This window comes from Alligator mississippiensis, chromosome 9 (genome assembly GCF_030867095.1).
Source record: "Alligator mississippiensis isolate rAllMis1 chromosome 9, rAllMis1, whole genome shotgun sequence".
NCBI lineage: Eukaryota > Metazoa > Chordata > Crocodylia > Alligatoridae > Alligator > Alligator mississippiensis.
The window spans coordinates 11,921,852-12,066,030 of record NC_081832.1 but is presented as its reverse complement, the minus strand read 5'-3'; the positions used below and the strand labels follow the sequence as shown (position 1 = coordinate 12,066,030).

Here is a 144,179-nt window from a genome sequence, read left to right as displayed (position 1 = left end):
ACTAATTTCCTCAGTCAAAATAATGAAGTGTTTAACATGGACAATAAAGCTGCCAGAGTCCTAGAAAGTGCATTTGAAAGGTTTCTGTTAGGCTAGATCAGGCTTACAATAAAACACACATGCAACCAAATTGAGGGCTTAAAGGCAGTCCAAAGCCATACCAGCTTAATGGAGCTGCACTGAAGCATAAAAGAAAGCTCCCTTTACAAAGATGTGGGGGGAAAGCTATATAGTTCCCACAAACAGCAACACTCAGTCCTTATGCATTTGTATCCAAACTGTCCCAAAAGCAAAATATGTCATACTCTATGTCAGCAGCCAGCAATCTTTAACAAGTCATGGACCAGAACAACCTGGCTCTGGTCCAACACTGACGTGCCTCTAAAACCATCCGGCTAGATGCAGGGGGGTTTCCCTATACCCACACCAGGGCCAGGCAACTGGGAGCTGTGCCAGCATCCCCACTACTTCTCTTCGCTCCCAGCCAGAGAGCAAGCACAGCTGCCAGCAGGTGCATCTCTAGGCAGCTGCCAGCTGCGTCCCTGCTGCTCCTGCTTCCACTCTACCCTTCCCTCCAAGTTGCAGCACAAGTACTGCCTGGCCTCAGGTGCAGCTCCTCAAAGGCTGGAAGCTAGTGGGAACAGCAGGAGAAGGGGTGCAGCTAGCTGCCTGACCCCAGCACGAGCACACGCAAAGCCTGCCAGCTCCATGGACTGGATCCTGTGGCTCCCCATGTTGCTGACCCCTGCTCCATGTCTTTTGGCCCATGAACAAATCAGCACTTAACACTAGAAACTTTAAAGCTATACACGTACACAGGAAAAGTCAGAAGCAAATCAACGGACCACGAATAGCTATTATGAGCATCTCAATTTGGGTTGTTCTTTAGTGTGCCTACATTAATAAAAGGAGCTAAGAGAAGAGACAAGTCCCTTCATCCCCTGCAATCACCACCCCTACATCAGAATGAAATAACTGCCGCTAGAAGTTCATCTTTCACACAATTAAGTGGAGCAGGAAGTAAAAGTTTGCTAAAATTAAATGTGATGGCAGTTATTAGTGTACACTACAAGAGATACCCAACATGATTCAGGACTTGGCCAAGAGGAAGAAGTCTGATAGGGTCAAGCTTGGAAATTTTAGATCTCCATGCAGTGGGAGTTTAGTTACACCATCAGTGGAAAATATCTGACAAGGGGAAAATTTCTCTCCTACCTTTTTTTAAATAGAGAAGCAAGTAGTTTCATGAGAAGTCACAAGGATGACCTTGTTACAATCTAATGTATAATCCACAAAGATGGAGCCTGAGATATCACTATCTTTGTTCCAGTTTTTTGGGGGGTTTTTTTTAGCGGGGGGGGGGGGGGGGGGGGGGGGGGGGGCTTCCTGGAGCTCACCTTGGGGAAAGGCATCACAAGATAAGCCAGGCTCTGAAGTCAGAGTACACTATGTTATTCCATATTAACTCCAGGGCTGGACACATTTACTGTCTACCAAGAGTGCTTCATCATATTTATCTTCTTCCACTTGCTAATTGGATTTAAAAAACAAAACAAGGACAAAGGGTGTGTGGAGCCATCTACATCAGGAGTTAGATGTGGAATAGTAATTATCCAAAAAGATACCCTGGGCTACAGGACTCTTACAGACAAGCCTTCAAGATATGCTAAATCTTACTGCATTTCAATTGGGTTGAAGGGTCTTTTCCACCTGGATGCAGCAGCATTGACTCAAAGACACAGAGAGCAAAAGGACACTGTGGGACCCCGTGGCAGGTTAGCAGCCTTCCTGCAGCCAGGTGCCACTTATAGTGCCAATAATAATAATAATGGAATTGGAAATTGTGATTTTTTTTGTGGCAATCTTGCAACCGAGGTATTGGACAGGGACTCTGAACAGATGGATTCAATTCCCAGCTCAGTTAAGACTCCCTGGGTGGCTCTGAGCCAGTTCGGAGAGGGTGTGCCTTGCTTCCCCCCTGCAAAATGGGGATGATATTTTGCTGCCCTGTTTGGGGTGTTGCAGTAAGTGCATCAACATTGCTAGCCAATGAGAAAATAGTTCAGTTTGTTTAAAGAGAAAAATCTCACTGAAGATCTACATCTTGTTTTCTAACTACATCCTCTTCCCCCCTGAGAAATCTTGAAGGAACACCCAGGCGATTACAATCAGGCTACCTCAACATTACCATACAATATGTCTTGCCATACCGACTTCCCCTACCTTGGGACAGTTGTCAGCAACAAGGACTTAACTACCTTCAAAAAGAGTTTACTTCTGTGCAAAGGAAGCCCCCTATGCATGTCTGCATCTTTGGGTAGCTCTGTCTAAATGCTGTTACAGTATTTACAAAGTAGCAAGAGAGTCTTGGGAGGACAATAGCTTGTGCACTTAAGTCGGCCCTCTCAAAATGCTTCACAAGGATTGAACTTCTACTGTTTTCCATCTCCCCACCCCCAAATGTCAGGAATGTTATCTCTCAGCATCTAGTTATCCAATAAGTTAGAAGAATGCAGTAAACCCAGCAGGGGTCTTAGATTCAATCACTGCCAAATGGATGGAAAGGGGACAAAAAAAGAAAAAAGAAAAAAAAGGATCTACTATTGTGTAGGATGAGGTAGTCATATACAATAAGATCTGGTGCAATCCCTACCCTCTAAATATTTGAAGAGTTTTGTTGATGCAAGTCATTAAAGCCACAACACCCTTCCCCCATTACCTGGGGTATTTGATTTAGTAAGGTGCTTTGTTTTACAAGGGACAGATTAATTAATTCAAAAAAATTAAATAGGTTTGAAATAACGGGACTACATATATTAAAAAACAAAAACAAAAACCAACCCCTCCACCCCCCCCCAAAAAAATAAGTCTATTCTACAGGTGACTAGCTTTTACTAGTAAAGTTGTTTTTTGTCACTGAAGTTTGATCATGTTAACATTGAAGCATTTCACTATTTAAAAAAAAAAAAAAAAAATCACATACCTTTTTAATCCCACTATCAAAATAAGCAAATCCATAAAGACTGATTTTAATTAATCCATTTCTTAGTTTTAAAAATCTGAAACCTTTCCTAAGATAAATCCTTATGCTACTTTCTTCGTTACAGCTATTGTCAGATTTCAGAACAATAGTGCCATTTTAAACATTTTGGAGTGGGAAGGAAGAGAAAAAAAAAAAAAAAAAAAGAATCCAGACTGAGGATAAAATTGAACAAAATATGTTAAGATTGGCCAATTGTCTAGAACCATTTTCTTGCATGAAGTTTGTTTTTACACAACTGTAAAAAACAAAAAAATGCAAGTACTTTATTCTGAATTGAAAGTGTTCAAAATGTTGCAATAGCAAACATTAAGACATTTTTCTTTAGCAAAACCATAGATGTCTTTCCCCACAGAAGAAAGCAAATTAAAAAGGTTTCTTGCACTTCAAAATAATTATATTAGTTGGGCAAACTGTATTCCAAGAATTAAGGTAATTAAATTAACCCAGAATAAATTTTATTTGATTTGCATTACTTTGAGGGGAAGCGACACACTCGTACAACTTGTTATCCTCACAGAAATGTAGGGGAGGGGGTAGTTTTTTTTTGGTTTTTTTTTTTCCCCCTCTCCTCTTTTTTGGTAACATTGTAGGCACAGAAACCCCATTTAGAAACTTAAAAGTAGGCCTCTAAATTCCACCTCCTTGCATGATTAACCTTTTGATGTCGTTTCAAAGGGCTTTAAAAAACAAAGTTACTGAATGCCATGACAAACCCCTTTAAGATGTCTGCTGTTACCTGCTGAGGCTCAAAACCAAAAGCTTTAGCAAACACATGTTCTGATGCTGCTATTAACAACTGAGCTTAAAAGGCCGAACAGTGGAGGGCACTCATGTATTACACTGAAAACAAGATCCATTTCTGGGGAAGCAGAGGCAGTTTAGCTCTATCCAAGTTTTAGAGCCCTGTTTTGGCTCTTACTAATTTTATGTTTTCCTCCCCCGAAGCAATACCAGAGTCTGCCATATTTTTTTTTTTTTTTGAAAAAGAGAGACGGCAGTGACAAATATGCTGCTTCAGATGCCTTGGGTTTCATCATTCTTTTCCCATCACTGACAAACTAATCTTTATCTGCCCAAAGTACTCCTGTATAAAACAATCTTTGAGAAATTCAAGCTTAGCAGTGCGGCTACTGCAGAGAGCTTCCTCTGCTTCAGCAGGACAGAGATGCTGAACCTACAAATGAAGTTGCAGAGGCTAAAAGAAAGAGAGAGCCCTGCTGAAGGCAGAGTCACTATGGAGCTAGTCATCCCCCCAGCCAAGACCAAGCGCCACTGAAACCTGCCTCCCTCCAGCATCTCAGCCCTTGAAGGCTCTACCTGATTCCATGACCGGTTCTTCCTCCACACTCAATTACTTCCACCAGCAAAACAAGGCAGCCCCAGACCACACTTAACACTAGTACAGTGTTTAAGACCAAGCTAAACGGCACAAACCCCGCTGCCAAGGTCAATTGCATGAGAGTCCTAATTGTAAGCTTGACATCAACTTACCACCCACAGCAGGCAGGAGGAGGCAAAGGTTAGAGCAGCAGCTCTGTCAAAACGTCACATGCTGCGGAGTTTAGCAAAGGGACTTGATCACTACAACCAATATAATGTTTCACTTACGTCAAAGAAAAAACAAGCAGCCCATCTTTGCCCCCCGCCCTCGGGCCCGCCTTGCCTGCATTGCGCGGCTTTAATGGCTTGCATTTGCAGTGATGCAGGGAGCAGGCAGGCGAGGGCTGGATGAAAGCCCCTCCATCTCTGGGACGCGGCTGGAGCCGTCGGGGCCCGTCGAGTATCCCCGAGCCGCTGTGCGGGCGTGCCTGGGACCTCGTGAGCCGGCTTGGGGGCAGTGTGTGGAGCGAGAAGGGAGGGGAAAGAGCTTGCTGGCACGGTGCAACCTCGGCGATTAGCCACGACCCGGCCGTCCTGTGCCAATGCCAGCCCTCCCCTCCTCCGAGCATAGATGCCCGCTGCATTTTGAGACCGGCCTCGGAGCGGTAATCCTGCAAAACGGGCATTTCCAACCCGCTTTGTGGAAATGCTAATGTCCCCCGCACTGCGCCGCATTAGTCTCCGGCGACCACCTGCTGATTTTCTGACCTGTTAATTGCGCACGGAGTTAGCCAACCCGTTTTCCAACTCGCCGCATTGTTCTCAGAGGTGGGGCTCACAAAAAAAAAGCAGCAAAAAGCACGAGTAGGGGGGGAGGGAAAAAAAAAAAAAAAAAAAGAAGGAAGAGATAAGGGCTTGATTTTATTATTGCGCCGATGCAGCTAGTCGGCAATTTCTCGGCCAATCTTCCTGGAATCCCAATTTTGTCATGCAGGCTCCTCGCCCGGCATTTCGGGACACACCTACCCCGGGGATTAGCTGGATTCTTTCCGAGAGCGATAAGGGACAAAGCTCTGGGCTCCGACAGCCATTCAAATTGGGGGTGGGTTTTTGGAAATCGTGCTCGTACAAAGTTTTAGTGGAGGGGGCTGGCTCCCACCCACGCCTTGCGATCTCCACCGCGGCAGAGATTGCTGCAAGCGGGGGGAGGTCCAGGACTTCGCAGTGCCAGGGCTGGAGCAAGGCGAGCCCCAGCGGACAAGGCGCGAGCTCGGCCGCCCCGACGGGCCTCCTGCATAATGCACAGCCGGGGCGGGGCCGCAGCCCCGGGGACACAGCCGTGCTCTGCCCACGGAGCCCGGGGAAGCTCCCGTCCCGCTTTGCAAAGCCTTTGGGGGGTGCCCAGGTTTCCCCGTGCAGATAACCGAGGGCTGCCAGTGACCCCTGGGGGGCGCAAGCCGGCAGTGGGAGCCAGGTCGGATGCTGGACGGGGGGTCCCGAGCCGGGAGGGAGCGGGCGGGCAGACCCCGAGACGGGGCGAGATGAACCCGCACCCGCACGCAGCCGGCGGCTCCCAGCGCAATCTCTGCACTGCGAGAAGTTGCAAAAGGATTACCCCCCCCCCCCCCGGTTTAAAGAAGAGCTGCCTCTTTCTGCAAGTGCCAGCCCAGTGCCCCCCGGCGGGAGCACGCAGCTTCAGGGGAGTTATTAACCCTTTGTTTCAGCGCAGCCCCCGGAGGTGGCTCTCCAGCAGCGGGCAGATTTACATGTGGAAACATCACCTCCCCCCCCCCATCCCAACCATATGCACAAAGGAAAACAGTCATGCATTAAACATGGGATTTATTGCCTTCTGGCCAGCTTGCTGCTTCTTAAGTCACCATTAACCGGACCCAACAATTGCACATTTCGGCTCAAAAGAAAGAAAAGGGGGCGGGGGGGAGGGCTAGAGAAGGGGGGGGGGTGACTCCCCCAGCCCCCTGCGGCTTGGGAATAGGCGGCTCCTGTACCCGACATGGTTATTGATCGCTCCTACCGACGGGAGAAGGAAAAAAAAAAAGTTGAGAGAGTTTGATGGTGGCAGAGTTCAGGGGGGGATTAAGGGAAAAGCCAGAGTCGCACCTCGCCAGCGCCAGCCACCGGGTCACGAAGGGAATCCCTCGATCCCGCGCTGGGGAAGGGATCTGGTGCCGATCGCGTCCCGGCTCCCAGCTCCTCCGGCCCGGGGGGTCGGGCTCTGCCCGGTCTAGCACCATCCGAGCGGGAACTGCACCGAGTCCGCAGGCGAGACCCGAGGAGCCCCCCTGCCCTGCCCTGCCCGCGAGCGGCTGCGGGAAGATGCTCCAAGCAGGACGGAAGAACCTTCCCTGCGGGCTCCCGGGAGCTCATCAATGGCCCCCCCATGAGCCCCCCACCCAAAGATCAAAGAGACCTGGCCGGCAAACACAGGGTCCCCCCGCCCCGCCAGCCCGGATCTGCTAGAAACAGCGCAACCAAGAGCACCCACTCCCTCCCCCCACCCCAAAAAAATCCCCCCCCCCCATTAGCTCACCGCAGTTATTTTAGGAAGTCGGAAATCAAAGATGGCTGGAGGTCAGGCTACAAAGGGTCCCGGGCGATTGCCATCTCCGCCAAAGTGTTTAAAAAAACAAAAATCCCCACGAAACTCGCCGCGAGTCCCGCCTGAGCCCCCCCCACTCGCCCACCCGGGCTCCGGGGTCCCTCCCTCGGGCTCCGGGGCAGCGGGATGCAGCCCCGCGGGGCGGCCGCGGAGGGGGTCCATCCGCGCTGGGGGCTGGCCGCGAGCCCCCGGGATCCTGCAACTGACCCCGGAGCGGGGCCCGGGCCGCGGGCTTGGCGGGGCCGGGGCCCCGGGCAGGGCGGGGCGGGGAGGGCACACGCACGCACAAAACCCCTCTCCGGTCCCTGCCGGACCGTGCGCCCATCAGCTCCAGCTCCAGCCCGTCCCTTGCTTCGCGCCTTACCACTTGCAGCATCTGGGGGCTGCTCCTCGGAGTGGATGTGCTGGGGCTTCGCCTGCTTGCGCCGCGACATGGTGCGCAAGCATCGGGAGCAAAATAGTAGCAATTATTTTCTTCTTCACAACAAATTCCTGGAGTTGGGAAATTACCCCCCTTGGGCGGAATGCGCATGTCAGAGTAATTATGATTATCAATAATGCATTGCGATTTATCATGGGGCCCTGACAGCTGATTGGCCTGAGTCCAAAGGCTCACAGATTATTCAAATAAGGTCCATTGATCAGGGAGCAGAGGGGCACGCTGGGCCTTGTAGTCTTCCCCCGGCGGCTCCCACGCATGTGACAAAAGCGTGCGCCCCGCACCAGCGCTGCCCGGCCGGGCTCATCGTGTCCTGCTGCCCGAGCGCACCGCCTGCCCCTGCGGGGAAGGGGGCGAGAGAGGCACGGATCCATCTTTGCGAGTAAACAGACAAGCTGGCAGCCCGCTTTTCTGTGCTATCAATACCTTTGTTATCTCACCTGAACTCTCTCATTGTCTGCGCCGGGGATTTTTTTCCCCCTCTTCTTTTTTTTTAAAAAGAAAGCAGCAGCTTGAAACAATAGACTAGAGGGCTCATTCTTCCATTTGTCACTAGATAAGATGCAAAGCAGAGCATTACCGCGGGGTTGTCCGCATGGACAAATTGGACTTGATTGGATGAGGGTGTCATGCTAAATCGGGGGACTTAAAATGAAAAGCAAGCCTGAAGGACAGGACCATAGAGTGAAAACCAAGCAATCAAACAAACAAACAACCCCCCCCACATACTGGTTAAGTTTCTGTTTCTTTCCAATACCACCTCCCAGAAGCACCTCTGAGGCTACACATGGGGGTCAGTAATAAGGATCACCGAGTAAACGAACAGGGCAAAAAGTAAAACCTATCCCGACATTGGAAATCTGAATATTTGGGCGAAAGGTTTCCAGTGGCAATAAAAAGCTACAAACAACTATAACCCCTCTTCCCCTTTGAAAGTCAGTTGCTTGCCCATATTAAGTCATTGTATCAACTTAAATTGATGTCATCATCACTTTGTCCTCACTGTCTTTTGCTATTTGTCCCCACCACTTATCACATCAAGTTTAAGGAGAGGCACATGGGGAGGTGCCAGGACTGTTTGGATTCCCACTGGAATGGGATCCCTGTGCCTGGGTCTAATCACAGGAGGGTACCCAAAGGAACCTTGGATTCCCAAAGTCTTCAGTGGGCAGGAGAGTTAAAAATGGGAAGAAGCATTCAGATGTGGGAAGAGTAGTTTAGTGGGTAGGACACTGGCTGTGGACTTAGGTGGTCTAGGTGCAGTTCCCAATTTGGCTACAGACTCTCATGTGTGAGCTTGGCCAAATAGCTCACCTTTTTGTACCTCAGTTTTCTGTTTGTAAAATGGGGGTGTTACTTTTGCAAGGGTGTCAACACTATAAACGACAGTGAGAGAATCAGATACTAGGATAAGATATGTCCAGTCCATAGATAGGAAATGGAAGATATCAAAGAAACAGCACTATTTAACCCAGATATTATAGATTACTGCAAGAACATTTGCTTTACTTTACCTGGTATTTTACAATAATTCCAGCCATTAAATATTTTTTTCAAATGACCTTTTTGTTACGCAGTGCATCATTTTTCAGATTCAAAGTTTAATCATTCAAAACGTCCCAAAAAAGTATTAAGCATAATTACAGCAATACTCCACAACATTTGCATATGAGTGTGAATGTGAAAGGGCTATGCAAAAATCTCAGTTCTATACACCAAGGTAAACAATGCAGCACGATTTAATTATGGATCTATCCTCTTGGTTTTTCCTTCAAGTGCCTTTTACAGGAAAGTTATTTAGCATTTTGTAAAAGATAATTATAAACCAGGGAAAAAACTATGCAGGACTATATATTCAGCCGCTTAAGGGTTATAGAACGTAGAACATCTCTCAGGGAACAGATTTTGATTCTTCAGGTGAGGCATGTATCCCCTAAAAAAAGGAACTGTTGCATTTGGTTCTGAGCCTGATGCAAATAATTGCTTTCATGTTATCTGTGTAGTAACTGTAGTAACCAGATAAATCATCATGTATCAAATCAAAAGAGGCTACCTTGGATTTAAATTTACTTTGAAGAACATCTTCTGGACCATTTATTATAATCCTGAAACTTTGCCCCCCAACGTTGCCCCCAGTTCTGTATATTTATTTGTTTAACAAGCTGCTAAACCAATTTAAAGAAATGTTTTCTCTGTGCAAAGTGTCCTGAGGAAACAGACTGCTAAATACGATTCATATCAATTGGTGTATATAAAGATATTTAGAATAGTGAATTTTCTTATCTTTCTACATCTAATATATTCCTTATAACCTTATATTTGGGCTTACGGCACAGAATTGACATGGCACAACACTACTAAGTCATGGAATGTCTTTATGAAAAACATTGTACATGCCAGGAAAATGAAAGCAGTTTTACAACAACATGTCAGTTTATGTGGAAGGACTTGTTTGGGGCTTTTATTGCATTTTAAAGAGGCTGCATGAAATGTTTAGCATGTTGAAAACTATGTGAGGTTTGATACTGATTTTATGAGTCCAGGACTTCACCCAAACCCCTCTGAAAAGAGGGCAGGGTTATGGTGAAATATTAGTTTATTCTGAAATATCAAAAGGAAAAGGAGAGGCAGAGCTCATTGTTTATTGGCAATTGGCATTCAGTGGGAGACAGCAAGTGGGAGAAGGAGAGTTACAAATATTAGGAAGCAGAATTCAGGAGAGGTGGTGTTACTGGTTAGACGCTCTTTGCTACAAAACTTTATCTTGTTTGAACCTGCCTGGGGACACTGAAGTTAGCTGACATGATGCTGAGCACAACGTTGCATTCAGTGTAAGCCAGGGTAAATGGTATTGAATATTGTACCAGTTGATCAAGAGAAGACTCAAGACGTGAGATTTAGGTCACTGCTGCACTAATAGTTGCCTCTAGACAGGGAACCTTGAAGATAGAAGCTTGGAAGTGACTGCTTCAGGGCAACTACATGCAAAGAAACAGCTTTCACAGAAAGAAACTGCCTTGGGAAGAGGTTATCCTGGGCTGGAATTAGGTAAAACTTTCCTGAGTTAGGACTCAGGGGGTCGTGTCATGGAGCAGCGGTTCTTAGAGCAGCCGGGGTTTTCTCAGGATATCCTGTTCATGCATACAGGACCTCAAATGCAGAAGAACCGCTCGGTACATAAAAGCTTTACCAGTTATGCCAGTATAATTATACTATTATATTGAAGCTGATATAGGCCATAGGTGCATGTATAGGACATCCTAGTGAAAATAATGTTGCAACCACAGGATGCGACCTCTGATTCAAAGTAAATCTACTGTAACCTAGAAACCCTACCCTGGTTCCAATCCAGGCTTGGTGCTTTCCAGGACAAGGGCAGCTTCATTCCAGGACAGTTGTTCATTTGTGCACAGCCGCTCTGAGGCACAATCTTTGCCTGAAGGTTCCCTGTCCCACTGCCACTCTGTTAGTGTAGCTATGAGATAAACCCTTGTGTGGTCACTCTTATTCAGTATAAAAGTGTTTTTTTTTCATGTTTTATTAACCCACTTGTCTAGTGACACTAGCTATAGTGGAAAAGACATGCATACCTGAACACAAGTGATTACCAAAGGGTTTCTAGTTATCCTGGTACAACCATAGTGGTTTAAATTCACCCTTTACCTTGTATCTATATAATTTTCCTATGTAAGTATTAGGAAGTACATGGAAATCTAACTAGATAGCTCTTATGTAAGGAAGGCACTAGAAGAAGACATAACATCTTCACTACATGTAGGTGAGGTGGCTTTTTTAAAATCCAATATATTTAAAGTCTTACTGCCTCTGGGTAGAAACAGTGGGCATGTCTACATGTGAAATTAATGTATATGAATAACCCGCGCAGTTTGTGCCCAAATTAATTGCTCCTGGACACACCATTGTTCCCGGGACTGCAGCATGTTGAGCTGGGTCAGAGCAGTCCTGGTTGGCAGGGAACTCAGGGGGTCAGCCTAATGCGGGGCTAGCTTGCAGGCAGCCCCCACACTGAAGCACCCTTGTGCCCCAGTTGGCTCTGTCAGCATCTACACGTGTATTGCTGCAGAGTAAATAACTCTGAAATAGGACTGTACTTGTAGGAGAGTACTTGTACTTACAAGTACAGCAGAGTTAATTAGTTATGACAGGGTTAATTAGTTTACTCCAGCCTAATAGCACCGCATGTGTAGACAGTGACATTTTACTAATTGGTCAGCTCCATAGTAAATGTCTCACATAGACACATCTGGTTACATTAGTGTAAATTTTACCCTTCCTTATGGGACTAGCTATGCCAGTTTAAAGTACTTTAATACCCATATAACTAACTACCCTTGCGGGGGAGGAGGGGGATGTTTCCATTTTCACTAGGTTAATATAATTAAAGGGGGACAACTTTGGTGTGTAAGGCCTAAATCTCAGCATAGGTATCCCTCTGAATTTGGCTGATCAAGTTTCTATGCTCTGGCTTTAAAATATTCAGGCTGGAATTTTCCAAAGAGGCCATATCAATTAAATTTGGGTAGCTGATTCTGCAAGGTACTTCTGAAAACCTCAAATATTTAGGAGGTAAAATATTTAACAAGTAAGGTAATAATGATCAAAGACCTGACAAGTATTTACTGGTAACAAATCCCCATATTCTTTCCACATCACCTAATAAATGTAACACAATCACCCAAATGCTATCAATTAATAACTAGTTGTTAAATGTGAGCAGCTGTTTACATTAGTTAATGCTTTTTGATAGGAGATGTCTTGGCTGCTTTGTAGTTAGGACTCTGCTCTATTATATGAAAGCTGCAGAAAATGTATGTCCATATGCGGAGCCACTTTGTGGCTGTGATTTAGGAATGGTGTTATCCCACCTTTCTTGGCCAGAATGGTGGTGATCATGTCACTCAGCCACTTGATGGGCAAGGAGGGGTTTAGAAATCAGATCTTCCTTTGGAGCTGGGAGGCAAACAGGGGAGACAGAGAGGTAACCCAGAAGGATGATAAACATGCATGTTCCATTGTTGCCTAAAAAGTCTTAATTATCCTTTGGTTCTTTTCTTTCCATTGTCCCCTGTATTCAAATATGCAGCTCATCATATCATATAAAGCATTATTTTTCTTCTAATGTGGAAATACTCACTCAGTCCTATCAAGCTATGCTCATTCCTGGTGACGTCTATGCAATTTCACCAGGGATGAATTTGACTCGTGATGTTGAAAGCAGGGAAGAGTAACTTCGGAGGTCTAAGGTTTCCATTTAAGTAAGCTTAAGAGTAGCATAGGAATTGTCATATTTTGAAAGTCACTCCAACTGGTTCCACAGTCCGGAGGAATGAGAAGCATGCGGGCTGGGCAGGTAAACAAACACATCTGGGGATGTTTGTTAAAATGCCCAAGCATTTCATGTAGGCAAGAGGATCTGTGACCAGCTCTATTTCTCACAACGTGAATAGTCACTGCTTGCCATATCTTGCATTAGGCAGAGAATGTGATTTGGAGAAAGTAAGACTTAGCTTTATCCAAAATCCAAACCACCTTCTATTTCCCTCTGTGTTTTTTTTAACAATCACCAACATTTTTTTTTAAATATCTTTCTTTATATTTCATTCTCAAACACCTCTTCACATCTGAGTTGATGGTGAGATTGAAGGCAAAATGATAACATGCCATGAATAAGGTTGCCTTCATTATTTCATGCCATTGATAATGAACATGACACCTCGCAGGACTGGGTCTTTCTTAATTACAACCTCACAAACTTACTTCATCAGAAAGGTTGGGAAAGGTATAGAGTAGAAGCTACATGACTCACTGATTCCCAGGGCAAATTTGCTACCAAACTGGTAATAAAACACAAGGGCTTTCACTGTAGGGCCTCTTCCCCATTACATGACTATGCCATGTTTCAATATGTCTGTGAAATATTTAATTAGATGACATGATCCTGAAATCTAATTTAATGGTCAATGCAGACAAATCAGCTTGCCCATCACCAAATGGCCACCATGTGTTCAGCCTTAATTTAGCAATGAATTGTTCCAATAACTCTTCTTAAAATGGTTTCTAGCCTTTTTGTAAAGATTTTGTGTCTTGGGCCAGATCAGCCAAATCAGGTCTGAATTCTATCGACTGAGCAGAGCTCAGTCATTCAAGTCTGTGTAGCGCTACCACAGGCAAGTATCATACCTCCCAGACTCTTCAGCCTGGGGCTTCCGAAACTCCCAATCCATTATGAAAGGGATTATATGACACAGTTGCCTGTGAAGAGGGGGCTTGACTTGAGAACCCAGGAGGTCCCTTCCTGTCCCTTGTCCCTTATGATGCGAAGAAAATCAGGGGAATAGGCACTAGAGTCACCTGTTCAAATCTTCTAGAAAATTCAAGCAACTGTGCTCAGGCTGAACTATGAACTTTTCCCACTCACTAACCCTGAAATTAATCAAGACAATTCAAGTGTTAAACTTGTTAATTAGAAATTGGCTGATCATGTTAGCAGAAGCGTCCATGCGACTTGGGAAGGTGGGGGACCTTGAGTTTGAAGTAGAAGACAACTGCCAATCTAATGCCAGATCTGACCCCTGGTAATTTGGTTGTAGTCTTTTGTTTCAGCTCATGAGATTAGTTCTTTATTTGCTGATTTTCTGAGTCCAATCTGCCTGGTGCACAGAACATTTTCTACTTTGTGATTCTAATTATTATTGATGTAGCCTCAGTAGTTTGTCCACTGGATCTCACTGCTTATGTCTTAATTCTGTGTTCACTCTAGTTCCTAAGTGAGTGCATTTCTGGACCCGTAGACGAGGCCAAGACTAATTCAGTAATAGAGGTACAAGGTACCAGCACCTCTGAATTTGCTGTCATATTTTCCACATGTTCAAAACAATTCCCCCAACACCTCCTGCCAAAAAGTACACACAAATACAACCTTAAACAAGTAAATTGAGTGTATGTAGTACGGAGATGTTTACTGAGTCAGCAGAAAGCCTGGACAATGGATAGGTGAGGTGTGAACTGTACCATTCATTTCAGTGGAACGCTAACTTGGCTACAGACTGATAATTTAAATAATGAAATGTAATAATGTCCTTTAGTGTTTTAAGTGGTGATAGTTAGGGTGTATACAATCATATTATTTTTCTCGCATCAAAAAGGTAAATCCAGCAGAGTAAAGCAAATTCAAACTGCAGAGAGGACAAGCCAAACTTCAGGAGCTCAGTGGAGCAAAGAGCTGTATGATCCTATTTTGAATATCTGCACAATTTACTGTAAGTAGTGTCTTATTTTACCCAATTAGAGCTTGTTTTGTAAGAAAAGCTTTGAAGAATATGACCATCTCTTTTCTCCCACAATTCAGCCTTTGCCTGCATGTCAGTTTATGAATGGCTCACTACCACATACAACCCCAAGGAGATTATTAAATTTAATGATTTAAATTACTGTTCTGTAGCCAAGTTACTGTTCCATTGAAATGAATGGTGCAGTTCACACCTCACCTATCTAGTCTACTGTCCAGGCTTTCTGCTGCCTCATTAGACATCTCTGTACTACTTATACTCAGTTCACCTTTTTGAGGTTGTATGTTTGGACTTTTTGGGAGGGGGGTTTCGAGGAGTTGTTTTACCTTTTAATAAAAGTTTAACATGTAGAGAATATGATAATAGATTTAGAGGTGCTGGTACCCATATTACCAAATTAGTCTTGGCTTTGCATACAAGTCTATCATGCACAGATATGCACTCATTTAACATGGTTATGATACCTGTATTTGAAAATGAACAGGCTTTTTCCTTTGGTTCAACATTCATTTTTTTCATTCTTTACCAGGAAGAGCCATTCCTGATAGGCACACTTCCAAAATGAGAAATGAGTATGTCCCATCTGCCCTGACACTGGATTTTAAATGCTTTAATAAAAACCTAAAATACTTTTCCTGTCCCCTATTATTTTGCTCTAATTTTCAATATTCTCTTTTAAATGCAACATTTTAAAAGGCCCAGGCCAGAGCTTACTCTACCTGTTATGTCCTCCTTCTCCCTGGTGCATTTGTGTGGATTTGACTTAAGATGACAGCACCTTACAAACATGGACCAGATTATTTTTGTTTCAAGGACTTGAGAATGGGGAATGGGATTGCATTTAGACAGCTACATTCATGTAGGCATATAATAGGTATAACAGGATTTGGCCCATAGTGATTTGGCACGTCTGGAAAGACTGGCTTGTCATGTGGATTGTGAGCTATCAGTGACTGAAGGTAGAGACAGCTGAGCCCAGTATGGGTAAATAGCATTAGACAGACTCCCTATCTGATAATATACAATCTCTCAGCCAAAATTAAGTGATTATTGGAGCTTGTTCACACAGGGACATTTACCAGCATAAGTTACCAGTATAACTCCCTGGGCATGTCTACTTATGCAATTAATGTACATGAATAAACTTTGGAGCTTATTGATCTGGAGTTTATTGCTCTTGGGTGCACCATTTGAACGCATGCCTGGCAGCAATAAACTCTGGAGTTTATTCATGTGCAACACACTGAGCCAAGTTGGAGCAGTCCTGACTGGCAGAGGGATCAAGAGGTTAGTCTGCCAACCTGGGGCTGCTCCGTTTGGCTCAACGTGCTGTGGAGGGGCTGGGTGGGACATGAGGGTGCTTCAGTGAGGGGCTAGTGAGCAAGCAGCCCCCATACTGAAGCACCCTCCTGCCCCACCCAGTCTACATGTATGCTGCTGCGGAGTTTTTTACTCCACAGCAGGTTAGTACTTGTATTTACAAGTATTGTCCTGCTGTGGAGTAAATGAGTTTACTCTGGTCTAATAGGGGTGCATGTGTAGATGCCAAGATGTTTACTGTGCAGCTAATTAGTCAACTGCACAGTAAATGTCTTGTGTAGATGCGCCCCACCCTGAGTCTGAGGTCAACCTGAGCATAGCAGCCTGTTGAGCTATTGTGGTTAAAGCATATCAGTTTCTGCATTATACAAAAGTGTGGCTAGTAGGGCTGTGCGAAGGTTCGGGTGGTGATTTGATTCAGAGGAGATTTGGCCCGATTCAGTGGCTGAATCTCCGAATCCAAATCAAACCAGGGGACCATTTAAAAGGTCTGAATCGATTTGAAGCTCTCTGAATCTTTGGAAAAGAGCTTCGCTGAAACGTGCCCGGTGGCTGCAGCAGGGAGCTGCAGCCAGACTCGGAGCTGGTAAGTAGGGGGAGGGGGGGCTGGAGAGGAGGAAGGGACCATGGGGGGACCCCTACCAGCCCCTGCCTGCTTCCCCAGGTCCCCCTGACCCCCAGCTGCTCCCACAGCCCCCCCATGGCTGCCTTGCCCGCCCCAGCTCCCAGTACTTTAAAAAAAAGCCCCCACTCACCGGGTGCTGCTGGGCAGAGGGGTGATGCCTGCTGCCCCCCACTGCTCCATGCTGCATGGGGGGCTATGCCACAAGTCCCTCAACACCCCCTTTGCTCCCCCAGTCCACCCATGGCTGCCCTGCCTGCCCCAGCTCTGGCCCTTTAAGAAAAAAAAAAAACCTGAGAAAAACCTTGGGACTCACCAGCTCCTGCAATGGCCTCAGGGCTTTGGGGAGCTCATGGAAGAGCCCCCCACATGGCACGGGGTAGCAGGGGGCACCCGTGGAGGGGCTGCGGGAGCAAGGGGGGGGTCAGAGGGCTCATGCAGAGCACCCCATACAGCGTGGGGCAGTGGGGGGCAGCAGGGATTATGCCTCCCCCCTCCCCTCCCCCCTGCCTGGCAGCACCCAGTGAGTTAGGGCTTTTTTTTTTCCAAGTGCCAGGAGCTGGGGTGGGCAAGGCAGCCACTGCCAGTTTGGGAGAGTGGGTCAGGGATGGGCCTGGGTGATTTGGAGATTTGGCAGCAGCCAAATTTCCAAATCAGATTCAGCCGAATTGATTTGGAACATTGATTCGAATCACCAAATTGAATCACTGTCTCCTGAATTGGCTGAATCTGTATCCGAAGTGAATACTAGCCACTTCGCACAGGCCTAGTGGCTAGCACCACACCTGGCTGCCTTGGACTCCTTCCACAGCATGTGATGAAGTGAGCTTTAGCTCATGAAAGCTTGTGTTTTGTGGCTGCATCTACACGAGATGCACAGTATAAACCCATACTGGGCTCAGCTGTCTCTGTCTTCAGTCACTGCACAGCATCCCCGCATGGCCTCTTGGTGATGCTGGCTGCAGTAGCTTGTTACTACTGCACAGTAGCATTGCATCACGCTTCATGCATGTGACGCTACTGTGCAGTAGTAATGAGCTATTACACAGTCAGCATCTCATCTAGTTGCGGCCTGTCTGTCTGTTTGTCTGTCTATTTATAGACTAACCAAAGTAGATGGATAAGGTGCCTTCTACTGGATGTCAGAGTAACATGGTTAACTACTTTCTCTGCCTTGGACTCCCCAGCAGTAATGACCAAGCACAGCTGGCTCTGACTGGGACAGTTTTTGGCATGAATTCAGAGCAAAGCTCAAACTCATACCTCTGGAGCTACAGTAAGACACATTAACTGTTTCATTACTATGCCACCCAAATGGACCAGGGAGATTTGGACGCTACCTGCAGTATAGCAGTTCAATTGTACAGGTATCATAATTGCTGTAAATCTCTCCTCCAGACAAGTCCTAGATCAGATATTTTACCACTGTGATTGTGAAGCTTTGAACCTGCCAGAATGGTGTTGAAACAGTGGTAAAATACAAGCCTATTTTTGCCAATGTAGATAAGGCTCATTGAGTAAGGTATAATGTGTCCTGACAGAACTCTAAAAGGCTATGTCATTTAGGTCCGGATAATTGTTATTAGCTGGGAAGAATGAATGCTCTTTCGGACTGACCAGCATTTCTGCTGATTTATTATGTGTAATTTGACTAAAAAGTTATGCTGTAAGAGAGGAATCTAACATGCAATATAAGAATTGTTGCTGGTTAGCACCAAAGTATTTATCATAGATTTCACAGATTTTATCCTTAGAAGATTTATCTTTTTTGCAGACTGCTAGCAAAACAGATGCTCTGAAAGGCATTTCTGCTGACATTAATGTGCCCTCAGCGGGAAATAATAGACTTTTCAAACTACTTGTCACCAGGCTACCTAAACATCACTATGTTTTTTGGCCCTGTGAAAACACAGTTGTGTCCCAGCAGGGCTGAAACACAAGTCAGTGCTAATTGATATCCAGTCAGCATAACTCTTAAGGGGTTGGTGGTGTAAACACTATAAAACTGAAGCAGGAGTTGGTGAACTAATTCATTGGAAGTGGGCATTACCAGATTTAAAGGAGATTTGGGATATCAGTCTAATCTCAAAGACCTAACAAGTTGATTTAAAAACTGTGTCAGCCACAGTTTATGCACAATTTTGGCCAATAAACTTCCTTCTGACTCCATGCCGTTTGCCCAGTCAATGGCTCTCCCTAACCGCCTTGAAAGCCTAGTTACCCAGATCTCATGCCCTTCACATTGGATGATCAAACTATGCTTTGCTGGGGCCAGAATTCAGTTTTCAAGCAGGTTGGTCAGCTAGGGACAGAAAGGGGTTAAGGTTCTTTCCGTTTGGGCCACATTAATGATGTCTTCAGCAGTCTCTTTCCTAAATTCCCAGTGGCGAAGCTCCATTCGTGTTAGGAACAGCGGGAGCCCTTTTTCACAAAGCTGCCATATTATCTTCCTTTGAACCTCTCTCAAAATCTCCCTCTGCCATTATGCCCACAAAACACTTAACAATGGTGAGGCAGCTGGTATGTTATGTGACTGCCATTTATTGCACTAATCATAATGGTATCACTGTTACCATGCAGTCCCCTGGCTTTCTGTTGTATCCATCTGTTGTCTTCTTATAAACTGAGACTGTAAGCTCTTTGGGGCAGGAACCCGCCTAGTCAAAGCAGATATAGATGACATACCTGTAAAAATCTTGGTGGCAAATGGTTTTTTGTTCATAGGAACGCTTTCAGGATTGCGGGAATAATACAACATTTTAGGGAAAAAATAGGGGGCAGGGGAGGGCTTGGGGAAAACTAGTTAGTTAAGGCAAATGGATTGAGAGGCGTGTTAGTTACAGCTATTTTCCAAATTCATTGCCTAGTATGATTCTGAAAACAAATATAATTGGACCCCATCTTCCCAACTCATAGACCCCTTTCAGAGAATTTATGAGCAACAAGAGCTAACCATTTTTTTTTTTTTTTTTTTTTTTTTTTAGGATTCAGTGAAAACAGGACCACGTTTTTACACACATACAAAATCACATATTTCAACCGGCTTTAGTTGTAACGATTACCCCTGATTAAAAACACCTTGAACTTTAGCCCAGGTAGGTAGAGTTAAGTTCCAGTCAATACCACACATTGTAACTACACACTTAAAAAGATTAAGGGGCAATTCATTTGTGACCTGTTCCCTGACTGGGTCACATTTACAGTGTAGAAAGGGTATAGTTATATGTGGGAAACCAACTTTGAACCCTCTGGAGAAGCTGTATTTCAGAGAGTGAATAGCACAAATCACTAGTCCTTTGTTGATCATGCTTCCCAACATGGCTGTAGCCAGCAGTGTTTTAGCATAGTTTCAATGCCTCTTGCAGAGAGGGATTTTTTTTAGACAATTGCACCACCAGAAACTGCACTATCCCTTTGCAAATGAATAGCATGGCTTCTTAACACCATTGTAATATGATTTTAACCAGGCTGGGTGTGAACTGAAACCATGATACAGCCATATTAGGCTGTAAGTGTGTTTGAAAAGAGTTTTCAATGCAATTACAAGTCCTAGTATGGACTAATAGGTCTCATGTTTTATTGTAGGACATAAGCAAAGAGCCACAGTTTAAGCCAAGAATTCCTTTCCCTGACATAGCTTTGCTATCCATTTGCATCTGAAAAGGGCAGTTGGTGGAACAATACACCCAGTACTGGGTGGCATAAAGTTCAGTGCTTGACACCTTTCAACATGTAAAGGACAAAAGATTGAAAAACATTTTTTTCATATTATATCTTTTTCCTGTTTGTGGCATTTAGTCTTTGCAATGCTGTGAGGCCAGAGCACCAGAGATCTGCCTAAGTAGGTCACACCATAAATAGGCTTATCAAAATAATCGCATGTGTAAAAAGGAGGAAAAATTTATAGAGTAGTTTGAAAAACAAATCTCGGACCAAGCATCTGACAGAGAGTACAGAGCGTTCAGTAATGTTTATCCCCAATAATGCTATTTCAAATGATAATATCAACATTGTAACTCAAATGCTTTGCCCTTCTGCCTGGTGTGGGCAAGCATGGGGTTCAAAAGTGATGTCAAGCCACTTCTATGCCGTCTGTACCTTGGTCCTAACCCATTCCAGTGCATGTGAAACCTCAAAGTCCCCTCATACAGAGAAGGGAGCTGTTCTGCCCGGATTAAAGGCTCCCAGGGAAGAAGAAAATGGACTGAACTGGGCTCAGCGATGTCCTTTTGCAGGCAAGCAACTCTTGTGAAGTGGCCTGTGAGAGGAATGCAGCTCCAGTTCTGTCACCCCTCTGACTGAAGGATCTCTGTGCTGCATGAACACTAAAGGATGGTTTAAGTTTCAATATGGGCACGTGGCAGGGACAGGTAAACTGGGGACTGAAGCAAAGTAATTTTCTTAAGGTCCCATAGGAAGCCTGGGCAAAGCCAGTGACAAAACTTTAACCGCTCAGTGCCAACATATGGCCCGTGGGTTGGATCCAGCATGCAGGCCCAGTGGATCTGGCTGTGGAGCCAGAAGGCTTTGCCTTTGCCCCTGCCTGTGCTGGGCTGAGCAGCAAGGCGCTCTGCTGAGGCCAGGCAGCTGGAAGCTGTATCTACATTGCTGCTTCTTTTTCCTATGCCCTGCACCCCGGCTACAGTACAGGTGCAGCTTCCAACCCATGGGAAACTAAGCTGGGGCTGGGCAGCTTCCAGCTGCTCCTGTGCTGCGGCTAGGGAACTGGGGGAGAAGCAGCAGCCACAGCAGCAGCACATCTTCAGGCAAAACCCCCTTCCTGCTGACATGCTGCTGAAGCCACCCAGTCCATGCTAAACTGGAGCTGGGTTGTTCTATGTAGATTGAACCGATAAGCAAGTGATCAGACATTCACTTTTGATTCTGCAAATGCAGCCACATGCCTATAGTGGCCCAGGCCAGAAGCTGGGGGTGCTAGAGCATACCTCCCTGCTCAGCTGGAGCAGACAGCTTGGGCCAAGGCTAGCCCGCCCACCCTGCAAGAGGAGGACGGGGGAGCAAGGGGGATGAGGGGTTGCATGAAAGGTGCAAAGCATCCTGGGGTGCCGGGGGACAGTGAGTTTATCTTGAATCTGGAGGGGATCTGGCACAGAAATTCAATAAACTGATTTAACTTAAATCAGTAAAGTCTGATACTACATCCATCCAGGTTTATCTTAAACCAGTTTCAGCCATTTTGAAAGTGGTTTATGTGCACTGAACTTCTGTTGTGTTACAGATTTGAACCAGTTTCCAGTCACTTATACAGGTTTATGTGTAATTTCTGTCCCTAGCCTTTAGGATAAGGTTGAGGCTGACCTTATATCTTGCCCCCTGCCCCTTCCCCCACAAAAGCTAGCTTTTCTCCAAGTTACTTTTAGTGATCCGTGAGTAACATTTACACGTAGGTCTGGAATTTCAAAACTAATCTCTATTCTCAATTTCCTATAAAGCAGAGGTGACACAGACACTGGTGCACTGTAGAAGTGTGCATCTGCATCTGGAGTCTGACCTGTAATAGGCCAAACCAAAACCATGGACCCATAGATTCAAAGCTGAATATTCCAGCTCAGGGGCAGCTGTAACAAGGAAGAGATGAGGTTTTTAAAGCAAAAAATCACAAGAAGCCAAATAAAGTGGACACAGCCAGTCTATTGCCCCTTAAGCCATTCTGTCAGGACTTGTAAACTCTTGATTAGCTGCAGCAACAGAGAGGGAGAGACCCCAAAGAAACACTAACTTAGCAAAAGCAGGAGGTCCCACCTAGCTGGAATTCCAATTATTAGAAGATAACACCAGGAACTTCATGCTTATAATTCCCCACACCCCTTCACTGATCATTTAGCACTTAATGTCACCTGTATTTAAAGGTAACCTGACCCTCCAGAAATAACTAGCTCCTGATTTATTTATTTTTTCTGAGTCATAATGTTTATATAGTTTTCAGGAATGAAAAAACCATGAATAAATCAACCCATGATGCCAGAGACCAGCGCAAAAGAAATTAAACAATCAAGCATGTGTTTACCATAATAGTGTGTGGCAATCAGTTAAATAGCATTAGAAATTCATTTTGTTGCTAGCTACTGGATTTTCCTATGCACTCAATAGCTAAAAAATACCAACAACTACTAATAACTGGTAGTAACGATTAATTTATTATTAATAATGGACCAAATCCTAATTTTCTTATCCAGATGAATGGTCACTATATTTGTGGCGGTAAAAATTTTGTGAGAAAATTAGGATTAGGCCAACTATTATTATATATTGCCTGGAGGGCTTGGGACAGAAGTTGCACATAAACTGGTATAGCTGGTTTAAATCTGTAATAGAACGAAAGTTTAGCACACATAAACCGTTTTCAAAATAGCCAAATCTGGTTTAAGATAAACCTGGATGGATGTGGTATCAGATTAACTGATTCATGTTAAATCAGTCTATGGAACTTCTGTCCCAGGTCCCCTCTCGACTCAATTTAGGTCACAATCCCCCGGTATCCCAGCAGCCTCTGTGAGCTGCCTGGCTAGCCACTGCCAGTGCTCCTCTGTTCCAGCCAGATGGGCTGGCCCTGCCTCGGGCTGTCACAGAGCAGAGCAGGGGAGGGGAGGCAGGGGAAAGGAGCTCCCTGTCTGCCCTGGGCTCCCCCCTCCCACAAGCTGGGGTCTGCCTAGCTGCAGAGGATAGGGGGTCAGGCCACGAAGGTCTTCCTCCTGACCCCACAGGCTGGTCTGGCTGCATAATCCTGCCCCCTGCAAGTCTCTGCCTTGGACCTGCAGGGGGGGAGGGGGGAATGAAGCCCCCTGTCACATGGCCCCAGCTCCAAGCCAGTACGGGGTTGCATGGCGGGGGGCTTCATCCCTGTCCTTTTACGGAGCACTCCTATCCCTGCCTCCCAGTATACACCTCTGGACTACATGGCGTGTCTCGTCAGCTACTCCTGGTGCCAGGCTCCAGAGGGTCGTGTGGCCTTGGGGGGCTTGCACTGGGCAGTGGCAGGGAGAGGCACTTACCATACTGGGAAGGACTGGGCTCTGTTGCCTGATGCAAGCCTCCTGGGCTGCCCAGCATACCCCTTCAGAGACCAACAACAGTGACAGCTGGCAAAACTTGCCAGCTGGCCCAGGAGGCTTGCATTGGGCAACGTAGCCTGATCCTTCCCTGTATGGAGTACTCCTGTCCTTGCTGCCCATCTCGAGCCTCCTGGGCTGCCCATGGCATCCCTCCAGAGCCCAGTGGCGGCAGCAGTAGGATGCACAGGGTAGTCTTGGGGGCTTGTGCCAGGCAGTGGGGCCCAATCCTTCTTTCTATGGAGCCAGCCTGGCTGAGTGGGGAAAGAGGACCCCCCCCTCACCTGCCCAAGGCCCGGGCCCCCCAGCTGGGAAGACCGTCAGCTTGGGGGGCAAAACCAGAGTGGGGGGGGGACTTCATTCCTACCCTTCCCCTTGCATATCAGTGACCCACTGGCCCAGCAATCGGGAGGGGGAATATTAAAAAATACAGTCTATGCACGGGATTGATTGAGTACTGCCCAACTGTAAAACATTAAAAGAAAAATGGCGATTTCTACTGGTAAGGTAGGGGCGGGGAGGTGGGGGCTGATTGCCCAGGAAAGGAAGAAGTCAAGGGTGGCACCAGTAAACCTGTGGTTGTTGGGAAATATTCTGGAGGCAGCAGCTCCTCACATGCTGACCTTTTGTTTCTGCATTAGTGCTCTGCTTCATTAAACCTAAGACAGGAGAGCTCTACCAGAGTCGCATTACCAGGAAATCTCCCAAATGATATCAAAAGACCTCTCAAGAGTTACCCTATGCCAGTGGTTCTCAAACTTTTTCGATTCTACGCACTCTTGGATAGACTCGAGGTACCCCTTGGAAAACGTCAGCTCTTAGTTTTCATTCTTTTTGACTACAGAAAAAAAAAAGAGCAATTCTTCTTTTGCAAAGAACTCAGACAGACCACAGCTACAGATTCCTATTGGAAATCTCTGGGTTTATCCTGTGAATCTTATTTGCACACCTAACAGTGCTAACATTGTACAGCATCCCACAGCAGTCTGAAAGGCTCTAAAGGCGGCTCAGGGTGCCAGGGCACCTTGGTTCAGAGTCACTGCTCTGGATCCTAGGGTTTGGAGTTTGGTTGAATTTATCTTCTCCCAAACATTTGTACTTCCCATCTCATTTATATCCAGAGAGTTAGGACCCCTTCACAGCACAGAGATAGGTGCATAGAACCCCATTAAGTCATTGTCTTTATGTTCATTTCTCAATGACCAAAATCTTCAGGCAGAGACCTTATCCATGAAAGGGACAGGCAACTTTATCGCTCTTGGGTACAGAATGTAATAAAAGACCAGCTATTTATGACTACATGTTGGCTTTTTTTTTTTAAGTGCCATTTGTATACACAAGATTTATGCCTGCAATAAAATTTCTGGTTCAAATCGCAGTGGCCGAACCTCTTCCTACGTGTGGCTAAAAACCAGGTAGCGAGAACCTCCCTCTGTTTAGATTTGTACGCCCAGTTCATTTTTGCAGGTCCAAAAATCTCCATGTAAAGTTTGCAAATGACACTTGTGCCCCAGGCCTTTTGAAAGCTCACCCCTTCCATGACCTCTTATTCATTTTAATTAAAGTGATTATTCACTGGACTCCAGATGCTACAAAAAGGCTTCGTCTTGTTATATTTAGAAGCATAACTTCATTTCAACTTGCACATTATGGGAGCAAAACATAGCTAAGGATTAGTCCCTAGCTGAAAAGTTAACTTTCTTTTTCTCAAGACTTTTTTAGCTCCTAACCCTGGTGTGCTGTGACAACTTTAGCAGAAGCAATCGTTATCTCTCCAGCAGTTAATTAAGAGAGGTCAAATTACCTTGAGGAGCCAATCACTTTGGGGGTGGGGGTTGTTTAGGTTGTAATTTAGGACAGGAGGAATTTTGACTTCAAAAACTAACTTTTCTAACTTTTCTTTTCATGCCTCAGTTAAAACTTTTATTTTGCTTGAAAAAACAAAAGTGTGGAAGAGATTGGTAGTCACCTTGAGTATACTAAAGACTGACCAAAGAAGGGAAAAAAATTGCAATTTCCTTTATTTACTAAGCTTGCTCCATTCCCTGTTTGTGTATGACTTGGCAATGATATATTGATTTTTGAGGAGTTTCTTTTTACAATTACAAAAGAAAACTAAATTACTGATTGGGAAAGAAAACTTCTTTGTGTCTATTTTGTAAAAGAAACAGCTTTTTGTGGGCATGTGGAAGAAATAGAAATTCATTAAAAGAAGAAAAAGAAGAAGAGGATGATGCTACAGAAATCAATACTGAGAATTAGGTGAAATAGAACAACTTGTGTGGTTTTTTTTTTAGAAAATCATTTTTCATATACTAAATACATTTGAAGACTTTGTTCCAAACAAACCTTTCCAAGTTACAATTTGAGTCTGAGCCACAGGTCTTCTTGCAGATTTTAAATGGCTGAGAAATAATTTCTGATTTTGAGCAAGGTATGAGATTAAAAAGAACCTGGCCTTGGGAGACTTCTTAAAGTTAAATTTTTGTTTAAAAAAAGAATCAAGCCCTACAGCCATGTTACAGAGGAAGTAAAGTCATTGCCTGAGGGTTGCAAGACTTAGTCATGTGTCGTCATTTTACAGGACATTACCCCAAAGTGACATAATGAAAGAAAAACCTGATGCAGAAGTGGCACATCCACCTACTCACTGAATACAGAATCCTGAACTCTGATTCTCTGAGACAGGCTGTACAAGAGAGCATTTGTGTGAACTAAATGTGAGTAATAATGAAATGAGGATTGAGTGTCTTGGACTTTGAATGCTAATGCAGCTTTCAGTACTCATAGGGTCAGCCATGCATAAGATGCTTGCTGGCTGTCCACCTTATTACATGTTGCTGTTTCTTCAGGTAGTCAGTATAGTCCGTATTATATGAACACAGACAGAGACACAGTCCCTGCCTCTAGTTGCTTACAATCAAATCAGTATTCCCCCTCGCACTCGCTCTGAATGTTGAACCTTTCCTGGGTTTCTTCAATTCAGCCCCTTCACGATGAAGGAAGGGCTTTGGCCAGAACACATTGAGACCCATCAACCCACAGCAAGTGGATAATATCTCCTTCCTCTCCAGCCCACTCAGAACTGCCCCTAAAGTGCAGTATAAAAAAGCAACAATCACCAAGGAGGATTCTGTGCTGCATATTGTTCTGTCTTTCCCCACAAAAAGGTCAGGGTGGCTTTCAGTAAGAGAAAATATAATTCATAAATGCAAGTAGAGTACTAAAATAAAATATAAAATACAAAATATAAAATATAAAAATCCCACTTACCTAACTTCTGTAATACCTGCCCAATAAGAAGGTCTTAGGGCCCTTCCAGAAGATGTCCAGGCTCAAGCACTGGGTAAAGAAGTTTCAGAGCTGAGGACCTGTGTTTTCACAAAGCAAACTTGGGGCACTGATAGTACTTGCAGGAAGCTGCTCTCGGCTGACCTTAGGGATCTCCTTGGGCCTAAGGGAGAAGGTAACCCCTTAGGTACATAGGGCTCAGACCTGTACTGTATAAGCAAGGGGAGGATCAGGCCCTCAATATTTAGGGGTCTTTTCTACCAGTGACATTCCTGTGCAGTTCCTGTTACCTTCAACAGCATTTCTTATTTGAGAGGAAGAGGAAATTGGTGTCTAATACATAGTTTATTTAATTACTGGCCGCTTCAGATATCAAAATAACGTATGAAGTGGCCCTTGTGAAAGAGAGGAAGAACTGTTAAATGTAAAGTAAAAATCTATTTAGGGAATTGTTCCTTGGAGCTCCAATGAGGAAAAATTTTTCTTCATTATTATGTCAGTAAACAGGGGAGTTAATTCAAATTAAGCTAGGTATGAACCTATATTAAAATTGCTATTGTTTTAATTCCTTGTGAAATGCTCTAATTCTGGGGAAAGGATACTTTATTTCAAATTAGATAATGAGCAAATCTGGAATAAAAGCATCACAGGGAATAAATCAGAAATAGCTAAAGAGCTAAATAAGTACAGATGGTACTTGAAGCATAGGAAAATTCCTCAATGCAGATTAGTAGGGGTACTGGTACTGTTAGACATGTATGTGGCCACTGATTTCCGATTTCGCCATGGGTCCACTCTTGATTTTTACCAGCATAAATTAAACTGGTTCATTATTATTACCTATTATGCTGCTGATTATGTGAGAGTAGCACCAAAGTTTGTGAATACCTGTTATTTCTGGAGAATGCCGCTTTTGCCCATCTGTCTGTTCGTACATGTCTTGAGCAATGGGGCTTCCATTTCTCATCCTGCAAATTTATTCCATAGCTTTAGGATAGTGGAATTCATTCCAGGCTAAATGTTTCCATCCTTCATTTGTTCCTTGAGGCACCCTGAGTCGGAGCCTATGGCCAGGTATTGTCATTACACTTTTACTGGCATAAGTGATTGAAAGCTGGACTATACCTGTATCAGAACAGAAGTTCGGCACACATAGACTGGTTTAAAAATGGCAGAACCTGGTCTAAGATTTGCACCCCCCACCAAAGGGTGAATTTGTGTTCTGTTCGCTGCTGATCTAAGCTATGTTGCTTATAGAAAACCACGTAACTTGGGTAATTCTGACTCAGGCTTTTTGAATATCTGTCCCTAGCCTTTGTGTTTAAGCAGATCCAACTTATCCTTGCTGTGGATCTGGCTTCAGGATGAATGCTTCATTAGCCTTTTCCACTCCACATGCTTGGAACCCTCCTGCAAGAACCACTAATTTAATTTTCTAAAATGAACAATGCTTTTAATTACATGAGGCATTTACTAAATTTTATGGAAATTCTATAGAGGCATATTTAAGAGAACACAAGAAATAATTCATCTTAATTCATTAGCAATACTTGGACCAGAGATTCACTTCTGGCTCTGGATTTGGGGAGCCTACTGTGGTATGGACAGCTGACTGAGTCTGTAGAAGTGGCTATGTTCCTATTTGGCACACACAGCCACTACTTGCATGTGTACATCGGCCAGCTTGCACTGCGCAGCCAACTCTTACTATTTAACTGCAAGGCTCATGACGTGTGATGCTTTAGGTAAAGTCCTAGCTTCTGTGATTATAGGAGAATCTGAGCTGCTTTTTTTTTTTTAAGGTAAGTTTTAATCCTTTCTGGTTGCAAAGAAAAAACAGAAAAAGGGGCTTTTGAGTGAATCCAAAAGACCTCAAGCCCAGGGCAAAAATATTTTTCATCAATAAGTAAAATACAAATGATTCATTTCTGTAAATCCTCATGATTTTTGAGGCACTGTTGTGATTTTTTTTTTTAGGAATCTGGCTGGCTCTTTAATCATTCAGGGCTGACCATACTGCTGTTGGCTCACCCTAAGGAGGGCTGTGCACACCCAAAATGCACATCCAGTTTTGTAGGCACAGTCAGTGATGCATGATGAACAAAGACAGGGAATCAGAGTTCAAATTCAGTCTGCCTCAAAGCTGCTGCAAGTCCTGATTTAAGTGTGACACTCACAGCTGGTAAATAAAGTACACAGCATACTGACATATGTCGTTTTGCACAGGTACAGCTTTGCAAGAGGAATTAAAAAATGGGCAAAGAAAATCTCGAGGGAGATGGATGGCAGGAAGTGAAGTAATGGCCGACTAAAAAGAAACATGCATTCTAACACCCCAAGAGAGTGGTGTGTCACCATGATCTATTGGCTCAAAGTGACAGACTCGTTGCTAGCAGAAAGATGCCTCAGCAAGATTGAGTTTAACTAAGTGTGCAGATATCCAAGCTGGGCCTCCAGCCATAAAACTGATTTGCCAAATTGCCTCAGATTCATTATATTTATGAGTTTAAAAACCGTGTAAAATATTTTTACGCAGTTTTTGCAGATCAGAGTAAACATAAATAATGCAAGAGGAAGGTTCATTCAGCTGCACAGCACCTGCACCATGCCCCTAGTTAAATCCACTGGAATTCTGATTAATAGGACACTAAGGACTTTATCCATACCCTATATGGTATGGATGCTTAGGGACACAGAACAATTAGACAGGGTGATCTAATTGGTCTTTTCTCTTCTTTGGGTATTTATTACTCCCTTCTCACAGTGCCTCCCATGAGTAGCTGTAAAGTGAAACTACCAAGGCAGCCTTACCAAAGAAAGAGATTACTGTTTATTTGCACTCCTCAGTGAGGTCCACATGAGTCGAGGCATGTCTTTACAGCAGCACAAATAGTAGCAGCTAAATTTGTGCCACTACTTCATTCCCTACTGCATGCCCCTGCCCATGTGTCCCACTGACACGGAGCAGCTAGCCGGGACGCAGTGTGCCATGAGATGGGGGAGCTGGCAGCCGGCTCCGCGGCTGGCTGGGGCACAGTGTGCCTCAGCGTGGGGGGCTCTTCAGTGTGTGGAGATAGAGGGGCAGGCATCCCTGGGCTGCCTGCTGCCCCATCTCTGCATTTGTCCCAGTGTGGTGTGGTTTGCACCACTTTTTCTATGTTGTTTTTTTTTGCTATCAGGAAAACCCAGCAGCAATTTTTGCTCCAGTTCTACAAATTAGCAGCACCAAGCACTGATTAATGTGCAACTTGTGTGGTTTGTGGTGCTGCAAAGAAGTTTGCAGTGCCACAAACCTCAAGTGCCTGCACATCTGGATCCAGCCCAGGTGTACAGAAGTCCTAGGCGTTGACCAGAACCCCCCTGTACTACATTCTGTGCAGACACAAAACAGAAAGGAATGGTAATATGTGGTATATCACCACCCAATTGTATCACCTCTTTAATCCTAGAAACAATGAAATTGTCCTAAAGGATCAGATATGATCCACCTGGTCCAGTATCTTGCTTTGCATGATGACCAACACCAGATCCTTGAGGAGAAAATAAGTGATGTGTGATCACTGGCCTGCTACATGAAGTTTCATCCTGATCTCTAATAGAGATTGGCTTAAACCCTGAAGCATGAGGTTTACTATCCTTTCCAACACTTTTCTCAGGGATGCCAAGTCTAACTAGATATTCCTATAATATGTGCTTATAAATAAATGGTAAATCCCTTTCTGAAACCTGCCAAGTTCTTGCACTAAGGGCACTGACAGATGTGAAAAAACACGAAACAAAAAATGAACAGCACTTTACCGGAAGAGGAACTGCGTCATTTTGATCCGGCTCCTTGGTGTCTGTATAGCTTATGAGTTTCACTGGGTTTTTTTGGCACTTTTACCCAATAGCTGATTCAATCAGCTATTGGGTAAAAGTGCCAAAAAGCCTCGCTGAAGCATGTGAGCTATTCACACACTGAGCAAGTCAGTTCAAACTGATGTGATTCCTCTTCTGGGCATGCGCTGTGCTCAGCATGGGGGCATGCTGAGCTGAAAGTAAAGTGCTGTTTTGGTTTTTTTCCCCCCATATTTGTAAGCAGCCTAAATGACTGCATGTGACTATGACTTCCACATCCTTATTTTTTGTGTGGAGAAAAATATTTCCCTTTATGAATTTTGAGCTTGCTATGTATGTATTTCACTAAGTGGGCCCTTATTATTGTCTTATGACACAGTGGGATCGTCTACATGTGAAATTAATTTAACACAATAAACTCCAGCACAGTTTGTGCCATAGTTTATTGCTCCTGAGTGCAGCATTGACATGTGTGCCCAGAACCACAGCACGTTGAACTGGGGTGGCGCAGGCCTGGCTGGCAGGGCGTCCAGGAGGTCAGCTTGCCAGCCTTGGCTGCTCCTGCTTGACTGTGTGCTGCAGAGGGGCTTGCTGGGGCATGAGTGTGCTACGGCATGGGTCTTGCTGGCAGGCAGCCTCGCACTGTAACACCTTTGTGCCCCAGCCAGCCCCAGTCACCACTGACACGTGCTGCAGCAGAGTAAATAACTCTATCATATGGAGACAACCCGAGAAGGGTGCGGGGCCCGGGGCAAATCAGCCTGTGTGGGGCCCCACCTCTGGATGCAAGGAAGTCAGAGGAGGATTCAGCAACAAGGGGTCAGGGGGTGCAGAGCAGCTGGATGCATTGGATTGGGGAGGAAGCGGCTGGATATGAAGCCGGCGACAGTGCAGAGTCACCACAGCTGCTCTGTCCAGCTCTGCAGGGTCCCCCAAAGCACAGGGCCCAGGGTGGTTGCCCTGATTCGCCCCCCGCAAGGACAGCCCGGCCCCTGTAGAATAGTACTTGTGTTGCACATTACTATCCTACTGCAGAGTTCATTTACTCCAGGCTAATAGCACCACTTGTGTAGATGGTGATGCTTTACTGCGGAGCTAATTAGGCAACTGCAGTAAGCTTGTAGACGCACCCAGTGAGAACAGAAGCTCCCAATCTCCTTTAGTTGACCTGTTCATCATTTTCTATACCGTTATGAAGTCCCCTCTTATACATCTCGTCACAAATATAAACAATTCCAATTCTCACCAAAGTCAGATTAAAGTATAAAGAAATCCATCCCTGTGTAAAATGGACTGATTTTCAGCTGTTTCGAACATGCACAAATTCTACTGAATTCAAGAGGAGTTTCAAAAGCTCAGTGCCTTTTAAGAACAAACCACTAGTTTTCTATCCGTTACTCACTTGAGCAGTTCCATTAAAGGCTCTTTCCCCACTGCTCAGGGTCTTCTGCAGTAATTGCATCAGTGCAAAATGGATGTTGAGTGAGAGTTAAAAGCTACCATCCTACAGCACTTTGTACCCACTTTATACAGGTGAGGACACAACTAGTTGGCCAGGGAGGTTTAGACCCCTGGGGACTCTGTGTGTCTGAGGAAGGGATATAGTAATCTGAGTCTGAGAAGCATTCAGGAAATTAAGAACAAAAACATACAAAAATCTGGGGCTAAGAACTTGCCTTCTATAGACCTAATAAGCATTTAATTTTTTTGTTGGGTGATTACTGCTTGCAAACATGTCAGCAATAACAAAACAAGATTGGCTGAGAATCTACATGTTATAATTATTGGTCATACTGTGGTAATGTGGGTGGGCTGAATTTGTAAATAAAAGATGCATGGTGGAGCCTAGGAAGTGTACATTTACACTAGGCTATGGAGGGAGGCTGCTCTGGATCTGAACTTACTCAATGGAAGTAAAATATTTTGCTTATAAAGAATTTTCATAAACATGTCTTAGGATGTGTATTAGGGGTACGTCTTAGGATGTGCATTAGGAGTAAACTAAACAAGATGGTATAAACATAGGAATGGCCTGTAATAGGAGAATAAATGGCTCAGCTCTGCTTCCGCCAGAAGCCACTGTTCTGATTGTGCATTTTGTGGAAGCACAGCAATGCTGGCTTGCTGGTCTTTAGCAAAACACACCACCAAGCCACAAGGGATCCTTCCTTTGACTGGACTAGTTTCAGCTAAAAATAAAGTGGGCATTTTTCTATCATCACACTTCCCTCCTAAAATACAGTCTTCAGCACCTGAAATACTGAAATATTTTATTAAACAGCCGCTGAGATGAACAAATTGTAAAGAGCAATGAGTGCAGCTGTTACAATGGGAATATCTGTGCAATTAATTGGAGCATATAGTTAAGTGTTTTGCTGAATCAGGAAAAAGGGATGAACTTTTCAGAAGGATTCAGACACCTAAAAATGCATAAGGGAACCTATTGGGATATCCAAAAGCACTTATGTTAGTAAGGAACCAAACTCTCTCTGAAATCAGAAAACAGGAATCTAACCTGCGTATGCACTTTCAAACATCCTAATAAGCACTCCTCTGTCCATTTAGGCAGTTTAACACCTTGGCCAGGTACAGACATTATGCTTGTACCAGTACAAGTGATCAGAAACTGGTCTATACCCATAACAGAACAAAAGTTCAGCACACAGACTGGTTTAAAAATGGCAGAAAACCAGTCTAAGATTTGCACACTCCTCCCTGCAAAGACCAAATGTGTGTTCTGTTTACTACCAATATAAACTGCACCACTTACAGAAAAGTGCATAACTTAGATCAATTCTGTCTCAGGCTTTTTGGATGTCTGTACCTAGACCTTTTGAAAATCTGGCCCAGGGTGCTTTCTTGCAGGTGGCAGCTGACAATTGTCTGAGTAAAGGCACAGGAAACAATCTCCTGTGGAATTCAATCTGAGCTATTTAGATACCTCAACATGGATTAAAAGGCCCAACTTTGGACTCCTGTTTTTGAAAAATCATAACTTAAATCTATTACCATTTGTCATAAATCTTTTCATATACAAGGCACAGAACTGTACTGAACAATTGGTTTCAAATGCTTTTGCCCAGATTGGTCTAATAAAAGATATCAAATTCACCCAAGGAACCTTGTCTGCCTTTGCCCAGATTAAGCACAGTAATTGATTTGAGATCTATATGGATATTGGGACAATGGAAGTTGTTTAGTTTATTGTATAAAGTGCTAAAGAGAGATCCATAGTATCCATCAGGCTAATATGTTTCCAGGGTCAGTCATATAAAACAAGTATGATGAAACTAACATTAATTTTATAGACTTCTAACATGCAGGGGCAAACAATAACTTTAAAAAATGTGAGCAGGTATCTAGCATGTTGGAACCCAAAAAGGAATACTACTTGGACAAAAAAAGACTAGCAAGGTTGGATCTATGTTTACACATTTGCCAGAATAGTCACATTGGCCAAGAGTGTGGTGTTTTGTCAATAGCAAACACCTTAGGGTCAATGTGGATATAGCAGTCAAGAAAGTTTTTTGTCAGTACAGTTCATTCCATTCAAGGGAATGGTTTAAAGTAGGCTGGCAACGTAGTTCTTTTGCCAGCATAAGATCTGTCTCCACTCGGGTTTCTTTTTTTTACCATTGTCAATCTACTAATATTTCTATACCAGTGCACTGTGTCACATGTAGATAAGGCCTATGGGAATTCATATAAGATGTGCTGGCAAAAGGAATTTTTTTCAGTATAAACTGTCTGCACTAGGGGGTTTCTAGGATGGCTCTACTAACAAGCCTTTAAATGTAAACCATGCCTAATAGTCAAACAACCAGAACCTCCCACTGAAATACTATCAAGTATAAATTATGTTAAATATGTTTAAAGCCTAAGGCTCCTATTCCTACTTGTAACTTCTCTGTTCCAATTTTTCAAAAATGACTATGGATTTCTGCACACCTTCATTTTTTACGTGACCATTTTAAAACATGTTCAGAAATGCCGAAAACTTTCTGAAAAGCATGCCGCTAAGTCATCTTAAGCTTAGGATGTACATCCAAAAATCAATGACAGTTGAAGTATGAGCTATTAATTTCAATGAAAGTATATAGCCCTTACGCTTCCAGCACACCAATGCTGCTCAGTATCATCTTCAGCTATGTCTTCACCACAGTAGTAGTCTTTTGGGCAATGTTTCATATAAATATATAGAATATGACTTTTTTTTTTTTAAAGAACTTATTTCTTCAGTGCAGTAGCTAACTTCATTTTTTATTGTTGCTATTTTTCTTCTATTTTTCATTGCAGCTCTGCTGTGTTTTCTGCCTGTCGAGAGGTGTTAAATTATTACTGTGAGAATGTTGACCAATGGTGGTTCCAGCAACAGCTGTGGAAACCATTCTCAATCTCACAACAGGGTGGTAGCATCTCCAATGAAAGCAAAGCCACCTAAGAAGCCAGAGCAGAGACCATTTCCATGTTAATCGCAAGCAAGAACATCTATGAGAGATATGGTAGCTTTAGTCCCATCCAGTCTTTTTTTTCCCACCCTTTCCCCTGTTTATTTTGTATCTGCAGCCCAATCAAATTCTCCCCTTTTTTGGTTTCTTCTTGGTTCTTCTTTCCTCCTAAGCCACATCATCACTAACAAGTCAGTGCCACTTAGTTTTATTTGCTCTTAAAATGAACAAGCTGTTCTTAGGATGTGTTATGTGATACTGTTTTGTTACTTCCCCTGGATAATAAACAGTCTGGAAATTAATGATTTATAACAGGTTGGTGTTTGTGTGACAGAAACTAGGACAGGGGGTCTGATTCCAGTCTCACATGCACTGGTGTTACACCTTATATTTCACTTAAGTTCCTTCTAATTTGCATTCATTCAGATGAGATCACAATCAGGCCTGGCACATGCCCTTTGGCATTTAGCAGGTATGTCTAAATGTAATAATCTGTCAATAATCACTAAAAATCAGATATGGCTCAGTTTCCCTTAAATCAAGAATAAATGAAATACTTGCACAGTCTTATACTGCTTGAGGTTTATTAGAGAAGAACAGCTTTGTATGGCTAAATCGAAGAACATATTTTTTGCCATAATTTAACACGCACTCAGGGAAAAGCTGTACCAGCGCTATGCACTGAGTTGCTGGAAGCTGTCCTCCTCAGGATGACACACGGCTCTAAATTTAGGCTCTAAAGAACAGGTTCAGTGTCTCTGCCTTATGCAGCAAGGAGCATACCATGTGCACTTGTCTTGAGCCTTCAAAACACTTATCTGCAGGTTAATTTTAAGTACTTGAGTAGCTGCACTGAAGTCAGGGGGTTACTCATACGGGACTGCTCATATGCTTACAAACTTAAGCACATGCATATACAGGATGCCAAAGAGTTCAGCATCTTGCAGGACGGATCTTTCATGGCCTGATCCAGCCCCATTGAAGTGAACAGGAGCGTTTTCATTTGCATCAATCATCAGGCCCTTAGCAAACAGAAATAATAATTAACAATGAGTACATCCAGCGGCTATTCAGATATCACTCCGACCCTTACGGCTTTCTGACAGCCGGCTTTGCTGAAATTGATGGTTTAAAGCCGTAGGAGTCATTTCTGATTTTTTAGCCGGATCCCCTAGGTGGGAGGCTCCAATCCCCCGCCCCCCATACCAGGGCAGCTGGGGAAACCCCAAACTGAACCCGCTCCCCTGCCTTCCTCCCCTCCCATCCTGAGAGCACAGGAGCTTGGAGAGGAGGACAGGGCTAGGGGACAGACACTGAAGACATGCAGCTTCTCTCCCCACATCAGCTCCAAAGGGGAGCTGGATCACACACCTTCCCGATCCAATAGTGAACGTCTGCTGGATTGGGAGGGTCAGTCTAACTCATGACACTTGCTGTGAAGCATCTCTGTCAGTGTCTCCATCAGCATAGGGGCACCTCTGTCAGCGCCCCTGGGGACAATGCTCTACTGATGCTGATTAGTACAGCTCTGCTGAACTGAACTTCCAAGCACCTGACTTGACTCCTTGAAAATGCTTGCAGTATCATAGACCACTGACTGCCTGAAGCATGCTAACAACATAGAGCCACACAAATCATGTATAATCCCCGTTTTTCAGGCTTAGGACATATTACACAGCTCTGTCAGCAGAGTTACGCTGCTATGTGGTGTGGAAAGATCATTCCTCCTGGCTTGCATAGCTATGCTGGTGAAATCCTCAGTGTGCGTATAGCTGTGACAGTACTAGAAAGCTCTGTTGGCTCATCTTTTTGTGATGCATGTGTGCATATGAACGCGCACATGTGTGCGTGGGAGCGCGCACACACACACACACACACTTTGCTTAGTCTATAAGGTGCAAATCTACCCTGCTTTCATCTCTAACTCAGGCAGCAGAAAACTATCTGCCAGTGAATCAAAGAACTGAAGGACTGGAAGGGACCTGCAAGATCATTAAGTCCCGTCCCCTGCCATAGGCATGAGGTTATTGGGCTCAAATGAGCTCAACTAGGTGCTTATCCAGCTTCCCCTTGCACACCTCCAAGGATGGCGACTGCATCACCTCTGTTGGGCGTGTGTTCCAGATTCTAGTTATCTTTACGGGAAAAGATTTTTTTCCTTATGTCCAGTCTAAATTTTCCCTTGAGTAGCTTGTGCCCCTTGGTCCTCATCCTCCCAAGGGATATCTTCCTGAAGAGCTGCTCCCCTAGATCTTGGCATCTATACCAGCTTGTTCTGCCATTATAGATAAAGGTGACAAGAGCCCCGTAAAACAAATGAACTCCTACATATTATTAGGATTTGATGCCCTGTGTAGTGCTTGTCTATCTCTTAGTACTAAGAATTTGAGAACTACACAAGGATACAGGTCAACCTGAAGCATGGCTCTCTTCTGCTATCTCTGCCAGAGGTGGCTGCATTTTTGTAGCTATGTCTGGAGGTAATGAAGCATTTTGGGAATGTAAAGGTGCTATGGAAATATGCCTCATAATTTTTGTTTCTAAAGCATGAATGTTGAAAGCTGGATCCCAAGGAAACAGGCATGTTTATAAACACAACTAATTTATTATGTAGCAGATCTTGGCTTAATAAAACCCCTGTAAATATTTTCTTATCTTAAAAGCTTTTCAAGGCTTCAAAGGTTACAAATCCAATCAAATTCCCATCTGTTTTAGGGTCAGTATAGACACTGGTGCCAGTGGGACATTTTTTATCTATGATTTCACACAAATAAATCAAACAGTGTACAAATGCCAGTAGCAACATTGTGAGGAGTCAGACTCCAATGCACACATGTAGGTCAAGTCTACCTCGTTTTACAGTAGCATTCGTGCCGGCGTAGAGCAGCAGTTTCACTAGACAGCGTGCATGCTTTGCTGCCTTTACCAGTGCAAGGCAGCCTCATAGTGAATAGCTGTACCAATGAAAGGCATGCTGCAATGTCCCCTCTGCTGTCATCTGACATGCTACTTTTTGCATTGTCTTGTGGGATACCAGGGGACTGTGGGATCAAGTTCCCACTATTTCATCCCCTATTCTTCTTCAGGTTTTAAATTTCCTTTGGGTCGTTCCATAATTTACTTTTTTTTTTTACACCTGTTTTCATTCTCTGTGATGCCCCATTGGCAGAAACATCAGTGCTGAAACAGAGTCTGTTTTAGAGACAATGTGTATGATTCTTCTGAGCCCATGGAACTGCAAGCACTAGCAGTGTAGCAGTGAATGTGAAAAATAAGTGGCAAAGTGGATGATGAGAGCAGTGAATGAAGAGTGCCGTGTGCTACAGGCTTTTGGTGACAAGCTGCACGCTGCAGAACAGAGCTATTGCTGTTGAACTAACCCCAGCTGTTCAGTACAGGAGAACATCAGGAATGGAGAAACAAGTAGCCAACCAGTTGTGTAAGCTCACAATCCCCCCACAGCTGTTAGCCAACAGGCAACTGGTTTAGTGGTTGAGCCAGTATCATCCCATGTACAAATCTATTAAGCACACTTTGCTGCAAACAATTATGATTCTGGGCAATATCCAACAAGATTCAAAGCTGTGGGCTTCCTGGACTGGGGTGGAGACAAAGACACACACGCCCATTCTGTCCTCTGCCCTCCAGTTTCTTTCTGAGTTCAAACTGGTAAATAGAAATAGGGGTTTTTGCCATACTTATGCAAGCATTGGTAGATCACCGTGGATGGTTCACTGGCATTACCTCAGGGACCAGGGAAGATGCATAATGCTCACATCTTTAGGAAGTTCATTTTTAAAAAGCTGCAAGAAGGGACATTTGTTTTAGACTGGCCTATTCACAGTGGGCTGGAAATACTAGTTGGGACTCAGGGACTCAGCTTACCTTTTTGCTTTCCAAACTCACAAAGCTGCACACTGGACAGCTGAACAGCAGTGAGGAAAGGTTGATCTCTCCTCTGAGCCAATGCAGGGTGACTTTCTAGATTGAAAGGAGACTAGGGATACTTCATAATCAGGCTGGATCTCAGTGAGCCAGATACTCCTACTGTGATTGCTTCACATTGCGTTTCCCATGGTATCTAGGAAGGAAAAGAGGAAATGTTATATTAACAGTTAAAGGGGCAGAGAGGAGTTGAAAGACTGCTGATTTTGAAAAGCCAGACACAAGGGCATCGACCAGAGCACACCGAGGAGAGGTACCACTGAGAGTGGCCGTCAGAGAGCACACTGACAGCGTGCCTCGTCAGGCAGCATGCCGCTTGACGTTATTCAGTGCAACTTCATGAACAGACTGTATTTGCCTGTATATTAATTTTAAAGGAATTGTTAACACATTTAATGAATCTGGTAAAGGGGTGCCAATTTAGGAGGGGGGTTGCATCTGTTTTGTAAAGCAAAGTAAATAAATCACAACTTCCACAAGATAAAACTTTATTGAGCGGTAATAAACAGCAGAAATACTTCTAAAACCATTTAAAGCCACATAAAAAACAAAGCACAAGATGCTGACAGCTCCTGCATGAATTGCAGGTCAGGGTGCATGGACTTCTAGCAGTTTTCCTTATTTTCCACTTGGGTTGAGTAGACTTCGGGTGGCATTTTTTCCAAGGCTGAAGTCCTGGGATGGGTGTCTCAGGCAATAAGTGTCTGAACAGTGCTGTGAATGTTGTTCCACTTGTTACGGGAGGAGTCGATTCTGATAGATGTCTTGCTCATGGGGTGCCAACACCAAAGGCAACTGCAGGAGACAGCTTGAGGCCTGTAGGCTACAGGCCTCTTCATTGCAAAGAGCCTGATAGCACCATCCCAGAGAGGTGTCTTAACACAGGGGAAGGACAAGGCAGCTAGCTATAGAAATAAACACTGTCAGGTTTAATGAATACCTTCTTGAAAATGTTATTGCGGTTATGCCAAAGGACACAACGGATACCTAGGCCAAGGTCAACTTGGATCTCTTCTGCTGCCTAGTTCTGAAAGGCAATTCAAAGCCAAGCCACTTGGATGAAAACCAGCCATCTCAACCTCTTTCTAATCTTGACTTCAAGCAAAGTCTGTAAGTAATTAGCTTAAACATTCAAATGAGAAGACCAAAGAATTTCATTTTTTAAACCTACATTACATATATATTTTACCATTTTGTTCATACAAATCTGAAAGTCTGATCACTTACTGGGTTGATTGCAAGTATTATTTGACTTGATATATGATGTGCGTGTGAATCATTTCAAAGCTTAAATACTTGTTTTAGTGTATTTCCTTTTCCGTTTGCAATGCATTGATGTATGTTGCTAGAAATGTTATCAGCCTGCCCTGTAATAATGTGCTATTGAACAATGGTTTTCAGGTTGCTTGTGGAATCATTCCCATTTCTGATCCTGAATGCCACTGTACATGTTAAAATAAACCAGGTCTTCCAAAAGCTACCTCCTGTGTTGCCCACCACCTGAATTCGGCCACTATTTTAAGAAAGGAGAGAAGGGGGCGTGCAAAGAAGAGGATGTTTAGGGGCACAGTGAAAAATAAAAAAACCCCTGTGCATTAATAGCCCCACCTGGTTGCCCGTCTTTCTCAGCCTTCTTAGCTGAGTCTCAAATACCTTCTGTCGCTCTCTGGGATCTGTATCATTTCAGTCCTCCACCTCCAGTTCATGATATGTATGCTGGGGTTTTCCCTTCCTAGATGTCCACTGTCATTTGCAGGATAGTCAGGAGGTTTTTGGCAGCCTTCTGGTAGCGCTGCAGTTTCTTCTCCTTCACTTAGCATTGTCGCCGATTGTCTCTCATATTCAGCTTTTTGCATCTTCTTTGCAGTGTCCAAACAAGTGGCTTTATTCCTGTGGGAATTCTCTAGCTGTGCTTTTATCATCCGTTGTCCATGCCAGCAAAGAAATCCAGTACTTCTCTCTTGGCCCAGGCAGGCAGTAGCATGAAGTTCAGTTGTAGCTTTATGTGGAAATATATCTCGGTGCTTGTAAACATGGGCTAGCTGGAAGACAGGCATTTTTAAAACATACTGACTTTTAAAAAGAGGACTGGCTTCCAGTCACTGACTCTGGGGCAGCAGAGTTCAAATTATTACCAGAGTGGTCACTGGCTCAGTATGTTGTAGTGGAAGGGCCATCTCTCAAGTTGGACAGTGTTGGTTTTGGTCTCGTGGCATTTGGAGAAGTTGGTTAACTTTATCAACATACACTCAGGATTGTATTTATAGGGCTAAATATTGAATGTGGACACTTGTGAGGATATGATGATCTAGAGCAATTTTTACCAGTACAATTTTTGTAGTGTAGACTAGCTCTTATGAATATCTGTAACTTATAACATGTAGGTCTGGAACGGGCTCCCAAGGAGGTCTGGAACAGGCTCCCAAGGGAGGTGGTGCTCTCCCCTACCCTGGGGGTCTTCAAGAGGAGGTTAGACGAGTATCTAGCTGGGGTCATCTAGACCCAGCACTCTTTCCTGCTTATGCAGGGGGTCGGACTCGATGATCTGTTGAGGTCCCTTCTGACCCTAACATCTATGAATCTATGAATGGCCTCACCATTACAATGGGATCTACGTACAAAGTTTAAATTATTAAATGCTTCATTGCATCAGGATATTAGCACATGTACAGATTAAGTTCCCTGATACTGAGGGTTATGGTAGCTGACCTGAAATATGTGCAGCAATTCAGCTTGGACTCTCAGCTGAGCTAACTCAGTTTTATTTTGGCTACAATTTGGAAGTCTTATGAGAACAGGCTTCTTTAACACGAGCAATTTTTATTCTATCTCAGTCAAATTTACTACAGAAACATTTTACTAAATTTCCTGGGTGAATCCTGACTCCCCTCAAGTTAATGGCAAAATTCCCATTGATTTCAATTAGACCAGGACTTCACATTTCAAGTTTAGATGCTCAGATCCAAATATGAACTTCTTTAGTTGTAGGGTTTTGGTTTGGCCGGTAGTAGAAAGGACATTTGACTAAAAAAGTTAAAATTCTTTAGATGAAGGGATTATGATTCAGCATTTTTTTCTGACCCATTTTCTTTTCCTCCATGTATTTGGGAGTTTCCAGTATTGGCTGAAACCAGGAACTAAGGAGGTTTAGAAAAGCCTCAGAGAAAACTGATAGTTTGGGCAGAGGTTTGGGTTAGTCCCATTCCTGCCTAGTGAGCTCACTGAACTGCTACTCACAATTCAGAACAATCAACGTCCTAGAAATCAGACTGGGCAGAGAAACTTTCCTTCCCCCTCTGCTTTCTGGAGACACACAAGGAAGATGAAAGGACTGGTCACACTTTTTAAGTAAAAGATCTGCACAGTAATAGAGTAAAGCGAAAAAAAATCACCCAGTTGTGAAAATCCCCATCAACTTTGGCATGAAATGGATAGGACTATATTCCCATGGGACACTATCCTACCTTTTCATTCCTCATACTCCTTCCAGAGTGGATTCCAATAAGCCTGTTCTCTGGCATATAGTATATGTTTCCATCAGCTGATTAAGGCCAGTTTGAGCATTGTATGTTAAGTGCCAGTATAAAAGAGATACAAGATAAGAAACTGTTTATATATGACAAAAAGAACACATTTTAAAGGATGTTGAAATGGAATTATAACAGAGAGATGCAAAAAGGGGTGAAATTATGCAGGATAAACGATGGAGGAATTTTATTACTAAGCTGACTGCGTTATAAATCAAGTACTCTGTAAATGCAATAAAACAATTGTTTAGTCTGCATGATTCATACCACAAACCTCAGTATTCTGTGTTTTGATCTTATTGCAGCAATAAACTGTCTAGACAGCAATTAACAAACTGTTTTTCCTTCAGATGTTTGGAGTGCCATTGCTGCCTGATCGGCACTCAGAAATACAGGGCTTTCTCTTCTATTCCTATTAATTATCAGGTTGAGTGGGGCGCCTAGCTAGCCATTCTCTATAATTGTCCATTCTGTCTCTTTAAGAAGATTGCTATAGGAAAAATACTGATAACCCAGTTTCTCATTAAAATACTGATAACCCAGTAGTTAGTACATACAATTATAATATATTTTACAGTTATATTTTAGAAAACACTTTATAGTACATGCTAGTAATTCATATAAAGCAGCAGTTCTCCAACTTTTTGGGACCAATCTGGTCAATCCTCCAAATTTATCACAGACAATTATACATTCTTATGACTTAACTTTTCACTGAAAAATTGAAAGGTAGGGGAGGCCAGTATAATTTAGGACACACTTGCAGTGGCTTTGTGGATAATCTGTGGCCTGTGGACTGCCCTTTGGGAGCCTATGATTCAACAATTTGGGCTTGGACCCCCCCCCCAAAAGTGCATGATCATATGCCTACCCTTAAAGTATGTGAGCAGCTTTAGGATAATTTCCATATTTAATGTCTGACGTGATAAACTACCTTGCTGAAGTGGCACTATATCTAAGTAGCTGTATATACCAAAGAGTACTGGAAAGTCAATTCTGTCTAACTCTTAGTTCATCTTTTCCATGGCAACTCTGTAAAGGACAGTCCTTATCCCAAAGACTTTACAGCTTTTGGCACTACCATATTATCCTCTTAATCTTACAGATTGCTACATATCAACAGAAGGAGAAACAAAACAGTTCCTAGAGTTTGTAATTCTAGGGAAAGAAACTGGTGCATGTGGAAACACAATACAAAGAATTAAAACAGTTATTCCAAATAACTTCATTTTGAACATATGACACAACGAATCTTCACAAAAACTTTACGACTGATTTTATCCTTATTTTACAGACAGGGAAGCTGAGACACAGACCAGTCAAAGCCCAAATTTCCAAATGTGGCTCAAAATTGAGTGCCTCAAGTTTAGGTGCTCAGTCAAGCTATCCAAAGCCTGGTGCACAGAGCGCTAGGATCATATTCTGATGTCACTGGTACTATCCTAGGCCTGTCTCATAAAATGTAGTGCATTTATATAAGCAGACAAGGTTTTTTGGGTGAATGTATATAATGTATTTATATATGGTAAATACTAAAGTTGTGCATGAGAAAAAGAGAGAGAGGAGTGTCTATAGTGGAAGGAATAAAGTGTCTTATCATCCTGAAAAAGGAAGTGTTTTTATTGCATAGTTTCTTGTTCCAGGCACTTGGCATTTTTCTATAATATTTACTGGGCCTGAAAACAAACAGGTCCATATACTCACCTGATATACAGCAGCACAGATCCATTTTGCTCTCAGCGCAGCTGGCTTTTATCCCAAGTATACAAATCTAGAAGGCTTGAAAACCTGCTCCTATATTTTGTTATGTCTTCTTGCTGGACAGCTCCCCAGTTTCTCTTTTTTTTTTGCTTCTTGTATGAAACAGATTGAAAATTGCAGCTGATCAGTTTGTTGCTTTGGGCTGGTAAGCATGACACACATTGAAATTCATAAATTAAAAAAGGGGGGAGGAAGTTTGGGTGCAATGAAATAAAAGCCTTACTGAAGGGTCTATTCTGCTTCCATTGAAGTCAGTGGGAGCTTTGCAATAACTGTTGCTGTATACAAGCTTAGATATGTAGATAAAGGAACTGCTCTATTGGGCTGACACTCTTCTTCAATTCACAGGAAATCTTCTCACAAGGCCTGGTTGTAAAACAGAATAAAACAAAAGTCATTAAAAAAAAAATCAGAGAAGTTTTTCATTCTGAATTTCTGAAAATAACTAATTTTGGATATTTTATAAAGTAAAAAAACAACTGATCAACCAACCAAAAAAAAAAAAAAATCCCCTGGGGGGGGCGGGGGGGGGGAGGGGGGAGAGGGCTTTTTGGCAATTTTATTTTAAAAAAGATTTTTAAAAAATTAAAAAACATTAAATGAAGAAAGGGGCTCACCTCTTTTAGCCCACAATGTCTAGACATGAACTTTAAACCAAAGCTATAAAAATGTTCATCTCTGTATAAGATAAAGACAGATTTCTTGATGGGGGGGTGCAAGACTCTTAGCACCTTTTAGAATTTGACCTCCTTTGGAGGTTTTTTTTTTATGTATTTTGGGAGAAATCATCTTATACCTATAGATGTGAAGTTATAATGATACTCTGGACATGTATCTTTAGGATAGCTGGCTTGATTATGTACCTAACTGTGACATTTGACTTACTAATGGTTAAATCCAAAGCCTATAGTATCTTTCTTTTAAAAATGATACAAAAACATCATCCACAGAATAATTAATTTACCTGCACTTAGACTGGAAGGGCCTGATGTCGGTGTATGTAGCTAACTGAGAATGCAGTTATATGTTTGAGTTCATAATGGCCCCAATCTGATAAAGACTTACGGCAGTATCTGTTATGCTGGGAATAGATCACTGAATTCAACAGCACTTCCCCCAGAATAGATTTTCAGCTCATCATTCCATTTAATCATTTTTCAAGACAGGCTGGGCAGGGTGACACTGTAGAGACAAATTCAAACTCATTCAGGAAGGCATAAACTTTCATAAGTAAGAGCCTACTTTGTCAGATGCTATTACATGTAAATAGCTGATTGACCTACATTTGGAAATAAAAGCAATATGCACAGTTGCATGTGAAAAACCAGCACTAAAACACAAATCCTATACGATTTCCGATGTTGCTATTGACACCTAAATACCAGAGCTAACTAAAAAATAAACTTCAAAAAACATGAAAAAAGTTAACATTTTGCTGTCTTCTCAAAATGTCAAACTATTGCTGAGCAGTTTCCCTGCCCTAAACAGAAACATTACAATCGACTATATGGTTAAAAAAAACCCCTAAATAATGAAAGAATAAAAATATTTGAAAACATTTGACATTTTTCAATGATATTTAACAGAGGTTCCTGGGAAAAAAGTTTTGACAACCAGCTTATCAATCCATAGTACTAATGGGTACATTTGAAATGCATGAACAGAAAGCTGCATCTCACTGAAGGCACCATATGTCTTGTAAAATCTGTCTTCTTTCTATCTGCAGATATTTTAATTACTTCTCTATTTTTCTCATTAAGATCTAGTCTACACAAGAAATGAGAATTTGCCATCAGAGTAGTTACAGTTTTAGTTCACTTCATAATATTTCTCACTCTAAGCACAGATGCTGTCTTTCTTAGAGTCTCTATTGCTCACAATGAACAACAGCACCTTACTTAAGCATGACTTCAACAGAGCCACCCCTATGGTAAGCTGATACTCAGCGTAACTATGATGAAATCTAGCCCTTAATAAAATATTTAGATCAATCATATAGATTTCTCTCACTTTCTCTCAGCACCAATTTTGGTGATATTCTAAACCAGAAATGATACATGTAAGGTGAGGTATTTCAACATATTGATATGCCTGGCTGAATGACACATCATGTTTAATTTTTATTCTATCATATCAGTTAATTGCTGCATGGCCCATAGCCAAGGCTACAGCTATCTAGGAAGGGGAAAGAAATCTATCCAGATGTTATGCATGTTACTGATGGGGTAACTTTCACTCTGTTAATTCCAATGGGTACATTTAGATGCTGGCATTTCCCTGCTACATAGAGACATGGTGAAACAGATATAGCAGATACAAATAAAAGTATGGGAAGAGGATTAGAGTATGGGAACCTTTGTAGGCATTAGGGGTGTGCGAAATGGGCCGTATTCAATCCGTTGAATCGGGGACAGTGATTCGATTCGTTGATTTGGATCACTGTCCCCAGTTCAATTTGGCTGAATCCAAATCTGAAGATTCAATGCTGATTTGGAGAATCAGCAATTCGGCCATAGACACAGCTTTAAATGTTTTTTCTACGTACCTTGAGGTACCAGGCATGGCTCATGAAGGCTGCGATGCTGGGGTGAATGGAAAAGGAGTGTGGGTGGGCCCTCCACATGCTTGGCAGCAAACCCAAAGTGGACTGGAAGTACTTCTGGTCCACTTCTGGGTCTACCGGGGAGTGCGCTACCCCACCCCCCGTGCCCTCCTGGCTCGGCAATCAGCCACGGGGGGACCCTGGGTGCCCTCCAAGACTCAGGAGGCACCAGCTGCCGAGCCAGGGGAATGTGGTGGGGCCCCCCTGCATGCTCCCCAGTAGACCCGGAAGTGCTTTTGGTCCACTTCTGGGGCTGCTGCTGAGTGCGTGGGGGACCCCCCCCTGCTTCTGTGGGACACTCCATGTGCCCCAGCATCGCAGCACTCACAAGCCGCCTGCTACCTAGAGGTATGCAGTAAAAACATTTAAAGCTGTCCGTGTCCGAATCTCCAAATCTCTCCAAATCGATTCGGAGAGTTTATCGGGTCCTCTAATTTGACCTGGATTTGAAGATTCAGCCACAAATTGGACCAAAGCTCTGCCAAATCAAATCAGGGACCGAAGCTTTGCACAGCCCTAGTAGGCATCTCTCAGAGCTTCATGATCCGCAGACAAAAATGTTCTATTAATGTTTGTTCATTTCACAGGCCAAAGTGCTTTAATATAGTTAAAAATCAGCCTATTTAATGTCTTTAATTAAATTCCTCCCTTTTGGAAGCTTGAGAGAAAAAAGGTCTGTTTTCTTTTTAATTTTCTTTCCCTGTGTGTGAATATCATGAACTTTTTGCAGGATTGTTGACAAAACCCCACCTGTGGATTGCATTGATTTATTTGCCAAGGCAAAAATGATTGTTTTGAAAGAAAAATACTCAGAACAAACAAGAATTACACAGAGAGGGCTACACAGACTTTGGAAGCAGCTATTAGAAAATACACACGAGCCATCAAATCAAATTCTGGGCCTCCTAACCTTGGTGGTTTCCCTTTGCAGTCTGGGTATATCTACACATAATTTTAGTTTTATTTATCATAAAAGAATAAGGGGCAAAATTTTAATTTGCTAAGCTGCTGGATGATTGTGTTAGACCATTAGGTCTGGGACAGAAGTTTCATAAACCGATGTGACCCAAATCAGTTAAGTCTGATACTACATACAACCAGGTTCATCTTAAATCAGTTTCAGCCATTTTTAAACTGGTTTATGTGCACTGCACTTCTGTTCTGTTACAGGTTTAAACCAGTTTCTGATCACTTAAACTGGTTTATGTGTAACTCCTGTCCCCAGCCTTAATGGCTGGGAAGGTCTGGGTGGAAATGCAAAATCTTAGCTCTACTTGTGTCAATCTCCTCCTATTTGGTAAGTATAAAGCATCATGGTGACTGCTTTTCATGCACGGTGCCTATCTTGTACTTCTGTGGAGAACCTGACCTGGAGAACATCCATGATTAGTCTTTTGAGTACATCCACGATTAGTACACCTGTGATTAGTCTTCTTGAAATCATTCTGTTGGGCCGCATGAGAAAGGATTAAGTACAAGGATCAGTGCAGTTAGCTCAGAGATCTTTTATACCTGTGGAGTTCTAACTTGCTAGTATTCAACTGCAGAAGGTAGCTGTAATGTTTGCTATGCATATAATTAAAAAGTTTATTAAATAATCAGATATGTGTTCATTTACACAGCCCTTTAAAGTCAGTGCCAACACAGATTAAAAATTTAATTAGTTTGCTCCTCTGTAACTCAGTCTAATTGAAACTGTCAGTTGTGCTGTGCTGATTATGTCACAGAAGAGAACCAGTACAATGAACCAAGTGCTCCCAACTTAGATCATTAAGTTTGGGGTCAGTTTAGGAAATGTACTAATTATGGTTTTAGGATTTAGTTCTTCTATGGAGTTAGCTACCCTTAAATGTTTGCTGGTAGAGCTACACTGACAACCTTTCCTGATTGCAATGTACTTCATACTGACAAAAACATTATTTTGATTGTGCTTTTTAAAACAGCTCCCCAAATGGAATAAGCTACATAAGCAAACTGTCAACTCCCCCTTTCCATTTCCCCAAGAATCCTTGTCCATAGACCTGGAGGGTATCTTCCCCCAAAATACATTTAGTCCTCCCCTTCAATCCTTTTCACACATGTGAGAACATAGTCAATAGACCTCACATTGTCACCTGGACCCCCAAGATGTTCCTGTAGATAACAATAGCTATAACTAAATTGTAACTCTTGGTAGATACTACACAACCAAGTATGTTATATATTTGTGTTACAACCATCTAATAGTATTTTTGGCCACTTTATTCATAATTAGGGACAATTAACAGGGAATCAACTATGTTATCTGAGTTCTATGATTACCTATGGAATAGGAAGAATACTTAAAAAAAAGAAAAAGAAGTTTAATGCAGTTTATATCCAGTAATTTATTTGTGATAAAGGAAACGATTTCTCAGTTTTATATTTGTCTTCATTTATTTTTTAACCTTAACATTGGTTTGTAAAACCACTTCTTCACACCTTCTTCTTCTTGTAACAAGCCAGATTTTTTTTCTTGGTAAAATAGAAACAGAGGTTAAAGTTTATCTGAGGGAGGCTAAAGGAAGGTGGGGGAGTTGCAAAGAGAGCGATTGGGATTTGGCTTGTCTTTTGTGCTGCTGTGTGATATTGCAGTGGGTAAGCAGCACTCATTGTGGAGCAGCAAAATTGCATCATTGTTAAAAATTGATTACTATATTGAGCATTTATTAGTGGAGTGGCAAACAACTTTATTTGTTGTTTCGCTTTGGAATAAAAGCCACATAGGAGAACCAATACTATAAACCCAACACTCTTGGTTTAGAACACAAAAGAAAGCCATTTTTTTAAACACACAAAGTGAAAAATAAATACATGTGTAACTTTTTTTTTTTTTGCAGAAGCACATCAGACTGCTGATTCTACCACTCTTTTCTTACCTTACAGCATGCAACTCTTCTGAAACTCACGTTTTTGCATACCACTTTTCATTCCAGCTATTTTTAATGTATGCTATCTCTAGCCTGTTGAATGCATCACAGAGAAATATAAATATGATCCAGAACATGCAATCACATTTTTGGAAAAAAACCTCACTTCATGTTGAGCAGGAGGGGGAAAATAATACCAGCCTATTTACAATGCAATATTACTAGAGACATGAAAACAAAACCACTGCATCACACATTACTCACCTGATTTCTAGCTTTATTCCAAATTCCAAATTCAGACCAGGTTCTTCAGAAAGTAATCTGTCAAAGTTCATGGCCTTTTTGATTAAATCTGAGCTGAGATTTGAGAAAGCAGAGGCCATCTTTGCAAGAGAATCCAAGCAGACTCAGAGCCCTGCAGCAAAATCAGGGGAAAATACAGGTTTACATGTTTTTAATTCAAAACCAGGTAGGGTTCTTTTGTTTCAGCTGACCTTCTCTTTGAAATTTTAAATTCATTTTTATCTCAAAGGGTATTTCTGTATTAGAAACGCACAGGGGTCAAATCCAGGCAAAATGTTCTCATGAACCCCTCCGACCTCCAAATCACTACATTTTACACAGTTCTAAAAATGACCTTTAATTAAGAAAAAAAAAATCTTAACAAATGCAAACGTTGCAAATTCGTTTGGTTAAACTTTAAGTTGAAGCAGCCAAACACTGAATCTAATTAATTGGACACAGGTGGGCCTTTTATGAATGGAATGTAACATAAGCACACAAAGTAATCTCGTTACATTGAAACAAGAGGTTAAATTCCACTTCCTGCTATGTAGTAGCTGTTAAGTATAGCATTGATGAAAAATATGCTAATAACACCTTCTGAAAAGCATAGCTTAGTCCTATTAACTAATCTCTGGAAGCTGTTTTGTAAACTTCTATTCTATTATACACTGTATCCCATGCATATTGGTGCATCCATTACAGTATGAAATACTATTTTTTTCCCTGTTGTTTTCTAGAGAACAATTTGTTTAAAATCAGGCTTACTCCCATTTTTTTTTTGGTTTGTTTTCCCCTTTAGTTTCTTTTCTAAAGTATCTTATAATAAATGGATGAATCCAGACCTGGTACACAATACTGGCAAATGTAAACTTTCCAGCAAGAGAAAAAACCCTGAAAATAAGAAACAAGATTCAGATCCCTGTTTCACTAGCAGATACCTAGATTCAAACACGATCATGTTGAACGTACTATAGAATTTACACAGCTGTAAATGTAAGCAGAATCTGGCCTAACATTTATATATATTTTCTGATAAACAAATATTATATTTATACTGGAGGTACTTTTTGGGGAGATGGTCTGGTTTTGAAAAGCTCTTTGTTAAAGCAAAGTTTTTACTTAAGAATGACCTTGTAAAATAAGGATTAATTGTTTTGAATTGATATAGCGAAAACACATTTTTAAGATCTCTAATTGGCAATCAATAAACTGTATTAGTGAATCTAGAACTAAAGAATTTTATTTCATTCCTTTTTCTATAAATGTAAAGAAAGATGTGAAACCAAACCACAGCGGTACTTTGTTTCTTCTATCCCCAGGACCATTTTTATCTGGAGACTAACATTCTGTTTTCTTTTCTCCTTCTTCATTTCCATAAACAATATGCACAACTCTCTGAGCCATTCCATCAGCAAATAAAGGCAGAAGGCTAAGTAAATTTGCTTCACACCAATTATTTTTGTGAGGTCACCAAGTTAAGCATTAAAGGATACTGCTGTGGATGAGCGCTCAGGAACAGTATGATTTGTGCTGTAAAGTGGAGAAAAACCACTCAGTGCATGGCATAATACAGCATTTATTGGAAGGTTTTGTTCCACAAGTTAATAGAAGAATGATTCTCTCCTTTTACCTTTTCCAAACTGCATATTTTACTTCACATCCCAGAGGCATCGGAGGTTGCTTTGATTTATCACCGTTAGCATATTTCAGAATCCTAATGAAATGCAGAAATATGTGACGTTAAAAAAATATCTCATTGATTGCAAAATTCACCAAGGAGCCATCTCATTTTTATATGCACCCAGAACTGAGTATTCAAAGACTTGTCCACATTCATACAAACATCACTAAAGCAGAGATGCCACAATAAAATGTGCTTCAGTAGTCAAAAGTTATCAGAGCAAAGTGTCAGGTCTTCTGCTGGTAGAAATCAGCATTGTTCTGTTAGAATAACTGGTTTACACTAGTTCTGGCCCAATGATTTCTATCTATTATGTATAGCTCTCTTCTGAGCAGTGAGTAATTGTGACAAAATGTTGTATCTGATAAACAGTAGTCTGCACATACAATTCAATCAATGAATTCAGGCATTTGCAAAACAAAAGGACAAAAGTTTGCCTGATGTTACCCAGCTTAAGTCATGGGAGTTTTCCCATTGCCATACAATTGCTTTTAACATGTGGGGTTTTTTGGCCTAAAACTATAAACATATCAGAATATGGGCCTGCATTTTGGCATTCTTATTCAGTGGAGTGTCAGGAGTATCAATCCATTTCCACTTTATGGAAATGGGAGACTCCACCCTAGTTTGCTCCTGCAGCCATAGGGCTGAGGGCAAGCAAAACTTGGTGGCATCCAAACCCCAAGCTTCCAGGTTTAGGCCTGCATGTAGGGTGCCTACCAAAGGATTTGGAAGCATCTGAAGCCCCAGGCACGGGTGGAGGATGTTTGCTGGTAGCAGGGTCACATATGGTTCTTGAATGACTCATTGATTTGGAAATTATTTGGCTGATTTAATTTGGGATGCAAAAAAATTCCTAAAAAAACCCAAACAAACAAACAAACAAACAAACAAAAAATCCATTTCCACTTCAGTGATTTATGTCAAATGAGATCAGGCCCAGAAGTTTTATGGTATTTCCAAATATCACAAACAAGATAAAACAACAATAAAACATGCCCGAGGCCTCACATCCAGCACCTTGAAAAGTAAAATTGTGCGTGGAAGTTCGAGATCCGGCAAGTTTGCATCAGTAAGAATTTGGTCTGGCATATCACTGCAGAATCAGGCCCTTTGCCCCACTTCTCATCAGACCCAATCAATATGTAGTTCCCATTTAATAATGCAGCATCATTCATAATGCCAAGCCATATGCCTTTCATGAATAGTTCTCTAAGTTCTTACACATGTGTATCAACAAGAGAGATGCAATCAAATCACACTAAAAATGACTATTGTTCATTTTTTAAAATACAAATGTAATGAACTGTGGGCCCTTTTCCAGGTAAGTAAGTAGGTCAGGTACTCTTCCAGTCTCTAGGGCAGTGGTCTCCAGCCTTTTAAAACAGGAGATCACCTTTGGCATTTAAAAATAACCCAAGATCTACTGTGTACGACTGCCACCCCCTCTTCCCTCGCCCAGCAGGTAAGTCTGTGGGGAAGGAAGAGAGAGGCAGAGGGAGAAAAAATTATTTGGGGGCACGCTTCCCCAGCAGACAAGTCCCACCTGGCCGGGGCCCACTCAAATTACCCCTGCTCCTGCTTCTGCGGGACTGTCCCTCACTGTTGGGGCCTTGATCTAGTCTCTGTCCTTTCCCTCCCCCACGGACTAATCTGCTGGGCTGGGGAGTGTGCATGCATGCACGCGGGCACTCGGCCTCCCACCCCAGCCTCGGATCAACTCCAAGAGGCTTCGAGATCTACAGGTGGATCGAGATCCACTGGTTGGTGACCACTGCTCTAGGGGCACCTGCACATGAGTGCCGAGACTACTTCAATGCGCTGGAATTCCTGCATGTCAGAGCAGACTTGATTCATTGAGTCGGCTGGAGCGTGGCAACTGCTTCCTGCGTCTCGTGCATCAGTGTCTCCGCACTTAAAAATGGTGACGGGGCTCTTGAACAAAAGATCATTGAATGAGCTTTAGTTCAAGTGCCCTGGCACCATTTTTAAGTGTAAGGATACTGATACAGGAGATGTGGCAGGACTTTAATTAGAGCAGCTCTCAGAGCTTCTTTAATTAAAGCTCCCCCCACCCCCTGCACATGTAAAAGTGCTCTAGGCTCTCAAGCGTTCAGGGATTCCTCCTTCCTTCCTCCCTCATGGACTTACAGCACTTTTAAGAGCAGGGTGGAGCTGAGGCCATGGCTCTACCTACCATACGTGTTCATTAGTACAGTTGGACAGCCACTCAGAGGGATGGTGTACTGTATCCCAGTGCTCCTTCTCAGGCAAAACAGCTCCTCATCACCTTCACCATGAGACTAGGCCTATAAGAGCACAGCCATGGATCTAATCCAAAGCCCACTGAAGTCAATGAGAATCTTTCCATGGAGCTCAGTGGGCTTTGGAGCAGGCCCTGAACTCTCTACCACCAGTTTCAAGCTGAATTCTCTTTAAAAGTACAGGAACCAATCAATGTTTGCAGAATAACAGGCAACTGTATAAAAATCAGTGTATATTAATAGCAAGGATTTTATTATTATTATTGTGCCTCACATATCTAGAATCACTTTGTTTTCTTGCCAGTTAGTATACCAAGCTTTCCTGTGCAGAACTACTTAAATAAGGTTAAAGACTGCTTACAGACATTACAAAACCAAACCAAACCATGCTTTACCCAAAGAGGCAGCGTGTTAATTTGACTTGGCTCCGCAGCGTCTGTATAGATCAGGCGCTTCAGCAGAGCTTTTTGGTGTTTTTATCTAATAGATTCAATCAGCTATTAGATAAAAGCAGCAAAAAAAGCCTCACTAAGCGCCTGATCTATATAGATGTTGGGTGAGCTGGATCCACCTAATGCACTGCCTCTTCCGGAAATGCTCTGTAAAGTAAAGCACCGTTTTGGTTTTTTTAATATCTGTAAGCAGCCTGTCTTTTTCCAGCTTTATCTTTTTCTTCTATCTATTGCAACCAAATATAAAAAGGGGACAGCATACCTAAGTCATGTTCAGGTAACACGGTAATCCATATGATAGAAATATTTATAGATAGCAGCATACTACACATTTTAAACAAAAAAATCCATAGAGAACACTAGAAGACAACAGCTGAATCCATGTGATTCAGTAGTTTGTGTTGAAGCTTCATCTTTCTCCCGCATACTTTAATTGCTTGATTGTAAATGTTAATACAACTGAATCTAAACAGGAAAAAATGAAGCAGCGCAGGGCCTCATTGGGTCAAATCTTTTTTGAGACAGTGATAGTATCACTTAATTGCTTTCAGATAGACAAGCATATCCCTTATTCATTTACAGTATTAATCTACTGAGGGCTGCTGAAGATCAATACACAAGAGACTGGCCAGAGATGTCATTTTGTCATTTCCAGTAAGAGACAACAAAATTAATACAATATTTGTTTTTTCCTTGAGATGTCTGAGTGTCAATGATAACATCCAAAGTCTTTGCCTTTGTCACAAATATTTGATTGTCTTTTCAGCACCTCTGGTCAATAGCAAACACCTCTGACATCTTAACGACTGCAATCCATTTTCAAAGAGAAAAGAATGCAAAGAGCCACACATCTGTCTGCTGCATTAAGCTTGTGAACCTCCCTTCTGTTTAAAATTTTCCCTACTGTGTGGAACACCCCTGCTGTCCCAGAAGCCAGGGAATTTTTAATTTATTATGCTTCACGGTGCAATATCTGCACCAAGCGAATATGACTACTGCAACAAAGGGACCACGTCCCTTGGATATCAAACGTTCTCTTTCTCTTTAAGGCGCCACCCTGCCCTGCCTTCTGCCCAACTTCAGGCTACCATGGCTAAGTAAATTTTTCTTGTACCTAAATTCAATCTTTTATTGGCAGATTCATTCCTTCTTGCAGCGTGTTACTTGTTTCTGGAAATGAATGCTGAATTTAATTTGAATCATCTTTCTTGTCCACACCTTTGAATGAATGGCTGTGTAATGGGTTTACTTAAATACAGGCGGTGCAAACAGTTCTGAAATGAAAATAAGAGACTCCACAGGTATAACTCCAGTAAAAGTTACTCAGGCATTTAAATAGTGGGACTTCCTAGCCCCCAAATATCTTCCTTTCTGAAGAATTGTCTCAGGAAGGGATAGCATCAAGGATCATAAATTGTCTTTTGGCTTTTCAACACTTTACAGGCTCCCATGCATCTCCAACAATAGGACTGAGGGGATGACTCTTAACAGCTCATTAAGGTTGTTTTTGCCAAATGCAAATAATAAAAAGGCCTCTTAAAAGGCTGTCTCATTTTTATTCAGAAAAGCCTACTACAGAATATAAAAAGATGCCATAAAATGGAAATGCAATAGAAGGCCCACTGCAGTTATCTTCAGTGCCCTTGTTAAGATTTTCATGCTAACTTGAAATCTCGAGAGCATTCCTGCATGGATTGTTGGATGATATTGCTCTGCTAACAAGCTGGGTACCTCAGAAGTGAACTTCATTTAAAAATCAAATATTGTGCCAAGAGATGCGGGGGGGGGGGGGGGGGGGGGGAAGCAGACGAGAGATACTAGTGCATTTAAATAATGTCAGGGTCTCTCTTAATTTCATAACAGAAATTAATTTTCTCTGCTTATATCTCATTCTATGACCTGTGTGATATCTTCACGCATAGGAATACATTACTTCCCATTGAGCAGAATATTTGTAGAGAGAGGACATGAAAAAAACACTTAAGCCCAGTACTCACACAGAGTCCTGGTCTGTCCTGGGCCTCAGGTTAAAATCTCTTATTGTCCCAGTAGAAGCAACATCAAATGCACCATTATCAATCAGCTGCAAGTTAGGCAACACAGAGGGATACTGGTCCTCAATCTACATCAGTACTCTCATTGATGATAACACCAGTGGAGAGGAAACCACTGCAGACACTGCTCCATGGCGATAGTACGATTTTTGTCTAGCCTGCCAGTGTTCAGTGGATAGGACCTGGCTAGTCTAACTGCCAGGGGGACTGGTACCAAGAGGACATTTCTGAACTGGGATCTCTGCAGGTGGGGGAAGTCCTTGCTGAGGCAAAATGCCTCCAGGCGCTGATACTTCCTCCCTTTGCTCAGCAAGGTTCACCTGGAGGGAGGCAGTCTCCTATCTAGATCTGCCTATCACCTCCCATCTTAGGTCCTGATTTTCAGACATGCTAGACAACTGAGGAATTGCGGGTGCATAAAATGAAGCCTTTAGGGTAAGTAGCACCCTCCCTCCCTGTGGTATCTAAAGGAGATATTGGAGAACATAGTGTATTAAAACTTATCATAGGCACCAGCATCTTGTTTCTGATTTTCCTCGCACTCAGGGCCAGTCCTATAAGCACCAAAGTCAATTGAAAAAGATGCCCCTTACTTCAGCTCAGCTCAGCTCAGCTCAGCTCAGGAATGACAGTCCAAGTTAATACAACTAGTCAGGTTACACCAGCTCCCATCCTAGCCCTAGGTACTAATAGGAGTGAGTAAAATAGTGCGACAGGAGAATCGGGCCAATTCAGGAAGTGTCTTCATGAATCATAGAAAAGTAGGGCTAGAAGGGACCTCAGAGGTCATTTAGTCCAACCTCCGTGTGTGTGTCCACAAGCTGAACATTTACTTTGCCCTTGAGTTCTTGGGACCTCTGTACCTTCTTACTCATATTTATTTACATATATGTATTATCCTCCTCATTATTCAGAATTGCAGCACTTCACACAGGGATCAAGCCCGCATTGATCTGGACATTGTACAAACAGGTGGCCAAAAAAAAAAAAAAAAGAAAGAAAAAGATAGTCCTTATCCCAAAGAGTTTAATGCCTTTAGCATTAGGATTCTTTGCAGTCTTTATCTAGCTTGCTAAATTATTTCATAAAATTAATGGATGAGGATTTGAGCTTGGTAGTTTCACCCAAGTAGGGACTAAAAACACAAACACACAATCCCCCCTTCAGTTTTCCTTGGCCCATCATCTGCTAAAGAGAACTGCAGGCCACTGGAATAAATTGACATGGATCCATGCTATTTTTTTCTCCATTGTTCTGAAGTCTTAGGCAAGCCAACCCCCTATAGTTAAAACCATATTTAAAGTTTGCTTGAGTAAGGACTGCATAAAAAATGGAATAAAAAGCACAGACTTTGGCTCTAGGAGTTTTCCCTGAGTAAAACCTGAGGAAGGATTTCAGGCTTTGTCCCATCCAATTGTTTTATAGCAGGTTATGCCACATTTAAGTTTAAATTGTGATTTACTGAAGGTTTCACTGCCTTGGCCTTTCAGAGTGAAAGGGATGGGAAATCATACCCAATCAGACTTGACTTTTTAAAATGCAAATGAACTGGAGCCTAGAGGGGTCCCTTGAATATTTTCTTAACTTCCGAAGGGTCAATAAAAATGTGTCTTCCAGCATCCTTCATGGTGGGAGATCTGCAACAGCAGCCCTAATGGGAAATCATGTGGATACCTCCAATACAGGAAACCTAAAACATTTCCTCTCTCTTCAGAGCATCATCTCCCAAGAAGTTAACTTTTTACATAAGGCTGCAATCTGCTTCCCATGTCACCCCACTCCCGGATTTAAAGATTGCATTGATTTGATAGTGGTTCCTTGGCACCATGCCCTGTAAAGAAAAGACAGTAGGGTTAAATTGTGAATAGCCCTTAGTTTTGAAAAACTGCTGAGCTCCACCATATGGACTGCTATATGGCAAAGAATATGCTTTATTGGCATTGCTTGAAAGTTTACAAGCAATCTTCTTGAAGTTTTAATGGTTGCTTGGGTGATTTATCCTGTCTTGAGAGTCATTGCTGTTAGGAGGCACCCAATTCCTGAGCTCTTGCTTTCCTTTATTATGAAAACCTTTAATCTTTCCTACAACGTTGCCTCCATCTACCATAAATAACTTCATTATGGCCACACAAAGAAAATGTAACAGTTCTCATGTAAGTTTTGACTTTTCACTCACCGTTTTTATGGTCTACTTTAACTTTACAAGTGGGGTATTTACTATTCAACAAAATAGACTTTGGAGGTGAGGGGTGAAGACAAAAATGAAAATGTAATATATACAGTATTGTGCCTCTAGCCAATCTGTTGAGTGACATATTTTGATCAAAACGGGTAGGCCAAAGACATTTTAAGCCCTTCAAATACTCAAAAATATCTTCTGTTGTTCCTTCTCTTGAGTACTTCAGAAACATAATAGTCTAAATTGCACCTCTTGGCAACAATTTCCCCATATCTGCCAGTCTCACTTGCTAACTACTTATATTCTCCACACTGTGATCACATCTGAGTGCCTTCCCAATATTTAAAGTGTGTTTGAGTTTGTTTGCATGTGTGAGGGAGTGGGTGTACTGCAGGTCTCGTGGGTGTGGGAAGAACTGTTCGAGCTATGTTGAAGAAATCAGCTTTCCATTTAATTCTGAAAGCGGTGGTGCACATCGTCTAAAGAAAACTTATTTTGAGAAACCCACAAGATCTATTTAGGGAGGAAAAATAGCATAATTACCACATAAGGAGGAGCAAAAGCTTCATGCTAAACGCCTCACAGTGGTCTCACACACATCATCCTTTAGATAAAGAGTGAGACTTGCACCCTTGCAGAAACATGGACAGGACCTTCCCCCATCCTTGTTCAATCCCAAGACCTTTATACTTCCACACTAGCTCTTTCCTTCCTGTTGAACTCCATACTGTGACTCAGTTTACCCACCTGTAAAACAGGGATAACAAAGGCTACTCTTCTTTGTAAAGCTATTTAGGCTAGCAAATTGCTATGCAAAGAGTCAATAATAGTCCTATTATTTTGTCTCCAATGCTTTTGCCTAAAGGCTCATCCATTAAAATATTGGCAAGAGTTGAGCCTCTAGGTTTCTGTAGGATTTCGATAACCACACCCAAGGGTGGAAAGCAGGAGACAAGCTCAGATAATGAGGGAACAATTGAAGAATTCAGAGGGATGTTTCATGCAAAAGGAGATGCACATTAGCATAAGAGAGCGGAGCGCATAACTCGAGACGGACGGATCTGTAATTGAAGGCAAAGTTGTAAGTGCATCGCTTCAGCTAATTGCCATCTCAAAGATTGTAAAAAGAAAAAAAGGACTGGAGGGCAAATTACAACTTTGGAGGATGAGCTAAAGTTAGAGGATGCATGTGTGAGTTATGCAGGGAATTCACAAAGGGTTGGGCAGAGTTTTATGGAACATTTGCCCTTAAGTTTTAAATATGTACTGGTCTGGAGGCCAGGGTGGGGGGGAAAATACTTCTTTCTCTCTGGACGAGGAAGATGCACTTTGAAAATAGATTAAAGAATGGAAGTATCATACACGGGATGACTACAGCAACATATATTTACCTCGTCTAGAAATCCTTATGGAGATTTGCAAAAGCTAGGAGGACTTCTCCCATCACCCATATATGAGAGTGAATGATGAGAGATTTTTCACCTTTCAGTGGAGCACAGGGCATTGTCTGCTGCTGGAGGCAGGACCCCAATAGCCTGATTCAGAATGGCAAATCTATGTACCTGTACAATACCACAGATAATCAGATTGGTTTACACCACACAACCCAGTATAGTAGCCTACACTCATTTGGTTCAATGGAAATACTCAGGTTATCAGGGATGCAGGATAGGACCCCTTATCATCTTGCCCAATACATATTGATAAAGGCATGATTTTAATTGGTATCTAATTAAAATCAAATGATCAACTGCCAATGACTGACCTTATATGAGAAGCCTACATATAAGGGCTGCAGGTTCAGGGCAATTGTACATTGAAATTGATGCATCTCATTGGCACCTTTCCATTCTCCTTATCTTTTTCTTGTATTCTTCCATTGCTTCTTGTCTTAGATTGCAAACAGTTTTGAACAGGAAGTGTCTTGTTTGTTGTGTGTGCACATCAGCTAGCACAGTGAGACCTTTCAGGCTGCCACAGTACAAAAACATATTAGCATGGATCAGATACCAGTTTGATTTATACTTGTGTAACAATCTACCCAGACCCATTTTGTGTTTTTTCAGGGTTAATAGTGTTGCCTTCAGTGGGAAGATGAGTGGGTGTTCCTGGATCTATGCAGAACCATGGAGCTGAGAACCGATCTCACCCCTTTGCAGAGCTATACAGAAGGTAGTACACAAAAAGTTTTTCATGTTCATCTCCATCTCAGCTTGCTGCTGTATGTCCAGAGATCTGGCAGCACTAATTGCACCTGCAACCTGAGATCTGGCAGCACTAATTGCACCTGCAACCTGGTGTCTGTGAAAAGCAAGGCCCTTTTGAAAGTCAAGGCTTTTAAGTGGAAGGATTTCACAGATGCATAGGCCGTCTGCTATGTCCATGCAAATGAGCACTGCTGCAGAGAAGGAAGTACCATAGAATAAACTATAATCTTGCTGTTCTTGCTTCAAGGCTGGTAGACTCAAGAAGAAGTGTTAAGAACTGGCAATATCTGTGCTGATGGCAGTACCTATGAATTCACATGGAATTGCAGCCTCAAGTACTCATCTAACCCCACGGCTACCGACAGGTGGAGGATCTGCCTCTTGAACGTGGAAGCAACATGTTTGATCAGAGTCAGCTGCAGAGAAGTAACAGGTGGGTCTCCCAATTGTCCCAATTTGCCTTTGAGTTGAGAGGGTTTGAAAGTATAGCCTGAGTGACTAGCAGGGTGTACAGAGATCATTGCAGGAGACAAGTCAAAGGCCTGTTTAAACACTTTTTACTCCAACTAAATACTATAATGATGGATTTTACGTCAATTAGATAAACAGAGCTTTCAGTTCTGCCAGCTGGAGCATTAAAAATGTTAATGCAAGTGACACAATTACCTGTAAGAACTTGAGTTGGTTTGCATTAAAAAAGTACTAAAATTAAGAATGTATTTTGAGATACTGAAATAGTATCACTTTGATATAATCAATAACAGTGAGACACTCAAATTGACTTGATAGAAACTGAGACTGACACCTCCCTAATATCAATTTTCCTCCTATGGTTCCTGTAATCAGATCACCCTCTGGTCACTGGGCCACATAGTCTCAGAGAATCATTTACTGTAACTCAGCAAAAATGTTTCTACAAGTCTGCTGTTGTTTCCCAAACCTGAGGAAAGCTGGGTGGAGGGAATGGTGAGCTGATGGTAAGGCAGATTAGCCAACTAAACTATACGTTAGTTCGAGTGATCATATTTCACTGTATTTATCAGAAGAGCTAACTTTTCAACTGCGGGTGAAATGAGGAAGTGAAACTGTAACCAATAACTTCATGCATGAAGGTCTCCCATGAACAGAATGTCATACATTGAAAACCACTCGTTGCTAGTTTGTGACTTTGAGACCGATGGCTTGATTTTACAAATGCTTATACTTGCAATCAATAGGATTACGCATGGCAGAAAGCCCTGTGTGTAGCAGTAAGTGTTTGCATAGACTACAATGGCTTTGCTTCCCGTAGAAAATATAGGCCCAATAGGAAGAGCTGGCAAGATCAAGCAACATATCCCTGATCAGCAGATTCCCTATGCTTGAAAAAGGGTGATTGCACTCGAAAGCTTGCCAAGAACTTTTTTCCAACTCCTCAGTCGGTCTAATAAAAGATATCACGTCTACTCAATGAACCTGGCCTGCCTAAAGCCTGATCCTACTCTTAGTCAAGCAAAAGTCCCAAAGGCTGAGTAGAGGGAGGATTGAGTCATCAATTAGCAACTCCTTGCTAACAAAGAATCTCAAAAGAATCGAAGTTCAGTGTTTCCCAAAACATTTTACAAGGTGTTGAATGCTATGAAATATCCCTGAGCAGTGTTAAGCTTTTTATTATTTCAAAGGGGAATGTTCAGACACCTTAGTCTTAACTAGGTGTTTGACTTATTTCGCAAAAAAAGAAAAAGCTTTCAAAGGTTTATTTAAAAATAAAAATACAATAGAAAACACACTCAAATTCTTTAAAAGGTCTCAAGATTTCTGCAGACCTCCCATAGGTGCCCTGAGGGGAAAGTTGGAAGTACATACTTGCGGGGGGGGGGGAAGTTCAGCTGCAGATTTCAATACCTGACACATCTTAGGGGTAGAAAACACACAGGGAAAAATGTGCATTTTATGAGGTGAAGATTGTATTGATTTATTTCAGATTTTATATCAGATGCAGCTCAATTGATCCAATTTCAGCCAGTTGATAATATACCCCTGTCTTTCAAAAACAGAAGAGTCTATCTTAGCAACAAGATATAAATAAATGTACATAAGGAAAAAATATCATGACATAAAATAACAGCGCAGTGTTAAAAATGGAAAATACTGTAGGTTTAGGTCCCTAATGCTTTAGAAGTAATCACACTGGTATTTCTGTTACAGGAAAGATTTGAGGTCAGATTTAAATATAGCTGGTGAGTTAGTTGTTCTGATTTGTGTGGTTATTTTATTCAAATGATTACATGCTCTATAAACAGAAATAGACCAGCCGTGTTTGTCATGAGCTGTTGGGATAATAAATATATTATGGACGTTCATATTTTAGGAGTGGGCATATGAAGATGAAACCTGGGGTGATAATGGTTTTGCCTTTCAGTCCTAAAATATGAATGGTTTTGCATGTCTTGCACTGATCTGCTAAGATCTACAGCTGCTCACTGCTTTGAAAATGTCAATGTTATATATATTTAACATTTTTCAACCCGAACTATGAGTAAATGTATGCAACTTCTAGCGCGGCAAGATACCAGTCTCTGAATGGGGCCTTAGTTATATCACAAAATCAAAAAACGTAAGAAATAATTATTGGGAGAATTTTTCAAGAGCGCCTATGAAACTTGTCAGCTAAAGTCCCATTTTCAAAAATATCTTCAGACTGGTTAACAGAAATATTTAGGCCTCTAAAGCTGAAAACACAAACTGGAAATCTACTCTTATTCTACTGAGCTCTTGCTCAAGGTAAAACATCTACTGAATGCAGCGAGATTGCCACAGCTTTCTCTCGCATTAACGGCACGTGCAGATTTGGTGCATATATGCAGCATTCTGAAAATCTGAGCGTATGGTGCTCAGTGCTGGCTGCAGGATTTTGAATGCCCCAGCACGACTGTGCCAGAAACAGGAGAGGCTCCATCAAGGGTACTCAGTAACCAGAGGACTGGTAAAGACAGAAGTTGACTTGTTCATGAAACTCTACTATGATTTGGTTATAAGCTCAGGCCCACAGATAATATTAGAGGTGCTGCATTATATGTGGGAAACTGAATGTCCCTTCATGTTGGTATTTGGTGTGGTTGCTTAATTCACTACTCCTGTTGATGTATAATTTTAGAAAGATACTCTCGGTGCATCAATGAAGTTGCGTGTGTGTTCCAAAGTTCTTCTGGACATACTGGTACTACAAGATCTAACATAGCATTACAGTTAAGGGTCAGCTGTCATTTCATTATGAACAAAGCTTTTCAGGGGATTATAGATCCATTGCTTCAAGCTGAAACTTGGCATGGCAACTGTTTTCTACAAAACAGATAAAATTGATTGATTATGTTTTCATGCTTGAGGTGCCAAAATCAGGGCCTTTTATTTTATTTTTCCCCCATGTAAAAAGTTTAAATTTAAAAAATATAATGCAGACAGATACTTTCTGCTACCGCACTCTCTCAAATGATCACAAAACCAGTATGTGGATGGAAGTTTTTAATTAACTAAAACCAAATGATAAAATAGTTAGAATTTCTTTTGCCAGCTGAGCACTGGAGAAAGGCACTAATCTGCAGCCTTGCAAAGTCTGAAGTTATCTATTTATTCAAGGACCAATGTAAGCTTGCAGAGAACCCCCCTCAAGCAGCATCACTCTGCCCCTGGGCCAGAGCTTGGGAAGACAGGGGAATCAAGAATAGCCTTGATTTTCATGTCAGCAGCAATGGAGGCACTTGCACATCAAGAAACAGCCTGACATACTCCCTACTCATTTCACAAGGAGTAATTTAAAACTGTAGAAACAGCAGCAACTTTCCCCTGACTACTGTTGTTATAAGGAACCAGGTAATCTAATTATGGAACTTATATGACTCCCTTTTTCCTTAGTATCTAAAATTACTCATGATCCCCCTGTGAAGTAGGAAAAGGTTGCCATCCCCATATTATAGACAGGGAACTGAGACAAATAGAGATGAAGTAATTTGAAAATACATGGAGGCTGACTAGGCAACTGAAGAGGCAGCTGGGGCTTGAGGGTACTGGCATAGCCATATCTGTGTGAGTCAGTAGGTAAGGTGGACTCAGGAATCCTAACAATTGCCACTACATAAATTCTGCTTTCATTGAAACCATGAAATACTATTGACAGCAGTCTCTTGCATCTCTTCTAACTTCAAAACTATCCCGGTCATGGAGAGCAGGAGCTGGACTCAACTTCCATTGCATTCTTTGAACACTCAAAGTCATGCATATGCATGTTGCATACAAATGCACTCTGAGTGGTGGCAGCCTGGGGTCTCTAAATACTGCACAGTAACAAATTGTAAGAATAATTCATGCTTCAAAAACTGTAACCTATTGGCACAACCACACACGCTTATGTTGGGGAGACATCCTGACCTAACTGAATTTTCTTGTTTTTGCTGCTATAATTCAGATGTTTCTCTTTGCCTTTCTTAATACAATAGGCCTACCTGCACTGACATATCTGTGATTTGATGCAGATATCAGGTTGCCACCAGTTCCTTTTTTGGGGTTAACCTAGCAGCAGCTCTTTTTGGTTATTGCATGACCACAATAACGGCCCAAAGTACGCTGGCAAGCAATTGAGCCTGAGAAGAGTGAGGGAGAGAACCAACCTCACCCCAACGTTTTGCACTTAAAGGAAGATGTTATCTGCTTTTCAGCCATAATCATTTCTGTGGAAAAGGAAGTGATAAGGCAATATGAAAAGCATTAAACATTTATTTCAGTAACCCATCCATTGCTGGTATATAGGCATATTGTTGTCTAAAAAGCTTTTAAAGATGCATTATAGATACAAAAATAGTTGTGCATTACTGAAAAAATAGGCATATTGAAGGCAAACATGTTAATGAACTTTTCTAATTGAGTTAAAATAAGTTATAGGCTACCAAGTATACACAAAAATGTATGTTTGTTTCAGTGGAAGTTGCCCACAGTAGGATCATTAATACTTTCTGACATGTTTATAGATTTATAGCCACTTTAATGTATTTTAGGAATAGCAGGGATTGTAGAACATAAAATACAACCATTACCTTCTAACAGTCAACAAGAAATCCATAACTATTTACTTAGGAACTCAAATTATAGATGTTACAACTAACCTAGCACCTTTTGCTAAACATAGATATGGACTTGAATCTCACTTCTGAAGCCACCTGAACTCTGGGGAAGTTTGGACTGGAACTTCCAAGCTCTTCCAAGAGCTCAGACCCATCTCTGATAATAACATATTGCTGAGCTTTTGGAGAAATAATGAAAGATCAACTATTAGGGCTGCTATGGATTTAGGTTAGCAGTTCACAAAGAGCTAGATTCTTCAAAGTCAGAGGGAGCATTTCTGAAAGCAAGGGCCTTGTTACACGTTGAGCCACTCAAATGTCCATCAGTGTTAGTGCTAGTTTGGAGCAGTCATACCTTAAGGCTAAAAACATTCTCTGACTGTCCCCCACCTGCACAGCTGTGACTTGCCACGAGAGGGCTGGTGAGCAGTGGCCTGACTAGGAGCTACAACTGCAGGTTGCCACTAGAGGATGGGTGATCCAAGACAGGCTTCTGCCCTTGTTTTAGGTGGGGGTGGATGAGAAATAGGTTGGGGAGGAGGGGGACATGAAGTTGGGAGGTGGAGAGTGAATGGGATGGGAGGTAGAAATGACATGGGGCAGGAGAAGGGTGGTGAAATGAAGGAAGTCAGCCACTGAAGGATAACATAAAAAACTAAAACAAAATTGAAAAGAAATAAAGGACTAGTAAATTAAAGAAGGTCTCATGTTTTAATGAAGAGGGATTTGGCATTTGGATGTGGGGGTGCTGGTTGTCTTCCTGGGGTGGCTGGGAGTTGGGAGAAGTGAGGGAAGGTGCTTCTGGGGGAGCTATTGCCCCTACTCTGGGAAGGAAGCCCCAACATATTTGGACCCAATCCAGCTCCCTGTCTTGCCCTCCCCTCACCCTCCCAACTCCTCCAAGACCCCACTCCTGGACCCATCCGTGCCCTGTGACCTGGCTAGGGTGCTCTTCAGCCTGTTTGCACAGGGTTGCACCCCTGAGGGTAGGAAGGGCACAGCCCCGAGAGTGGGAAGTTGCCTTGAGAGTGGGAACTGTCCCCTGAGCAATAGAGTTCAGGGGGTGGAAAGTTTATCCACTTAGAATAGGAGGGTGGTGGAGGGGGACACTGCATCCTGGGATGCTGGATGACTGTGACTTGGGCAGCTCAACTATAGGGAGTGGCCAAACATTCATGGAACAGGAGCTGGGTAACATGGATCAGGGATAAATCTGCCCTGGAGTGTCATTTAAATTTAAGCCACCTAACGTGTGCTTATAACTAGTTTCAGGTGTTAATGAATGGATAATCCAAGGGTTAAGAGCTCTAGGAGCCACCTAAAATTAATATGCAACAAGGCCCTAAGGTGCTATTTGATGCAAGACAAAGTATCAGAATTTGGACAGACTTCTGTTTCTACCATAACCCTGCTAAAAACAGATTAATATTATATTGAAGGCCACCGGAATATATAGCTGTCAGAAACAAAGCAAAACACAAATCAAAACACAAATTTCAATGTACTGCATTATTTTTCTGTGTTTTAAAACTTGATTGATTGAAAATGATTTGCTCTGACAAAGGCTTGAGATTCATAATTCAATCCCTGTTGCTTAATTTTGATTGCTTATTTGGATCCCACGGTAGTGTTTTTGCTCTCTCACTGGATAACAGCACAAGCACGTGTGAAAAATTTAAACATTCAGGTTTTGAAAGTACTCATAAATTCAGCTTTTAATTTTGTTCCTTTGTTAAACAGCCTGGTAAGACTGATCAGCCATGGAAAGTGAACACGACCAAGGCAGTGAATGCATTTATTTACTTTTTTATTTTTTTATTTTTTTTTTAGCAGTTTCCTCATAAGGTCTTTATTTGTGGATAAGCTCTGCACAACACTGAACAGATATTCACTGTATTAAATAAGATGCCTTATAACTGCCTTTATAAATGCAAGTGAAAGAGAATACTGGATAGGCAAGACATCTAGAAGCTAGCACAGCGAGTTCTGTCAGTGCTTTCATTGCAGCGACTTGACTGAGTTGTTATCTGACTTGGGTAAGTCACTGAAGGTTTCAAAGCCTACTGTACTTGTGTGTTAAATGGGCATAATTTTTCCTGCATCAGAGACATGCTGCAACCTGCTATGTCTCCACTGGAATCTACAGAAACAGTTAATATCCACATGTGTTCATAGTTTAAAGCCATCAAAAATCCATCAGTACAGTCAGTTTATTGACCCTAAGGCATGAGCATGTATAGATAGAGACGCTGACGCCGATTCTGTGCTGTCAGATTTCATAGTTACCAAACCTCGAGATTCTCAGGATGCATTTAATTGGAAGCTGATTTATTAATTTTTTTTCTTACAAGAAAAGTTATTTGCCCTTGCTGTATTCTGCAGAGGTGAAACAGAAATGGGGAATCACTGTTCATTTGTTGTTTTTCTTTTTGGGAGGCAAGTACTAGTTTTATGTGATTTCTTTTTTGTAAAGCTTATGAATTCTCTCTTTGTTCCAGATGATCGTAACACTTCTGAATTAGGCAAACCATTTGGTGTGTGTGTGTGAGAGCAACTATAGAATGAATTTTATTACAGCTACAAAACAGATTTTCAGATGTCGCTTGGTAACTGAGAGCAGATGAAAGGGGAACCAGCTGAGATCTGTGCACTGCAAATTGTTTCCCTGTGATTAAACTATTTCATTCTCAGGGCTAACATCTCAGTACTTGTTTGGAAACAAGTGATAATACTAGCCATAAACCATTCCCTTGGATGATCTTGGTAGGATGATAGCAATTATTATGACCTTTTTGTGGTTAGTAAACACTCCTCCCACAGAAAATATTCTGTCAAATGCAGTGAAATATGGTGGATTAAAAACAACAGTAACATTCATACTTGAAGGACTGCAGAAGCTTGTGATACGTTTGTAGAGTGTATTTTGGAAAGAACGCAGTGAATGATCTATTAGCACTTAGGTGTATGGTCCATGGCTCTGTTCTGGTTTGGTTAAAGTACTTTTAGGTTGGTAACTGGTTATATATGTTTTTATTTAATTATGAATACTTATTATCTGTTTTTGCTAAATTCTGAATAACTCCTATGAACTTTAATGTAGTGTCAGATACTATATATTCATATCATCCTATGTGGAGAAGGGGGGAGCACTATTTTTCTAATGTAAATTGAGTTTCTGACATCTAACAGATGCTCACCTTAAAATGCATCTGTCATATTTTTAAAATTATTCTCTCGCAAGTCACTAGTTGATCAGAACAGTGTAAACTCCTACCTTCATGGCCATTAGTTTCAAATGTGGGTTCCTATTCCCAAAGTTATACATACATTAAATTCAATGGCAATTCAGATTACTCATACCCCTGACAATCAGGCTACATAATATACCTTAGACCTGATTCATCTTATCACAAAAGCATACAGTTAACTTTAAGGCTAGGGACAAGAGTTGCACATAACCTGGCTTAAGTCATCAAAAACTGGTTTAAATTTGTAACAGAACAGACATTCAGTGCACATAAACTAGTTTCAAAATGATTGAAACTGGTTTAAGATAAACCTGGCTGAATGTAGTATCAGACTTCACTGATTTGGGCCAAAGATTTTATGAAACTTCTGCCCCTGACCCTTTCCTAGTTCAAGTTAAATCACAGCCCCCAGCATGCTTTCCAGCCCTGGGTTGGGCTGTGCTATCTGTTGCAGCAGAGAAGGGTTGGGGGAGGGGGGAGGGCAGGGACTGCCCAGGCAAACCCCAGCTGGGGACTGGGACCAGGGAAGGGGGTTAAACTTCCCTTCCCTCGAGTACAGAGCTGCCCGGCCCGGCCCTGCCCTGCCAAAAAAACTTACTGCTGGCTGTGACTGTGGACTACAAATCCCAGAAGCAGCTGAAGTAGGAAGAGGAAGTGATGAGCAACCTTGCAGAGTCCTGTTTATGTGATTATGGACTGCAAATCCCAGAGACCTTGGGAACAGCAGGAAGAGGAAGCGAACACACAGGCCAGGCTTGCTATGTGCTAGAGAGCTGTGCTCTACCACCTTCCAGCTTCTGGCCTGAGCCACTGCAGGCATGTGTCTGTATTTCCTGAAACAAAAGTGAATGTCTGTCCAGTTGTTTCTCACCTTAATCTCTGCAGTTTTACACTAACCTGCAAAGCCTGAATTGATTCAGCCTCAGGCTTTTTGACTGGCTGGACTTAGCCTAAGTGTGTAATTAATAGCTTGCATGTTTTCCTGAAGTAGAACTTAATTATTAATTTAAGTGCTTACTTCAGGCACAGCAATTTTTGTGAATTTTGAAGTTTAGGGAAATATTTGAGAGTCCAGAATTGAGAGAGAAATAACTAAACTAAAAGGAGGAGAAGTGACACCTAAGAAAGATCGTCATCACTTTAAATCCTTGAATTTTATTTTACTCTTAAGCATTAAAAGACCTCTGTGAACAAGGCTCAGCACATAAGATCTAAACAATAAATTATTTTAACGTGCATTTGTAAATGTGTCTTTACTACATGGAAGTGTCTATCAAACAGGTACCATGAAAGCAATCCCATGTAGAAAAATGTTATGTCTGGGTTAATTATTTAATATCAGCGCTTTCCCTACCAAATAATTTTCAAATCTGGCTCATTTTCATGCCATGATCTTTAATGAAAAGTGCCTGCTGAGTGCAGAGCAAACCATTTGGTGCCCCAGTGTCAGGGAAGGAAAAGAACAACATTCAGTAAAACTGAAGGTTTTTATTATCACATCGTAAATGAACAAATGGCATCTGTCAATACAAAGGAACTCATAGGGGGTATAGAAAGGAAGCATAGTTATTACACTCAGGGTGTGCTGCTGAAGTGACAAACTGGAGTTTTATTAACATGCTAGTTACAGATCTTTTCTTCCCCCTTTCTATTTTCTTTTACCTCCTTCAATTTGGTACATACAAGAGAAGCAGTAAAATAGACTTAATTTGGACAGCTGATCCATCTGATGCTGCAATATTAATATTATCACTATGCAGAGTCAAAATGCCAGAGTCCCTCAGTTACATTTGAAATTAAAATGGTTTCTCATTTTGGCTTCCTGCAGAAAATATCACTGCAAGGGACTAAGCAGCCTGCTTATTTAAGTAATAATCCCATCACAGTTTTCATATTTAGGCAATAAACATCTCTGAGTGCACTGATAAATGGTAAAGGTGTTTATGAGCTTCAGGAAATGTCTACACCAAATGCATAAAACCAACGATGGGATTGTTCGCATTAGGGCAGGAATTAGTTCTGGAGCACGGAACCTGGAGGGAGGAGGCGTGGGTGGGGGGAAACTGCTGCAGTGATTTTACTGGAAGTTGTTAATGTGAATTTCTCATAAAACTGTTTAGTGGCCTTGAGCAGGTGTGCCTGCAAGCAGGCAAATGCCAAAGAGGCTATTCCCCCCAAGGTGAGTCAGGAGTAGCCCCTGCACCCCCCTCCCCTGTGTTATGAAGGAAGTCAACCTGGAAGTTCCCCCTTTTTGCACCCTGCTGGGGTGCTGGGACAAGCTGTGAGCTCATGGCAAGGGCATTTCTGTATTTTAGAGGGGGAAAATGCTGGTGTTCCTGCACTGAAAAATAATTAAATGAGACGTACAGTATTTGGTAAAGAGCTTATTGAGCTAGATGCAAATCATGTTAGCAAGCAGGCAAGCACAGGCCATAGTTGATTTTGACTGAAACAGGTACATTATTGAATTATACATGCAGTTGACCACAGTTTTACTTCTCATTATGGGAACTAGTTTATTATCAGTAACCATTCAGAATATCTTTTAGGAAATGCTTTTCAGAGCAGTTTCAAAAGACATTCGTTTTTCAGTGCCTTAGACAAAAAAGTGATTTTGTTTTCTTAATAGTTCACCTGAAATACATTGGGTTTGTATTTTGATGCATAGGAACAAGGATCAGAAGAAAACAGGGAAGTACTAACTATAAGACTCTAAAACTAGGGACTGGCAGTTTTGGAAAAGTCCTGAGCCAGATCCATTGCTTACAGCTCAGAATGACCCTATATTCAAGTTCTGATTGTGTGCTGCACTACGGGGTTGTATAAGACTGGGTAGAGGCTGCTAGAAGTGTTCACTTAACTTTCACCAGTGTATTGAAAGTATAATGCCATTTCCCTGTCATGGACAGTGAAAAAGGCTCCACAAAGAAAGGCACATCAACTGGACACGCTTTCCTAGGATTTCAAGGCATTGAGTTTACTGCGGGTACACAATTTGCAAGAGTGCTCATTGGAGGTGGTACACAGCTTAATTTATTAACCATTGTAGAAGGCAATAAAGAAGCTGCTACATCCCGTATAGGTAGAAATAGTGCAAACAGTAAAGGAAGCACAAGTCCTAAAACAACCTGCCTTTCATTATTTTCATTCTTGTTGATCATTTCTTCATCCTTATTTTTCACCACTGCACTTCCTGGGACTAGTAGCATTGATGTGCCCTGAAAATGACTTTTCACAACCCATCCAATCCAATCATTATCAGGAAGCATCAGAAATCTCATTAAGCATACTTGTACAAGTGAAATTTTTCAAACCCATTTTGAAGACAGAAGAGGCCAAATTCATTTCTAGGGTAAGGGTTTTGAGACCTGGACATCCTCACAAAGCTTCTACTAACACCCTTTTGAGGTCAGATTCTCAGCTGCCGTAAAGCAGTGTAGCTCATTGACTTCACTGGTCAGTTTAGCCCAGCTAGGGATTTGGCCTTCCCAGATTTTATGTTTATCCTAAATGGTTTCATGAAAAGCTACATTCAGATGCTATGTTTTCTTTCACTGAATGCCACCACCACTATAAAATAAAAAGCCCCTTTGGATGCAAGAGATCAGAGACATTTTTCATGCACACTCCTACATCTGTAGGCTAAAAGCAACAGCTCCTTTACTGCAGTACAGATGTTGCAAATGTACGAGCAGGCAGCTCAAACTAGCAGGCTGAGATGTATGTTCTTCTCTTTTCCTTGATCTAGAAGGTAACATCTCTCCCCGCAACACACACAGGGGTGAGCATACCCATATGAACGCACAAACACACCAATAAAACAGAGAGAACAAACCAGCTAATACTAAACAAGTCAGAAAAATTCTTTTCCCTTTGCAAAGTACAAAAGATTTGCAGGGTTCCCATGACATCAAAGCAGGAATTTTGCAAATTATTGCTATAATTGTCCTCAACTTAATATATCCGAGCATTATGAGCCATCAGAACATGGTTTGTTTTCACAAAGTCAGAGAACAGGAAACTCATTTTAAGAGAGGTGGAAAAATAACTCTAGCAACATTTTCATTGGGAAGTGATAAGTTAAATGATATATTGGCTGCAGAGTAGTCTAGACCTCTTCTCATTTTGTTTTAATTGTGAAGATGGCCTGAGATGAAACGGACTGTTCTGTTCTTATTAGATGAAGAGCTGGATTAGTACATCCAAATCTTTGCTGCAAACTAAAAAAAAATAAATATATATATATAAAGATTGATTTACAAGTGCCCAACCCCCTTTTGTGCTTGTTTACCCCATATATTAATGAATCCGTTTGCTGGCAATAATAGCAGCAGCAGTGAACTTTAATAGACTAACAACTAGTTATGGAAAACAACTTTGGAACTAATAAATCTGAGTATTTGTACTAGGCCCTGAATACTGCGGACTCTATGCATATGCATGTGCTTTTCTGAATCATGGCCTCCAAGGCTTTGTCTTCACTGACACACAAGTGTTTTTTTACAGCAAGATGACTAACATGCGATAGGATTTTACAGCAAGATAACTAAGTGGAGACAAGGCACTTCTGGTGTTTACTGTGAGGAGGTGAGGTCAGCATTATACCTCCCCTCCCCGCTGCCACTGGCTGACCTCACCTCGTTTACTGCACGGTAAAACTTGAGTGTCTTGTTCCCACTATATTTTTCCAGTGGAACAAATAATGCATGCTTGTTATCCTGTGAGAAGAGCATACCCTCACACATCCTACAACTTGGTTTTCGAACTAGAACAAAACCTTTTCCCTGAAGAATTCAATCTTTTATCAAAACCAACAACTGAATGGACATAATTACTATGTGGATCTAGTATCACTTTCTCTTCTGGTTCTGTCTCTGATACTCTTTCCTTGTATCAGCCTTCTTTAAAAAAAAAAACCTGTATATGGTATGAGTTTTTACCCCAATAACTACAGATTATATTTCTGAAAGCATAGTAATGCGACTCAAATGTTCCCCTTGTTCCTGATGTTTTACTTCGATAATATAATAGTTGGAGATGGTCAAGGTTAATGAGATCAATATGCTGAACGAGATACCAATCACGTCAAACTTTAGTTTTCTTCTTGCTGAATAGAAATATATATCCAAATAACAAACCTACTTTTAATAAACCTTCATGCACATGACTTACTTTGGTATGGCGCTCCACTAACCCACTCTTCTCCCCCCATCCCCACCAAGATTAAATTAAGTACAGTGTGTGATGTACAGTGTGGTTGAAGAAAAAAACGCATGAGATTTTCAACAAGAAAACAATTCGTCCTGTCATATGAGGCAGATGGCTACTGTGGAAGGTAGACCAGCCAACTCCCACCCTTATCTAAGCACAGTAAGTAAATAGGAGTGAGATCATCTGCATAAGTTATCAACATATAAGCCATGGCTGAGTAGAAACACTGACCTATGGTCATTTTTCAACATAGCACAGTGGATGAAAATGGCATATATTGTATCACACAAAAATGCATGGATTTGTCAGCTTTCTGCTGCTGCTTTGGTGAAATGTATAATAATGCTGTTGCTTTTCTTATTTCACCACAAGGGACAACAATACAGTGAACAGAAAACAATAAACCAATTTGTACTCGGTAACTTGAGAGTAGGTATGGGAGCACCATGCAAAACTTTTTCTATGCATTATAAATCTGACACACTAGCTCCCACTACTGCGCGACACTGGTCCAGGAGGGGATGGGAGTGGGCGTGTGCCCCCAAATCTGTATGGGGCAGGCGCGTGCATCTGGATTGAAGTGGGGCTGGCGGCAAAGGCTATGGGGAATTTTAGGGTGGCTGCAGCCCTTTCTAGCCCCCGCTCCCCTGCACTCTGTGGGGCGGGTGGAGCCAGGGCTGTGGTCTGGGCTGCAGCTGGGACTAGCTGCCCGGAGTGCAGCCCTGGCGCCACCCACCCTGCGGAGCGCAGCCCAGTGGCAGGAGGCTGGGGCTAGCTTCCCGGAGTGCAGCCCGGCCCAGCCCACCCCATGCAGGTCTGGGGACACACATCCACTCCCATACCCCCTGTCCCCGAGTCCCATGCCCCCCCACCTCAGCTGGGCAGCTTGTCCCAGCCTCATCCCCAAACCCACCCTCACTGTGGGGGCATTGATCTGCCCCCCTCCTCCACAACAGACTTACCAGCTGGAGGCAGCTGTGTCCAGCATCCTCGAGGACTGCTGCCTGTATAGTCTATGGCCAAATCTTTTCCGAATCAATTCGGAGGCTTCTGATTCTATTCAGAGCTTTTAATGCATCTCCCGATTCAATTCAGATTTGGAGATTCAGCTGCCGAATTGGGCCAAATCTCCTTTGAATCGAATCAGCTACTGAAGCTTCGCACAGCCCTACTCAGCAGTTCCCAAAATCTGACCACCACCAATTTAAAACGATGTACAACCTTAAGTAGCACCAGCAAATTTTTCAGCTCAACCTTAATTACCACCAGTAAATTTGTTATATAAATTAATTATAATAAATCTGTTAACGCATACCACTGACAGGTTGTCTGTGTACCACTGATTGGGAACCAGTGGTCTAGCTCCATCCTCTTTGGAACCACCCTTCAGATAGTTGAAGGCTGCTATTAAATCCCCCCTCTCTCCCCGACTCTTCTTTTCTGAGGAGTAAGCAAACCCAGTTCCCTCAACGTAAGTCATGTGCCCTAGCCCCCTACCCATTTTCATTGCCCTCTGCTGGACTCTCTCCAACAAGTCCACATCCTTTGTGTGTCGAAGAACTGAGGATTCTGGAGTCATTGTAAAAATTATTATAATTTTTTAAAACCTCTATTTTCTTTTATTAAGAAAGGGAAACAACATTGCTGACGTCATGGTATCACGTAGGGGTCAATCCACACATCCAACCTATAAACATAAGGAGAAAGCATTTCCACATAGTGCTGCTAGACTTGTATCCAGTGGGCATGGGTAAGTTACTGTGCAATAAGTGGGAATAGGCCGGCGTCTACATGTGCAGGCGTTAAAGCACTAAAGTTAGTCCCAAGTCAGTCTACACACACAGTGTTACTGCGCAGTAAGGCATCTAAACGTGTGTTACTGCGTAGTACTTAATTGGGATTGGGTCAGTGTAAGTTGCCATATTTACTGCACAGTATGGGCATGCACATGTAGAGTGCGCCTGTATTGTGCAGTAGTTTTGGTTACTGTGCAGTAAATGGGCATGTGTAGAGATTCCCATTTACTGAGACATATAGATATATCCATCTATACCAGGAATTCTTAGTAGCATAGGTGATGAAAAAAATAACTCAAAATTTTCTAGCGTGGACACTAAGCAGGGATTTAGTGGCAATTCTGGTAACATGACTCACAAATTCCAATGCACTATTTATTGGGCTAACTACTAATGCACACTACCTCTTACAAGCAAACACAATTTTGTGACCTGCGTTCTGTGTACAGCAGGCAGTTCTGAATTCCTCACTCAACTAGAGCTCCCTTTGATGACACTTAACTCCTTCATCCTCAGAAAAGTAAGTTTATATTTAGGAAAACGATTTGCTATACTAGCTACAAATAACGGCTATAGCTAAACAATCAGAGAATTCTATTTCATTTCTTCATTAAGTGCTTTTTTATTGCATGCACAGTTTTGACCCCTCCATTGTTCTCATTGTTCCTGTTGCCTTAAGATTTATGAAAGTTTATTTGAGTAAGAATTGAATGACTCAGCAAATTACTCCCCGACCTTTCACCTGAAACCATGATTCTATAATAGCTGGCCTTGAAAGGACTGTTCTGATTCAGCTGGGAAAAGGCGTCCTAACCAAGATGAACTTGGAGAGCCCGTCTTCGAACTTTGGAAAAAATGATACCATGATTATGAAACGATTGGCCACTGCTTTGCCTTCTGGAGTTCAGTTAATAGGTGATTTTCCACATCTGAGACAAGACACAAAGAACTTTTCAGACTATAGCCATACCTCTTTTTTATTGCCGCTTGCTTAATAAAAGTTATTTCATATCTAGGAAATAGCTGTCATCAAACCTATAGATACATCAAGCACAAAATTAAAAAAAACCCACAACACCCACCTCCCCCCCCACCAGCATTTTGCTGAAAAGTTTGGGTTCAATTTGGATTTCAAAGAAAATGTATACAAGTATCCAATGTGTACACTTCTGAAGAGGGAACAAAGGAGCATTGGGGGATATATCTTTCAGTATCATAATCATCTGTCACATCTGGTCATTCAGATGACATGGTGAAGTACCTAGCCTTATAAAAGCCTTTGAGATAATAAACAAATAGATGGTAGGATTCTGGATCATCTGACCTACCTGAAATGTTAAGCAATGCAAGATTGGGAGATGCAGTCTATATTGAAACAAGCTTAACAGCATCACTTGAAACTTTTTTCAAGCCACTGATGCAAAATTCTCAACAAGTTAAATCTTGCAATATGTCTTTGGTCAAAGGAGGCTGCTTTTGATTTAGGTTTAGGCTTTCCTCCTTGTACATCAAAATACTACTACTAAAATGACCAGAGGTAAAATATACCAGGAGCCATATTAGCCTCAGGGACCAGTTGATAAGTGCTAAAAAGTGGTCATCTGTTGAAAAAGCATTCCTTGGCAACAGAGTTGGGGTGTTCCATAGCTTTCTCTTCCATAAAATCTATAGGATGCTCCAAGTTACTTCTTTGCATATTGTAGTGTTAACATTAGAAAGGAAGAAACTAAAAGGCTCAGATTTCAAAGACAAAGGTTGTTCTGCCTAAGGAAGTCCCCAGTGAAGAAAGCTGTCTTTTGACTTCATACTTTTTTGGCTATCATTGATTAACAAAAATTAGGCAAAAATCAATAGTCCACCTAAACCTAGATGGCTCATTGGACTAGTGTGGCTAAAGCACAGTAGTTTCTATAACCAACAGCACACAAGCAAGTGATGTTGTAACTATCATGTCCATCCATCTTTAACCCCTCAACCCAAATGACCATTTACAGCTGGTTCATCCGGAAAGAGTCTTCAACACAAATGTAGCATAGGACTCCAATTCATATATCTGGAGTCAGAGCAAGACACCTTACCTGTATTGTTGCCACACCCTGGCAATAACAGAGGTTGTAAGCTGGAATTCTCTCTACTTTTCTAGGTAGATATATTTAAGTGCCCTTCAAGGGAAAATTTCAAAAAGTGCCTAAGGGAGTTAGGAACACAAATCTGACTAAAAGTCAAGAATATTTAATCTGGTTCCCTTAGAGAAAGGTTTTTAAAAATGCCTATGTGCCTTAATTCTGATCTGTCTCCTAAAGCATTATTGCCTAAACCTGTCCAGTTTCTTAAAAATTCTAGTCTCATTCACTTTCTGTATGTCTTAAACTAGTGGGGGAAAAACAACAATTTATCACAAACTGGGATAGTTATTGTAAAGCACAGCTATAGTGCAAGGTCTACTTAGATGTTTTAGTCATATGACCTTCATCTTTACAAGGTTCTATTGTTAAATTCCATTTATTTTTGTCAATATTGACATCTAACCATGGACACAAAATGATCTTTTTTCTTGCCTATACTCTCCTGTCCAACTTTGCATTAAGAAAGCAATTGAAAAGCCTAATGCATGGAAAGTGAATCTTTTGTATTCACTATAATGCCCAATTTTTCCTTTGGAGTTACCAAAGCTGTCCAAACAAGAGCTAGATTTTCCTTTTCAGAAGAGAATAATGGAAACTTTAAATGAAATCATAAGGTTACTTGACCTGTTAGAAACTCTGAGGTAGAACTGATTTGAAATTACAGCATAAAAGTATGTGAGGTTGTTCTATAAACCATAATGCATTATGCAATCCCATATTTCCAATGTAGTTTAAAGAAAATTTAACCTCTGAAACATTATGTTATTACCTGAAGAATTAATGTAATATTTTACTTTGTTGCCAGATTAGGACACTGAATACTATGTTGTGTCATTTTATGTTCAATGAAAGATTGTTTATGGACAAGTCATCAAAATAATTTTAGAAAAGATACTGGTTAAATTTGCATTGCTCTGTGACCCCTAAGTAAAATCCTGCTAACACCAATATAAATAGAGACACCTCTTTTTTTCTACCAGAAAGCAAACATGTCACTGGACCGAAGCAGCACTTGGATTCTTCACTTGCACATTATAAATGTGTCGTATCATTTGAAATGTTCACAGCTGTGCTATTAATCTGGTATATAATAAAAAAAATCATGATTCTACATGATATTAGCATACATGAAGAGGAACTTATCTCTTTGTTAAGCACCCCACTTTTGGTGATATTCATGACTTCTGGGGTTGTTTCACTACAGTAACAGAAAAACATGATCTTTATAAAGTCCAAATTATGACCATTAATTCTAGTGGAAATTTGTTCATGTTTACAGAAGTTGTAAATGTGGTCCCCTGACTTCAGAATAATATTAAGCATCCTAAAAAAGACTATCACTAGTGATGAAATCCTGAAGTGTCAGCTAGTCTACAACATCTTCGCTCTATCAGGAGCTGAATATTTCACAATACGAAGTCTGATCCACGAAGGAAGTAGTGTTGTTGTAACCATGATGTTCCAGGGGTTTGGGATAAGCAAGCTTTGTGGGATGAGATTCTACTAACCTGCAAAACTGGGAGAGAGAGAAGGCAAGCTTTTGATTCTTGAGTGCCCTTCATCAGGTCTCTGATGAAGAAAGTGCCCTTCTGATAAAGGATGCTCGTTTAAGACCTGCTAGTCTCTATGTCTATCCTAGTAAGCAAAAACAGCCAGAGTCAGTCATCTCAGTTCACCTCATAAGTCCATAGTAGGTACAGAAGTTAGCCCAGCCTAAGGAGAAGACCCCCCCCCCCCTTATGCATTCAGACCCATATTCTGCTCTAATATGCATCTAGTTAGACCTTTGGGCAAAGTACACACAATCAAAAAGCCTGAGGCTGAATTGATTCAGTTTTTGCAAGTTAGTCTAAACTGCAGAGATTAAATTGAAAAATAAGTGAACAGACATTTACTTTTGATTTGGGGAACGCAGCCACATGCCTGCAGTGGCTCAGGCTGGAAGCTGGGAGGCATTAGAACATGGCTTTCTGACACCTGGCCAGCCTGGGCTGTGTGTTCATTTCTTCTTCCTGCTGCCCCTGAGGTCTCTGGGATTTGCAGTCCAGACTTACAGTAGCAGGACTCTGCAGGCTTGCTTATCACTTCCTTTTCCTGCTTTCACGTGCCTCTGGGAGTTGTAGTCTACAGTCGCAGCCAGCAGTAAGTTTGAGCACAGGAGGTGGTGTTTAACTCCCTGCTCTGCCCCAGACCACAGTAGGGGCTTGCCTGGGGGGGAGCAGTCCTCCCCCCTGCAGACTGGGCTGCATCTCCAGCCAGGCTTGCCCCCCACTTAGCCTCTTGTCAGCCCCTTGTCAACCCCTCACTGCTCCAGTTAGGGAACAGAGGGGTGGGGCTAGCCCTGCTCTCTGGAGCAGACAGCACAGCCCAGCACAGGGCTGGAAAGCATGCTGGGATGCTGGGGGACTGGGATTTAACTTGAACCAGGAACAGGTCCGGGGCAGAAGTTTCATAAACTGGTTTGACCCAAATCAGTTAAGTTCGTTATTACATTCAACCAGGTTTATATTTAACCAGTTTCAGCCATTTTGAAACTGGTTTATGTGCACTGAGCTTCTGTTCTGTTACACGTTTAAACCAGTTTCTGGTCATTTAAACTGGTTTATGTATAACTTCTGTCCCTACCCTTAAAGTTAACTATATGCTTATGTGATAAGATAAACCAGGTCTAAAGTATATTAAGTATCCTGATTTTTCTGAGGCACGAGTACTCTGAATTGCCATTGCATTTAATGTGTGTATATGAAGTTGATGGAAGGTGGAAGTGAGAGCAGAACATGTCTTTCAGATGGTTTTCTATGTCTTCTAGCAATAAAATGTAGTTCTTTCCTAATCTGTACATATCTCAGCAGTATGCCACTTATATTCTGCCTTGTTTTCATTCCATACGAGATGGATATTACCTGTGTCTAATTTATTTGGGTGGATGATATCACTTTTTCAAGTCACCTAACCAAATCTGAGGCATTGTGAGAGCGAAGCTTTTAGGGAAAAAACAAAACGAAACATTAAAAATATATATTTCAATGCTACCATTGTTGTATTATTTAGATTTTATTAATGATTTATTTTTATCCAGAAAGAGTTCAGATTATGCCTGACATTGCTAATGCCTAGAAGGGCATATGTAACTTTAAGATCTAGTCTTTTTATATGCATTTTACCACTATTTCTTCATGAAAAGTGTACCCCCCCTCCCCTCCCATCCTCAGTTTGAGTACATTATGTTGACAATGCACAGGATTGCCAGACAGTTTTGTCATTTATGCCACAGATTTTACTATTCCTTTGAACCCTGCTCAGCATAAAAGAAGTTTTTCTTAATAAGTAGTTGTTCATCCTTTGATATGCACATCTGGATGTGCCTCTTATCTACAGCATGTTAATGCTGTTTCCTGAAGATAATGATAAAAGAACAACTGCAAATAACAAAAAAGCACAAAATGCCCCTCAGATTTCTTTTAAAAAAATACTGGAAAAAATAAGATCATTATTCTTGCTTCATTGTTCTGACCTTGTAGAATAACAGACTAACAAATAGCAAGCATATGATCTAGAGAGAGAAAGCAACCATGTTACCATCTATATTACTACAGGATATCTTTTGAAATGAGATTATAGAAAACCTGGAAGATTCGTACAGCACCTAGCACAATGTGACCTAATTGGACCTCTGAGCAATTCTGTAACAATCGGAAAGTAATTTATGAATATTAAACGATTAAGTAAACAGCTTTTTCAGTGCAGCTGAGAAACTGAGTAAAACAAAATGAAACAAGACTAGACCAGGCCATGTTTTATCCGAAATCTTTTTTCTCACACCTGATGCTACATTTAATTATTTTCCAAGCCAGGCAATTGAAGCAAAACTTTTAGAGGAGAATCACTACTTTCCATCCCCATGCTCAGCTATCGACATTCCTGACATCAATCTGCAGCAACCTGAAGCAGGAGGAGTCTAGCAGAATGCTCTGATGGAGCAGGATTGGGCCCGTGCTGCACAAAGCAGTGCTAACAGGCCTTATCTAAGCATAAGGTACAACCTTGGGTTTGATGAACGTGCAAACCAATTTGTGGTTCATACATGAAAATGCTAGCATCAAGCTGCTGATGTTAGTCAATCCATGGAAATTTCCCCTTAACATATAATGAAGAGGTTCCCTTATCTTTGTGCATATTTCATGGATGATTTTCCCATGACAAATCAGGAAATAGCAAGCAAAACTTTTTTTTGGCCAATACATTCAATAGCATCATACTTAAGCAATTGGTCACCACCGATTGCTAAACATCTAGATATCACTAATGAATTAAAGGTGAATACCAAAACCTTCTGTTTCATATAAAACTATGAACTGCTATCCAAGAGCAGGGGTTCCCGAATAGTGGTATGTGTACCCCTGCGGGTACCTCTGGGGGGGTACACAGGAGAAATTGTGTAATGGTGGATTTAATTTTCCTTATAATAATAATAATTGGCATTTAAGGAATTAAAATATAAAACGTATGCTGGCAGGGGTACACCTGGTAAATCTGGAAGGGGGTATGCAATGAGAAAAAGTTAGGGAACCTCTGTCCTAGAGGCTAGGAAGGGAGAGAATGGCAGCATTCCATGTTCTGAATACAATCAGAGATTGTAGTGCTGGACCTTTCTTAGCCTTACAGATAACATTCATGAATTGATCCCTCATTAGTATGCAGCAGGCATGGGAAAATGATAAACTCCTATTAACACTGTCATGGCAACTGAAAAAATGGCTGCTTTGGAAGAACAAGGTCTACAGCAGAAGAAAAGCAAAGGCCTCTTTCCTTTCTTCTGTTTGACATCTGTTGTTTAACATACAAAATTGTATTATAGTGACGCACACTAGCACAGCTATAGTTGAAGGTTTGTCTCTGATTGTTATCATTATAAACTCCTGTTTTCAGGGCCAACGTGGCTCATCCCTGAAATTTCACTCTAGGCTGTAACTTGTCATACAAGATTTCAGCCCAGGAGCAAAATTTATTGCAAAGATTTTGTTTGGCTTATAGCTAAAGAAGAAAGAGAAAGTTTCTTTAAAATCAGCTCCCCTTTGTACCAAAGCCTTGGAAAAAATACACTGTATATTTTACAAGTTAATTGGAGCACATGGATGAAATTTTTAAAAGTTGCAGTTTCCTAAGTCCCAGTTTTAAAAGTGACTCAGACATTTGGGAGCCTAATTCCCATTCGCTTTCAAGAAGAGTTAAGTTTCTGTGTCCATCAGATGCTTTTGAAAACTTGTATCCCTAATTCTCTATGTATCTATTTATTCACTGCTTCTTTTTTTTTTTTTAAGGCAGCATTGCCAGCTCAATGGCTGGTATCACCTACTTTCATAATATACTCAATATTTATATATATAGTAACAATCCAGGTCACAGACTACTATTGTAGAAAGCAGCATAAAATAATGATTGGAAAAGTGGACTAAGTGCTATTTCTGACTCTCCAGTTGATTCTGTGTAACCATCACTTTCCTTGTGTTTGAATGAGGATAATTACCTACATTTGCGAAATGTTTTCAGTTTAATCAGAGGACAGGGAATATGAAGCACAAAGTATTACAATACAGTAAAAAATAAGTGGTCAAAGGGCCAATAAAACTCAGCCTTTCCTACTTGAAGTGTTTGCAAAAATCAGAGGGAAGAAAATCCATTCAAGTGACGATTCTAAAACAAACCTGAGAACTGAGACACAGAAGACTTCACTGCTGTTCATTTTTATCATTTCACCTGCTCACTGGAAATGTGGATGTTAGCTCCTACAGAGAAGGACTTCCTCTCCTTATGTGCATCTGCAACACACTTTATGGGGTACTTAAATAATGAATATATAAAATAACCAAACAATATTCAGAGGGAAGACTGTTTGCTTTGTTAATTAGCACATATGGTCTACTGGTGAGAAAATTTAAATTGAGACTCAGTGGGAACGTCTACACATGCTTTACGTGCACCTAAACTTAATGCGCATTAGCCTAATGCTCATCAAGGCGACTTAGTTGTGTGTCCACATGTGCATATGCTAATGCACATTAATATGGGTATGTGGACCGATTTGGGACTAAAGTTATTCCCAAATCAGTGGACACACAATGTGTTAATGCACATTAGCAAGTTTATACGTTCATTAATGTGATTTAAGTATTTGTGCATAAATCTAACACCTGCTTTATGCAGGTATCAAATTTAGGCTCGAATAGCCTTAAATCACCATTTGTAAGGCACCTTAAGGGAATGTACATGTAGACACATGTCCTTAATTCACCTTAAATTGGGCTAATGTGCATTAACTGTGCATGTGTAGACATGCTCAATGAGGCATATTCAGTTAATATCCCATTTAAAAATTCTCCACATCTTTGGGGTATGCTATTCTTCTCTGCCCCAGGCTTAATGCTCTTTTTCCTAGTATGGAATCATACTTACATTTACAAGGTTGCCTAATAGAGCAACTCTATTCTCATGTATACATAGACCAAACCCTTTCTTGTTCAACGATCTCACGGTGGCCTTGTGGCAACTACTACAATTGCTTCCGTTGAAAAAAAACCAACTGATATTAAGAAAAATCTTAATGTATGGTATTTGCAGCCTTCCCTTAAAGCAATTAGGTAGCTGGAACAAGGCACTATTTGCCGAGGCATCTCCATGCAGACTTGAAACAAAACTTCTGCTCTAATACATCTTCGTTTAGGGACTGTGTTTCTATTAACCTTGACTTTTCATTATTCTGTCTCTATTAAATAGCACCAACTAAAAATACTGCTCAGTAAAGACATGGCTAGTTCATAGGGGCAATTTACTAATCATAGGAGCAATCTACTAATCTCATTAACAATATGCAGTCCAAAATTTTCCTCTAGGTTAGGCCACTATTGCTGCATCTGCTTTATAGGTGTATGGTCATTATTGTTGTAGTAGTGCTTACATGCCCCCAAAAGATTGGGACCTTGTAGAAATGATAGCTGGTAAGCTTGTTCCTCCAGTATGCCCTACAGGCATTAAACCTACTGCTCCTGGTCTCTGAAGTCATTATGCCTCCACTTGGAAGACATGCTCTTCTCTGCAACAAGGGGCCACTACTATGCTTGTCCATATGTTTTTAGGATTGCTGCCTTACTCTGTGCTGTACATTCACTAATTGTGGGGTTATGATGATACCGAGGATGTGTCAGGAAAGGGCCTTTATGAATGAATCATTGACTTAATTTATTAGACACTGCCAAATTTCTCAGTTTGGGGTAAACTGTACTGGCAGATTCATTCAGACTCTTCACGCTCCAGATTCCTGTCCCCATTTTAGCATGTTGTAAGAAAAACATTTGTCCCTCCCCAACAGAATACAGTTATGCAACTCATTCTGTCTACTCTTCACTACGACACCACTAAGGAGTTTCCACCACTGGAAATGCCTCTTTTTCATGCCACCAAAGCATGACCTCTGGACATGGACATAAAAGATTGATGTATTAGAGGCACTGTAATGAATCTCTAAATAAGAGAACAAACAAAACAAGAAAACAATAAAACTACATTTGATCCTTTTATATTTTCAGGATAACTCTAAAAACATGATGCAAGTCCTATTTTTTACAAGAGGTAAGGATTTTTGTGGGTGATATCTTTTATTAAACCCAGGTGCATGGGTGAGGAAGATTTAGATGAGCTTTCAAGTGCAATGATTCCTGTTTCAGGTCTCAAGCAGTTGTTCCAATAAAAGAAACTACCCACAGAAATCTTTGCCTCTCACATATTTCCTGGACCACCACAGCTACATCACTTCAACACTATTTTTGACGTTTAAAAAAATATTTTGCTTTATCACTTTGAAAGTATTTGAAATAATTAGGATGCAGAACAGCAAGATATGTCTATCACCTGCGTCTTCCAAAGATCTACACAAGATGCATTCGCTTTTCCATGAACCTGTGGATATAAATTATCCTGCCACAAAAACTTTCTTCTTAATATTGCAGGTTGTGCTGTGTGGAAAGAAATGCACGTGGAGATGATCTAATTTCATTTTCTTTCATTAACAGCCTTCCTCTATAGCAACATATCAATTGTAACAATATTGAATAATTGTAGAGATTCCAGAGTATATGCATATTATGCTTAATTTGTTTTTGGGCAATAATATGTCAAGCTTATTGAAAAATAAAGTCATTTCTAAATCCTGCAAGATAATTAGTTAGGAATTGTTTGATCAGGGTGATATTTAAACAAAAGGTTATACCATGATGGACTTAGCAGTCCATTGTAGGTATCATCCAAACAGAGACTAGGGTTTAGGGGATCTTTCTGCAGATTTGGAGAGCTTCGAATTGATTCAGACCTTTTTATTGGTCCCCTGATTTGATTTGGATTTGGAGATTCAGCCACCGAATCGGGCTGAATCTCCTCTGAATCGAACCACCACCCAAAGCTTCGCATAGCCCTAGTGGACAACCAGGGCACCAGCCGTGGGCAGCCACCTACAGGGGATGCAGGAATGGCAGCTGCTGCTGTAGCCAGCCTAGCCCCTGCCACCACTGAGACCACGGAGGGGACAGAGCCTGGTAATTCTGCCCCTGCAGAGGAACACTTTTCCAAAGCCTATTGAAGTTAATGGCAGCCTTTCCTATAATTTCAATAGGGGTTTGAATATAGTTCAGATTTGCAATATCTGCTGCTAGATTGGATCTTAAATGCATATCCTGAAATATTATGAGAAGCTGCTTACATGGTATTAACAGCCAGGTCAGGACTCTGAAATGCTACTAATGCTTATTAAACTTTATGAGAAAACAACAAAGCCCAAACACAAAACAGCCCTGGGTTCTAAGGAGGGTTTCCATCTCAGATTTGCAGACTCAGAAGATTTGGATATTTAGGCTAAACAAACTTATCTGAAGTGAACACAAACTCCAAACCTGTAGACACCTACCCATTACTAGTTGATGGTCATTTTCTTTAAAATTACACAATGCTTCCTTTATGGAGTTGGTTAAGGGTATAGTATCTAAATAGTCTACTTTGAGCCATCAGATGCAACCCAAGGTGTGCGATCAAATGAATTTGCAGGAATAAATCAACATTTTGAAACAATTATTTTAGAATTTAGAGGATGCTTGACTTCATTTCTTGGGGATATAATTTGTTGCAGTGAGTCCTGTTGACAGTAAGAAAGCAGCATTGGGCATATTTATTCGTTTTTCTTCAGAGAAATAAATTAAGTTCATTTTGAAATTAAATTATGGCATTGGAAACTTCTCCAGCACGGCAAACACATCTTGGCAGCATGCCAAGAAGCAAGATTATTATTATTTTTACTGCACAAAACACAAGCGTGGCTGAAGATGAGTAAATTGATAATTTGATGTTGCAGAAAGTGATAACCAAGCTAACAGAAGAGCCTGTTTCAAAGTGTTCCTCCTTGAAAAACTACATACAGCAGCATTTTTTCACTTAGCAAATCTATGTGCTTTATGGGCCTGCTTCTCATCGTCCCTGCATTTTTTTTTAAACGCACTGTTATATTTTTTCCACTGACTTCAATAGGCCTACTTCTGATGTATTTTGGTGCAAGATAAGAATCTACCCTCTAGTATGTATTTAGAGTCATACCTGGGTAATTTAGTAGCTAAAATATTTTTTTTAGTTCTGTAGCACTTACAGAGCCAATTTATATGAGCAGCACATTTGTTTGCCAAGTTCCAGTCACCTGAGCCAGTGCAAGCCCTTTGATGGCAATAAGACTGCGCAAGTAAACTTCAGCCCACAAAATCTTTATTACTGCTAGTGATGACAGGGAAAGAAAGAAGACTACAGCTTGACTTTCGCACCCCATGTCATACATGAAGCATTAGCAGATAGTAAAACACATCTTACCTAAAAGTTGATGTAGAAGTTACGGAGCAATAAGATAATAGGAAGCAAGTAAGTCTGGAAACTCACAGTACCGTTTTAAAGTGTTGCCTCTTGGGTAAAGCTGCACTTAGGAGGAGTTTTATGATGTTTGAGGCTATTGATTCAAAAGCACATGTCAATAAATTTGTAGTGCTTTGGGCTTGATGGACTATATATCAGGGTCATCCATTTCTATGTTCAGTTTGCTGCAAACACCTGTGACTGCTTGCAGAAAACACCTGGTTGTGTAGGTCATGCATATCCTGGTTACAAACAAACCTCCAAACCCTACCATAAACACACCCAACAGACCTCCAGCATACATTTCAGGTCAGTGTTGGTAAGTTTAAGGTACTGGTAAGTTTAAGACTCCAGTCATGACAAAAATGCCAACTTGTCATGCCAGTTTTTCAGGTAGGACATAAAAAGGCATGGGACTTGCTTTTCCAATGTCATTTATTCTTATTCCAGAGAGTACTAGCAGACCTGTTCCCCAGCCTCCAACTGTAACTCATCTTTTAATTACATATTACCTTAAAGGAGGGTGGGGACAGATAACAACCACATTGCCTATTATGGACTATTTTTTTTTTTTTTTTTTAACAGCAAGCGAACATTTTATGGCAAAAAGTGGTCAGTTGGCAGCTTTGAAGATGCACCAGGCACTACCAGTACAGCTAGTAGCACTGGCAGTCCCTTAATACTTGCCAATGCATATCAGTCCTTCCCTGGAAAGACACTGGCTAGCATTGAAAAGCTGTTGCATTCTTCTGATATCTTCATAAAGACTGCCAACATGAAAGCAAACATTACATTTCCTCTATTAATAGGAATGTTTTTTGTGGCCTCTTGCTAAACCGGCCTATTGCTCAGATTGTAATAAAGAAACTGTACTGAATATTTCAGCCTAGCAAAGTTTATTGTTCATTTGCTGATATGTAAGTTCTTTTTTTTATCTCCTCATTTGATTTACAAAAATATATAGAAAGTTCCTATTTAGGAAACCATTAAATATATGCTTAACTTTAAAATATATGCTTAAGTGATTTCTTCAGTAAGGATTGATTTCAGCTTGTCCTTAAACACTTTTCCAAACTGGTACTTTTTGGGGTCCTTAGACCTCTGGTCCATCATTAAAATACTTGCCTTACACTTGATTTGAAAAGCAACTTCTTAGAGCATTAAGGAGAAATCTGACTTAGGGGTCTAAATCAAAAACTGCAGCACTGCTGCCAAGCTGTCGAGGTGCCATTGTTTTAGGCAGTTGTGGCAACCCTGATCAAACTATAGACCACATAACACTTTGCCCTCTATACAAATTTGACAGTGACATCACAGAGATATATTCCCTTTCCTCAAGTTCATTAGACTGGTTAACTTCTCCCTTGCTTGCTCAAGGGCCTTATGGCTAAGGGCAAGCAAAACTTGGAGGCATTTGAAACCCAAGCCTCCAGGCTTGGGCCTGCAAGTAGGAAGCTGGCCAAAGGTTTTGGAAACATCTGAAGCCCCAGGTGCGGGTGGAGGATGTTTGCCAGTGGTAGGGCCCCTTATTGTTCTGGACTCTTGGATTTGGAAATAGTTTTGGCTAGTTTGGCCTTGGATACAAATTATATTTAAAAAAAAATAGACTGGTTAGCTAACCTTAAACTGAATTTATAACTGTTGCTTCAAGTCAGCCATATGAAAGAAGAAGACTTCTCCAGAAACACCTGGGACTCCACACGCTTAAATGCTTATCTTACATCTAAACCCAGCAGAATCTACAAGCGAGGCATTCCTTGGCCCATCTTGCCAGAGGGGCTCAATCTGCTAAGCATTCCTAGAGCACGCCTACTGCACGCCTACCAAATCAGGCTCCATGCAAAAAGCAGCAGCAGACGCTTTCCTTCAAAGAATATGCCATACGTTAATGAAAAATATGTACAGGTTCGGTTCCTTCCTCTGTCTGAATGGATCCAAACCCCTACCTTCTGCCTCCCAGGAGGGTGCTTTCATGCTCAGTCTTTTGCTGATGCTGTTCTCCTTTCCTTGGAACACTTAAAGAATCATGGGGCCAGGAATAACACTGACACTGGCTAGAGCACACCCCTGAGAGGGGAAATCTTGAGTTGATGCTCCTACTCAAGCAACTAGGCTAAAGAGACATGTTCAATATGGGTCACTGAGAGCAAGCAAGAGTGAAGGATTTCATGCAAAATGGAAGAGCTTCAAACAAGAAGCAAAGTACAAAAACCTACTGCTTGGTGTAAAGGCATGCTTCTAGAAATCAGGAGATGTGAGATGGATTTCCTCTCAAGGATTTGAACCGTCAAGTCCCTCATCATAGGTGAATGCTGTGATTCCTGAGCGAGTGGATAAAAGGTAGGGTACCATCACGGTTGTGTATTTCTTTCTAGAAAAGGAGGGACCTCTGCTCAATTTTTTTCTCTTAAGAGAAAGATTTTAGATATGTTCCTTTAGGAGAGGACTCAAGACTATGAATCCTGAAAGAAGTACTAAGCACAGCTATGAATCCTCACTGTAGGACTGAATAAGGCACCTAAGGTGTGGAGAGGGGCAGGATTTAAGATACATTCCTATCAAGAAAATGTTCTATTGGTTGGCTTGAGTAGCTCTCTCAATAAGCTGGCTTCTGTAGCTCCCTGGGGTACCTAGCACTTTCTAACCATTGTATAGAAGGGTAAGTTAAGGCTGCAGGCTCCACCCCCAGGAACAGGTATTTAAAAAGTTACAAAATATAATACTGACTGTTGCAGCATGTAAGTCGCTTTGTGGATTTGGGCCTAAAGATCTAGACTATATGGATAAAATGAAGTAGAGGAAAATTTTATGCTGAGTTCTAGGAAATATTTCGTAACAGGGTAAGAGTATTTTTACACGTTAACTTAAATACATGTTAAGGACTCTTAAAACAAGAGTGTCTACACGTTAGCGCATGGAAACATATGCTAAGCACCTTCTGAGTGGCTCAGAGATAGCCCTCTTCCATCTAGGATTATCTCTAACTGGTTTTGGATAGCTCATGCTGCAGTCATGCGTGACTGCTCCACAGGCCCAAAACCAGGAGTGCAGGGGGGGTACCCCCTCCTCTCACTGGGCCCACCATGCCCCCCACCCCCAGCTGCCTTGCCACCTGCCCCTCCTCCCCTGCATCCCCAAATCAGGCCCACCCTCTCTTGTACCCCAGATCCCAGCTCACTGTCTCCCTGGCAGTTCCTACCTTACCTGCAGCTCCCAGTGCTGTCCCAGCAGAGCAAGCAGAGAGAAGGAACCTGCTGCTGCCACTGCCACCACTGCTGTCTGGACTTGGGCTCAGCCCAGAGAGCAGTAGCAGCCCTGCTGTGGTGGTGGCAGGCAGGATTTCTTTTCCTTGCTTAATCTGCCAGGACAGTACTGGGAGCTGCAGGTGGCGTGGGGAATGTGGGGGACGGGGGTGAGCCACAAGGGAAGCAGGGAAGTTACCCCAGGAACAGGGGACAGTGGGGACCTAGACTGCAGGCAGGCAGGGACTAGCAGGCTTGATGAGACCCTGGACCCCTACCCTACCCTACCCTACCCCGAGAGAGCAGATGACCTGGGCAGGCATAGAGCTAGCTTGGATCCTAGTTACACCCTTGCTCACCAGCCCTCCAAAGGCAGGTCAGAACAGTGCAGGTTACAGGGGGTATTAACCCTTAATGTGGGACTGCTCAAAGCATGTGCTAATTCTAACACCAATTAAAATTAGCATGTGCTAAGTGTCATTTCTAATGAGGCCCTGATTGAATTAAGGGGACTGTGGAGCACCACAAAATAGCGTGTATAAGCTTGTATCAGTTAAAACTGTACTTAAACTAAGTGATGGCAATTATGTTGGAGAGAAGCAAATGAGATGACTTAATAGGCCCTCTCCAATCCCTGAGTTTTATGATTTATACGTGTTTCTACTGATAAAACACACTAGAGTTAATATAACATGATTCCAAGCATGGCACTAATTACCATGTCATGCCAGCTTTGAGTGACTGCTGCAGAGTATGCAAGGCATCTATGGAGTCAAGTCTCAAGCTGAATTCACAGCAGGGCTGGGGGGGCAGGGCAGGGGGCTGCAGGTTGGGAGTGGGGGCACTGGCCTGGCTTGGAGGGGACTGTGGATCAGGAATGAAGGGCACAGGGGATGGGATGTGTGACCACAGGTTGGTTGTGCAGGGCACTGGCAGTGCCAGGGGGTTGCAGGTCGGGAGTGAGGGGCACCAGGAAGGGGTAGGGAGCAGGGTACTGCTGTTTGGGAGTGAGGAGCACTGGCAGGGCTGGGGTCAGAGGGTCTGGAGTGAGGGGCAGCAGCAGGGTTAGGGGGGTAGGTATTGCTTGCAAGTGAGGGGCAACAGAATGGGCAGGGGCAGGGCACTGGCATGTCACTGCCCCCCTCTTCCCAATCATATTCCTCCTGTCCCCCTCCCCTGGACAGGTGTCCTCTTTTTTGAACCTGGAAATATGGTAACCCTATAGCCCATCTGGAATTTGGTCAGCAAGTTGACTGTGGAGGCCAAATACGATACTACCTACATTACTATCTCATTCTATAGTCTATAGCCTATACCTAATGTGGCATACCTAAACTAAGCTAGCTCATGGGCCATCCAGGCTTGGGCAGACTTTTAAAGCTTGTTACAGATACTGAATATAAAAAAAAGTTGGAAAACTATTTCTTGGGGTAATTTATTATTTTATTATGGGGTCTATTAAATATATTTCCTCTGTATATTTGTGGTCACTATCTAGTTATGTAAAGTCTTATTAACATTTCAGAATTGGGTGCAGATGAAACATTACTTCTCATCCTACCAATTTTTTACAAATGATGTATTATGACTCCAGTACAGAAACAGCACTTAAATCATTTGAAGAATTCTTGTGACTTGTAGTCAGTTGAATAATCTATTTTGAGAAAAGATGCAAGGGAATTGAAGTCACTGATTTGCTCACATGCTTTGCTGGAGGAGGGCAAGAGGACCCCCGGGGTGGATCCTGCAAGTAGCTATGTCATCTTATGGGTAGGAAGAGGGGCTATGTGGCTTCAGAGGAAGGTGTGGGATTTGATTCATCATGGCCAATTGGTATTGCTATCTTCCTCTCCCATCTTCATAGTTTCAGAACTGCCCTCATGTCAGAAGCAGCTAGATCTGATAGGACCCCAGAGGCCATCAGTCCATCATTCCCTGCTCTAAGTCCCAGCAATAACTGCCTTGAAATACAGTTTAGAGTGTTTTGTCAACAGGAACATATATGGATTATAAAAAATAGGCAGGGAAGACCTATTAGGTGATCTACTTTCCTTATGTTTTTTTCTGGGTGATTTCTAGTGCTTTAAGTACTTGCTTTTTAAAAAAAATAAAATGATACTAGGAACAAGGTTTCAACCTTTTTTCTGTTGTTCCATAATCCTCTTTGATTCAACTCCTGGGATTATTTCCCAGCACTTGGCTTAAAATTTTCCTTTCCTTCATTTCATCCATGACTCCTTGTTATTCACATCATGCAATATAATTAAAAAAAAAGAAAATTGTGGAATTAAGAAACTTCCCTACTGAAGGTTTTCCCAACCCTCTTTATTAATAGAGACCTTGAAGTCCCTAACAACTGTGATAAGATATTTGGTTACATTGATGTAAATGTACTTTTTCTTATCAATATGCAAACAGCACCTTAATCTATTTATCTCCTCCACATTTTATTTGCAAAATTTTTGTCTTTGAAGCTTGCTTTCAAACTTCAGTGCTAATAGTACCAAGTTGATTTCTAAAGCAAATAACATTTGTTATGTGCAATGGAGATTGGTTTTATTTTTCAGTGGCATTTCCCAGGTTTTATCAAGCAGTTTTCTTGAGGCATGCTTCTTTGATAAGCATGTCTCAGTTATGCATCTGATTTTACCTCCCTTCAGCATCCATTTTTGTAGGATGCTGCAACCACTTTTGTCACTTCAAGGCACAATAATTCTACAAATGTCCCGTAATACCCTTGACATACAAGGCTAAATAGACACAAGTCCCTTTAATTTCTCAATGTGTTTTGATCGGAGAGCTTGCTGATGAAAATAGAGACATGGCGGGTGTAACAGACCGCAAGAGAGATGGGACGGCTGAGTTTAGACAATAGTAATGACACATACACTTTACTCCTCCTCCTTTTTTTTTCTTTGACTTTCTCCATTGTTATATCCTGTCTCCAGTTAGATTATAAAGCCATAACGTAGGGACTGTGTCTACCTGTATATTTGGCACACAGAAAGCACACTAGCACCTCTGTGCTTTACCACAATGCAAACAAACAACACATGAGAACAGAAAAGGGGAGACGAAGTTGAACAAGACACACACACAAAGTTTCCTGGTTATGTCCTTCTACCCCTTGTCTCCCTGGGGAGCTCAGTCTTCTCTCTCTCATTTCTTTTCCTTCCTCTTTAAGGGTGAGATGATAGCCCCACTGAAGTCAATGGCAAAACTTCTGTTGACTTAGTGATTTTCCCTGGTCCCTGCCACTCCCACTGGGGTATTTTTTTTTTTTAATTTTCTGCATGTTAATTTGCTTTTTACTTTTTCATCTTTGATTTCCCCAGTCTTTTAAAAATAACATTGCCCCTGTCTCTGAAAGTCACCTAATAACTACATCCGATAAATATTTTGTGCATTATTCAGAACCCTATGGTATATCTAGCAGAGTACATAATGTACAGAGATACACCGAATTGGAGACTATGTGGCTCAAGACTGTGCTGTGCAGAGATACCTGCTGTTATATGGCAGGTCCAGCTATACCAATGATGCTCAACCAGGGTTACATGGCACCAAGGCGCCGTGAGACCCTTTCAAGAGTGCCACGGGATGCCATCCAATGTTAGCACTGTTAGGTGTGCAGACATGATTCACAGGATAAACCCAGAGATTTCAAATAGGAATTCATGGTGTTAAAGGTTCTGACCTAATGTGGGCTTCCAGTTCTTTGCAACCAAAGACTTCTATTCATGGATTACACAACCAGAAAGGATGTTTGTGACTGTTTGGAGCTATGGTTATTCTGTAGTCAGGACAGACAGACAAACAGTGAGAACCAAGGGCATTTGCACACATGCATGCACTGCAGCGCCGGGTGCTTTTAAAAGCATCCGGTGTGGTCTGCCGTGCATGCATTAGCATAAAGAGAAAAAGGCGCGAGAAAATGGTGGCAGCACGTTTCTGAACTAAAACACATTGAAGTTTTGAAGTAAAACACAGCTGCCATTTTCTGCGTGCCGATGCACATTTTGCTGTTTATACAAACGCATCCGACAGCACCAGGTGCGTCAGCTTGTGTGCTCTGCAGACTCAATTAATCGAGTCTGCTGCAACATGCTGCATTTCTGGCGCATCAGAGAAGACAGAGGCATGTGTATGAATGCCCTAAGAGCTGGTATTTTCTGAGGGGTGTTTTGAATCTAATGAGGGCTGCCTCAAGCCTCAGGAGGTTGATAACCACTAAGCTACACAGATTCTGGCTTTGGAGCTAGTACCAGCATTGGATATTTTTGCACGGTGCTGTTTTTTCTAATGGTATCAAACACAGGCCTGATGTTGAGCGATCAGGCTGGCTATATAGTCTTTGGGCTGCAAGAATCAGATTCCTATGACAGAGAGGTGCATAAAGGCCAGACAGGAATTTACATGCTAATTTTTCAAGCAACATGGCATAACACATCTGGAAGCAAGAAAACAGCAGTTTCCAATTTCATTCTGAAAACTTGCTGAAATTTGGATTATGGTGAAAGCACCTCATAGCAACACTGGACGTTCAGTGCTATCATTTGCTTCCTCCTTTGTCTCTCTCTGGTGCACATCTATGGCAGAAGGAACACCAATGAAGACTCGTTAGCATATCTCTGAATATTTTGCCTGAAAATAGTGTGAATAACTGAATCATACAGGTTGCGATTCATTCATGTAAGTTCTACATTTAAGATGGTACAAAATATCAAATTAGGGGAAACTAACAATACCCTAGTAAAAATGTTTCAGAATACATAGAAACTAGTAGTCTGAAATGACACTTTCTGAGCTAAAAGAGGGCTTTAAAATACTCTTAAGTGCATATGTATTCACCTGTACAGTGCCCAGTGTCAATTCTGGCAGGACACAGAGTGAACTGTAGTGACATATCCAAATACAGATATGTACTCCTGTCTCCAGCTTCTCATTTGACACTCACAGTTTCCCACCTAGGCTAGGGACAACAATTATACACAAACCAGTGTGAGTGGAAACCAGTTCAAATTTGTAACACGACAGAAGTTCAGTGCACATCAACTGCTTTCAAAGTGGCCAAAACCAGTTTAAGATAAACCTGGATGGATGTAGTATCAGATTTAATTGATTTAAGTTAAATTGGTTTATTCAACTTCTGTCCCAGATCCCCTCTGGTTTCAAGTCAGCTCAGTCTCTCAGCATCCCAGGATGCTTTGCACCTCCCTCACAGAACCCCACCCTTGCAGGGTGGGCAGGCTAGCCTTGCCCCAGCTGTCTGATCCAGATGAGCAGGGAGGCATGCTCTAGCACCCACTGGGTTCCGGTCTGGGTCACTGCAGGCATGTGGCTGCATTTCTGGAATCAAAAGTGAATGTCTGTTTACTTGCTTATTGGTTCAATCTATGCAGCTTAGACTAACCTGTGAAGATTGAATCAATTCAGCCTTGGGCTTTTTGACTGTCTTTATAAAGCCCTGAGCTATAAGCATGCATATTTCTAATTGCAAGTCAATTGCTGAGGCAAAAAAAAAAAAAAAATGCAGGCGAAACTACCTAGGTGCAACTCACACCTGAAAAAGGATTGCTGCTCTTCTGGGAAAAAAAGCATCCCCACATTTCCCTGCTAATTTAAAATTCTCTTTTCACTTTGCTTTGGCCTCAAGGACAAAAATTGTCCATTTGCAGTTAGCTATGCATTGTATTAGAGATATCATTTTATCTGCTGTGGCACAGCAGGTATGCACTTTCGACTAACTATTAGTTATATGGCCAGTTTCTAATACTACCGGATCCGCAGCTGTACCCTGTCATTTGTTCTAAGTGCTTTGGCTTTTTAGACTCCTCTTGCTATAATAATAGTAAATAGGTGGTCTGCATTTCATTTCCACTTATCTGTGGATCATTCACAGTCACCCATTTAATCAGAAGGTTTCTTGATAAACAAAATGAGTGCACTTTATTGACTTGTTTAGTGCCAAATTGTGGCATGTAAGCACTGGGTGGACCAAATTGTGGATGTAAGCACTGGTTTGAGGGTGGTGGTGCTGACCCTACTTTGCACTGGATGGACACAAGGAGGGATAACGTGGAGGAGATAATCCTACTGCAAACTTCTGGCTTTACAGTGGGGTGTATGCACTCTGCAAAGTGAGCTCAACCGAGTGCACTTGGCCGGCTCCGTAGGCTGGGGAAGGTTATCAGAGATATGACCTTATTACCCCTCTGTTTCAGGAAATGTTACTACATCTGGCACTTGCACAGAGGTGAGTGAGCATAGAGAAGAGTAGGAAGCTTCATTGAAGCCACTGGCAGTTTTGCCATTAGTTTCAATGGGGCCAGGATGGAGATCTGCTGATCTGTTGATTTATTTTGGTCTGGCACAATCTAATCCCAACAGTTTGACTTATTTCTGAAGACATGTTTATATGGGTAAATTAATCAGCCTACCTAGACTAACTGAGTTGCCTGTTTTTACAAATGTCATTCTTCATACTCTGGAAAGTCCTCTATAGAAGTGTAGTGCAAGACATTATGGGATATTGGGAGAAGGGGAGAAGGATGTGGTTTCTAAATGGCAGCTGGGAAGCATGGCTGTGATCTGCTGCAGGGTTTGCTTTGATGGGTGTGAAGCAGTGAAGGAAGTTGGCCAGAGAGAGAGAGAGAGAGAAAGAGAGAGAGAGAGAGAGGTGTTTGGAGTTTAAGTTTTGGGGTGTCATTCTGGAAGTCTACTGTTGTTTCCTATCTATGGCTTGTTTGTCTGTTATGGTAAGTCTCCCTGAGCCTTTTGGATAGCATGGGTATAAATTATCATCATCATAAATTATATTCACAGGTTTTAAAACCAGAAAGGATGTTTGTGACCATTTAGCTTGACCTTCTACTTAACATAGGCTGCACATCTTCCCTGAATGTCTGAACTGCAGCACATATTCTAGGAGAAACCAAACATTTCTATTCTTGATTCTAAAATGTCCAGGGATGGGGAATCTACTACTGCCTTCAGGAAATGTAATGTTATTTGTCATGATAGAAAAGTGTGCCTTCACTCCCATTGGGAAGAGCCACACATACAAACAGATGTGAAGAGACCCACAGAGCAGACAAAGCCAGACTCCAAGAAAGAGAGAGTGTGTGTACAGCCAGGCTAGTTCCTGTGAGATAAAAGAGAGTGAGAATTTATCGTGACTCAGCTGCTTTGTAGCAACTGCCCAAGTGTGTGCTCTTACCTTTGGTATATGAAAGCTAAACCATGGTAACTTAGGCCTTTCAGGGTTTAGCTTTCATCTACTGCAGTTAAGAGTGCACAAAGTTAGGTACCACAATGCACGTGATGCACAGTAAATCCCCTCTTCCTTTACCTTGCCCAACCCAAAGTAACAAATACCTGGTATATGCATTCTCTTTTTCAAGATCTAGCACAAAAAAAATCACCCTAGTCTAGACCCTGGATAAAGCAGGGTTAAAGCTGAAGTGATTTCATTGCACTTGTGTTCATGCGCATTAACAGTTACAGCATAACAGCCAATTCCTCCCCCCGCCTTTTAGAAGTCACTCAGCCTGTCCTGCCTTCTGCATGTGCTTACAGTGATACTCTTTCAAACTGTCCTGAGGTCACTCAATAAAAGCCAAACAAATCTATGGTGAAATGCAGTAACAGCCTAGCAACCCACAGAAATATCACAATACAGCTTAGAAAAGTCAAATCGGAGAATGATGCATTTCAAGTTGACCAAATACATCTCAATTTTGGTGTGCATGTGTTGGCTGATTCTTCCCATCTTTGGGGAAACACTTCCAAAAAAGCATTTAGGTAAACAGTAACATATAAACCATCTGAATTGTTGTTCTGAACTAATCTCCAGGAGCAATATACCTGAGGGGTTCATACTTTCACGAATCCCTTCCCAACTTTCAGACCCTTAAACAATGAATATAAAGCTACTCTTTCCCCCCTACCATGTTCCTCCAGCCAGAGAAAGACAGAAACTTGGTTTAAAGGCTGACCATGGCCGATTCTCTGCAGGAACTATGTAGACATCAAGCTGTGAAGAATATTCTCCTACAGCTTGCATTTGTCTCCTTGAGGGGGCCCAAAGACAGTTGTACTGACCTCTCTGAAGCTTTGGGGGAGCTCACTCCTATGTTTAACAAGCAGCAGGATTATCTGAGATGGCTTTTCCTTTACAGCACTATTTTCTCCCCTCTTGACTTTTGAACTGAGATTTAGGTGGCCTATTATTCAAAGGGAAATACTTGCAATGATCAATCATTAAGGATTAATAAACAAATCATTTTCAAATTAGATGCAACATCTGATTCTCCATCTAGGACAAACATGATCCCTGAATAAAACTTTGCCCTGGACCATGCACTACATGGGTCACTTGCATTTTAAATTTCTTTGCTAAAAACAGACTTGTGGCCTCACACGAATACAGATGTGCATATTTCACTACCTCATTACACCCAGAAATTATTTCTGTCCATAAGAATTAAGAGTTTTAATTTCCCAAAGTGCCTTATGTTACCAAAGCATTCAAAGATGTGTATTTGAATACAGTATATGGGAAACACCTGGCTTCTGAAACATTTTGGTAAAGATTGCTGTTATCCCTCTGTTTGACAAAAGGGTATATTTATCCTCTGACTTTTTGTCACGACCTTTGCATTCTGAAATGAATTAAAGGTTTATGTGCAGGAATGCAGAGAGCAGGAAATCAGGAAATAGCATGGGAAATGGCTTTCCTGTCCTGTTTCACTGCTTTACGTACTGTAACGTCATCCAGCGCAGCGGTTCTGTCAATTTGTGGTGACATGCCTATTTTGTGACGTGCATGCCCTGCTATTTCATAACAGCCACTAAGAGAAACAAACTAAGGAGACCTCTCTTAAAAGGATATATTGGAATTTGATTTTAATCTGACAGTAGTAAAAATTCTTATGGTCTGCTCTCAGATCGAATTATTTATCCACCTGACTGTGCAAAACCAGACATGTTTGGGCTAGTTCCATACAATTAAGCCAGTGGTGAATCTGGTTCATTTGTCATGAAAAGTAAATGTGGAGAGAAATCAAGTCTATTGAAAAGGCAGACCTCACTCAGCACTTTTACAAACTAAATTCTCTGCAAGGGAATATTCAGCTTGGCTAGGAAGGTAATTCTATCAGGCTGCAGGAAAAAATAATTTGCATTTTGCAAACAATTTTCCACCCACATTCTGGGCTTTTCAACACTACAACAAAGAACCAGGTGAGCAAACTGCATGGCCCATTTGATTTTGTAGTTTACCAATAAAAGGTAGTTTTTCTTTTCAACAGTGCATTATAAAATCTGTGTTGCATTGAATCATTTCTAGCTCTCAGAACAACAACAACAACTTGCTCGAATCCTTTTAAATGCTAATACTGAAAAAACAGATCTACGGGAAATATAAAACCTATGTTTGTATTTTATTTGTAACTCATGATAAGAATCCAAGGTAAAGTTAGGCACTTGCCTCTTAGAAATTGAGAAAATGAGAGCTTACCATAATTATCAAGCTGGTTTTATTTGCATACTGGAACACAGATATAGAGAACAACCACTATACTGTTACAAAGGACTGGATTGTATTCCTATTGAAGATGATAGCTAAACTTTTATTAAAATTGTGTTCAGTGGAAACATCCCTATTTAAAATTCAGGAGTATTTAAATTCACTTTTTTTTTATAGCTAGCTAGATAATATTCCATATTCCCTGTATATTCAATTCTTTAATAAATGCTTCCTGCCCTTTGAAGCCAATTTATGTCTTTTTTCTTTTAAAAAGAAACAAATCCAACACAACATTACAAAAATATATTTTTTCATTATTACTTATTCATGCAACTATATTAATATAGTATTTGGAACTAGATTGGCATTTGCCAGGAAATCCAAAATAGGAATGTATACTTTTATGTAGTAATTAGTGATTGTTTAATATACCAACTAGGAAGGCAAAGAGCAGCATAAACACATAATTGTTACCAGGCAGGGAGAAGCAGAGCATTAGGAGATAGCATAAATAGTCAAACGTGACCTCAAAAGGTCAAAAGAGAACTAAACAATTTTGTCACAGCACTCGCTTATTTAAGTCAATGCAAGCCCAATTTCCTCTCTGCTGTTTTGCCTGGTATTTTATACTGTCCTGTATTACTCTTATTTGACAGAAAGACACACAGAGCTGGTTGTCCTAAGTACATTGACAAGATATGTGCAATTATTAGGCAAGGCCAATTTAAAGCGTTGAACAAGTCAAAGAAACTCTTTTGAGCGCACCACCACCTAAAACGTTGAACTAGACCATTCACATTATATTAATTTTTAACAGTGATTTACTGAGGTCAATGACAATAAAATGCAAGTCTGCCAGGGAAGCATTTTGGAGGTTGGATAATTTTTTTTTTAACCCTGTCCATGCTGCAAATAAGCATGCAAACAAGCTTGCAAAATTACAAACACAAATACTGAATGCAGATGTAATTTAATGCTCTGGGTTAGTTTGCTTTCAACATGACAATTTCCCTCTGGAACAGACAACTCATATTCAATACCATCATGTTTCTGTCTGTCCTCCCAAAAATACCTCTCTCCTCCTTTTTCAACGTACAACATAGATTTCATTTTGGGGGAGTGACACCACTATGGGCCTCCAAATGAAGACAAGGGATTTTTGGTCCTAGTTTGAAGTCCATTTTTATAGCACACTCTGAACAACAAAAAGATATTTTATTTCCACATTAATTAAAAAAAAAAAAGTTAAGTGATTTTTAAAATCGCCCAAAGGAAAAGCTGAGGGGGAACTATGCCTCAGCGACAAAACAAATTTGCCACAAATCATTTTACAAAAGAACAGCAGGACTTTAGACTAAACTCGGGAACTGTTCCTATTCATCATTCATTTGTTTTGGAAACTCCACCCTCCTCCTGCCATGTTCAATATCTAATTGGCATTCTGACACTTCAGATAACTAAACATCTGCTGCATGGATGCTTCTTAGAAGCCTTTTGTTCTCTAAGTTGGAGTTCAAGGGATACAGCTCACTGATACACTAGATTCATGCTATTGTTAGGGCAACTACTCATACTGAATGGGGGAGAAAACTTTCAAAAGAAAAACATGAACTTTTTGCACAAATACTTTTCCCCCCTCTGATAAACTGCCTAGGGAGCCCGTGTATTAAAATTCAGATGTCAAAGTATTGCTGCTTCCTAGCTACTTCCACAGTTTAGTGTCAGGGTCTTTGCAATCCTACTATTAACAGCTATTGACAAAAGGTTAATTACAGTTGCAATGACAAGCATGTTGTATAAATTGATTAAAACCAAATGCAGTTTAAAAAAAAAAATATAGATGTTCAATTAACATAAGTGGACAAGGTAGATAATGCAAGATCTACCTTGCAGCATTGCTGTGAGGCTTTAATTAATTAAGGTTTTGAAAGCACTTTGAAATACTTACATAAAAGGTATTATAGAAATGTGAAGTAATAATAATATTGGATCAACAAATAAATCATATGCAAGGTTTTGGAATCAAAATTTCCATACTTCAGATGCTCAAGCCTTTTTGGCCCAAAGGCTTGCATTATCTAACGTGGAGACTGAGCCAATATTATTTTGATAATACATTTTTATATTACAATAGCTTTTAAAGTCTTCAACCAAGATCATAACTCCACTGCCTGAGGCACTGTACCAACACATAAACCCCCCCCCCATATCTTGCCTCAAAGGACTGATGTCTAAATGGACTGGATGGACAAAGGGTGGGAGGGAAGACAGCAGAAAAACAAAGTTGAAAGTTATGGAGTAGGTGAAGGATCAAAACAGAAAGAAAACCCAGGTCTCCAAAGTCCTAGCTCTGCATCCTGCCTGCAAGGACCATCCTTTCCTTAGCCTTCACAAAACTTAATATGGTTAAAATGTACTCTTTCTTAATATACATTTTACTTCCATTCAGCAGGAATTCACTGTTTATAACTATATAAATGCAGGTTTCCTATCAGAGCCAATATCTGGTTTCTACAAATCACCTTTTAAACAGGAACCACTGCTAGAACTCTGCAAAAAGATTTACCATTTAAGACATACCAACTATGGCAATACAGCTGTACTAGTCAATGAGATTATAAGAGGTGTGGACTCCTATTCAACAGCTGACTGCCACTCTGACAGCCAATGACAGTAGCAGTTTGCTGCAAAAAATATCTGACCATCAGATAGTCTGCATGCTGCATCAAATCAATACGTCTCTAGTTTTGCAAACTTTCCTTGCACCAGCAGTCTACTTCTGTGTGTGAAAACCATCATCCCCCACAGAATTGCACGTCCCCATACAAATGGCTACTGAAAACCCTTATATAGGCAACAAAGCACACAACTGCATTTGTCAGAAAGACTCCCAATGACTTGACTAAGTTTTGGATCAGGCCCCAAACATAGTAATCAACACGCTGAGCTACTTCATAGGTCACTGGCCCCAGCTCTTATAGCTCAAGAGCATAAAAACATATGTCAGGGGTGTACTTGGTAGCCGTGTTGGTCTGAGACAAGAAGACATACAAAAAACTAGAACTCTTGGCTCCAGAATAATACCTTTTATTAGACCAACTGGGTCTAATAAAACATTAAAAAACATATGAACCTTTTTCTCCTTCTAGGAGACCTAAGGGTATCAGATAGTTAGCAACGTGAGTAAACCAACTAGCAAAGTCAGGACCTTTCTTATGCTACCAGTAAATAGATCTATCCAGTCAGAGAGAAAGGTAGGTGAAAAAGACTTCAGTGTCTATCCATGTCAGTGGTACTGCAGTAACTAGGACACTTATTGGGAGAACAGTCAGCTTGTTAAAGAATCCATGTGATGTATCCCAGGCCTATTTTGGAGGGATGGGTCATGAGACTGTTGAGGGGCATGAAGGGGATAGCCATTCATCTCTGTTGATGACAGCGTGGTTAAAATTGCTTTTCTTGTCTCCTGTTTAGTGATTAATTTACATCCTGGGTGGATGGCTCCAGAACAGGAAGGATGGTGCTAGCCTGGAATTTGGGAAACCTGGATTCAGTTCCCCATCCTGTTGAATAATTCCTGCTGGTTCTCAGACAAGTGATTTGGCATCAGAAGGACCTGCAGGCTTCTGGCTGCTGTGGTACCTACAAGATGGGTCTGAAACAAAAGGAGATGGGAAACAACAAGGCTGTCCTCTTCCCCCACCCCAGGTCTGCTCCACCCACTTCACGGTTAAAGGAAAATATTCTGGTGCAAGTGTTACATGGACCAGTGCTATCACAACTTGGAAAACACGCCATTAAATTACAAATCCTTCTAATGTAGTTTCTATGCCTGTTGTAAAGATGACAAGTACCTGGCAATGGGATACGTTTTGTAATGTCATTAAACTGGAGCCAAAAAAACTGGCCAAAAAAAAAAAAAAAAAAAAAAAAAAATCAACAAAAAACCCCATCAAAATTGGTGAAAATTGTGTTTCTCCAATTTTGCTTACAGATCAGGGTCCAAGAAGAAGTGTTGTTCAGTGACAAGCCTCCCCATATATCCCTCACTCTTTTGTCTATATGGAAGTTTCCAGCAGCAAAATAAGTTGACACATTTTAAGTCTAATTTTTTTTAAAAGGAAGGAAAGGACAAAGTTAACCTGCTTTATTGGATGTGGGGATAGCAATTCCATCTATTTGATTATGTATCTATTTGATTGTAATTATTCATATTGTATATACAATGTAAGGTCAATATTTTTATTGTTATTGAGAATATGTATACCAGGAGGTCGTCTTCCATCAAAGTCTCCTGTTTTGTGTTTCCAGCTTTGGAGGCAAAAGAAATCATAATGCCATGAACTATAAGGCTATGTCTTAACCTGCGAAAGCTGTGTTGAGAACACTTTTAAAACCAAGTGCAACATCCTCTATGTAGACATACAAAAAACTAGAACCCTTGGCTCCAAAACGCATCCTCTATGTATGCATTTTTCCACTACTTGTCTTCAAGGCTCATTCTTCCTTTCATTGCCTGGCCTTCCCCTCATATTCCATGCCCTCGGCCACTTCAAAGGATCTTTTTTTTCTGGACATGGTTGTTGGAGCCTGCTGTCATTCTCCTCAATCTACTGTCTTTTTCCTTTTTTGACTAGAGAAAAAAAAATGATCATCTATGTCGGTGAGGGGAGAAAAAAAATGATCATCTATGTCGATGAATCCCTCACCTACATAAACTGACCCTGAAGGATTCATAGATAATACATGAGATTTTAAGAAGTCAACAATGGAGGAAAGAACCTTTATATAAGTAATTTCATAGAAGCTCTTTCCTGAGATGGTTAGTCTGTAGGCAGAACAAGGCATGGATACAATTAAAGCCATGTCCTTTGAGGACTTTTTGGATTCTGCCACAAGCTACACTTCCAGGTTTTTTTTCCCTATGACTGATAAATCCAGAGGAAGGGTATAGAAGGCTATTTCCTCATCTTCTCCTTCATTTCCCTCCTCTAAAGTACTGCTACGTTTGAGTGCATGTGACAAACTCAGTTCCCTTGAGTATAATGGAACCTGATGACCATCACAGCTCCTGTCACCACACTGAGGTTGTATGGCCTTTCTTGTAGAACAGCATTTTGGGGGGGAAGAATAAGGTCTGTTCCACATAGCAAAACCCAGAGAGTAGCAGGTCCAGGTCCTGGAATGACTTTAGCCATTAGGAGTTAACATCAAGCAGATGAGAGAGAGTCTGCTTTAAAATGCATACAAAACAACAAAACAACAGTCTGTAGATTTAAAACAACAGGTATGGGTGGTTTAAGTTATGCATCATAGATGCTAAACCTTTTTATATGAATCAAAGGTCCAGCTGCTTTTTTATTTGGGAAAGAAAAAATCTCTTTACAAAAGAGGACTGAGAATTCGTACCTGTTACTGAGGAAGACAGAAACAGTGTCAGAATCATATATATTCAATAACAGCATGAAACAGGGCTCTTTACTGATGGTAACATAACATCCAGGTGTTAGGCCTCAACCCCACTTCAACTATTGTTTATTGCCATTGCATGGATTAATCCCTGCTGTCAGTCCAGTCTGCAAGATGCTCTCAGAAAGAAAGGTCTGCATAGCATCACAAATGTCAGATCCTGCTTTGATACACTTTATCTTCCCTTATCCCTTCAGACTCACCATGACTACTCTCCCTGACATGCTAAAAAATGCTTTAGAATTGGTGCATATGGAACTAAACTCTGTTTTTTCTTCCTTTTTAAAAAAAAGAAACACATCCCCCCTTTTTGACAGAAATCATTGTTCATCTGATAAGAAGTTTGCAGAGTATCCAGTTACAAACTGAGAATCCCAAGAGTCAGTGATTCATTAGTAGTTATCCTAGTGTTACAGGAAGTAAACAGCTTTTAGATGTGCATTTTGCATCTAATTATGTCACAGTCCACTGGCCTTGTCAAAGGTGTGTTGTTTTTCAGAGTAATACATTAAAGATAACAGATTTTACAAGGACATCTGGGAAGACAAAACAGCTAAGCTGTGGATTTTTTTAAACATAAGTAAAGCATCTTTGCTACACAGTCAGGACAAACTGTGTCATTTTCAGTTTTAATTTAATTTGGAGGCATATGAAAATATTTATGCTCTTGACAGCCATTGATTTTGAATGACTTTTGCCAAAAGGTTCCCGAAAGTTTAACTTTTGTATTTCTCCCAACCGTTTGCTAGTAATTCAACTGTGGTACCTAATGATTCTTATTTGTAACTACCTAGGACCCGACTCCGCCACACAAGGAAATTATTCTGGATTTAAACTGATCTATCAAAGGGCCAAAGTGAGCTGTAAGAGCTTACCCACATTTATAAGTTGTTCAACTGAACAAAACCAAAAAGTCTAACCCTCCCAAACCCCCAAAATTAATTTTAAAGGGACTTTCGTACACATGCAAAAGTTTCTTTTGAATCATCTGACATCTCAACTTGTAATGACAAACTTATTTTGCTGCTGAAAACCTCATCTTGAATCTTAAGTCTCCTTTCAATGTAGCTATAGAGATTTTCTCCTTCCCAAGCAATTGGCACTGCTGCCTACTTGGGTTGACCTGTCTGCTTACCTGCTGCTATGGGGGTCACCTCAATAGGATGTTCCCTCCCTGATTAAATGTTGGCACACAGTCAGGTGTGAGATTGCAGGTTGTGATGGGTTCATGTAACAGGGGTCAAATATAGATTACATATATCAGCTGTGCTTCATTCTTAAGGCATGATTCTGCAATGAGGTTCTAGACTTCATTGTGCTCTGGGGGAAGGGTGTACTCAGGCCCATCTGAGCTGTAGTCACCTCTATTTATTCTACAAACAACTATCAAAATAAGTGAGAGAGGGTAAGAGCCAGCTCCCAAGCCATGATCCAGTGGTATAACAGAAGCAAGGAGGTTCAGCAGGGTCATAAGTATTATACCTGACACTGTAAACCTTGAGGAGATCACATAGTCTGACGTTACTATGATGAGGTGAGCCTTATTTTTAGGAAGAGATGCCAATACAGACAAGGACACTGTATGGCTGTGGGCAAAAATGAGAACAGTCATATAGTGGCTGAACAGGATTGTAATCCAGCAGAGACCAATTACAAATTCTAGGATCTCAACAACTCTTTAACCCTGAGAAACAGACACTTTGCTGGAGACCCAGAAGCACTTCAACCCTTCTTCTCCCAGCAGAGCTACAAGAAGAATTCATTTTTAAGGTCACAGGACCAACTAGGGAAAAAAATAAAGCCAGCTGGTGGCAACTGAAATAGTTTTGTGTATTTATGTTCTTTTTAAAATTTAAACCCATTCAGGTCAAATTTAGGAAACTTTGGTATCAAAACATCATTCTGAAACGAAAAAAATGTGAACAGAAAATGTTGATATAGTAAATGATTACATTACTTATCCCAGAAGAATAACATCTTTAAAACAATTGAGGATTTTTCTGAATCTTCACATGAGCTAGACCTTGGGACTGGCAGACAAAGTATTTCTGGCACTAGCACTGATTTATATTGTGAAACACACCCCTTGATAGCTTCTGCCTCAGTTTCTCCATTCCATATTATATAGATAACAGGGTTTTTCTTTGCCTGATGATTCTGTGATGTTAACATTTTCTTAATGTTTATACAACATTAAAAGACCACTATGAAAGTTCAGAGTATTACCATATTATGGGAGCTTAAGTATGGATATAAATGGTACAAGGGGGGAGAAATTATTTTTTTTTCCTGCTGTTAAATCAGCACTTCTGTAATACAAACTAATTTAATCCATTTGGACTCACTGCTAATGTGGCATTCTGTTTCTCAAAAACTACAAATGGAGGTATTTTAAATTACTTTACAAAAGAAATTTAAAAGCCCCCCTGGCAATGAAAAAACAGAGTTTGAGACTGAGAAAATGGATGGGTTGTAAATAACATTGAAGTTAAAACCTCAATTGATTCAGCCCCACAGTTAATCTGTTATATTCTTTCAATGGAATTTGTTTTGTTTAAAAAGGATTATAAGAAATCATAACTAAAGCTTCATTAACTTTGAGTGATTCATTTTTTGTAACCAGATGTTTAGTTACAGCTGATAAAGCATGAAAAACTGCATTCCTTGCAGTTTGTTTTGCACGGGTGTGTTGGGTAATGATGACAAATATTAAGGTACGACATTGCCCTTCTTTACTGACATGTTTCAAACTGATCTGATAAGAAGATCAGTCACTAACCTGAATGCCAAAAACGGGAAACATGAATGTGTTTGCAAGAATGAATAATAAGTGCATTTATAGCACAGAAAAGACTAATCACAAATAATAATCACCATCATCATCCAAATCAGGAAAGAACTCTGGTTGCTACTCTACTGGCATGTTGTCTTTGTGAAAGAGGTATGGCAGGGGCTTTTCAAGAAGACACTTCCATTGTCCAGTTCATAGATGTTAAAAATTCAGATACAATTGCCCAGAACGACATAGCACTCAGTCTCGTGACTTCACATTCAAGACTAAGTCTGTCAGAGACAGAAATCCATTTCCAAAATGAGTGCTCAAGCCTGCAAATCTTAGTTATGCAAGTAGTCCCATGATAGCAAAATAGGCCTATACAAGTGAGTATGGATTACTCCCAAGAGTAAAGGTTACAGGACTAGCCTATTAGTCATCATTTTCAAAAGTGCTCAGTCCTCACTAGCCACTGTTGATTGCCAAGAGGGCTACATGCTGCTATATGGACTAGTTCATGCAAATGATTAAATTAGGGCTGATTTTATTAAAATCCTCTGCTAACATTAGGTACTGAATGTTTTGGGAAATTGGTAGCCCAATTGCTATAGTTTACTAGTCATGGGCAACTGGTGCCACCTTAGTTGGGGGGGCACATGCCCCCCCAACCAGTCAGCAATCAGGGGGTGCCCCCCACCCCCCAGCCAATCTTACTGACTGAGGCGGGGGCAGGAGGGCTCCTTGTGGCCGATCGTGCCGACTGGGAAGTGGCCACAGCACTCCTAGAAGTAGCCACAAGGTTTCATCTGGCGCTCCCACTCCCTGGCTGGTGCTCGCAGGGGGGGCACCGGTGCTCCCACCTGCCCATCACCTAAGCGGGGAGCGTGGCCTGTCAGGGGGTGCACAAGCGCTCTCAGGGGGTGTCCCCTATGCCTTGCCACTGGTTTGCTTACATCATTCTAGTCGGATTTACTTTGTGTTTTATTATGGAATAAGTATTTTGAAAATGAAGGGAGGCAGAATAAATTCTGAATATTCTAAAATGGAAAATGTAATTCAGACTTTAAGATATGAATGAAAATACAGAAGGAAACTTCAAGGCTCCTCTTAGCTGAACTTCTTATAAACAGATTAATCATTTTCAGAAATAGAAAAAGCCAATCAGATCATCTTGTTTGACAAACCACCTGACTTATTTGCAAAAAGCTGACCTTGTGTCAGATGTAAAGATAAAACAATATCTTTCCATTATGAAAACCTAAGGTGCAGTTACCTGCAAGAAGATGCCAGTATCATTCATTCAGATGTGCCCTAGCCCTTAGGAACCGAAAGGGAGGAAATATTTTTGGCATTCTTTTGTAAAATCTTGTGTGTTTAAATTAATTGCTCTTGAATGCAAAAGATAGGATGATCATTAGCAAGACAAGCAGCAGCCTCTGTAGACTCCACACATCTTAGTTCTGGGTGGGTTCAAAATATTATATTACTGCTCTCATGATTTTGAAAGCACAGTTCCTATGTGAGGCGATTCTCTCTTGTGCTACTGCAGCGGGGTATCAAACCTATTATTTTCTCATGTGTTCACAGTTGTACTCAGACTCTTCAACAAGAAAAAAAAGAGAGACAGAGGCTAGATACCAGAAACCCTGTTTTCTTCTAGATTAAATAGGTGAAGGCGATACACATTAAAAACAAAATAAACCCCCTCCCCCTCCAAAAAAAAAAAAAAAAAAAAATCACTCAGACCCTACCAAAATAAGACAGTATACACTTCCCATGAAACAAAATTAAGTATTTAATCCAAGAATTATTGTTTTATTTTAAATGCATTAATGCTCATTGGACAGAAATTAGAACATGGATGTCCCAATTGTTTTAGGTGAGTGCTGTACTAGTTGTGCTTTTGCTTTCTCTCTCAGTGGCCGAATGAATCTTCTCTCCTAATTATGCTACACAAATTGGACTCAACAAGAGATATTTGAAAGTCCCTACCCTCTTTACTTTGCACTGTAGCTTGGTGGCTATAATTCTCTTCTAGGAGGCAAGAGGTGTGGGCTCAAATAATGCAGAATATGGGGATCTGTTACATGTTTCCTGAGAATGGACTACATGTTCTGCTTGAGCAGACCCTGCAAAACAGATAGGTGGAGGAAGGCCTGTTTGCAAACCCTGACCGGGTAGAGGTGCTGAATTGCTCAAGACCGAGGTGCTTTTGGCACGCTCAGAAGCAGGAACCTTTAGGTCTCTAGGGAACTTCACTGGAGAAAACTTAGGTACCTCGGGATTTTAACTGCCTCCAGGTTAGGTGATGGGGGGCCAATGGCGAGGATTACAATTTTGGTCTTGGGCATTTAAAGTTGGATTTAGGTGCGACTTAGGCATCTAAGTCCGTTAGTAGATTAGGCCTAAGTGACTACATGTCCCAGCAGCTCCTTCTTTATCTGTGTCAGCAAAGGACAAGGATAATAAGTATTGAGGCTGAACGTAGTACTTGTCCTTAGTTGTCTATTCAGATCAAATTTTAAGAATATAGGAAGAAGCCGACATTATTCCTGGCAGTTCTGGTGATTAAGATGTACTTTCTACAGGCTAAAAATCTCACTGCTATTTTTCACTGCTCTTGGGGGAACCCCTTCCCCCCACTAAGTACAGTGCTCCATATCTTGTACTCACTACTGTTTAGTGATACTTTGGTGAATCAAGTACAAATGAATCAGTGTCAAGTCAATGTGACATAGGGGCAAACATACATGGACTTAAATACAGTCAGTATTAACTACATTTTGGGGTGAAGATAGATCCAAGTTGCTCCCGGTAGACACCTCAGTCCCCTATACAATGTGCATTGCATGCATCATTACATCTAATGTTATTTTAGTTGTCTTTATCACTTTGGTTTAAAGAAAGAAAGTTGCAATTGTGCCACAAAACTATTTAAGTTACCCAAGACATTTCACACTAGGAAACAATATATGGTCAGCTATCTGCTTTTCTTAAACATCTGATTTTAGGACCATAAAACAATGTGCCAATCAGTCTGAGATGTTCTCCATCCCCTACTACCTAGTGGGTGTGTCTACACATTCATTAAGGTGCTTTCCCTAATGCGCATTAAATTTAGTACCTCCAATGTGAAGTACTAAACAAATGTGCCTTAGTCTGCCTTAATTTGTAGTAACAAACGTGCATGGTTTTTAAGCAACACTTAATGCACAATAGTTTGTTTTACTGCACATTAAGGTAATTGCATGTTTTTTACGTGACGCTTTAATGTGCAGTAAAATAGGCTACTGCACATTAAAATGCATGTGTGGATGTGCCCAGTGAGGCTTAAAAGAATGGTTAGCTTTTACACAGTTATTACACTGGGAATACCAAGTCTGTGAAACTGCTTAAATTTCATTGGGTCTCTTATGTCCTATTGAAATCTAAACAGTAGTAACACAATACACTTATACTTCTCATTACAGGAGAAGTTTACTGAACCCAGTTTCTAACCAAGAGACTTAATTTCTTTTCTCTTCCTCCCCAAATAACCTGAGCTGCATTTCTTGTGTAATGCTTATATGAATGACAGCATACACAAGGCACGGCAGAGGGTTTCCAAAACACCCAGGCTGGTATTGAGCTTTATTGTGCTGCACCTTATTATCATTCTCTAACCTTGCACATATGGTCATCTTCCATTCTTCTAACTGGTTCCAGGGCCCTGGAATTCAGCATGACCCCTAAGGGCTATTCTAATGCAATCAGTAGGAATACTATATCCAGAGCCAGTCCAAAATCAAAGGCCTGGCCAAAGCCCAGGATAAATTACAGCTGTTATAAAGAAATCACCTTTTCACCTTGGCCCTCATATTCTTTCAGTTTACAGTCATAACTCAACAAGGGCAGCAACATTTGTCATTAATAAACCTGGTTGGATAAACAAGACTGATGGATTAACAAGTCACATGTAAAGAAATTTGAGAAAGTGAAAAGCTTGAGACAGGAGGAAAGGATAAGCTGAAAAAAAACTTGGGGTGGGGGGGAGATTTGATCTATTTTTTGTGCATTTCTCTGTATATCATCATCTCAATTGGATTTTGGTTTGCCTAATCAACAGCTATGAAATACAGTAATTCTGATTTACTGGAAGAGAGAGACTAATCCTATGTATCCTGTGTGCTTCTGGAATGCAAACATGACTCATTGATCGATATTTTGCAATGCTTAGTAAACCTGCTGACTGGACTAAGAGAGGCTCTCTCTCAGTCTTGCCAAAATGTTTTTTCTTATCTTACTTGGGGGAATGGAAGGGTATGCTGAGGGACCAACTCTCACGTGAATTAAATTTGGAAAAGGACTGTAGACATTTGGCATTGAAATACATGGCCATACAGAGGCTGCATTTCAAAAGTTAATTGTGTCATTTCTCTGATTTTATATAATCAGATGACCAAATATATATGACAGAAAATAGATTCCAGGACATGTTTCATATACAATTCTGCACCATATATTACTGCTTACTGATAATGTTTGATCTTCCCCCGAAACCAAAACAGAAAGACACAGAAGAGGTTTCGTGCTAGAAGCGAAAGGGTTAAAAACAACAGTTTGGCAGCAAACCTGTAGGAAGCTTGTGAGAAAAGGAGGAAAAGCAGGTTATATCTTCCCCAGATCTCTCAGGAAAGCCCATAGGATTTTTTTCCTCTCTGTGCATTACCATTTCATTGAATTTGAAAGGAATAATTAATTGTATTATCATCATCCAAATAATAATTTGGATTCTTTTATTCTTTATTACTTTTATTTGGATTTTCTTTTATTATGCGTTACTGTTACATATACAGGAAAGTCAAATGGTATAAAACGTATGCAGGGAGAGTCACATTAGAAACTGATACGTCTGTTTAATTTTTCATTCAATGTAAAACTTACAAAGGCATTTATAACACAGCTGTAATCATACATTAACATCAACCATTAAAAATTATAACCTAACACACTCTCTGGCAATCTGAAGGCAGGCTTCATTTGGAGGAGCAAGACAACCCAGTGATGCCTGGGTGTTGAGAGATGTTTGGCTTGAAATTTAACCTGAGCAAAAAGTCTATATTCTTTCTATTTAAGTCACAATTTGATCTAATTAGTTTTAAATTTGCCACTCTGCAGAGTGGGCTCTAACTAGAAGAAAAAAAGGATATGGAGAGGGATGTAATTTTGAACGAATATACAACGGTGTTTTATATGGTTTCATGCAAGATTGTGTGGGGGGGTGGGGGGGAATCATTCATTCATTTGTTGATAGGCTTTTTAAATATTTGGCCTTAAATTGTCTTCATCTGGACATCAGCTATTTACTTTGCAAACATCCCCACCCCTCCAACACAATGCAAAGTGCTCCATCTGAAACTACAGCAGCTGCACAGCACCTTTTGTGCTCTCAATTTAAAGCCTTTGGGTTGATAGTTCACATTAACATGGAGAGAAATATACAACTTGCAAGTTTGAAAAGCAGTTTTTACTCATAAAAACTTTTGATAGTTTAGCCATCTGGTCAGAGTGAAAGAAGCTCATAAAAGAGGCCCAAATAAGGTCAAAGGTCATTTGCTACGTGGGTCAAGGAGGCCTAAGAAGGTTTGCTGTAGTGGACTTTACTAAAAACTTGTCAGTAAGGATCTTTGACAAATTATGGTACATTCCATGGCTTTTGGGGAAAGTATTTGATTACAGTGTGCAGGAATGTTGTTGATACTTGCAATGGAAGATGAAGGAGAGACAAAAAAAAGACATTTAAATAAAAAAAAAATTAAATCTTTTTAGTATTGTCCCTTGCCTTACTGTGCACAGAACAGGCATTTTACTTTATTCTACTTTAAACTCTATTTTTTCAATTTCAAATGATTCAAGAGAAAAAAAAGAAAAATTGCCCTCGTGCAGAAAACACAAAGGATTTGACCTTTGATTCAGGTCATTTATTCTTTAAAAGGTCCTGAATTATACAGCAACCCATTTCCCACCGCTGGTTGATTATTGATGGGGAAAAAATAAAGAAATTCACTTATAACTTCTATCCTGTTGTGTTTATGTCAACCTAACAAACTGTATTTTTCTGTTCTATTTGTGAGTGACCGTTGTGAGCATAAGAGCCTTTAAGGCGATTAAAAGCAATTTTCCTTGAAGGTGCAGAAGAAAGCAAAGGAAATGGCTTTATTTTTATGAGGTGTTTGATGGCACAGCATTATTGTCAATCATAATACAGTAGTAGTGTCTGGAGGCAGAAGCACTATTTTTTATAGAAAGAGCACTGCATGAGGGGTACCAAAAAAAAAAAAAAAGACATGCCAGAATTTGTCTTTTTTTTTTTTTTACCCTTCTTCTTAGAGGACAATCAGATAATTAAGGAATGTTAGTGGTTTTTTGCATTTAAATTCCTTAATACAAATCTAGCAATTTAGGTCTAAAGTGAATTCCAATTGCGCATATGCCAAAGATTGAACTATCCAAAAATAGGATGCAAATCCATTTCACTTGCACACAAACTAGGTTTGCATACACATTTTTTACAGAGTCAGTAAAATTAGTAGCAAATATTGGAAGCTGGGGTCAAAGTTTGTCTGGGCAACTCTGTGGTTTATAAAGCATTTTGCAACATCATGATTTTCATTTCTCTTAAAGTGGACGCGATGGCTTATAGAGGAAAGAAGCCTGTTGCAAAATATCTGCTCCTGTGCAGACTTAAATACCAGTACAGCAATGTGCTTTTTAGTACATAGCAATGCACGTGACACCTGAAAGTAGACTCTGACCTTAGAACAGTGAAGCCTTATATCTCCTAGTCCAAAACAAAAATGCTGGATTACACCAAGACAAATAGAGATATACATCTGTCAGTTGTCACCTGGGTGTTTGTTTTCAACGAATCATAAATCTGGTTTAATAAGACCTTTTTTTTTTTTTTTTTAAGAAACCAAGATTTCTCTGCATACTTTTGACCCTTAAACATTGTTTGTGTCCTAGAAGCATACTGATTTATCTGGTTTCCATACACATACAGTACATCAATCTCTAACCCAGCAATGCTCTTTTGAACTTATTTTACAGAGACAGTGCCAGATCGTCAACTGGTATAAACTGACAGCTCTGTTTAAGCTAATAGAGCTATGCTGATTGACGCCAGCTGAGGATCTGACCCGTGAGTTCTCTGTCCTTTAATAATCATGTCTTGCTACTTAAAAAAAAATATACGCAAGAGGGTGCAATTCTGCCTCCAAGGAGGTGACTAAGTGAAAACAAAAGTTAAAAAAAATCTGTACTCAATTTGAGTTAAGAGACTTTCCACTATTTAAAAATCACAGTCCGGAGGGATCTGGCCACATTGCCAGATTTGTTTCTTAAAATTATTAAAAAAACCCCAAAATTATTGCTGTGACTAGAAGAGGCAAATAATGCAGGCTTAATGCACAGGAGCACTGATACTGCCATAGCAGAAAAGAGCAGTCATTCATCTAACGTTGTGTCTTGCCTGCTAAAGTGGCCAATACCTCAGAGGAAGAGAAACCATATGCTAATGTGTCTGGATCACCACTGTACCATGGATTCAGGCAATGCAGAGGGACTGTCTTCCTACTCCATCACTTTGTGACATTATGGATGAGATTGGGGAAGGCATATCAATTCTTGTGCAACCCCTATTAAACCTAGTAAGTATATTACAAATACTATTATTATTCTTCATGTGTCTAATCCTTAAATCCTACTAAACTATTTGTCCCAGTAATATCCTGCTGCAGTAAATTCCACAGGTTAATCATATACTGAGCAGGAGATTATTTTTGTATTATCCATTTAATTTTGCTGCCTCTTAATCTATTTAAGTGGCCCTTGATCTGTAACCATCAAATGGATAAACAAGTGCTACTGATCTTACAACATTGGTATACACCTAAGCATCTCTATAAAATCCAAGGGCATTTAGAAGCAGGCAAGGTGAAAACCTCTTGATATATTCGTCCAAACCTGACTGCCAAAGTTCCTGATATAATTACAGTATTGTATGAGGTACACTTGGCATGTCAAGTGTGCAGTCCCATGGTTGTAACAAGGTGGAGATGCTAGAATTTCCTCCAAAGGAAGAAAGCTAGTGTGCATCACCGAGGTTCCCTGGAGATCCATTTAACTAATGTGGGCCATTATTTGGCCTTTGATGACAGCGTTCATGGAGTTTAAATACACCAGCAGCTGCCCTTTAACAGCACAGCTCTCACAGAACTTATGGAGACTAGTAGTTGCTTTCTGACTGCATTGAGTTTATGTGGGTCGGTAGCTGATGAAGCTGAAATTTATCATTGGAATGATCCCCAAGAGATGCAATGAAGGAGAATGATTAAGTATGAAGGTAGCACGAAGAACAGTTTAAAGATTAAGGAAGAACAAACTTATCTAGGAGGGCTCTAAACCGGGCAACAAATTGAAAACAATGAACAGTATCCCTGATGATAAGATGTTAACGGCGGGAAGTACAAGGTTTGACAGTACAGAGGCATCTCAGACCAGAAAAAAGCATCTATGGAGGCAATGATACTGTGGGACCAAATCTGCTTTCAGTCATATAGAGGTATGTCAAGAGATGAACGACATTTGTTAGAGTAACTCAGCCCCCTCTACGTGTTACTTGTATTACGCAATTAACTGGTTCATGTGTAAAGTAACTATCGCACCATGCAAGGTCCCTCCAGCTATAAAGTTAAAGCTGGAAAACATATAATAACTTCATAGCTGGTTTCTATCCAGCTTCAAAATTTGCATGTGTAGCAAGATAACCATGACCCCAGGGGCTGGGGGCCCTGTCAGCTGATAGACCTCCCAGCCACCGGAGTGCACCACATGGTGCCACAGCTGGAAGTCCCGTTGTGGACGGCACTGTCAGCTGGCAGTGTCCAGCAGGACCCTCAGCTGCAGAAGCTGGCTACTTTTTGGTGCAGAGGGAGCCTTTTTGTTTAAATTATTTTTTTTAAGGATTTTTTTTGTGTGTTCCAAGCCAAATCAGCCCAATCAATTTCAAATCCGCAAGTCATTCAAGAACCGTATATGGTCCTACTATTGGCAAACATCCTCCGCCCCGATGTTTCCAAATCATTTGGCAGGCATCCTATGTGCAGGCCCAAGCCTAGAGGCTTGGGGCTCAGATACCCTCAGATTTTGCTTCCCCAAAGCCATATGGCCACAGGAGCAAGCTAGGGAGGAGTCTTCCAGTTCCATAAAGTGGGTGTAAAGCCAAGATCTGATCTTCCCACTAGAAATGAAAGTGGGAGGGTAACTATACATTACCTCCACCCAGGTACTAATCCATGCCAGAACAGTGGTTAGCCCCTGTCCCTGGTAAGTATGGTGATCCCTGGCTCCCCCTGCACTGGCAATAAGGTGTGATTGGATCTGATGCTGGATCCCACAATCACACCTCCTGCCATGCATGTGTGGTGAGATTGTGTGGATCATACATCAGCTCCTATCATGCCTTTACCTGAATGCTGAGACGGGCCCTGAAGGCAAATCTGGCCCATTGTACCTGCTCTGATTTTATAGTCACTCCAGTTCACAGTCATTTCTACCTCTCGCTTGTACTAAAGTAGCTGAAATAAAGAAAGTAGTCAACACTCTGTGCACAGTGGTAGTTTTTTACTGTTTGATTTTTGAAAGGTGAAACATCTCTCAACAGGTTCCTTTAAGAGTGCTGAGAGACATTTATTTTATGCATGTATCATAGGCAGACTGTTTTTTTGGGGTAAATCTTTTATTAGACCAACTCAAATAGTTGGAAAAATTCTTCCTTGCAAAGCTTTTGGGTACAAATACCCTTCGTCAGGCTGAGGAAGCATCTGCAGCTGGTGTGTGCTTTTCCTGGATGGAATAAATAGTAAAGAGGCCAGAGGCAAGTATGCATGCAAGAAAGGCAGTCAGTGAAGATGTAAATAGATGCATTATCATAGCATTCCCCTCCCCACCCCCATTACCTAGAATATTAGTTGCTTTGAATGAGACTCTTAAATCTTACAAGGTTCTTCTTAATTCTGGACATTTTATTCTCAAGAAAGCACTTAAACATATATGCTTCAGTCCAATATACTGTCCTAAACAGGGATGCCTTCTTGAGTAGAGTTGTAGTCCTGAGTACAGAAAGCGTCATTTTGTTTTAAGATCAAATCTCTTACCAACTACAAATCCACAACAGCACTTTGCAAGGGGACAAGCCAAGCAAAGCAAAGCAGTATACAGAGCTGGATTAATGCATAGTCAAAGTAGGCACACATGCCTAGGGCCCTAAGTGAAGAAGGGGTCCAGGTGTGCTTATTTTACATATTATAATTATTGAGTGAAAAAAGTAGAGGCCCATGAGTTTGTTTGCCTAGAGCCCACTAACAGGTTAATCCTGGCCTGGCAGTCTACCCTTCTATTTTTCATAAACCTTTACAAACTGCACCCTTTCAAAATAGCTTGGGTATAGTCACTTGTTTATTAGGTACAATGACACAACGAGGAACATAAACAGACCTGAAAAACCACATACCTTGAGCTAACGTACAGAGAACTGTACTGTAGTTTAGGAGCTTCCGATTCCTCTTTTGCCTAGTATTTTATTTCTAGAGGATACATTTGATTTAGTCAATATTTCCCAGTTTAGTCAGTCCCTTTAAGTTGTATGACATTTTTAGTTTTCAAGTGTTTGGTTTTTGTTTTTGTTTTTTTTTTTACAATCTCTATTCTAGTACTGGGATGTAATGTTGTTTTATCTTGGATGACAACATTCTCCAGAGAGCAACTGGATTTAAATCTCCCATTCTTTATGCCTAAAGTTACGAGAGTCACAGTACTCCAAAATTAAACTCTAGCATGACAAAAATATTACTGATTAACTACCCATCTTATTGTTATGAATTTGCATTTCTCTTCTTATTTGGCTGCACTTCTTCCAGATTTTTAGATGGCCACCTTTCTACTGTAGAAACAGAAAATGTGGATGTCCTGGTGAATTTATCAGTCTCCATTAGTTTCATCAGCGAGTGAAGTAGTCCATTCTGTCATCTCCGGAATATTGCTATGCTTCAGCTTTTGCTCTTTCAATCCGATTTGTAGGTGCTTATTCTTGCACTTATGACCTCCCGATTGGATTATTTGAATTCTTTGCTGACAGCTCTTCCTGATAAGGCATTGCATAGGATTCAATTAATCCAACATGCAGTGGTGAGGATTCTCTCTCAGACCAACTGTTCTCAACACATTGACCCAGCCCACACATTGGCTTCTTGTCAGGTCTACATTAGGATGATTTGAACATATTTTAAGCAGCTGTAAATGCAGTCCCTACTGTACCAGGGCTTAGAGAACCTCTTATTCTTCTTCCAGCCCCTACATTCCTGGCTTTACAATGCGATGTGCTGGCCTTTTGGTTGTTCTTGATCTTTTCACCTATTGACCTTCCAGACAACACTTGTCCCAGATTTTGAAAAATGCTCAATCCTAAATATCATTGTGCAGAGGAGGCTTTTTGTTTAAAAGGTCTCTTGTAAGTTTAATTTGGATTTACCCAATTTATTTTTCACATCACAACATTTATTTTGCATTCCTCCTGTGAAGTTACTCTCTAACACAGAAGAACATGAAGAGCACTGCATGGTTTAGTGTTGTCAGTGATTTGTAAAGTTTTCTAAGGACTCCTTCATTCTCTAGACTCCTGAGATCAGCTGTGGTGCTGATTACCAGGGATCCAGGTTTTCTGTTTTCCATGGAAAAATGGAGAAAACCATGGAATTCCCCTTTTATCACATGAGGATTTCTCCTTTTAGCAGAGAAACCTGCGGATTCCCTGCTTTTGCAAACAGGGCGCTGGTTGAGCTTCAGCCTGCAAAAGCTGTATGCAAACAGGGCGTGAAACCCCAGCCCTGCCTGGAGGGGGAGAGGGAGGAGGGCCTGAGACTCTCAGCCAGCCATGGCTCCGCTGGGCTCAGCTCAGCCTTGCTCTTCTTCTGGAGCCTGTGTGGTAAGTGGGGCTTGCAGGGGGCTGGGGGGTGCAGGAGTCCAGGCCATGCCCAAGCAGGCAGAGCAGTGGGGGAACCGGCTCCCTTCTGCTTCTGCTGCAGCTGCCTGCTGTTGGGGGCAGGGATCTGCAAACTTGGGTCCCTGGCCCCATAGCCCTGGCAGCTGGGGGTCCCTCCAGCAGGGCTGGGGGTCAAGGGCTGTAGGTAGGGGGCTAGAGGCATAAGTAGGGTGGGGTGCTGTTGTTGGGGCAGTGAGGAGCACCAGCAGGGTTGTGGGGTGCTGCAGGGGGCTTTTAGTTTTAATAACGGATTTTGGGGTTTTTGTCAGAGGATTTGTGATTTTTTTTTAAGCAGAGAAAACCAGGAGCCCTGCTGATTACTTACAGTGGTTGGATATTCTCAACAGAAGGCCCTTTCCCTACTGATTTAACAGAATACATGTCTACTGACCTTTAGGTTACTATGGTACATCTCACTTGTGGCTAAAATGATGAGACTATGGACAAAAGTTAGCCTGTTTTAGGCAGACAGAGACTTTGCCTTAATGTGGTGGTGAAATTTTAATATGCTGAGCAACATTTCAAAAGATGACCTTTTACCAGTTAGAAACTAATTAACTATAACCCATTATTGCTGAAGCTTAATGTTGAGATGGGCAGTAAAAGTCTCTGTATAGACATGATTGACAGAATATATCCAGAGGCCTCATTTAAAGCCAAAACCCTCCCACAGTAGCTGCTTATACTATAGGTGAGGCACATCTTGGGCTCCCCACTGTACAGGGCCCCCGCACGCCCTGTGAGGAAGGAGGTATCCTGCTGTTGGGAAAATGCCCAAGCAGTGGCAGGAGGCAGGCACACTGCTGTGCATGGTTTGTGTCCCAACAGAAAGAGACTTCATGTGTTTGGTGTCTCATGAACAAATGGTGAGCCAGGGCAATCGCTGTTCTTGCTCCCATCCTCAGTCTCTCCCAACTCTGCAAGATATTTTGACATTTTACTGTTTCCTCTTAGGTTTTTAAATGTGTTCCCTACTTCATCACAAGAGTTTATAGATTGAATGTCATTCCTTTAAAAAAAAAAAAAAAAAAAGAAAGAAAGGAGGTAGTGCCTAAGACTTTGGGTCCCATTGCCATAGCTGCCAAAATGCACACTAGGGCTAGGGACAGAAGTTACTCATAAACTGGCATAAGTGACTGGAAACTGGTTCAGATTTGTAACTCAACAGAAGCTCAGTGCACATAAATTGCTTTTAATATGGCTGAAACTAGTTTAAGATAAACCTGCATGGATGTAGCAGCCGATTTAACTAATTTAGGTTAAATCAGTATATTTAATTTCTGATCTAGACCCCCTCCAGATTCAAGTTAACTCTCAGTCCCCCAGCATCCCAGGATGCTTTGCTCCCCCAGAAGCCCACCTCACAGGGTGGGCAGGCTAGCCTTGGCCCAAGGTGGCTGCTCCAGCCAACTATGGAAACATGGCCTAGTGTACCCTCCCCCACCCCTGGCTTCTGGCCTGGGCCACTGCATTTCACCGTGGCTGCATTTCCAGAATCAAAATGAATGTCTGTTCACTTGCTTATCAGTTCAATCTATGCAGCTTAGACTAACCTGCAAAGATTGAATTAATTCAGTCTCGGGTTTTTTTGACTCTCTGTACCTAGCCCTACTAAGAGCATACATATGTGGAGAAAAGGACTAGAGGAGCTGTTGTAGAATAATCAGAAGTTATCTGAATTTAATGTAATCACTGATGCTGCAAAGAGAACTGTCTGGGTAGATCTGTGGTTCTAAGTATCTGTGAGGCTTCTCTCACGTGATTTTCTTTCCAAAAATCACCTCGGTAAAATATTCTTTTACCTCTTCTGTCTGGCCTTGAAATAGTATTTTCAGAAAGCTTCATTATATCGATACACCAAAGTCCATCAAAACAAAGTAAAGTGTATTATTGACGTGCATGATATTTAAGGCAAGAAAAATGTTCATATTGATTAGCCATCAACTCAGTTGTAATAAATGCAACTACTGGTCCAATAAAAGATATCACCCACAAAAATACATGCCTCTAAAAGTAATGACACCATTTTAGACCCTTCCAATCCAGTTTTAAATACCTAAATTAGCAAACTGAAGTATTTTAAGTTTCTAGGAGCTAAGAACAAGGTAGAACCAAGGTTGTGCATGTCTGCATTAGACACTACAGCTTCATGCCCAGAAACTCCATTAAGTCATAGCCAATAAGAATATTTTAAGAGTGACAGAACTTGTGGAATGGGGGAAACGAACACATACCCTCATGAATCTCCTTAGTAAATGCTGAGGCTTAACAAGAATTTATCAAAACCAAGCATTTGTTTTGCCTACGGCTTACTGTAGATAGAATTCAGATAACTTCTTGAAATTAGGGGCTGCTAATGAAGTTCACATGAGGAATTAGAGTTGTTACTGTGGAGAGTCTACTCTGGCCCAGAGTTCAAGGGTCTTGGCCTACGAATATTTAAAGAAACCAAGGTTTCACTCCATGCTACAGCCGATGGTACTTACAACAAAAGAAAGCAAGCACTTTTTCCTTCTAACCAAAATGCAACCAAAACTAGTGTAAAAATTCAACCAGAGTAATTGCAAAGAAGTAGGGAATCACTGAAACCTTATCATTAGAGGAGGTAGCCCTTCCTCTTCTATACCTGTCAGGCCAATGCAATCAATGTTCAAGAGAGAACTTCCAGACTGTGTGCTCAGTTGCTTCATTACTTTTTGGTTCTCTGCATAATGCAAGCTTTGCAACCTAGCTGACTTTATTAGGTCTATGTGCTCCCTTTAGAACTGGTTGGTTGGCATATACAGGTGACTCTGAGCCAGATATGGGTACATTTGGGTTGTAATGTAATGGTAGGCAGGTAGTCTTGTGTCACTAAAACATATCCCTCTTGCAATCAGTATCTAGGGAAGAAAAATAAAGATGGGGCCTGGATGTGAAATCTATATACACATCATTTCCTCCATTTTTCCAAAGCAAGAAGCTCCCAAACAGTAGGTTATAAATGCCATGCTTCATTGCATCTTAAAACAGTAAGAATGAATGATCCACCTCAAAGAGTGTCATATTTCTGGAGGGGAGGAAAACCAGCGTGATTAGGAACATGTCCTAAATCTGTCTGCTCCATTAAACTCTGGAAGTTGGAATAGTTCTAAGGCTTGAGAAGCAATTAATATCTTGTAGGCAACAACATTCTTGAATAGATGACCCAGGATTTCAGTTACACCTGAGCAGAAAGTAATACTTTCCAGTGTCCTGTCAGAGAAAAAACTCATTCGGAAGTGCAGTGAGAGGTCATAAAAATTGAGGATTACTTTAGTTAGTCATTTGTAACAGGTAAATGCATGTGTTTAACTTCCTGGAGTGGGGGGAAAGGTCTTTATGATTTTTCCAGGGTTATGAATACATAAATAACAATGGTCACTTAAGAAGGACAGAAGCTTTGGGATTAACCTTTCTACACATTTGTGAATAACCTATTGACCCAGTAAAAGATTTTTTCTTGTTTGCTCTCCACATCAATCATATCTATAGGAAATGTAAACATTTCACCATCTAGTTCAAAATGAAAACTAGAAAATAATCACCCGACCTTTACAATTAGTTGTTTACATTCAACCTGGCTTTGGTAAATGCGTTACTACAAGAATTCTTGTGCAACAAATTAATATTTTTAAGCCATGTTAAGTATCCTTTCATTTTAGGAACTAACCTGTTTTTACCATCAAAATCACGATACTTAAGTTGCTAGCTGAAATTACAGGACTTTTTCCTCCAATGTGCTACATTCTTGTTTGTAGCTTGTGATATGCCTGTGTACGTACTGTGATAATGGAAGTTGATAAATCCTTTTAATAGACAGGGTGAATGAGTTACATTTATAATAGCCCACAGTATCAGCTCTGGTGCAGGAGTACAGTCTAGGTTGGCGCGTACACACATGCATATGCAATCTGAGACCAGATTGTCCAGATTTATACTGGACCATTTCCCTTACCATAGCTTGGAGTAGCCTGTTGGATATTATGATTAATAGACTTTAAGCATTAAAAAGTACAGAGCTGATCAGTGAAGATAAGTCAAAATTCTAGTACCCTTTCCCATGCTTTAGGGTTGTTGGCTGTAGCCATGTTGGCCTAAGGACATAGGCTGATTATATTCTTTGGGTAGATGTGATATCTTTTATTAGACCAACTAAATAGTTGGAAAAATTGTTCTTTGCAAGCTTTCGGGCACAAACACCCTTCTTCAGGCATAGAGTCTGCTGGTAAATTGTGTTCTCTCCTGAGTAGAAGCTAATATGCAAGGTGCAGTTCAGTGAAAATGCAAATGCATGGTCATAATAGACATTCCAGTAGGAGTCTTAACAGACTCACAGAGACTAATAAGTGATAAAAAATACAGCATTTCACTTCTCAAGTGATATAAGAATTGCTTTTTTCTAGGAGAGGGAAAAGGTAAAGGTGATTCAGCTCATGCTGTTCCTGTACTAAAGGATTAGAAAGCTTTCCTGGTCATGTTTTCTGACATGCAAAGTTATCTTAGTCCAAAAGAAAACAGGTTCTGAAACCTTATGGAACATCTGCTGACAATTCCTAGAGAATCCAATGCACTGAACTGGGTCTTTGATACATGTGCATCATTTTCAAATACTGAGTAAAAGCTGATTAAACTATACTAGGCACAGAATCTAATACTATACTATACTAGTTTCTTGGTTGACTTCTAGGCATAATCATCATACAAATAAATCTTAAATAACAGCAGGAGCCAGAGAGCAGGAGAGTCTGAAACAAATAATAAAAAAGTTTCCCAATGAGAGTTTGCTGGGGGTTTGGTTGTAGCCGTGTTAGTCTAAGGACATAGGCAGGCAAGATTCTTTGAGTAGATGTGATATCTTTTATTAGACCAACCCCGGCTGCAATGTGATATCTTTTATTTAGAAGACTGCGGCTGCAATCTTAACTCTAGATTATTGGCCTCTCCCAGTTATATTCTGCTGAGGACTGTAAATGCTAACATTTATTTAGACTTTCTTATAGTCTGTATAATAGGTCTGAGTAGACATGACACCACTTCTCAGATTACTTTCCTATTACATTCAGGTTATCTGAACTCTTCACACCCTCAGATTTGCTTCCCAAAGAATTCATATAGAATACTATATGTACGGCTACATTCATGTCAGTGATACTATTTATCTTGCTTAGAAGCGAAATTAAAGTTTGTACCACATGATATGTAAATGCATTGCCCAGAAGTAAAGTGTCCCACGTGGTTGAATTGACACTCCATTTTTCAAAAAAGAGTTATAAAAATAATTGTTTGTGCATAACAGGTGCAAAATTATAGCTTAGTTTGCACACACATTTTCCATGGTTACACATGTACGTACATAAATGTGATTCCTTGTACAGATAATTGCCCAATTGGTGTAACTGCAGCTGTCAATGGGAAAGTATACATCCAAGTCTAAAAATAACAACTGAAGTGAAGATTTCCATCGAATTAAAGGTTCCCAGAATTTAAAGTATATTTTCAGGCGCATAGCCTCCACAATGAAGCAGAACATAAGAACTTGCATATTTAATTTTTGAGCGTTAAATCAAGACACAATATAAAATGTGTGCAGTAAATATAAATTTGATGGATATGGCCTTATCTTTCAAAGGGCATCTCAAGCTCTAACAACTAGATAGTTACTATGATCACACTGGTGGTCCAGAAAATAATAAATAAAAAAATTAAAATTGTGTTTTATGCAGAGCTTGATCTTCCAAATGATTAGATATTAAGTAACGATTAAATACATTTCTAGAAAAAAAGATTACTTACTCTGTTGTATACTGTACGGACCTTTCATTATTATAATATCTGTGTCCATCACAATCATTAATGGATTATTATCCTCACAGCCTCCTAATATGGTACTGTCCCTCATTTTACAATTGGGGTGCTAAGGCACTGGATAGATTGACTGCCCAAACTTATACAACCTGGTGGTAGATCCAGTAACCTGAGTCTCAAGCATCCACATTCAGAAGCTGCAAAAATCTCCACGGGTGCATTTACACAAGTTCAGAGAGCTACTAGCTAAAACACCTGTAGAGTCTCATACATCAGTGTCTCTGCACTTTAAAATGGTGGCAAGGGCACTTTAACTAAAGCTCATTTGATGAGCTAATTTTTTTTTTAATAAAAGGTTCCCAAACTGTTTTACAGATCAAGAAATTACTAAAACTTATCTTCAAAATACTCATGAGAAAGCTCATTTGACAAGCTTAAGTTAACGAGCCCCCACCTCCATTTTGAAGCACAGGGATGCTGATACAAGAGATGCAGAAGCTGGTGGAGGCGTGCTAATTAGCATGCTCCAGCAGACTTGATTAATCAGGTCTGCTCCGATGCACTATAATTACAGAGCATAGGAGCTGCCTCCCTGCATGTCTATAGGCACCCCATGAGACCAAATATATGTCATGTCCAAATCCGTAGTTATCTAATAAGTAGGATTTTGCAATAAATACTGGCTGACTCTCTGGTTTAACAAGAGGATACTACCATAAGTATATTTCATATCGTGATACTTTATAATCCGAAAAATATATTTAAATTTGGTTATAAAATTTGAAATAAAGCATAGTGAAACTCTAAGGGGTGCATCACTCTTTTCCAATTACACTTTGATTCCTTGCTCCCTTTTCCCATCACCTAGAAGCAAGGGACACTTTGTATTGAACAAAACACAACTTGCACCACTAAATTCCCATCACCTAGAAGCAAGGGACACTTTGTATTGAACAAAACACAACTTGCACCACTAAATTCAACGGTCCTATGTTCAGACCTTTGGAATAGGAATTATGGGATTAGATTCTCTGTAAGAGCCAAGACTCACTTTGATCAGCAGCAGGAGTCCTTTGGTTTTCTTGTTATAATGATCTAATTCTGCAGCTGGCTCTGCACAGGTCCTAGTAGAGTTTAAAGCAATCCACTTGTTGCTTTTTGTGAACATTACCTTCTGGGGCCCCTAGGGCTCTCCCCCAGCTAGGAATTGCTTTTCTGCCATAAGTATGCTCCATACCCAGAGTATGGGAGGTAAGTGGCATTAGAGCTACCTTTACCAGCTCTTGGCTTGCTTGGGGAGTCTGGAATCAGAGGAAAGATGAGATACATGTAGTTACCTGCATTAGTCTGAAGTCTAGTAGAAGGCAGGGTAGATCATGCACCTGGTAGATCAGTAATGACTAATGAGTAACCTCATTTTCCACATGCAGGCTGAATAAGTGGCTTGGGGCTAGTCTGTAGGCTGGATCAGGCCCTATGCTATCTCCTAGGCTAGGGACAAAAGTTACACATAAACTGGCCTAAGTGATCAGAAATTGGTTTAAACCTGTAACAGAACAGAAGCTCAGTGCACATAAACCAGCTTCAAAATAGCTGAAACTGTTTTAAGATAAACCTGGCTGAATGTAGTATCGGACTTAACTAATTTGGGTCAAAGTAGTTTATGAAACTTCTGTCCCAGGCCCCCTCCTGGTTCAAGTTAAATCACAGTCCCCCAACATCCCAGCAAGCTTCCAGATCTGGGCTGTGCTGTGCTGTTTGCTCCAGAGAGCAGGGCTGGCCCCACCAATCCGCTCCCTAGCTGGAGCAGTGAAGGCTGGCTGACAAGCGAGTGGGGAGGGGGACAAGCCTGGCTGGAGATGCAGCGCAGTCTGCAGGGGGGCTGCCCCACCAGCAAAGCCTGCTGGGGCCAGTGAGGGGGGTTAAACACCCGTCCCCCAGCTCAAACTTACTGCTGGCTGCAACTGTGCACTACAAATCCCAGAGGCACCTAGAAGCAGGAAAAGGAAGGGATACACAACCCTGCAGAGCCCTCCTGTTGTGATTCTGGACTGCAAATCCCAGAGACCTTGGAGGCAGCAGGAAGAGGAAGTGAACACACAGCCAGAGAGCCATGCTCTAGTGCCCCCCAGCTGTTGGCCTGAGCCACTGCAGGCATGTGGCTGCATTCCCTGAATTAAAGATAAATGTCTGTTCACTTCTGTTTCAATTTAATCGGAGCATCTTAGACTATCCTGCAAAGACTGAATCGATTTAACCTTGGGCTTTTTGATTGTCTGTACCTAACCCTAGAGCCTCGTATCACCTCCCAGGCCCAGGCCCTGTGTTCCCAAATGTGGCCCCAGACCATCTCAGCATGTGGATCCAGTATGCTGTCTGGCCCGCAGCACTCCCCATGGTGGGTTCAGAAATTTGGCAGCTGGGGAACAGCAATTACTGCTATTGCTTCCCCACCACCAAGTTTACAGACTACTAGGGACCCCTGCAGGCCAGATGGCATGGCTCTGTGGGCCAGATCTGGCCCATGGGATATGGGGATTGAGCCCCTGTTACAGACTAATTGAAGTAGATTGATCTTACACACTATATTCTCCAGAGCAAATGGAATGAAGCAAACAAACTAAAGCGTATATATTAGCACAAGCTTTCATGGGCTAGAGCTCACTTCATCAGACGCTGCAGACAGATGAGGCCAATTTCTGTTCTTACCGTCTGCATCATTCAATTTTCAAGACAAAAATCTTGATGCATGTCTTTTTTCATCTCTGTATACAAATGAAAAAATATATATGGGCACTATACCAATATATATAAAATAAAATAATTACATTTTAGATGCAATTACATCATACAGCAGTGGCTCCCAAACTAGGGGTCACAATCCCAAGTGGGTTACCTGCCCTTAGAAGTAGAGTTGTGAACATAACAGAAGAAATCCAGTTATACAATTGGGCTCACATTGGAAATAGGGCTGTCTGTGCACAAAGATGAAGCCATGGTCTTACACAGGGGTTCCCAACCTTTTTAAATGCTGCGGACTGGCATGCTGCAGACCAGAAGTGACTGCGGACTGGAAGTGGCCAGCATACTATGAATAGGCAGTCAACCCTTTTTTATACTCAGTATGTCCACAGTATACAGGTCACTTCTGGATTTCCAGTCTAGCAGCCAACCCTTCTGTGGACCTTCTGTGGCCCAGGGGTTGGCAATCCCTGGTCTTACATGTGTAAAATGAATTAAACGTGGTCCCTGTTCAATTTGCCGATGACACCTTAAAAGGTAAAAGTTTGTCTAGAACAGAAAATATCAGTTGGGAGGAACTGAATGTCTAGTGTTTCTTGTTTAGCTGGGTGTAGGCCATATCCCTCTTTTAGCATTTTTTGAACAGAAAGACGAAATCAATTTTCAGACTTAGTAAATTATAAAAGTGTGTTTCATTTTCCTTTCTAATGATTAGTGAAATATATCTCTCCATCTCTTCCCACCCATTTTAAGTGTTTTTTTTCCAGCAATGCTTCCACAAATTCTATGCTAAAAAACCCCAGTATTTTTAGTTTACTCTCTTAAAACCAGATTTTTTCAAAAGTACAAATTAAGATTTTTTTTTTTATTTACTCGTGAGTATTTAGAGTACACAATAGTTAAAATTTGAGGTTTTCCCAGAAAGGCACACAGCTGAAAATTGTACATTAAAAATGAAAGCAAGCTGCAATTCTTCTGGGATCATGGAACTCTGCAAACAGTTGTATGATGGTACAAACACAGCAAGTATTGACATAGGTACCAAAAAAAAAAAAGTCACAAAAGTTGTCCACCCTGAAAATAATTAATTCTTAAATACTTGACTGCTGGACTTGAAATGTAAAACACCAGATTTTCTAATTCTCACACAACTCAGTAAGAACAAAAAAAATGAGTTCAGCTTACTATATCAAAATGTAGACTAACTGCATCAGAAGCCATCTTCTCCAGAGTGAACAGAATGAAGCAAACAAGTTGAAACTAAAACACAGGGAGAAACGGCATACTTTGCTTTGAAAGTGTAAAACAGTTCACTGGACCCCGGGTTAATAAAGCAGATGCTTTTATTAATGTCCAGAGAACAGCTGAAGTGAGGTAATAATTGGCAGGGACTGACCTTGGGCTAATTTGAACAATCCAGATTCAAAGCAAAGCCTTGCTTTTTATGAAGCACCTCTCCACATTCCCCACCCTCCTTGCTGCCAGATATAGGGTGATTTTGAAATACTGTATTCACTATCAGAAGGTTTATTTTTGGCAGTGGCAAGAACACTTTCTTAAAGCAAAAAAGCACAAACGAGAGACATTGTCAAAAACTCCCACATTGTTCAGTGACAGGATTGTCTGCAAATGGCAACAGCACCAACACTTACTACTAATGAGTTGCAGATCTCCATCATAATTGAACATCCAGATTTCCATTCACAAAACAAGGATGTGCTCAATAAGAACAAATAACATAGCAGAGCCAAAAAGGCAGTATTCAGCATGACCAAAGAGAATATAGCCACTGACATAAATATCAGCCTAATTGTTGAAGACATGGTCACTTTTCATATGTGAATAACGTTAGTTAATGTAGCCAACATACATCATTGTTATTTGCTTCTTGAGAGCTGGCATGATAATCACAGCTTTTAATTGGAGGTTCCCTGATAAATATCTGTGATAAAAGGTTCTCCCACTTCTTTTTCTTTTTAACAACAAAGCTACTTGGGAAGATATTTTCGTTCCTCAAGGAATAAATGCGCGCACACACATGCACAAAGAAGAAAGCAGAAAAAAATAACACAAATAAAAGAAATTAAGCCTGCCATAATGTCTGTGTTTCATGTTAACAGGCTCACTATCCTGCTGTGTGGACCATAATACTCTATCACAAGCACTGTCAGGGGCCCATGCTGGGTGGCTAATTAAAACAATTACAAAGACAAAGAAGGTATCAATAGCATTCCAAGCAGCAAACAAAGAGATAAAGTAGTGAAGATTTAAATCATCAATGGTTGATCTCTTCAGTCTGGTTTTGAAGTGAAGACAGGGTACCCAATGTGGCATCTCCTCCCATAACCAAGATGTGGGCTGGTTCTGATGGAATTATTTCACTCCAGTAAGTGGGAGTGCACGGAGCTTGTAAAAACATGCAGCAAAATAAGTGTTAATTAATCATCTACCGTTCAAAAATCTCTGTGAGATAAATTGAGACAATTTTTTAAGATTGCTAAACAGATTGCTTTTACATTAGACAAACTGCCTCTGTTTTTTTTATTTTTTACCAGCGATTATTTGCATAAAACTCAAATCCGTCAGCTATAATCTAGGCCTTCACAGACACATCAGGTAAACATGTAGCACCGAGGGAGCCAATGGAAAGGAAATAGATAATTGCATAAATTAGGCAAGATTCTTAAATTCTGTTAAAGATTCTCCAAAGCTTTGATAAAGGCTTTCCACAAGCCAGCCTATATATGGAAAAATGGTAAGCAACCCTGAAGTGTTTGCAGCCCAAATAATACTTTAGACAAACACGCTTACCTTGACTGAAGAGTGCAAGCAGGAACAGTTCTTCCTCATATCCGCACATGCAGTCAGCCCCTAAAATGAGAGCTGCCTCCTTCTCATTCCATACAATCTGTGTACTCCATCACTACTACTTTGCAAGTGTCCCTATGGGGTTTTTTGGGTTTTTTTTTTAACTATAAACAGGGTTTTAAAAACTTTTGTCAAATTCAGCTAGCTGAGTCCCAGTCTACTCGAAGTTCCTCTAGTATGTTTGACCAGATGAAAGGTAATGTGCATTTGTAGGAGTTTCATTTGTTAAATGACTCCATGTAAACCAAACAGCAAAGCTGTCACGTCATGAACTGGGTGCATCAGGTGTGTGAGCACAGTCTGAATTCCACTCAGCTGTTCTTTTCATCACCCAAGTAAAGAGCCAAATGCTCCAGTTAACCAAGAAGTAACCGTGAGGGCTGCATACAACAAAAGCACACTTGAAGAATCAAGAGACTGCCTTATTTTTTGGCAGCTGGCCCCTAAAACTGAAGCTAAAAGCCAAAGCTAGGTATGCAAGTTCCAAGAGCAGCACACATGGAAATGCAGAGACTTAGCCAAGAAACACTGGGCAGATCTGCCTAGCTGTATCCAGCAGGGAACCCAGTGTACAGGTATGTCTTTGAAATCCCACCCTTTTCTGGGGCTGAGGTCCCCAAGTCAACACATCAGGGAGGATCTAGAACGCAGAATCCTCTCTTGCATTTTGGGAAGAACAAACCATCTTGCTGCTGTCCTGCTGGAGAGTGCTTCTGCAGCCACTGCTCACCTTTGATATAATAGTCTGGTGCTCAGAGCATTTTCCCAGGAAATGAAACACCTGGGTTCAATACCTTCTTCTGCCAGAGATGGTTCAAACTCTTGTTTTTTACTCTTCACAATAGAATAGCTTCCTATCCACCAGGCTAGATTGGGTTGGGAGGTCAATCATAACCAGGGATTCTGGTTATCTCTGATTTTTAAAAAATCTCCAATTTTTGGTTAAAAAGTAACCCCAGATCCACATTTTTCCATGATTAAAATGAAACATCACTATCTATCTATCTATCTATCTATCTATCTATCTATCTATCTATCAGTAGTGTTTCATTTTAATCATGGAAAAATGTGGATTTGGGGTTACTTCTTTTAATTTGACAATTGGGGATTTTTTTTTAAATCAGAGAAAACCAGGATCCCTGCTTATAATATTTCCTGCTAAAGCTGGGTCACGCATGAAGGAATTAAAATAGATGGGGCCAGGAAGAGAGAGCAGGGAGTGTAGCCTAATGGTTAAGGCAATCATTTGGGAAGAACCACCTGGGTTCCCATCCTTTTTCCCCAATACTATTTATTTGTTACACATTGAATTGTCATGGGATGAAAATCAGAAATAATCCTCTTTTTCAACTGACCCTAAAAAAATATACTGAAAGTACATGTATGAATGTGCCCAAAAAGACCTTTCTGCACAGAACTCCAGGTTTAACAAGTGTAGCCTCAGATTTTTGAAGGCACAACCATTGCAAGTACCTTTGCAATACTACTAATAGAAAATAATTTCATTTTTAATAGTTTTGAACAACTCTTCTCATGATTATACTAAAATTAACTGTCATTAACTTGTGTCTCTGCAAGTGGGAGTGAAAGGAAATCTCAGTAACCTGATTTTTCACTCCATTGACATCTATTTGCACAGGCACAATCTAATGTTGCTGAAAGATTTCAGCACTCAAGTAAGCAGGGAGTAAAAGGGGGAATACAAATTCTACTATCTGTACATGGGCATGCAAAAGTCAAAACCAATAGTCTTGTTGGAAATTACTGGTGAATTCTACTGATTTTTTTTTAATGATGTAAGGAACAGATCAGATCCATTTGAATTTTTTGCATGCATCCAGAACTCAGGCTAGTCTGAGATTTTAAACAAGATGAAACAGTTGCAGTTATGACAAAATGTGAACTATATGAAGCTTCTCAATTTTTGTTCATGGGCTTCATGCAACTATTTTCATTTTATTTGACATGTGTGGGTTAAGAGCAACTTGAGATTCACAAAAGAATGAACCCAAACTCTGAAAGAATTCAGAAATTGCAGAAGGTGCTGCCAGGCTAAACAAAGAAACTGGTTGCTCATAGGATTAATGCAGAAACAGGGAAGACCAAGTTCATTTGAAACTAGGTTGAGGTTCAATCAGAAGCTTGTGAGCTTCGGCAAACTTCCCAATGAACAGTTTTAGCATGTAGTTCAGAATCCAGAATAGAGAAGTTTTGGCACAAATCAGTTTTTTCTTGTAAATATTCTGCACATCTCTAAAATAAAGTCTCTAAAATAAAGTCTTTATTGAGCATGCCAGGACTGTTCTCTCTCTTTCTCTTATACACATGCACACACTCACTCTGCAAGGAGGACAACTTCACCAGTGTCTAGAACTTAAAATATCAGAGAAGTAAAAGCAAAAGAACTGTGGGAGTCTCTCCATTTGTTGTAGAACCATAGTCGACCATGTGCCCAGCCTCTTATTGGTACAAAAACTGCAGACCTCCTCAATGTGCGCAATATATCTGCCTGGGCTGACCACCCATAAATCCCACCACTTTCAACATCACTCCCGTGTCATCACACTGTCTCCCACCGATGATCTATTTCTTCTGCAGTTGATATCATGAACATGAGAAGCAGAATGGGTTTGGGAGTAAATGTGAAGTGACAGGATCAAAGTAAGCAGGAAAAAGTGAAAGATTTGCCTCTTGGCTTTTTGTATGTTCTAAATAAAAGCTATTGTTCCCATAGCAAAATCCTCTCAGTGCCCCCCTCACCCCCTTTTTTTAAAAAATCCTTTCCTTTAACTTTACAGTCCATTTTTATAGTAGTATTATCTATATGTCTTTTTTTGACACAGGGGAATGAATGTAACTTATTTAACTTTAACATATGGAAAGTTGATAATGGCAAGATAATATCATTCAGTCTTCTAAAGACACTCCGGCTATTACACTTTGTGAGTAATAGAATTTGTCACTGAATTTTATTAAACAATGTAATTGCTTTTAACACATCAGGAAGAAAGGCAAGGACTTTAAGCCCCCTTTGTATAATAATGGAAACATTGTGGTTTCTCATCAGCTAACTGTTAAAACATCATGTCCTTTGTCTAGAGTCACCAGCAGTAGCTATATAATCTCTTAACCACAATGGTATTCTGTAACACTTGCCTTGGCTACTGTCTAAATTCTTGCCAAGCTTTTCATTATATCCAAAGAATGGAGATTAAATCCATATAACTGCTAGTTTCAGTCCATACCAGTGCTTGTAAAAACTGCTTAGTCAACGCACTTAGTTCAATTTTGCAATAAATATCAGAATCCAATAAAGACTATTAAATCTGACTCATTGCCTACATATGTATTATACTCAGAGATGGAGTCAGCTATTAGTCAACTGTGATGCAAATTGCAGGGCAACAAGATCTGGTTATAAAGATTTCCTTGCAACAATTCACATGCCATTCTTACATCAGGAAAAGCATTATATGCAAGTCTGAAAATGGCCAATATTTATGTTTGCAGATTTGTGGTGTTTTAATACCTGGCAGTCAGGGTGAATAGGAGCAAAGAATGAAAATGTGTGAGGTGCTTAGGTTTGGGGCAGGCTATAATATATCATGGAACTTTTTGCTATTTCTCTTATGCTTTAGTTTAATGAAAGAGCCTCTCTTCTATGCAAAGGGACTTATGACATTTACCATAGTATTTACTGCAATGAACAAAAATAACTACTTTTTGCCTGAGGAAGTGTAACAGTAATTTTAAAACAGGACTTAATAGTCCACTTTGGGGACCAGTAATGTGGCTAAGCACCTGGTGCTGGTAACTGCCATTCCAGTTCAGCACAACATTTAAATACATGCATTGACTTCGTTTCAGGGGTGTAGGTTGTAGCTGTGTTGGTCTAAGGACATAGGCAGACGAGATTCTTTGGGTAAATGTGGTATCTTTAGACCAATTTAAATAGTTGGAAAAATTGTTCTTTGCAAGCTTTTGGGTGTTTGTACCCAAGAGTTTGCAAAGGACAACTTTTCCAACTATTTTAGTTGGTGTAATCAAAGATACCACATTTACCCAAAGAAAATTGTCTGCATTGACTTTGTGCATTTTGCTGGATTGAGGCCATAATGCACAAATTAATGCCACTTACCAATAAATGACATTTGCTAGAGCAGTTGCTCAGTTTGCACACAAAATTGCAGTTTGCTACATAGACCTATTAACTCTTCTTGCAAATTAGGCTCACACTTTACACATATACGGCCATGCTTAATTTTTTGAAAGGGAGTCCCTGTTAGTTTAATCTAAATGCAGCATTAGAAAAAAGACCTCTCTCTGTTTTTATTATTTTTTATTTGACACATTAATTTCCTTTTGTCCAGAATAATGGTGCAATATAAAGACTGATCATTCTCCTAATGTTTTTGCTGGCAGCAGCCATCCTGTGGAAACTGACAGCTAAAGGTTGAAAAACAGAGCAAAATTTCATCTTAAAGATTTGGCAACGTTGATATTTCTCAGATTTTGAAATGTACCAATCAGCAAGAAAGACAGTATTAGGGATTTCTCAGTAAGGGGTTTGGGATGCTGTGCCAACTGTTCAGACCAAAGGAATATATCCAATAGTGAACTTTAAGTGTGGAAAGTGGGACCTGGAAACCTAAATTTTGCTCAAGTCTAAAACTTTGACCTTAAAATCTCCACTCAGTTGCTGCCTACTCTGGGAAGTGCTTAAACTCCATACATGCCTTAACTTATACTTTAAAGTTCCCAGGTCCCAGGAAATGTACTGTACATGCCCAAAAGTTCCCTAGTCTTGACTGAGTGAGCATGTTCAGGGTCAGTGCTCAGCCTGGGTCCAACTGGGATCCAGAAACTAGGTCTGGTTCTGCTTTAATCCCTCAAGGGACACCAGTCAGTAGGCTTTCAGAAAGCATGGCTAACACACTTTAGCACATTCAGGTTATTCATAAAATATTGATGTAGTCACCACTTCCCTGTATGAAAAGCAACTGGTACTCCTCTTACCATACAGTAGCCTGGAGGGAAGCAAAGTCATCCAAGTTCAGCACCCAGGTTTAATTTCTCTTCTGCCTGAGGCTCCTCCTGGGTTGGACATGGAGGCAGCAGTTGTGGCAATTAAAGCAGCTGTCCATTGCCCTTGGCTGCCCACATGTCACTATTGGGGCTTTATCCCTTAGATTTTGGTGGAGGGCCAAACCTCCACTTGCCCAGCTCCCAAATTCTCAGAGCCTCTGTTGGCTCTGTTGGTCATGTGAAACAATGCCTGCCATAGATTCGACACCCCAAGTTAACTGGGTTTTCAGTTGTAGCTGTGTAGGTCTAAGGACATCTACCCAAAAAAATTGCCTGCCTACACCCCAAGTTAAGGCATTCACTTATCAGGGGACAGGTCTGGGCACTGCTCCAGGCTCCTGAACACAGACAGTTGAATGCCAAGTTGGACTTCCTCCCAGCTGAGAGCCCTCATCATTAGACTACAGAGATATCCTGTCCCTTGCACTCTCCATTTCCATGGACATTGTACTTTCTGCATAGTTGCTTCGTTTCAGTATAACACATGGAGAATATTCCACCCCCAGCCTAGGCTAAACCCTGGTGGTTAGGACACTTTCCTGAGAGATGCAGGTTTGTGGGGCAGAGGAAGGAATTGAACTTTATCTTTCTCTTCTGGGATGCACCACCAGTTCGGGCAGCCGCTCTTTAAAAGAAAAGACAAAACACTGCTCAGTTCTGTGTAAGAAAGGGAGCAAGTGTGGCCCTTTGGGAGAGGATTCAGGGCTCTGAATCTAAGATGCAAAGGTGGAACAAGCAGGTAGTATGGCTTGGGCAGTGGCAGCAGCAGCTGGGCCAGCAGTAGATGCCATTCCTACGCTCCCTCTAAGCTGGTGCCTGGGGATGGTGCCTGGGTCACCCACCCCTACTTAAACTACTGCTCACATTACCTCAGTCTGTTACGGTGTAAGACTTGCCCCTGCCATTACAATTTTTCTAAGGGCTAACTCCAGATACCTCCACTGCTTAGCATACCGGGTGCTTTGGATCCCATTGTGAAGCTCTTTATGTTGGCCACATTAATGGTTTTGTATGGATTCTCTTTGGGATCTCCAGTAAAAGTGGTCAGTGATTAAGAAACAAGCCTTCCCACTTCAACAGTAGGGTAACAGGTGGAAGAACTTTGCTATTTAATTATTTTATTTAATATCTTGCATCTTTCAGCTGTGACTTTTAATAAGAGATTTGCAAACATTAAACCAACACAATACTTCTGCACAGCTGGTTAGGTCTTATTATTTTCATTTTGAAGAAAGAGGAAATAGAGGAACAGGGAGATGGAGCAATTTGCTTATAGTCATAAAGGAAGAACGGAAGTATGGTAAAGCTTTGAGCCTTGAATCACACACCTATGCTCTAGTCAGATCTGGTTACTGTGGACCCCAAGGTTGTGTAATACTTACAATTTATTGATTTTTTTCCCCCCCTAAATGAACCATATAAATTGCAAGTACATTCTCCCTTTAAGTTACTAAACATTTAACATTCATGTTTTAAACTATAACTCCATGTTATCACAGAATGAATCTTGTTGTATGTAATAATTCTCTTAATGAGTATATTATAAAGTAATCCACTATTTGCATGACACTGATTTTTTCTAAACACCATCAATATACAATATATAACTTTTCCTTTGTAGACTCATGTGCCCACGTATGCACCCATGCCATCTTCAATGACTGACAAGCTCAATTTCAATGGCAAGCTAAATTTAAGGTCTAAGACAACAGTCTTGTCTAGCTACAAAAGTTGTAACACTTTAATTATACTAGAACAAACTTATCTTTTATGGACACAGTTACATTAATATAATTCATCCTTCTAGCTAAACTGACACAAAGGCAGCAGTCGCGACTGATTAGACTATTCTGGCACACAACCCGGTGTAAAGGCTCTAAGACAGCCTGGCTAGGTAAGTATCTACAGTGTTAAATTATAAGAATATAGAATTGTTGTAATGCTATATGTATACGGTACACTTATATTGATATGATTACACCTACATCAGGAGTTGTACCAGTATAACTATTTCAGTAATGAAATCAGTCCCCAAAACCAAAAATTGTCTGTAGGTCAAGCTTCAGCTTAAACAGTACATAAGGTGAATTCAAATAAGCCAAGATCAGGATCACAGCAGTCAGGAAATAGCGAAGCCACTCAGTTTAAGGCATACATATGGTGTGTTTAAAACAATGTAAAAATAAAAAGAGTTAAAATTAAAAGAAGTGTTAAAAGTTGACTCACTTATTACAGAGACTGGTAATTAGCCATGTTAGTATGACGTTAGGCAGAAAGAAACACCTTATAGATGACGTCAGAGATGTATAACATCAGTTTTTGTGAGCCTAAGCTCAAGTCATCAGACACCACGACTTGCAAGCTTGGGTTCACAAAAGTTTATGCTGTACAACTCTGATTTAGTCGATAAGGTGTAAATCTACCCTGCCTTCTGCCTCACTTTTTATAGGAGGGCTTGTATGAAGACTTTACATTGTAGCTTGTTTTGTAAGAACAAATTAACTGATGTTTCTGCTGGCAGCAAAAAGCCCAACTTCAGCCCTTCTGCTATGCTGAAATGCTGATCATTTTAGAACTCATTTTTCTTTTCCAAATCTCTCATTTGTGTAGTTTACTTCTATCCCTCCTAGGAAGCAAACTAAAAAACACAGAGAAATACGTAGGTGGAATGCATGTCTCTAACACCAGACCACTAACATCAGCACCTTGTCTGTCAGCCACTGTAGGAAGTAGGAGATGTGTTAAAAATAACAGTCCTTTTTCTGCTTTTTCACATCCCAGCCTTCAAGCTACGCAAGCTACACAGCTCCTCAGAAAGCCAAGGCCAAGTCCGTTAGTGACATCTTAAGGCTAGTAACAGAACTGGCTGTGTAACTTGTTTGACACATTTTGTACACACCAGTACTACCAAATCCATTAACAGTCTCCAAGAAAGTATTTCTAATTCAAAGCATCTGTGCATCACTACAATAACGCGTGGGCTGCGCAGAGAGGATTTTTTCTTGTACGCATCTTGGAAAAGGAGGATTTGGTTTGTTTAAAGTAAATTCAAATTTATGTTTTTCCTTCTAAAATGGGTTTCCTTGTAAAACGAACACAAATGCTTTTAAAATAATTAAAATGGACAAAAGAGGGGACACTCTGGCAATGTTCTTAAACCATTATCAGATTAGACAGAGGAAGCTTAAAAGTTACAAATAAATGCAGTTTTAAAACAAAAGATTTTGAAATCATCTTCTCTCTTATTGCTTGCTTATATGACACCAGAAGCATGCGAGGTGCTTCACAAACAAATAAAAGAGCCAATCAGCTTGCATGGGCATAATCCTGTAGTCAATCGAGTAATTCCTGACTCATGTAAGGCAGTTTCATCTGTGGCAGTCACCTTTAACACTCCCAAACAGACAACTGGACATTAGTTTCTAATTATGTGTTACCTTGCACATAGTAACCTACGTGGTATTTGACTTTATCTTTCCAAACTAGATGAGTTGACCCTGCTGGGCCTTGAAGATGCAACTCCAGGAAGCTATTTCAAAGACACTTAAAGTATCTGTTGACCACTAAGCTACAGGTCTTCTCAAACTGTAGTCTGAAAAGAGCTGCCTGACCATACAAGGTTTATTCTTCCTTTTGGTCTCTGGCTGATTAATCAATGTATACCCCATGCCATCCACTATTTGACAAAGGCTAGGAAGAAACCTATTCAATAGGTAGCACGGTCCATAATTGCCCATTACAGTGAGAATTTTCTGGACTTTGTACTGAACCTACAGATGCCAACTGCTGTCAAAGACAGGATTCCCATCTAGACTGATCAAGGCTTGGATCTGGTGTAGCCTAGGTTTCTGCACCGATGTTCACACAAGCGTGCCAAACAGCATTCCCTCTAAGCTGTGCGGCTGTGCAGGTGCACTCATACGCCCATGCTGCGTGGCCACGCACGCCACGCAGCTTAGAGGGAATACTGATGCCAAATGGATGTATGAGGTATGGGCAAGTGCTTTTTGTAGTTGATCTATTAAGTCCTTCCCTTTCTCTGTAAGCAATTTGTATGATTTCCCAGCATTTTTCTGAATTACCCATCAAAATCCAGCCAAACTTACTGAGCTCTCTGACATCCAAATAGCAACTCACAGTGTTATTGGAATTATTGGCACACCTTTTTAATACATAACTACTGTTGTATATATGCAGAGTGGTACAGTTCAGCATAAAAGGGTACTTAAAAGTGTCAATCAAATCACTAGCTTTTACAACACTTTGTTCTCAGCCTTTTAAACTCAAGGTTTTAGGGTCAAAGCTTTTAGATTAAAAAATGTTTAAAAAACCCTATATAACTATATTATAATATACACAGTATGATTCTATCATTACCATGTTATTCTTTCTATAATTATTTTATATTAATCCTTTCAGACTGCTGGTGGGTAGTAGTCCCCTAGCTCCACCTCACTGAGCTCAGGTTTGCTTCCAGCTCAGCGGTGGACTGTCCACACATGGCTCTAGGACACTGGTGGGGATCAGGAACCATTGGAGCAAAGTTTTCCCTTAGTTTCCCAGGGTGATCCCCTGAAATCCAGCCCTGGGCCCCCAGTGGACAGTCTGGGGATGCCTAGCCAGCAGGTATGATGTGTCAGGCTTCACTCACACGATGTGGGGAGTGCTGCGGGGGTGGGTGTGGGTGGATGAAAGGACACACAAGGCACAGAAGATTTGCATTACATTATGCAGGCAGCTGCAATATTTCTCTTGCTCTCATTTCTCTTCATGGTTCAGCTCCAACATGCCTTCTGAAACAAGAGGCACGCGGGACAGTTTCTCTGTGCTGATGTCACAACGGTGAGGTCGATTCTCACAGCGCCAGTTGAGAACCACTGCTCTATGGTTACCCCGTTCCATTCTCCCACCCACGCTCTCCCAAATAAAAAGGGGGGGGGGGCATCTTCTGTTTGAACCAAGTTATTCATATATTGGGCCAATGTTACAAAGTGGGTATTTATAGTAATTTGCAATAGAGTACAAGCCAGCATCAAAGACACTTCTTTTTAAATGCAACATCGAGAGGCAACTTTCCATTGATAATGCTATCAACGGCTAGTAAGTTCACACTGAATATGACTTTGAATTCAGTTTCTTTAACTGCACCAATTTTGTGGACTTATTACATTCTGATTAACCAGCTATTTAAAAAAAATTAAGGTTACTAGAGGAACTGAAGTACAGAATTTAGCTGATAGCAGTGTTTTGCATTTCTAACTTCATCTCCTTCCTTAAGCTACAATAAATGCTTTATGAGGCTGGCAGAAAAACAAACAAAATAACCCCCTCACCCCCAAACCCAAAAACCTCTAGGGGTACTATTACTATAAGATGATCACATACACAGACATCCAGCTACAACTTGTGCTTTGTTATGCCTCAGGGTTGCATTTATCTTAGAAATCAGTTTGCTATTGATAGCACTGCTCATCCGCCGTGCTAACTACCCCCTTGTTCCCAAACTATTTTGAATTACTATAGTGAAGCCTGCCAACTTCAGACAAGTCAACTTAAAAAGAGTAAGCAGGACAGGTTTCACTGAAATTTTTCCATTGTGAATGCCCTATTTTTCATCAGGAATACCTGTTCCTCAGAATAGTTCTTCGGTTAGTAATAACAGTTTTTAAACACTGCAACTCTAAATTAGGAGAGGGTTGGGCTACAAAGGACTCTAAAAAAAATTTAAAAAAAGAGGCAATTTTATTTTTTTTCCTCAAATAAATGATGACAAAATACTGAATTATGTAGACAAACTTATTTTCCCTCTTTCTTGAAGCATAAACATAATAAGTACAGAATAACAGCACATCTGGAAAACTTGATTTTTACAGGAAACATTAAGTGATACTACCCTGCTGGTTTATTATTTCTACTTGGTGTTTTCTTTTTTCTTTAGATTTTTAGTGCGTTTCCTAGTTCATTTCCCTAATAATCATTAAAAGGTCTTGT

At 41.1% G+C, this 144,179-nt stretch overlaps 1 protein-coding gene and 2 long non-coding RNA genes across 5 annotated transcripts in view; all 3 read right to left on the bottom strand.

Moving 5' to 3' along the window:
* SALL4 (spalt like transcription factor 4) overlaps positions 1-7,542 on the bottom strand; it is a 20,460-nt gene extending 12,918 nt beyond the window's left edge. The window contains exon 1 of one of the 2 annotated variants that reach the window (XM_006266913.4): positions 7,348-7,542. In XM_006266913.4, coding sequence (XP_006266975.2) covers positions 7,348-7,417 — 70 coding nt within the window. In that variant the 5' untranslated portion in view covers positions 7,418-7,542. The remainder of the gene's footprint in view (positions 1-7,347) is intronic. The other variant, XM_006266912.4, reaches the window with a different exon arrangement.
* LOC132252420 (uncharacterized) lies at positions 6,189-6,729 on the bottom strand. The gene is made up of 2 exons (XR_009464313.1): positions 6,485-6,729; positions 6,189-6,394 (listed from the first exon to the last, which is right to left on the bottom strand). It is a non-coding gene; the product is annotated as an uncharacterized LOC132252420 (long non-coding RNA).
* Positions 7,543-35,907: 28,365 nt separating the features above from the next.
* LOC109282427 (uncharacterized) lies at positions 35,908-133,768 on the bottom strand. 2 transcript variants are annotated; one of them, XR_002089402.2, is made up of 7 exons: positions 133,047-133,768; positions 50,308-50,458; positions 45,619-45,735; positions 44,777-44,919; positions 44,497-44,645; positions 39,206-39,401; positions 35,908-36,342 (listed from the first exon to the last, which is right to left on the bottom strand). It is a non-coding gene; the product is annotated as an uncharacterized LOC109282427 (long non-coding RNA). The 2 variants fall into 2 exon arrangements; XR_002089401.2 differs by lacking the exon at positions 35,908-36,342 and adding an exon at positions 37,380-39,123.
* Positions 133,769-144,179: the final 10,411 nt, after the last annotated feature.